The following is a 124,229-nucleotide window of genomic DNA, read 5'->3' on the forward strand; positions in this document are numbered from 1 at the left end:
TGTGGGTCGGAAAGCAAAATGGGTCTTCTTGTCGGCAAAAATTTGTCTGCATCGTCGAAAAAGTGGTTGGCCCCAAAACTATCGGTTTTCTTTTCTTTTCTTCTTTTTTTAGAAATTAATACTCATTACTTTGTCGTCTGAAAGCTGCAATCGATAATAAAGCGATTTCGAATAGGTAAAACACTCAAATCTGTCGTTAAAGTAGTAAATATGGAGGCTAGAAAAAGGTACCGCTTATGGGGAAATGAATGGGTCTCCAAGTGGTCCCTTTTCATTAATGCATTTGGCTGATACGCATCACTTTGAAAACTATCCTGTCCTGAATGCTAGCGGCAACTGAGACAGCTATTATTGCTTTCTATTAACAGAAGAAAGCTTCCTGACAGCAATATGATTTGCAGAATGAGATTTTCACTGTGCAGCGGAGTGTGCGCTGATATGAAACTTCTTGGCAGATTAAAACTGTGTGCCGGATCGAGACTCGGACTCGCGGGCAAGTGCTCTACCAATTGAGCTATCCAAGTTAATATGTGGTTTGCCTCAGCTGTAGGTCCCTTTTCTTTCGTAGGTTTACAGGCTGGTAATATTGCTGATATTCAAACTCTAGCTCTTTGCATTTATTTTCAAGAGTTATTACGAATGATTTTTTATTTTGAACATTTAGTGTACTGTATTTACTTTCGATAAACGAGTGTTGGTAACAATGCAAGTAACTGCAGATTGATTATCGGAGGAACACGCCTGATTGCGTCTGTTACTGACTTGTTTGTTAAGTATGTATTTAAAATTAAAAGTGATGATGAAGTTTTACTCGACAGATATATCTGTGTAATAGAAATTAGTGAAGATAAGGTCTGAGGTATGTTAAGTAAGACAGATTTAGATAATTTACAAAAATAATGTACACTCAGATTATTTTTCTCAAAGATGTTGAAGCAGTTACGAAGTGAAGACGAAGATCTACCTGAAGAAGAATTAGTAAACTTTTCAGAAAATTCCTTTTGATGCAATAACACCAACAACTAATGTTAATTCCGCTATGATGGTTGAGACTGAAAAATGTACAGTTCTTGTATAAATACAGCACTGGTTAAATTTTTTCATAACGATGATGCAAAGAAAATACCCCTTGTAAATCAATACACTCAATGTGAGTAAAATTTAGAGAACTGAGGTAGAGTGAACTGCAAAATCGACATTGCAGGGAACCTGTTCATGCACCAGACTTTCCCATTAGGAGATGGACATCATGCATTTCCCGGTGAAATGTCTCCAAAAGGAATGGCAAGGAAATGTCAAGAACATCGCTTCAGAAACATTAGGCCATACTTCGAGGATGAATTCGACGACGTTTTACGTCTTCAAGTTCACTTGAACATGTTATTGAAACCAGAAGTAATGGAGCTGCCGATCCTGAATCTGATGAGCCATTAGTAGTTCTCAGACCCTCAGAAGTGCGTCGGAAACTCCCGGTTTAAGATATCAAACTGTAGAGTTGATATGCACATTTTTATGCTGTTTAGAAGAGGACATTTAAAGCTGAGTTTTGGCATTAAATTAGTTTCTTAAGGGAGCTTGTACGTGAATAACTGTCAAAAAATAGATTTTTTAAATTTTTGTCTAAAAAATTCTCTATAGTTTTCTGAACGAGAAAAAGTTTACCTCCAGGAAAATGGAACACAGAAAGTACCAAAATTACAGGAACATAAAAGCGGCTGCACGCACCACGACGTCCCCATGTCACACAGTCAGCTTTGTTAAAAACAAAGTTTTTTTTCTCACTTGTTTCGTTTTTATGACCTTTTAGTCCCTTAAGTTGGTTCAAATGGCTCTGAGCACTATGGGACTTAACTGCTGAGGTCATCAGTCCCCTAGAACTTAGAACTACTTAAACCTAACTAACCTAAGGACATCATACACGTCCATTGCCCGAGGCAGGATTCGAACCTGCGACCGTAGCAGGCCCGCGGTTCCTGACTGCAGCGCCTAGAACACGCACGGGCACCGCGGCCGGCAGCCTTAAGTTGGCTCATATTCTCTTCTGTTTATACACAGAGTTTAGTCATTGTTTATTGTTATTTTGGGGAAAATATTTTGTTTACAGCGAAGTAACTGGGTACCTGAGTTTCTTACTGTGTGCATGAGTTTCTAATTCCATTTGAAAGCGATGGGAAGAATTACGAAGTTCACTGTAAAACAACATAAATTTTATGGAAAACACAATAACTCTGCTGATATTGAAATACAACGTGATACAACACTTGAATCAGCTTCAACTACTCCAAGTGCTTCGAAGCTAAAATTGAAATATTTAGACGATGGGCCTGACAATATTAATGTTGATAATATAATAACTATTGATAATACACTCCTGGAAATTGAAATAAGAACACCGTGAATTCATTGTCCCAGGAAGGGGAAACTTTGACACATTCCTGGGGTCAGATACATCACATGATCACACTGACAGAACCACAGGCACATAGACTCAGGCAACAGAGAATGCACAATGTCGGCACTAGTACAGTGTATATCCACCTTTCGCAGCAATGCAGGCTGCTATTCTCCCATGGAGACGATAGTAGAGATGCTGGATGTAGTCCTGTGAAACGGCTTGCCATGCCATTTCCACCTGGCGCCTCATTTGGACCAGCGTTCGTGCTGGACGTGCAGACCGCGTGAGACGACGCTTCATCCAGTCCCAAACATGCTCAATGGGGGCAGATCCGGAGATCTTGCTGGCCAGGGTAGTTGACTTACACCTTCTAGAGCACGTTGGGTGGCACGGGATACATGCGGACGTGCATTGTCCTGTTGGATCAGCAAGTTCCCTTGCCGGTCTAGGAATGGTAGAACGATGGGTTCGATGACGGTTTGGATGTACCGTGCACTATTCAGTGTCCCCTCGACGATCACCAGAGGTGTACGGCCAGTGTAGGAGATCGCTCCCCACACCATGATGCCGGGTGTTGGCCCTGTGTGCCTCGGTCGTCTGCAGTCCTGATTGTGGCGCTCACCTGCACGGCGCCAAACACGCATACGACCATCATTGGCACCAAGGCAGAAGCGACTCTCATCGCTGAAGACGACACGTCTCCATTCGTCCCTCCATTCACGCCTGTCGCGACACCACTGGAGTCGGGCTGCACGATGTTGGGGCGTGAGCGGAAGACGGCCTAACGGTGTGCGGGACCGTAGCCCAGCTTCATGGAGACGGTTGCGAATGGTCCTCGCCGATACCCCAGGAGCAACAGTGTCCCTAATTTGCTGGGAAGTGGCGGTGCGGTCCCCTACGGCACTGCGCAGGATCCTACGGTCTTGGCGTGCATCCGTGCGTCGCTGCGGTCCGGTCCCAGGTCGACGGGCACGTGCACCTTCCGCCGACCACTGGCGATAACATCGATGTACTGTGGAGACCTCACGCCCCACGTGTTGAGCAATTCGGCGGTACGTCCACCCGGCCTCCCGCATGCCCACTATACGCCCTCGCTCAAAGTCCGTCAACTGCACATACGGTTCACGTCCACGCTGTCGGGGCATGCTACCAGTGTTAAAGACTGCGATGGAGCTCCGTATGCCACGGCAAACTGGCTGACACTGACGGCGGCGGTGCACAAATGCTGCGTAGCTAGCGCCATTCGACGGCCAACACCGTGGTTCCTGGTGTGTCCGCTGTGCCGTGCGTGTGATCATTGCTTGTACAGCCCTCTCGCAGTGTCCGGAGCAAGTATGGTGGGTCTGACACACCGGTGTCAATGTGTTCTTTTTTCCATTTCCAGGAGTGTATAATAACTATTGATTCAGGCGGTGTTATTATCGAACTCTCTGCTCTATCTTAACCAATAAATAAAGCTTTGCAGTGTAAGGAATGTGTTAATAGTGGTGTGAAGGTAGTTGAGGAGAAGAGTTTGTGCCTAAAAATTAGGAATTGTTTATAATTTTTGTGATTTAAGTGAATTTGGTTCTGCCTGTGTCGAGCTAAACAGAGAACTTATAACATAAATATTTAACTTGCTTATGTTAGGAGTTTTATGGGTGAAGGGTACACAAGTACACAAATTTTCTGTGATGTTATGGAATTACATCCCCCGACAAGGTTTGGCAGTACAATAAAATTATTCTGCAGACTTTAGAAGAACTAGCAAATGGTAGTATGAAAAAAGTGTAGAAAAGTGTAGACATGAATGACGACAATATATGTATGTTTGTAGCCCTAGATGCATCCTGGCAACGAAGAAGCCATGTTCCCTAAATGGTGTAGTGACAGCTACCTCTTGGACTGTTATAAAGTCACTGATGTGGAATGTATTAACAAGATTTACGATGGCTGTAGTAGTGGAACGAAAACCATATATATCTGATAAGTTTAGTGCTTATAGTAGAGTGATGGAATCTGAAGGTGTTTGAAGATATTTCACACATATGTGGAGAAATATGTTGTGTTGTTTATATCTTACCTAGGAGATGGACTCAAAAGGATACCAAAATGATTGTGAATCCAAACCTAATGCTGACACAAAAATTAAAAAAAGGAAATGTGTTGGACATGTCCAGAAAAAGTTAGGTACAAGATTGAGGAACTTCGGAATTTGAAGGGAATGAAATTAGCTGATGGTAAGTGCGTCAGTAGACGTGGTTGGCTTACAGACCAAGAAATAGATGGGTTGTGGTATTCTTCTGGACACACCATATGATAAAGCAAAATATCTTTGATGGAGTGATGAAAGTCAGTATGGGCTACCTTCTTCCATAAATCCTCCATAGATGATGATCACCTGGCAGTGATGCATGGTGTGGTTATCAGAGGGCTGTTACTCAAAGTGAGATCTACAACCATAAACATTCTTTGCCACTTGCTATAACGAAAGATATAAAACTTATATGTAGGGATCTTAGTGACAAGATTATTAGAGAAATGTTTACATGGTAGCACTCAAAATACAATTGAAACTTTCAGCAATTGTATATGAGAACAGATACCAAACACTGTTCTAGTTGGACTAAATACTTTGAAAGTAGGTGTACCAGATGCTGTTCTATGTTTCAATGGCTGTGCAGTGTGAAGGCTTAATGATATGATGGCAGTGCTTGGTGGACTAAATGTGTATAGAGCTCTAATAGCCATTCGCTAAAGGAGACTCTTCGAATCAGAAAAATCTGTGTTGGAAGCCACCAAAGAAGCAACAATAAGAAGAAGTGTGAAAAAGAGAAGAGAGGAAGAAAAACATAGGAAACAAGATGAATATGGGATCTGGGATGCCTTGCTGCCATGCAGGTTTAATAGAAAAACCAAGTTTTAACTTTAATTTCCCAAAAATTAAATTACTTCATATTCTGGTACACTTTTACTAAAAACCATTGAAGATAGAGAGCTGATATTTTGTATACTGTCTTAAAACATGCTTAACTAAAAAGTGGACTACTCTTGTGACTTAAATTTGAAAATAAAATGCTTTTTCGAAGAAAAATCCTGAATTTAATTCCAATAATTGATAATCATAATTAGTCTTTTTGTGCTACAGTTTATGACAGCATTATCTTTTCAAAAGTCTGCTTTAAAGATAATCATGTGAAGAACTTACAGGGAAAGAATTTTGAGTAATGAGTACCTATGATGTACACAAATAATTAGCACCATCTGTGTAACTTGCAACAATGAATACAATTAAAAAAGGTGTGAGATATAAAGTTGTGGTTCATACATAAATATGTTCCCAAAAGATGCCTTACAAGATGGTAAGCATTATATGGGCTAACAAATATTATTCTTTGAGTTACACGGTTCAGAAAACTGACATTTTTCGAGGTTTCCCCTGGTATTCACGGACAAGTCCCCTTAAAAGTAAAATATAAAGGTTCTGTCTTACTTTGAACTTTTGAATGCTTTCTTCTCAAAATGACCACATTAATTAAGGAAAACTTAAATGCCTGTAACTTAATAATAATAACAAGAATAAAAATGTCATGAATGTCTCGTCAAAAAGATCACAGTGTACTTTAAAACCACTTATTTATAGGGAAAAAACTGATTAATGAAACCAATGACCATCAGCAGTAGACATAAATAGAATTACCGAACGAGGTGTCGCAGTGGTTAGCAACTCACATTCGGGAGGACGACGGTTCAATGCCGTGTCCGGCCATCCTGATTCAGATTTTCCGTGATTTCCCTAAATCACTTGTCAAATGCCGGGATGGTACCTTCGAAAGGACATGGCCGACTTCCTTCCCCATCCTTCCCTTATCTGATCAGACCAATGACATCGCACTTTTTTCTCCTCCCCCAAATAACCCCCTCCCCCATAAATGGAATTAACTGTTTAATGAATTACCCAGCCTCTCAGCTTCTGTTACCTGGCACAACCAAGTTCATTAACGCAGCCACTGTTTCCGACGGAACAGCAGAGGCTTAGTATTTTAAGTATCTCTTTGCAACCCCTGACAAAAAATGGTGTGACACTGTCAAGTCAGATCTTTACAAGATCACATTTCCGTCCTAATTTCGTTGAAGGAACTCTCGACATATCTCGTTGGCCGCGGAATGCGAGCTTGGAATTTCTTGCATGACTGAGCTCCGGGACAACAGTTTTTCACGTCGGAACTAAACAGACGGCTTGTTAGATCGTCTTGTGTTACACCTGATGCTCTTTGTTCAGGAGCCATACGACCCATCTGCCTATGCTCGGAAGGATATTCCTTAGTTATTTTCGCTGCTGCAGCTGACACTACACGGGCAAAATGAAAGTGAATGATCTTTAACTGGGCATCGAAAACTGTAGTATGAAACGTACGGCCCTCCAAAGGACGCAGTCTTGTGGAAGTAGGTTCTGCTACAGGACTTTCTAAGCTTGCAGTCACGCAGTTGGCGCCAACGTTCTTGTGAATATTATTGTTCGTGCCAGATGTTCCTAAGGCGAAATGACTGTCATGACCGAAGTCTTTGGAGATAAACATTTCTGATATGAGCATAAAATATTTTACTTCTCTCAAACATCTCAGGCGACAGAGTCCATATTCCATTAAATACCAGTGCAGTAATGCGTGTGGTTTTTGTACCGAGTTCACGTTATTTTTGCGTTACGACTACCTTTTCTTGATCCAGGCACTCAGGGGTAGGGAGAGTGTACATTCTGCCTCGTAGCTGGAAACAGGGAAATATCTGGAAGTATGCGGACGGAACGCTTTGAAGTGGAATGATAAAAAATTGATTGTTGATAAGGTGGGTGCCAGGTTGAGATTCATTGGGAGAGTCCTTCGAAAATGTAGTCCATCAACAAAGGAGGTGGCTTACAAAACACTCGTTCGACCTATACTTTAGTATTACTCATCAGTGTGGAACCCGAACCAAGTCGGGTTGACAGAGGAGATAGAGAAGATCCAAAGAAGAGCGGAGCGTTTCGTCACAGGGTTATTTGGTAAGCGTGATAGCGTTACGGAAATATTTAGCAAACTCAAGTGGCAGACATTGCAAGAGAGGCGCTCTGCATTGCGGTGTAGCTTGCTGTCCAGGTTTCGAGAGGGGCGTTTCTGGATGAGGTATTATTACTTCACCCTACTTATACCTCCCGAGGAGATCACGAATGTAAAATTAGAGGGATTCGTTCGCGCACGTATGCTTTCCGGCAGTCGTTCTTCCCGCGAACCATACGAGACTGGAACAGGAAAGGGAGGTAATGACAGTGCCCTCCGCCACACACCGTTGGGTGGCTTGCGGAGTATAAATGTAGATCCAGACGTAGATATTATCCATCATTCTCACACAGTGCTGTCACCAAACATATGCGTTTTGCACCCTGTACCTATAATTTGCAATGGCAAAAGTGACACAATGAAGTAACAAGCGTTCATGAACATGCAGTACAGATACAGTAATGTTAAAATCTGCTGCTCATTTGTAGTACTAAGTATGAAATTAAATTAAATCCATTGTATGACATTTATTGTCACATTGCCAAAGTTGATAGTAAGCAGAAAGAGCAATAGTTCTGCAGATCAGAACTGTATTACAAATGAATCAAAAAAAGATAGACAATAAAGAATATCACTATCGATATTCCATATTTAACTTAGATTTTTCGCTATATCGATTATTTAAAGCAAACATTACCCATCGTATAACAAGGAACACGTTTGATATTCGAATTTAACTCGTTTTAAACGATGTATCGATTGCTTACAGATAACTTTACGCACCGTACTACATGGAACAAATATCGATGTTTCAAGATGTCGATATTTTTTGCGCATTCCTGCGCTGTAGAAGCCGGTCAGGGACACCGCAGACCGAGGAGGGCTGGGAGGTTAGTGGGCGACCAGTCTATGAAGGGCTGTGGCCAGCTCACAGTCAACAGTGCATGACTCGGGCCACATCACATAATAAGTTAATTCACAGTGAAACTTTAGGTAATACAGAAAACACGGCTCGATTAAATGAACTGTACATAACAAAATCACGAGAAGGATGCAGTTGCAGCCCAGTTATATCGAAATGCACACCCATCGCTACGTCTGCATTTCAAGACTATTGCTAACCAAGTGCTGTTGATTCACATATCGTGCCTTGCGCATGTCCACTCGACAGTGGTAATATGCAGAACATTCTCAGCAGGCAGAGATTCTTTCTTACTGATGGGTACAGTTTAATCATTTGTTGCTGCATGACTATTGACACTCTTCATGAAGGCAAGTTAAGGAAAAAGACTACTAGAAATAGTAAGTAACCAGACATGTGAGTAAGTAGGATCCACACAAAATGTGTTGTTAAATTCAAAGAAAGACGGCCAAAGATATTTTAACAGATTAAAATATGAAGAAAGTTGAAAACGTAATACTGAGTGATTGGTCATTAAAACTGTGTGAATTATCTGAAGAAGTAGGAGTATAAGAAGGATGCTTGTTGTCTATTTTACACGAAGAATTAACAGTGAGAAAAATCTGAGCAAAATGGATTGAGTACGCACCACAAGCAACTTTCGAAATGAATCTTTAGTAATGTATGTCTACAGTGTTGGGATACTTCTACTGATTTCGTGCGCTGACGTGCTACTACGGATGAGTATTGCGTGCTTCACTTTTGTCCAGAAACTAAATGACACTCAAAGCAGGGGCGGATGTAGGTCGTCCTAACCGTAGCGCACTACGAATTCCTCTGCTGCGCCAACCTCTTCATCTCAGAGTCTGTGGATGCATTCCATTCTCTTTCTTCCTCTACAGCTTTCAGCCTCTACAACTCCCTCTAGCGCCACGGAGGTCATTCCCTCAGGTTCCTTGTTTTTGTCAGTGTTTTCCGCACCGTTTTCCACTAGTGTTCCTCTCTTATCCGATTCTAAGGAGAATCTCGTCATTCCTGACTTTAACTAACAATCTAATTTTCCATATTTTTCTGCAGCACCGACTCTCAAACTCTTTGATTCTCTTCTCTACCAATTTTTTTTACTGTCCTTACACACATCAAAATAAGTTTTGCATCACCCCCGTTCCCAGAACTCCTGAAGATAGACGTTGACTGTGGACACAGTCCTTTTGACTGTTCAGAGATTTCACTGAACCCTCCCAAATATGTAAACAATCATGCATGAGAGGCGCCTATTAGACGGAGGGGATCCGACAGCCGATCAGTTCCAGTCATTCTACCAGGAAGGAGGTACACGGCTCGTAGTATCTGTAGTGCAACCATGCCTAGACTGTCAATATCGCGGTTCGATCGCGTCGGCATTACTTCTTTGTGCCAGGAGGGGCTCTCAACAAGGAAAGTATACAGGCGTCTCGAAGTTAACCAAAGCGATGTTTCCAGAATGAGATAGAGCACTTGCCCGCGAAAGGCAAAGTTCGCGAGTTCGAGTCTCGGTCCGACACACAGTTTTATTCTGCCAGGAAGTTTCATATCAGTGGACACTCCACTGCGGAGTGAAACCTCATTCTGGAAACATCCCCCAGTCTGTGGCTAAGGCATGTCTCAACAATATCCTTTCTTTCAGGAGTGCTAGTTCTGCAAGATTCGCAGGGGATCTTCTGTAAAGTTTGGAAGGTATGAGACGAGGTACTGGCAGAAGTAAAGCTGTGAGGACGGGCCGTGAGTCGTGCTTCGGTAGCTCAGATGGTAGAGCACTTGCCCGCGAAAGGCAAAGGTCCCGAGTTCGAGTCTCGGTCCGGCACACGGTTTTAATCTGCCAGGAAGTTTCAAAGCGATGTTGTTCGGACATGGAGGAGATACAGAGAGACATGCCTCGCTCAGGCCGCCCAAGGGCTTCTACTGCAATGGCTGATCGCTGCCTGCGGATTATGGTTCGGAGGAACCCTGACAGCAACGCCAACTTGTTGAATAATGCTTTTCGTGCAGCTTCAGGACGTCGTGTTACGACTCAAACTGTCCAGCAGTCTGATGGTACGCCCTCAGTGTCACAGAATCTATACTCGAAGAATAATAGTCGTGTGGATGCGGCCAATATTTTCTGGACCGGTAACGCGAGAAACAATGTTGGCGAATACTACATACCTCTTCCATAGAAATATGATTAAACCAAAAGAAAGGCTGTTAGTTAAGTTGGTGAAATTTCTGGAGGAGCAGGGTTAGAAACCATTCCTGAAATGAAATGCAGATACTTCCTGTAAAGAGGTAGTGTCAAAGTTTATTTTCTTCTCTAGCGTATCGTCATTGGTATTATTCGTGTTCGCTATGTGACAGATACGACGATTATCGAAAAATGTGTTTAGAGTTCACTGTGTTCACAGTTATCTGTGAAGTGCATCCACCCTTTGTTCTGTGCCTTTAGGGAAGAGAAGAAGAAAAAACGGCTTCAACTGTGAAATGCGATAGAGATGTGACGTATGTAAGAAAAATGCTTTAATCTGAACTGTGACGTGAACTGCATGGAAATTACCTATTGTATTTATTCAATAATAGAAACTCAAGTGAGAGGTTCTTGAAAAAAGGAATTTTCCCAGGTTATTTAATTTTCTGTGAAGTTATATTTAATTCGCGATTCGGAAGATTTGTTGGTTCATGGTGAGGTAACACAGAACCTGCAGTTCGAAGCCCTGATTGGGGCAAATTTCATTAATCAAAAATACATTACCACCGTTGTTAACCATCACCCATCAAATTTATTGTCCAACGCACTACGTGCGGTATTCTTGCCAGCTGTATCGATGTGAGCTCTGTGCATTCATTTTCTAACATTAACATGAAGACAAGGAAAGAAGTATTTTGGCAAGGATCAATTTATCTCTAAATTAAAACACATCAAGCGCGAAAGGTATTTCACTAAATTTCACGTTCACTCTCAGAGCAATAGGTTTCTGATTATGGACTGGGCTCACACTTTTGTCGATCTACACAGTAAATGTTTTACTTTCTTGTATTGCCTGAGGCACACACTGGCTCTAGTGACCTTCTCGTCGACATACATTAAGCCCTAATCTTTCCTTCTGTTTGCCTGCATGAAAAAATGCGCGATAATAGGCTTGGATTGCAAGTCATCGTCATTCAGCACACTGCACCTCAAAATAAAAGTGCTTTGATGATGAGAAAGCTATGGAATTTCAGTTGCTATTTATTGGAAATTTTCCCTATTCACCATTTAACCACCCTCTGATTCCAGCTAGTGCCCCATCTAAATGCAGCTATCCCTGAAAACGTTTTGTGTCCAGTGAAGAGGAGGTAATAACATTTGTAGATTCTGTCTTTCAAATTTTCCACATCAGAATTCATGGATTAAGGCTACTTACTAGAAAAAGCTTCGTACCAAAGCTTATTAACCTAAAAGTTATTTTTAACCTAAAAGTTATTTTTAGCTTACAGTGATCTTTTGCAGCCCCAAAGCGAGGTGGCGCACTGATTAACAAACTGGACTCTCACTGGCGAGCACAATGATTCAAATCCCAGTCCGACCATCTATATTAAGGTTTTTCCTGGTGTCACCGAATGGCTTCCTTTGAGCCGGCACGTCCGATTTCCTTTCCCATCCCTGAGTCAATCCCAGCTTGTGTACCGTCTCTAATGACCTCAATGCCGACGGAGTGTTATTCCCTAATCTTCCTGCCTCCCTTCTTCCTTTTGCAGTCCTTGATTATTATCTTCGGAATTCCAGCGAATTAGTCTATATTATGAACTAAGAAGTGTAATTAATATTTATAGAAGAAAATGTGGCAAGTGGATTGAAATTAAATGCGCAAAATAATGTAAGGGTAACTGATTGGAATGAGAGAATAAGTAGAGAATTCCGCATATCATGTAATGGCTATAACAAAATTAGTTTGGATGCACTGACAAGTGCACATAACCCATCAGTCACTTATTCAATATATCAAGCAATTTTACATATAATTTATTTGTTTTTTCGTGTAAGTTATGTATAATTATGTGTAAGGATTTCATTTAATGATAACAATACTCATTAGTGTATAGTAAATGCACAGAATCGGGACGTTTACTAGATCCATTATTTTTTGTATCTCCATTTTGAAAGATTTTTTTTTTACTGTCTTGTATAGTTCATTAAAGAAAATTTCATTCTGTTTCTGCACGTAACATAATCATTATAATGTGGGGCCTTTAACATTTCTTTAAAAATAATTGTACCCTGAGTATTTAAAAGAGGCAACGGTCTTGCCGCAGTGGATACAGCGGTTCCCGTGAGATCACCGAAGTTAAGCGCTGTCGAGCGCGGTCTGCACTTGGATGGGTGACCATCCAGGCCGCCATGCGCTGTCGTCATTTTTCGGGGTGCACTCAGCCTCTTGTTGACAGTTGAGGAGCTACTCGACAGAATAGTAGCGGCTTCGGTCAAGAATGCCATCATAACGATCGGGAGAGCGGTGTGCTGACCCCACGCCCCTCCTATCCTCATCCTTCCTGAGGATGATACGGCGGTCGGATGGTCCCGGTAGGCCACTCATGGCCTGAAGACGGTGTGCTTTGGATATTTAAAAGACGGTAAATGAAATGTAAGATGGAACGGTGATAGACTGGTTTTTATTACTTCATTTATTTTATTGTATTCAATTGGACATTTGTGTAACTGTGCCATAGACTAATTGACGGTGTATACAGAGTTTGTTGTAAGAGAAAGCATGGATTATGAAGTAGGAGAATAAAAGCAACAATAATGAGAAAAGGAATAAAATAGTACCGGAAGTTAACATTCACCTGGAATTATTTGGAAAAACAATGGATAACAGAGTAATAGAAATAGTATTAATGTCACTTAAGGAACATGCAGCTTTTATTTAAAGTAATGCCACTACCTTTGCTCACATGTTTTACATCATACCTGTCTTCTATGTTATTGTTACTGCATTTAAAGAACTCTGTAAGATCCCGCTCATATATTTTTGTTTTTCTAAACCGTATATTGGGTTTTGCCACTTGCTAAATGTATGCGAAAATAATCAACTTCTGGGAAAGAAGGGTGTCGTTTTATTCTTTAGGTTTGCATGTTTGATTAATGAAAATCTGGATCCGCCCTCCTACCTCTATTCATAAGCCAGCTAATATGAAAATGCAATCCGACGACTGACGATTGAGTGGTAGATTAATAAAAGAAACATGGGAAGATGGTGCTGTGGGTCTCACTACTTACAATTTGACCGAAGTATCCAGCTGCTGCGATTTAAAGACGGTTAAAGGGATCTGGATATCCTGAGAGTCCAAAAATGAATTTTTTTATTTAATAAAGTTCTGTGGTTCTACCTAATACCAAAAATTCATGTTCTATGTACAGTACCTCACCATTTTTGTGCTTAAATACCTTCCTAAAACAGACACGGCGCTCGAATTTCTAGCTGTCACAATACTGTCAAACACAAAATCTTGCCCATAGTGTCTCGTTCTTTAATTTTGGCTCGCTCTTTCCGTAGCAGCTCATTGGCGTAATATCCTTTAAGAACATATCGACTACACTATGAGCAGGGATTTATTGCAGTCGATCTTTGTATCTCTACAGGTAGTTCACTTAAGTTTACTTGTGCATTTCGTGTTGTGAACTTGTGGTTGTGACTGCGTGTTTACATCTTAAAATGCCAAATACGACGAAGTTTCACCGCAGTCGTAAATTTTACGGTAATCGATGTAAGAGTGTTGTCAGCAATTTCAAAAATGAAGAAACTGTTACGTCGCAGCGAAGTGATATTAGGCATAGCAGTTCGCCAGGCAGTGCTTCAAAACGCAAGTCGAAACATCTTACCGAAAATGGACAAGATTGTGGTGTTGTAAATAGTGAAAATGGCGGTTACATTTTAATTAGTGAGCACAAGATTTCAGAATTGTTTTTGTCGATTGCTAAATCCAAATACTGTAATAGCGAAAATGTGTTACACTTACTGAGGACCGAAGTAAGAGAAGAGGGCTATCCACCACCAGAATTGTAGTGAAACATCAAGTGTGTAAATTAACGAAGTGTACAGTGATATCTCCCGTAACATGCAGAAAATACAGTGAAGTGAATATTCGTTCTGATTATGCCATGAGGTACACTGAGAAGGGAAGAAAAGCAGCCAGATATTCTGTGCTAATGCATCTCTCCCCCAGCACGTGTCAGATGTGAGAGGTTATATAAAAGTTTGCATAATGCCCTAACAAAAGTTATGAAGCATCTATGCTGAGGGCAGCGAAAGATATGGTGAGGCAACCTGTGACTGAAGCCGAAAAAGATGCGAGAGTAACAAAGAAAAGAAAGAAAACTAAAGAAACGAAAAGGTCACTCAGAATAAACAAGATTATGGAGCTGGAATGCTTTGCCAAATTATCATTGATAAGAAAATGGCATACAAATCGCAGCTTCAGTTTCCTGTAAGCATCGTTTTTGTATACTTAGGTGTCATTATCTCATGCAGTATTAAAGTCACAAAGACAAAATCTTACATGGATAATAATATAATGTTTGCCTACACAGTGAACCATATCATTCACTAACGTATTAAATATTTTACATTATAACATGTCATATGTTCTTACATTAGGAGAAAAAAAATACTTCTAATGAACATTAAAAACAAAGCAAAAAAATTGGTAAATATTCCTGGCTAATAATTAAAAGAATAAAATTTGTTTTGACTTTTTACGCTGAATAGTGTCGAAAACTAAATATTACACGTAATTCAGTACGTAAGATGAAAATCAGTATTCGCTCCACTATTTATACCACAGTTATTAATTTTTCTTAAACGTAGAGGTCACAACATACTAGTTATTTGGTTAAGGTTTCATTCAAATATCTATTAAAGATTGAGTTACTAAATATCAAAACACTAAAAAAACTACAGGCCATGACGTTCAGGTCCCCTTAGGATTGGTTTTCACGAGTAATTTCAGTGTGAGCCTTAACGAAGCAGAAACAATACCGTTTTGAAATGACAGTCGTTCGCATCTGAAGTCATGTTTTTGCCCTATCGAGTTCTTACTCCAGTAGTGTTCCTCTTACGACAGGGAGGCTCTCTTTGTTCCCCTCTGACAATGTAGAAGCGTCACGTAACGTATTCAGGGAAATCTCTGGCTTGGGCGGTCGCTTTGGAAACTCCTGAGACATCCGTCACGCTATGTTTCTAACGAAACGTGCTGTGGCGGAGAGACTTTAGCTGTCGAAACATCTCTCTTACACACACGATGGCTTCAGTAGCAAGAAGACAGCTCAGACATTGACGGCCATTTACGCCTCTAAACATTCTGATACCAGCCAGTGTTGATTAAGTAGGAAGTTAAGTTCTCGCCTGACTCAAAGACGCCAAATGTCCTTACATGACCCGAGACAACTTTTGTGGTTTAGTTAACTTGCTTCAGAAAAATAGTCATAATGGTAGGAGAAGACGTGAGCATTTATTCACGTCTGATAGACTAAACGCCGACACAAGGGTTCTCAGTCTCCGCTAATATAGTGCGTGGATCTTCCTGAGGCGCATAAGACGGCAGGAGGGAACTCGTGCGGAAAATGTTCTCTCTTATGAAAAGTCAACAAATAAGCACGTGTCCTGGTTGACCGACACGAGCTTTTGGCAGAATTATTTTTGGTGATTTAGTAACCGGAATCCGACGCGACCAGGAGACGCAGGCCGACCGGCTTAAATAGCGCATTGTGCAGTTTTTGGTGATTTTGGATCTCCATTACGTCATAGTGACTGGCCCGGTATTGCATTGCTCATGTATGTATGTTTGCGATGCTGGTTGCTTAATTAAGTCTCCCGGTGGTGATTTTATTTGTGTTAGCTTAAATTTATGTAATCGTAAGGGAAATAGACACAGGGGTTATCTTCTGCATAGTGTTTTGGTGAATAAATTGTGTGTATGGTGTGTTGAGAGGACTGACAGAGTGAAATAAATTTGTTGATTGGTGCACTTGAGACTTTCTTAGATTTTTTCGCTCTGGGTGAGACTGTTATTCTGCATCTGAATGTGACCCAGAAGGCTCTGGGTTTGTCGCTTGGTTTTGTTAACTCAGACCCAAATATGTTACACTGTTTAATTATTAATTTGCTCAGTGGTGGTACAGTGGATTTTTCAAATATATTGGGAATGAAATCCTCAGGGGGTTATATGTGACTTAAGTCATGCGTATGGCAAAGATAGGGTGCCTAGCTGAAATATTCCGTATGTAATTTTATTTTTCTGTCCTGTTTCATATCTTCATTTTGTCCTAAATCTAGGTGCGTGTTAATCTATTAAAATAAATGAGTAGCAATCGAATTCCCTTCATATCATTTCACTAGTTAGTTAGTCACATGTCACTTGATTATACATCAACCAAGGCCAACAACCATACTTATATGTCTAGGAAATTACTTTTTATGACAATTCCATGGTGCAAATCTTCGTTTAAACAACAGATTGCAACCGATCAGGCTAAAGGCCCTAGAATACATTATTCTGTTTATATCACTGATACTCTGGCATCTAACGGCCCTTGTATTAAATCATTAGAATCAAAAAGCTGCAGCATACATTCTGCCCACATATAAACCGATACGTTTCAGCAGCAGTTCTATGTTTTAATGTTTTGTAAAACGGTTCCTATGAGAGCCTTTAGGTAAGTGCTGTGAACAAGCGCAAGCATTCACTAAATATGTATCCTGCAAAAACTGTTTTCAGACAAGAATTAACACTCATACATTTAAATTAGATTCCTTGAAGTCTTTTTTGATAGCTGATGTGTTACGTAAAAATAATACTGAAACTAGAATGAGATTTTCACTGTGCAGCGGAGTGTGCGCTGATATGAAAGTTCCTGGCCGATTAAAACTGTGTGCCCGACCGAGACTCGAACTCAGGACCTTTGCTTTTCGGAGGCAAGTGCTCTACCATCTGAGCTACCGAAGCACGACGCACGGACGCTCCTCACAGCTTTACGTCTACCAGTGTCTCGTCTCCTACCTTCTAAACTTTACAGAAGTTCTCCTGCGAGCCTTGCAGAGCTAGCACTTCTGAAAGAAAGGATATTGCGGAGACACGGCTTAGCTACAGCCTGGGGGATGTTTCCAGAATGAGATTTTCAGTCTGAAGCGGAGTGTGCGCTGATATGAAACTTCCTGGCAGATTAAAACTGTGTGCCCGACCGAGACTCGGGACCTATGCCATTCGCGGGCAAGTGCTCTACCATCTGAGCTACCGAAGCACGACTCACGCCCGGTCCTCACAGCTTTACTTCTGCCAACATCTCGTCTCCTACCTTCCAAACTTTACAGAAGTTCTCCTGCGAACCTTGCAGAACTAGAGATGGTAGAGCACTTGCCCGCGAAAGGCAAAGGTCCCAGGTAAGTGTCTCGGTCGAGCACACAGTTTTAATCTGCCAGGAAGTTTCATATCAGCGCACACTCCGCTGCAGAGTGAAAATCTCATTCTGGAAACATCCCCCAGGCTGTGGCTAAGCCATGTATCCGCAATATCCTTTCTTTCAGGAGTGCTAGTTCTGCAAGGCTCGCAGGAGAACTTCTGTAAAGTTTGGAAGGTAGGAGACGAGGTACTGGCAGAAGTAAAGCTGTGAGGAGCGGGCGTGAGTTGTGCTTCGGTAGCCCAGATAGTAGAGCATTTGCCCGCGAAAGGCAAAGGTCCCGAGATCGAGTCTCGGTCCGGCACACAGTTTCAATCTGTCAGAAAGTTTAATAATGAAACTCTTTATTGGCCAGTTGATCATGTGATATTAAATGTAGTTTAACTGAAAATTAACTTCGATGGTATCGAGTTGATTAGTTAAAATTATTTAAGAACACATCAGTTGATCTACTCGAATAGAACTGAAAACAATCATCAAGGCATATAAGTTTAGTAATCTTAGAAATTTCCCGTCCATTTTCCTAGTTTAAACGGAAACAACAGGAACTTGTATTCCATGAAGACTGTACAACAGTTACGCTTTTACCATCGGCTCAGTTGTGTAGATGAGATGAAACAAGGGCTGTAACATTGGAAGAGGTTCAAAGGCGAGGGAGTGTGCCGGAGCTTATCCCAGTTCACTACCACCAGCGCTCCGGCATAACGCGCCTGTATTTAACATGCACAATAATCTATGAGTGAAATTAAAAATTAGAATAACTTTTCCAAGCTTTGTCAGTGTATGCTTCAGTGTATTAAAGTTAACATTGTGAAGTCTCAGAATGATCGAATGAATATGTTTAGATAAATATATTGTTTTAAGAAAGAAATAAGTGAAGCTAAATAATGAAGCTTGAAAGCTAAAAACTGTTCAGAATGTTCAAATGTATCTCACAATCAATTTGGTCAGAGGAATATTTTGGTGAAAATCCGTAATTTTACGGATACTTGAAGGCGCAAAATATTAGCCTCAGACATGTAAAATCATATGTAACCTCAGTTTGATCTAAAAACCTTATATGTATGACACAAATACGCTACCTCTATTAGTTTTCAAGTTATTTACTAGAAACCAAATGTGGAACTAAAACGTACTTATTTATAAGAGACTGAGTATCATTTATATATCATTTATATTTGTTATAGAAAGTTCTAATCCCAACACTTCATTACACTGATGACAGCGGTACCAAGTTTCAAGACTTTATAGTAAATAACAATCACTTCAAGGAATCTTAAAGAGGCAGTTCTGAGGTCAATTTCTACTGTCGGTTTTGTACTAAAATCTCTGACCAGCAAAGTTTAAATGCAGTCGAGCTAAATGTTTTTCAGTAACTAAAGCCGACTTGACTCTTTCTACATAAAAATTAAAGCTATTGTGAATTGTTAAACGACAGTGATATTAATTAATGTGTAGAAGAAAGGGGCCATTTAGATGCTGCTGGCTGTGCATGTGACGGTTGACAGCAGATGTTGCGTTTGGTTGTCCGGTGTGCCCATATGCGTATACAGCCAGAGAGGCAGCTGAAGAGACACTTCGCTCCAAGACATCAATCTGTCCGCCTAAGGCTGCATGTGCTCTACCTCGGATGACGTCACAGCCCGCCAACTACCATAATCATTTTTGATAAAAGTAGGAAGTGAAATGGCGAGGACTGTACACCGTCCTGGGTCGCTTAGACTTCAGTGAGGTAACAGTTTGTGTGCCACCTGTAACGTTGACAAATCCGCGTGGCAAGTGGCGAGATTATTTTCCACTTTCAAGACGAGCAATTATCTTTTGGCGATTAGAAGCCAGGACGACAGACCATTTTACCTGGAACTATCGTAGTGGTCGCCTCTGAGCTGTTGATAGTGCTGTTTCCGATAGGTACATTATTTTCTTTATTAGGGATATTTTTATATTTTGTGCTTGTGAACTTTTACTGAATGTATCTCTCAGTTAAAATTCAATACTGTTATTTAAGGTCATTGTTTGTGATCCCGCTGAGTAAATCGCAAGTAAGCACATGTTCTTCCAGTGAGCATAATGAGTAATGTGGGCTGGCATACTAGAAATTATGGTCAGTATGTTCTCCATTGCTTTCTGGCTGATAATAAAAATAGTTTTCAGGCTCTTGTAAACGGCAGAGGTAGGTGTAAGGCTTTCACACACAATTTAAGAGTGTTTCCACATAAACAGACAAAACAAAAAGTGAAGACCAATAAGATTATTTACTTGCCACTCCACATATGGTGCACTGGCCGGGAAACAAGTGTTCGACAAAAAACAGGGAACTCTGTATTCGTTAACAGGATACAAAAGTGAAATATGCCAAAACTAGTGTGAGAACAGTGTTAAAATTTGCTCATGAGTTAGGAAACTGAATTGTGAATGTCAACCTCAGTAACCTTGAACGCTGCGAAAGGAGGTAAGAAGACGACACTACATCATGACTACCACCAGCGCTGAGATTGGATGAAGACGCTGCATCATCACGGAGCCTTGTGGGCCTACTAGTTACCTACGAGGTACTGCGCGCGGTTACCGGTGCCTCCGCCACCCCCACCCCCACCCCCTTTCACCCCACCACACCAAACTGGACATACTGCAGTAGGTGTTATAGGCCGTCATCCTTACTGGCGCCTGCGTTCGCGCCGCATCACGTTTGCGGGTATACCACACCGGCATCGCTCGTCATGGTCAAGCAACTAAGTCAAGTTAAGAATCTTTAAAGTATTTGTTGCCTAATTCTAACAGGCTGTTAAAAATGGACTAATGATAAGGATGATGTGAAAGTTAAGATGGAACCTGTCTCTGACGTCAAAGTAATACTTCCAAAATATGTAGTTGATTTGTCAAAAGTAGAATCGGAGGTAAAATTCAGTGTCACTGCGAAGTTAGAATCAATCTCTGACGACACATGTAATTGAAGCTGACGTCAAGAAAGAGAAAGTGGAATTGATAGAATTATGAGTTATGAACCTGAGTTCAATACTTCTGAAGTTTAGCCAAGTCAGGGAATGCTAGAAGCTGCGGAAATGGCAAGTGGCAAGTTTGAGGCACCAAACTGGATGCAATTGCTGTTTACTAAATTTGAATCGTATCATAAAGAACTGAAGGACATTTGTAAAGAACTAAAGGATAGTAGTCAAGAACTGAAGCATGTAACGCCTTCAGAACTACATAGCTTAAAATATGAAATTGATTCTAACGACCATGATCAGCAAATCAAAGTAGGACAAAAACTGAATAAATTGATAGTGTTTTGAAAACTGAAATTTGTTAAAGTTGACAATGATTTTTAGGTAGAGACTATTTTAACTTATGTGCAGCAAACGAAAGTGGAGGAAGTCGTCAAGTACTTTGATTTAGAATTGGTGGGCAGGTTGGAAAAGGCAGCTGCAGATATTGAGGTTATGGCCTGGTGAATTGAAGTATAAATATACTTGCGATTGAACAAAATTACTTTAGTTCAAGAGAGATTGAAAAAGATTTATGAGAAGGATTACGAGGAACTTTTCAAACAAGAATAACTCACCCAATTATAAAATCTAGCATCTCTGAAATAACAGAGCGTTGTCTTCTTGATAATGGCAGTGAAGCAATTGCTTTGTCACAAGCATTCGTTGATTCTACTCCTGATAAGAATGCGTTAACTGTCATGAAAGTAAGCTGTTTACGAATAATAGTTGCTACTGAAAATTTTTTTAGGCTGGTACTTCTCGAAACTTTAGTATCAGTTTGTGGGTAATATAATAGTAGATCATCACTATGTATTCACAATTACGCCTAGTGAATTTAAAGGGTAAGTGTGCTGCTTGAACGTAAAGCCTAGCCGGGTATCCTTCAAGAAAATTATTAGATACATGTTGTGAGAAAGCGAGGTGTTAAGAAAGAAATACAGTGTATGTTTTCATGGGGTGTCACTGAGCAAGCAATTAATCAATATTCGTTCTCTTCTTGCCCCTAGGCGTGACAGAAGCATTATATTAGTACTGGACGCAAGCTGGCTAAATGAAAATGTAATGAGTGAGACAGACTGTCTACAGAATATGGACGAACTGATGTACCTTACATCAATGGACGTAACTTACGGATAGTGGAATTTGCCCCTGGCAAAAGAATCACGCAAATACCGAGGATTTTTTCTGAAGGAGTCCACTACCGTTATAAAGTAGTCTCATTTGGATTTAATATTTCTGTGTGTGCCTTTGTAAGAGTGATGGCTCATGTATTGGGGCAAGAATTGTTAGATCAGGTGACTATTTTTGTAGACGATATACTGTTTGCAACAAACACTCGGGAAAAACATATCAGTGTACTAGACAGGGTGCTACAAACCATAGAAAAAGGACATATGAAATGAAAGGTAGAGAAGAGTGGGTGTGTTAGAGATAAGATAAATTCTTGGGTTACGAAATTAGCAGGAAGGGCATATTACCCAATCTTCCCAATGAGAAGCAGCTCAGATCAATATTCAGTTTATTCGGATTCTACCGCCCTATTGTTAAAGATAACTTATTTAACTCAGCTTGTCTACTCCACTTATTGAAGAAGAATACCCCATGAGTTTGCACTGGAGAGCGCCAGTCCGCTTTGGAAGAATTAAAAACTCTTTGATGAGTAGTCGGCTGTTACAGCATCCAGATTTTTCAAACCTCTTTCGCATATCAGCTGGCGCAAGTGGTTATGGGATTGCAGTAGAGGTGTTTCAGATGGAAACAGAAGGAAACCAAGAGCTATATAAAACAAACGCGTTTTCGAGTCGTTCACTGCAACCTGCTGAGTGAAATTATGGAATTTCGGGATTGGAGGCACTGTCTATCGTGCTTCGTGCGCTTAAGTCGGAGCAGTATTTGTTAGGTCACAACGGATAACATATAGTGATCACAAGGCACTTACGTTTTCAAAAACTTGCAACTGAGGTATCCAAGACCAGCCAGTTGGGCTACGTACCAATAGCAGTTCGACCTTTAGATTAAATACATACAAGGAAAGAACAATCCGGTAGCAGGTGGGCTATAAAGAAGTGCTATGCAGGAAATAAAATTCGGTTAGCGGATAGAAATGAAGTGTGCATGTTGGCCATACATGAGCTCAAGGAGGAAAGCGCCTTGAAGAAAGTACGTATTAAAAAAAATGATGATGAGCTGAGTTTAGTAAAAAGCCATGTAAAGGTCCATAATTACCCAAAAGTGGCTTAGTACTATTGCCGACATAAAGGAATTTTATTCCGAAGAAAGAAGTTAGATTGAGTAGAACGGAAATATGTTTTCCAACGCAACTGCCGATAGATCACGTGGATCTACGATGTGGCCATTATGAAGTCAAGATATGCATTGTTCATTTACGTGAGAAGGTGATTTTCGACAACATGCATTGTAGAGTAGCAAACAGGCTAGCACCCTGTGTACCCGTGGTATGTTTGAAAATACTATTGTGCAGGGAGACATACACAACGTAGAACCAGGTGAACCCATGGAATTATGCGCAGACGTTTTTTCTTTTTGTCCCCGTACAGCACATTTTTTATTCTTTTTTTATTTTTTTTCTTCGAAGCTTGAGATGATATTAATTCCCTGATACGATCTGGTGGTTGCTGATTTGATGGTTCGAATTTGACATTTTGTGGAAGGAGGGGAAACTGTCCTAATTGCTTCTAGTTTCTCTCGGTCTGGTTCAATGTACCTCCTGACGAAATTATATGGCCAAGAAATTTTACTCTTGTTTTTCTAAATTCTGATTTTTGTTAGTTGACAGTGATTCTTGAATCCTCAAAAATATGCAATAAGCTTCTCAAAACATGGCTATGCTGTGGCCAAGGTTTTTCTGTTGTAAGTATGTCTTTAGCATAGGATGTTGTGTGTTTTTTCAATTAGTGACGTAAAATAGTATTCATACCTCGAATAAAGGCAGCTGACGAGATGTTGAGGACAAAAGGTAATTTACGAAACTGGTAGCACACACCACAACATAAGAAAGCAGTATATTTTCTACATTCTGGATATAACTCTATTTGCCAAAAACTTACGTGGGCATCAACAGAAGATAAAATAGAATGCGAGTTCCCATGGTTGTTCTTTTTTTTTTACGGGCTACAAAAGCGTGTTGTGTGTCATAGTTTCTGTTGTGATTGCTGTTGTGTCTTTTCGGTAATCCGTTGTCGCTGTACAACTCCATTTTCTGAAGTAATGGTTGAAATGTTCTAAATCATCTTCACATCTTCTGGCCAAAGCTACATGTCTCAAATGTGCGGGTATCTTTGTTAAACAAATGCGAATTACCTCTGACAGAATGTGTGGGTTACATTAGTACTGATTTCTTCGTGCCATGTCTTCGAACTATTTTGCTAGGCTAGAGAAATCAGATTGTTCAAAGTTTCATAACATTAAAATCCTACGTTTTATCAGATCCTGTGTGGCCTGCGACCAGTAGTCTGACAAAAATGCGCGATAGAAATCATTTACTCTTTGGCAATCTCTCACTACTGAGCGCAATTCTGCCGCAGGTTCATTTTCCTAATAACTACACAAAAATTTTAATTGGTGTTCTAGTGGCGAATTTGATGGTAAACAATATAGGAAGTGATCAGTCCAAGCTTAGGGGTGAATATCGTTACTATAATTCCCGATAAGTTTGAATTTACGTACTGTCAAAAAGCGTTTGCAATCACAATTACCATTTCTGTGTGAATCAGATTGCTCTCTATTACACAACATCGGTGATTCACTGTCGTATCTGGATGTGTGGCACTGTTCTCGTGGAAAATCGCCTAACCGCCACAGATTTGTATGGTCACCAAAGTTTTCTGAATATGAATATAAACGGTCAAATTTGTCCTTTCCGTCCTCACGGCTAAGCTATCCTTCAATACTCTCGACTTTTTCATTTGTAGTGCCACTATAACGCTTATTTTTCAGATTCGTTTTCTCTTGGTTGACTATCAAGTTTATTAATGACTGATATTGTGCTGCGTCTGAAACCTCTGGTGGCATTGTGTCATTTGTATCTCTATCTTCACTGGTTGACAAATGTGTAATTTTCCTTGTCACATCATCAAAATTTTTCTTTAATTACGCTTAACTGTTCTTTTCGTTCTTCAGAATTTAATGACACAGTTTCTACTTGCTTGCTGTCCATCTCCGGTAGCTGAATCGTGAGCGCGACGGAATTTCGTACCAACTGGCCCGGGTTCGATTTCCGGCTGGGTCGGAGATTTTCTCTGCTCAGGGGCTGGGTGTTGTGTTGTCCTTATCACCATTATTTCATCCCCATCGAAGCGGAAGTCGCCGAAACGGTATCAACTTAGAGGACTTGCATCAGGCGACCGGTCTATCCGACGGGAGGCCCTAGCCACACGGCATTTATTTTACTTACTTGCTTGCTAATTTCTTTTAGCGTTGTGTTCAGATGTTCGTTCTGTTCTTTTGTCTGTGTAACTAACGCACTCTGAACTATGGTGCTGAATTTAGCTAACACTTCCTTCTTGTCATTACGCTGATTTGTTTCAATGTCACTTAATCTACTTGCAAAAATTGCTTATTACTGGTTGAAGGTCATTCTTGATTTCTACCTAATCTCAGGCGATAAATTTTGTATTTTCAGTATAATTTCGTCCAGGGATTTTTTATTTCTTCCCTAACTGATTTACTGCTCTCTACCGGTGATTTCCGACTCTCCTGCTGTGATTTTTTAATTTCTTCCTATGATTTCCTATTCCCCTCTTGTGTTTCTTTAAGCATCTGACGAACTGCTTATAGAAAAAGTGTCGGATTCGCTCAGTGTCGTTCTCTATAATTGTTTACTGAGCGCGTTGTGTGTTGTGCTCGTTCAAAAAATATTGACGCAGAACCTGATTCTAATGTGTCTACTACCAGCTGTAAAATTTCGCAACACTATGGCGACTTTTGTAAGCTTTCGCTAGACTGTGGCGACTTACCAACGACCGACTCATCTGCAGAATTTACGTTTTCATTACCTACCGTTTGTTCTGTTTCATTATTGTTCGCTGAATTGGTTAATACTTGTGGACCCGCGCAATTTTCTGTAATCTCATGTAAACTATTATTCCTTGCTAACAGCCCGAGGTGGCTTATCTCATCCTGTACCGAATAGTTATTTTGTAACACCCTATGTTCTCTTGTGCTACGACGAGCATTCATGTAATTCCGTTGTACCAAACATGGTGAAGTACTGCTCCTTGGAGAAACAAAATTACTTCTATGACCGAACAACCAAAAATAAAAAGCGTACCACCGTGCACGCAAATACTCAACAACGAATGAAATCCACACAGAATCTGTGCTATTGTGACAATGTTTATGTTATAAACTAATCAATAATCGTCACACGACACAAAATTTCACAAATTAAACACAAAATTTCACAAATTAAACACAAAATTTTAAATGAATTGCCTAAAAAATGTACAACATTAGTAAAATTGGGGCAACAGTATTTTTTGCTTTCGAGAAATCCAACACTATCTGACTACATATTACCAAAACATACAATGAAGTATCCTGGTAGAAAGGTCGCCATATGTAACCTTCATACTATATTTGCTCCTGTCTGAAATGTAGCCCAGCTTTACCTCCGCATATTATCAAAACAGTGTACTCACGAATTGTTATCCAGCTTAACGTCGAATACTGACCTTCGGCTAAACAGAACCTAACGTGAACGTAACTTTAACTGGTCTCAACACATTTTGTCTTTGCATTAAATGGACAACGGAAGTACTACTGTTATCTGGCCTAATCAAAATTTTCACTTATCTCTCTTCTTGACAACATTGTTGCACATTTCTCTAAAGCACAACAGCAAGTCGCAAGCAGGGAGTGGCTGAACCAGATTTCTGCTTTTAAATAAATATTCAAACTGTGGCACACCACATGGTGCAATGAGGTAATGCGTAATGAGGGGTGGGGAGAGTAACTTTTCCTATGAAACGACAGTGCAATACAACGATTTTAGAATGAAGTATGTATTCAGAAAGACAAAGTAAAACTTTGTGTGGTTTTCACACATGACATTAGTCTGAACAGTACCATGCTTAAGAACGTGAACAATGGTTTAAAAAATCAGAATTTCTGTAAAAACCAAACAGCTTAATCAGTTACTGTGTTAACGCATGACTCAGAGAAGCGGGCGGTCTTTCTCACAGCTCTGAGCAGGTCAACGAAGTTAACAAAATGACAATATTCATTCAGACAAACAAGGTGCGCAGTGCTGCAGTCTTACCTCAAACATCTTCTCTTTCAAAAAGGTAACATTATTCAGAATTCATATTCTTTTCGCCTTTCACTATATACACTCCTGGAAATTGAAATAAGAACATCGTGAATTCATTGTCCCAGGAAGGGGAAACATTATTGACACATTCCTGGGGTCAGATACATCACATGATCACACTGACAGAACCACAGGCACATAGACACAGGCAACAGAGCATGCACAATGTCGGCACTAGTACAGTGTATATCCACCTTGGCAGCAATGCAGGCTGCTATTCTCCCATGGAGACGATTGTAGAGATGCTGGATGTAGTCCTGTGGAACGGCTTGCCATGCCATTTCCACCTGGCGCCTCAGTTGGACCAGCGTTCTTGCTGGACGTGCAGACCGCGTGAGACGACGCTTCATCCAGTCCCAAACATGCTCAATGGGGGACAGATCCGGAGATCTTGCTGGCCAGGGTAGTTGACTTACACCTTCTAGAGCACGTTGGGTGGCACGGGATACATGCGGACGTGCATTGTCCTGTTGGAACAGCAAGTTCCCTTGCCGGTCTATCAATGGTAGAATGATGGGTTCGATGACGGTTTGGATGTACCGTGCACTATTCAGTGTCCCCTCGACGATCACCAGAGGTGTACGGCCAGTGTAGGAGATCGCTCCCCACACCATGATGCCGGGTGTTGGCCCTGTGTGCCTCGGTCGTATGCAGTCCTGATTGTGGCGCTCACCTGCACGGCGCCAAACACGCATACGACCATCATTGGCACCAAGGCAGAAGCTACTCTCATCGCTGAAGACGACACGTCTCCATTTGTCCCTCCATTCACGCCTGTCGCGACACCACTGGAGGCGGGCTGCACGATGTTGGGGCGTGAGCGGAAGACGGCCTAACGGTCTGCGGGACCGTAGGCCAGCTTCATGGAGACGGTTTCGAATGGTCCTCGCCGATACCCTAGGAGCAACAGTGTCCCTAATTTGCTGGGAAGTGGCGGTGCGGTCCCCTACGGCACTGCGTAGGATCCTACGGTCTTGGCGTGCATCCGTGCGTCGCTGCGGTCCGGTCCCAGGTCGACGGGCACGTGCACCTTCCGCCGACCACTGGCGACAACATCGATGTACTGTGGAGACCTCACGCCCCACGTGTTGAGCAATTCGGCGGTACGTCCACCCGGCCTCCCGCATGCCCACTATACGCCCTCGCTCAAAGTCCGTCAACTGCACATACGGTTCACGTCCACGCTGTCGCGGCATGCTACCAGTGTTAAAGACTGCGATGGAGCTCCGAATGCCACGGCAAACTGGCTGACACTGACGGCGGCGGTGCACAAATGCTGCGCAGCTAGCGCCATTCGACGGCCAACACCGCGGTTCCTGGTGTGTCCGCTGTGCCGTGCGTGTGATCATTGCTTGTACAGCCCTCTCGCAGTGTCCGGAGCAAGTATGGTGGGTCTGACACACTGGTGTCAATGTATTCTTTTTTCCATTTCCAGGAGTGTACATCATATTCATCCTTGCTGACCCTTGCAGTCAGTTTTTCTTCGTCTAACAAATACCATCACAAGTCAACATAGCACTACTAAACACGTCCATCACCTACCACACTTCAATTTAAAATGCATCAAACTACGCAGAGGCACAGATTATGCCACGACAAGACCAAAGATTGTTTAACAGTACAACGTAACTTGCTCTGTCTCTGACGCGCACATCGATAGCTTACAAAAATCAAAATGACATGCTCACTTTACGAAAAAATTTGAGCTAAGAATTCCTAAACTCTGAAAGAATAAACCTGCACAAATTAACACTGCTCTTGTTGGAAGTGAGGTGGTCTGTAGGTAAGCTAGGATAATTATATGATGACAATAGAGGCAAGCCAAAGCGTTATGATATTAGTTAAAGGAGGTGTGTGAAAGTCACGTGAGGTTTACACCAAATATACAGGGTGATACACTGATAGTCAGCGGGCCAAATATCTCACGAAATAAGCATCAAACGTAAAAACTACAAAGAACGAATCTCGTCTAGTTTGAAGGGGGAAAGCAGATGGCGCTGTGGTTGGTCCGCTAGATGGCGCTGCCATAGGTCAAACGAATATCAACTGCACTTTTTAAAATAGGAACCCCAAATTTTTTATTACATATCCGTGTAGTATGTAAAGAAATATGAATGTTTTAGTTGGGCCATATCTTTCGCTTTGTGACAGATGGCGCTGTAATAGTCATAAAGTATAAGGACATGGTATCACGTAACATTCCGCCAGTGCGGACGGTATTTGCTTCGTGATACATTACCTGAGTTAAAATGGACCGTTCACCAATTGCGGAAAAGGTCGATATTGTGTTGATGTATGGCTATTGTGATCAAAATGCACAACGGGCGTGTTCTATGTATGCTGCTCGGTAGCCTGGACGACATCATCCACGTGTCCGGACCGTTCGCCGGATTGTTACGTTATTTAAGGAAACAGGAAGTGTTCAGCCACATGTGAAACGTCAGCCATGACTTGCAACAAATGATGATGTCCAAGTAGGTGTTTTAGCTGCTGTCCCGGCTAATCCTCATATCAGTAGCAGACAAATTGCGCGAGAATCAGGAATCTCAAAAACGTCGATGTTGAGAATGCTTCATCAACATCGATGCACGAGGAATTGCATGGCGGCGACTTTGAACGTCGTATACAGTTCTACCACTGGGCACAAGAGAAATTTCAAGGTGGTGACAGATTTTTTGCACGCGTTCTACTTAGCAACGAAGCGTCATTCACTAACAGCGTTAACGTAAACCGGCATAATATGCATTATTGGGCAATGGAAAATCCGCGATGGCTGCGACAAGTGGAACGTCTGCGACCTTGGCGGGTTAATGTATGGTTCGGCATTATGGGAGGAAGGATAATTGGCCCCCATTTTATCGATGGCAATCTAAATGGTGCAATGTATGCTGATTTCCTACGTAATGTTCTACCGATGTTACTACAAGATGTTTCACTGTATGGCAGAATGGCGATGTACTTTCAGCATGATGGATGTCCGGCACACAGCTCGCGTGCGACTGAAGCAGTATTGGATAGCATGTTTCATGGCAGGTGGATTGGCCGTCGAAGCACCATACCATGGCCCGCATGTTAACCGGATCTGACGTCCCCGGATTTCTTACTGTGGGGAAACTTGAAGGAAATTTGCTATCGTGATCCACCGACAACGCCTGACAACATGCGCCAGCGCATTGTCAATGCATGTGCGAACATTACGGAAGGCGTACTATTCGCTGTTGAGAGGAATGTCGTTACACGTATTGCTGACGGACATTATTTTGAGCATTTATTGCAATAATGTGGTATTTACAGGTAATCACGCTGTAACAACATGCGTTCTCAGAAATGATAAGTCTACAAAGGTACATGTATCACATTGGAACAACCGAAATAAACGTTCTGTATTTTAATTTAAAAAACCTACCTGTTACAAACTGTTCATCTGAAATTGTGAGCCATATGTTTGTGATTATTACAGTGCCACCTATGACAAAGCGAAAACAGTGCTCCAACTAAAACATTCACATTTCTTTAGGTACTACACGAATACGTAATAAAAATGGGGTTCCTATTTTAAGATACGTAGTTGATATTCGTTTGACCTATGGCAGCGCCATCTAGCGGGCCAACCATAGCGCCATCTGGTTTCCCCCTTCAAGCTAGACAAGATTCGTTCTTGGTAGTGTTTTCGTTTGTCGCATATATCGTGAGATATTTGGCCTGGTCACGATCAATGGACCACCCTGTATATGTAAATAATAAGGTCAGTGAGCTGAAGAAGATACAAGGGAGAAAGCATCATCGGAATATGTAGGAAAGTGGATTGTATGGATAAATGAAAATAGGGAGAAACAGGACTAATGAAGTCAGTGGGTTGACATATATGGGAAAATGATAGAAAATTGTGTGTATAATTCCCTCACGTATCGTAAAAAGGGTTGAGATACGTGTAATCTTGCTTAAGGCAATGGTCATTTAAGAGCTGTTAATCGGAATGTCATCTTGCGTGCAGGAAACTGAGTTTGTTGACCTTTTGTATGATTATGTATATCATGAAATAGACAAAAAATCAGTTTGTTGCTTAATTTTTGACACCATTGTATATATACAGTCAGGGAGGCATCTGAGAGAGACTTAACATCCAGGCATCAATCTGTCCGCGTCAGTTAAACGCCTATGCCTGCATGCGCTGTGCCTCGCATGGCGTCACAGCCTGGCAACTACCGAAAGCGTTTTCGCTAAAAGCAGGATCAGAACTAGCGAGGTCTATACACCGTCCTGGATCACTTTGATATCACGCAAGTGACGGTGTGCCGTTCGTAGTGTTAACAAAACCGTGTGGCGACGTTATTTTCCACTTTTAAGGCGAGATATTAAATTTTGGTAATTCGAGGTAAGGGCGATAGATCATTTTACCTGGAATTTTCCATAGAGATCGCCTCCGAAATGATAAGAGAGCTGTTCCCGATAGGGAAATTATTATTATTATTATTATTATTATTATTATTATTATTATTATTATTATTATATTGTGGTTCATGGTGTGGGTTCCTGTAGTCATGTCCTAGTTAATGAACCACGGGCAGCGTATGAGTGGCCAAGTAAGTGGTCCAGACAGTCGGGATACCAGTTACTTTGGAATACGGCTGGGCATCTCGGACATATTCTGAGTCGTGGTCACCTTCATGCTCATACGGCAAACACTACCAAATCCACCGGTTAGTCCCTTAACCGTTAGGGATAAAACTCAATGGGACTCGGGGCAAGTAAGGCTAGCAACCTGCTTCCCTGGTCCTTTAAATATGATGCTAGCAACAACCAGAGCAAAATGCCTCTGACCTTTGGAGGTGACGGAGTCCCAACTCCAACTGACAAACCAGGGACTCTTAAGATACGACTTGGCAAACAAATGGTAATGAGATGGGGAGCTATTAATATCAATGGGGGCTACTCTGGGAAGAAGGTAGAGCTGGCAGAGGCTGCAAGTAAGTTGGGGCTGGATGCTTTAGCTGTTAGTGACATTCGGGTAAGGGGTGAGAAAGAAGAGGAAGTGGGATAATACAAGGCCTACTTGTCAGGAGTCAAAGCAGGAATAGCACAATGGGGTGTAGGGCTTTACATCAGGAAAGAAATGGAACCCAGCGTAGTTGCAATAGGGTATGTAAACGAACGAATGATGTGGATAATTTGATAGTGACTGGCAAGAAAATTAGGGTTGTGTCAGTATATTCGCATTGTGAAGGGACAGATCAAGATAAGATGGATAGTTTTTATGAGGCACTCTGTGATGTAGTTGTTAGAGTAAAGGATAAGGGCAGTGTTCTGCTCATGGGCGATTTTAATGCCAGGATTGGAAATCGAACAGAAGGGAATGAAAGGATTATGGGTAAATTTGGAGAGGATATGGAGGCCAACAGGAACGGGAAACAACTCGCGGGTTTCTGTGCCAGTATGGGCTTAGTAATCACAAACTCCTTTTTTAAACATAAGAACATTCACCGGTATACTTGGGAAGGCAGGGGAACCAGATTTGTCATTGACTATATAATAACAGATCAGGAATTCAGGAAGGCTGTGAGGGACACACGTGTATTCAGGAGATTCTTTGATGACACTGATCATTATTTAATCTGCAGTGAAATTGGGATTGTGAGGCCGCAAGTGCTGGAGGTCAGGTCCATAAGAGGAGGATAAGAGTGGAAAAACTTCAGGATAAGGAAATCAGGCACAAGTACATAACACTGATCTCAGAAAGGTACCAGTTAGTTGAATGTAGTCAATTACAGTCATTGGAAAAGGAATGGACAAGGTACAGGGACACAGTACTAGAAGTGGCTGAAGAATGTCTTGGAACAGTAGTGTGTAAAAGTAGGAAGAAGCAAACAGCTTGGTGGAATGACACAGTCAAGGCAGCCTGTAAAAAGGAAAAAGAAGGCGTATCAAAAATGGCTACCCACTAGAACTCAGGTAGACAGAGAAAATTATGTTGAAGAAAGAAACAAAGCCAAACAGATAATTGCAGCATCCAAGAAGAAATCTTGGGAAGACTTTGGAAACAGGTTGGAGACTATGGGTCAAGCTGCTGGAAAACCATTCTGGAGCGTAATTAGCAGTCTTTGAAAGGGAGGTAAGAAGGAAATGACAAGTATTTTGGACAGGTCAGGGAAACTGCTGGTGAATCCGGTGGAATCACTGGGCAGATGGAGGGAATATTTTGAAGAGTTGCTCAAAGTAGGTGAAAATACGATCAGTAATATTTCAGATTTCGAGGTACAATGGGGTAGGAATGACGACAGAAATAGGGTCACATTTGAGGAAGTGGAGAAAATGGTCAATAGATTGCAGTGCAATAAAGCAGCTGGGGTGGATGAAATTAAGTCGGAACTCATCAAATACAGTGGAACGTCAGGTCTTAAATGGCTACACAGGATAATTGAAATGGCCTGGGAGTCGGGACAGGTTCCATCAGACTGGACAAAAGCAGTAATCACGCCAGTCTCTAAACATGGAAAAAGAAAAGGTTGTAACAACTACAGAGGTATCTCTTTAATCAGCGTTGTGCGTAAAATCTTCTCAGGTATTGTTGAAAGGAAAGTGCGAGTATTAGTTGAAGACCAATTGGATGAAAATAAGTGTGGGTTTAGGCCTCTTAGAGGTTGTCAGGACCAGATCTTTAACTTACGGCAAATAATGGAGAAGTGTTATGAGTGGAACAGGAAATTGTATCTATGCTTTATAGATCTAGAAAAGGCATATGACCGGGTTCTTAGCAGGAAGTTATTGTCTATTCTACGAGATTATGGAATAGGAGGGAAACTTTTGCAAGCAATTAAAGGTTTTTACATGGATAGTCAGGAAGCAGTTAGAGTTGGCGGTAAATTGAGTTCCTGGTTCAGAGTAGTTTCAGGGGTAAGACAAGGCTGCAACCTGTCTCCACTGTTGTTCATTTTATTTATGGATCATATGTTGAAAACAATAGACTGGCTGGGTGAGATTAAGATATGTGAACACAAAATACGCAGTCTTGCATATGCGGATGACTTAGTTGTGATGGAAGATTCGATTGAAAGTTTGCAAAGTAATATTTCAGAGCTAGATCAGAAATGTAAGGACTATGGATTGAAGATTAGCATCTCCAAAACGAAAGTAATGTCAGTGGGAAAGAAATATAAACGGATTGAGTGCCAAATAGGAGGCACAAAGTTAGAACAGGTGGACGGTTTCAAGTACTTAGGATGCATATTCTCACAGGATGGCAACATAGTGAAAGAACTAGAAGAGAGGTGTAGCAAAGCTAATCAGTGAGCGCTCAGCTACGATCTACTCTCTTTTGCAAGAAGGAAGTCAGTACCAAGACCAAGTTATCTGTGCACCGTTCAATCTTTCGACCAACTTTGTTGTATGGGAGCGAAAGCTGGGTGGATTCAGGTTACCTTATCAACAAGGCTGAGGTTACGGATATGAAAGTAGCTAGGATGATTGCAGGTACTAGTAGATGGGAACAATGGCAGGAGGGTGTCCACAATGAGGAAATCAAAGAAAAACTCTATAGATGTAGCTGTCAGGGCGAACAGGCTTAGACGGTGGGGTCATATTACATGCATGGGAGAAGCAAGGTTACCCAAGAGACTCATGGGTTCAGCAGTAGAGGGTAGGAGGTGTCGGGGGAGACCAAGGAGAAGGTACCTGGATTCGGTTAAAAATGATTTTGAAGTAATAGGTTTAACATCAGAAGAGGCACAAATGTTAGCAATGAAAAGGGGATCATGGAATTTTATAAGGGGTCTATGCACCAGATTGAACGCTGAAAGGCGCAATCTAATGATGACGACTATTATTATTATTATTATTATTATTTTCCTTTCTCAGACATTATGTCTGGTTAAAAACGGAAACTGATGTGGACCTTCATCAAGCGTGACTTCCTATTAAATGTTCGGTATATGTTGCATTCCATTTAGAAACTTTCGGATAATTGAACATGTATTAATAATTACAGATTTCTGTAGTTGTGTATATATGTTTGGATATAGCTGTATTCCATTGATGTACTGGTGGATATTGCGTGGTATGACTCCTGTAGTTGATAGTATAATTGGTATGATGTCAACTTTATCCTGATGCCACATGTCTTTGACTTCCTCAGCCAGTTGGATGTATTTTTCAATTTTTTCTCCTGTTTTCTTCTGCATATTTGTTGTATTGGGTATGGATATTTCGATTAGTTATGTTAATTTCTTCTTTTTATTAGTGAGTATGTTGTCAGGTTTCTTATGCGGTTTTGTTTTATCTGTTATAATGGTTCTGTTTCAGTATAATTTGTATTCATCATTCTCCAGTACATTTTGTGGTGCATACTTGTATGTGGGAACGTGTTGTTTTATTAGTTTATGTTGTATGGCAGGTTGTTGATGTATTATTTTTGCTACATTGTCATGTCTTCTGGGGTATTCTGTATTTGATAGTATTGTACATATGCTTTTGATGTGATCTACTGTTTCTAATTGTTGTTTGCAAAGTCTGCATTTATCTGTTGTGGTATTGGGATCTTTCATAATATGCTTGCTGTAATATTTGGTGTTTATTGCTTGATCCTGTATTGCAATCATGAATCCTTTCGTCTCACTGTATATATCGCCTTGTCTTAGCCATGTGTTGGATGCATCTTGATCGATGTGTGGCTGTGTTAGATGATACGGGTGCTTGTCATTTAGTGTTTTCTTTTTCCAATTTACTCTCTTTTTATCTGTTGATGTTATGGTATGTGATGTTATGTGATGTTTCTGGAAGTGGTTATGAAATTGCAATGGTGTAGGCGATGTATTCGTATGAATGATTGCTTTTATTTTGCAAGTTTCTGCTCGTTCTATAAAGAATTTTCTTAAATTGTCTGCCTGTCCACTTTTTATGTCGATAAATCCCCTTCCTCCTTCCTTTCTGCTTAATGTGAATCTTTCTGTTGCTGAATGTATGTGATGTATTCTATATTTGTGGCATTGCGATTGTGTAAGTGTATTGAGTGCTTCTAGGTCTGTGTTACTCCATTTGACTACTCCAAATGAGTAAGTCAATATTGGTATAGCATACATATTTATAGCTTTTGTCTTGTTTCTTGCTGTCAATTCTGTTTCCAGTTTTTTTGTTAGTCTTTGCCTATATTTTTCTTTTTGTTCTTTAATATTTGTATTATCTATTCCTATTTTTGTCTGTATCCTAGATATTTATAGGCACTGTTTTTTCCATCGCTTCTGTGCAGTCGCTGTGGTTATCCAATATGTAATCTTCCTCTATAGTGTGTTTTCCCTTGACTATGGTATTTTTCTTACATTTGTCTGTTGCAAAAGCCATATTTATATCATTTCTGAATACTTCTGTCCTCTTTAGTAATTGGTTGAGTTGTTGATTTGTTGCTGCCAGTAGTTTTAGATCATCCATGTATAACAAATGTGTGATTTTGTGTTGGTATGTTCCAGTAATATTGTATCCATAATTTGTATTATTTAGCATGTTGGATAGTGGGTTCAGAGCAAGGCAGAACCAGAAAGGACTTAATGAGTCTCCCTGGTATACTCCACTCTTAATATGTATTCGGTGTGATGTGATGTTATTTGAATTTGTTTGGATACTAAGTGTGGTTTTCCAGTTTTTTATTAGGAACTGTATCAATTTAGGATCTACTTTGTATATTTCCAATATTTTTAGTAACCATGAGTGGGGTACACTATCAAAAGCTTTTTGGTAATCAATGTATGCACAGTGTAGTGACCTTTGCTTAGTTTTAGCTTGGTATGTCACCTCTGCATCTATTATCAATTACTCTTTACATCCTCGTGCTCCTTTGCAACAGCCTTTTTGTTCTTCATTTATAATTTTGTTCTGTGTTGTATGTGTCATTAATTTCTGTGTAATGACTGAAGTTAATAGTTTCTATATTGTTGGTAGGCATGTTATGGGGAGATATTTTGCTGTGTCTGCTTGATCTTTAGGTTTCAGATAAGTTATTTCATGTGTAGGTGTATCAGGGAATGTGTATGGGTCTGCAATGTAACTGTTAAATAATGTAGTTAGATGTGAATGTGTTGAGGTGAACTTCTTCAGGCAAAAATTTACCATTTTATCTTTTCCAGGGCCTTTCCAATTGTGGGTAGAATTAATTGCTCGGGTGACTTCATATTGCAAAATTATCACTTCGGGCATTTGCGGTATCATCTTGTCTGTGTCTGTTTCTGCTTGTATCCACCGTGCATGCCTGTTATGTTGTACCGGGTTTGACCATATGTTGCTCCAGAAGTGTTCCATGTCTGTTATGTTTGGTGGATTGTCTATTTTAATGTGTGTGTTATCTATTGTCTGATAAAATTTCTTGTGGTTTGTTTTGAATGTTTGGTTTTGTTTCCTTCTATTTTCACTTTTTTTGTATCTTCTCAGTCGTTTGGCCAATGCTTGTAATTTCTGCTTCTTTTCATCTAATTGCTCTGTCGCTTCTTGTTGTGAGATTTTACCCAAACTTTTTCGGTTTTTGTCTGATATTTCATTTCTTATAAATTGTGTTAGCTGTCTGATGTCTTTTCTCAGTTTTTCTATTCTGATCTGTAACCTGTGTTGCCATGCTGGTTTTGTGGGTTTCTTCTATGTGTTGGTTTGTTCTGATCTCTGCCTAGTGTGTATATTTAGTGTAGTGAGTGCTCCTATATAAACCAGTAGTTGTAATTCTTCCATAGATGTATTTTCATTTATTTTGTTGTGTATGATTATGTTGATAGTTATTATTGTTGTTTCGACTTGTGGGTTATTTGGTGGTCTATGCAAGAATGGTCTAATGTCTGTATTTGTGTCTTTGTGTTCTATATATGTTAGCTAAAATTTTTCTTCTATATCCAACATGTGTGTCATTTCATGTTCTATTTGAGCTTGTTCTGGTGGCCATCTTAAGATTTCGTTTTCCTCTGATTGTTTAATTTATGCGTGGTGTTCTTTGTTTGCTCTGGGATGTTGAGTCCATTACTGTATTTTCTTCTTCTTCTGATTGCACATTATTTTGCTCCAGTATTTGTTGTACTTGTTTGATTTTTTCTAATTCTGACTCGGGTTTCCTGTTATTTTTGATTACTACAGGGAACTAATCAGCTAGTCGTTGTTGTGTTAAAAATTTTAATTCTGGGTATCTGGTAACAAATTTTGTGTATACTTGTGATCTGTATCCAGTTGTGTTGGTTCCTATGTTTGTTGCTTGGTAATAACAGAACACGAGGTGTCGGTTAACTTCGTCTGACAATTTCGTCCTCTGTCTTTGTTTTCCTTCTAGAGTGGTTGCAGGAAGCATATCCTGCAAAACATCTCTATTTGGATTTAAATCATTTTCCGCGTGGCTAGCAGTGTCGTTACAATCGTGGACGGGGCATAGGGTTCAAGCGTAGTCCCCGACCATGACAGCGCTTGTCCGAGGCTTGATTAGTTGTGTCCTGAACCAACTAATCACACTAAAAGGGGGGTTAGCCCTATTAGTGGTTTATTCTTTTCGTCGCCTTTTACGACTGGCAGAACATACCGGAGACCTATTCTTTTCCTGGAACTCCACGGCAAGGGAACTTGCTGTTCCAACAGGACAATGCACGTCCGCATGTATCCCGTGCCACCCAACGTGCTCTAGAAGGTGTAAGTCAACTACCCTGGCCAGCAAGATCTCCGGATCTGTCCCCCATTGAGCATGTTTGGGACTGGATGAAGCGTCGTCTCACGCGGTCTGCACGTCCAGCACGAACGCTGGTCCAACTGAGGCGCCAGGTGGAAATGGCATGGCAAGCCGTTCCACAGGACTACATCCAGCATCTCTACAATCGTCTCCATGGGAGAATAGCAGCCTGCATTGCTGCGAAAGGTGGATATACACTGTACTAGTGCCGACATTGTGCATGCTCTGTTGCCTGTGTCTATGTGCCTGTGGTTCTGTCAGTGTGATCATGTGATGTATCTGACCCCAGGAATGTGTCAATAAAGTTTCCCCTTCCTGGGACAATGAATTCACGGTGTTCTTATTTCAATTTCCAGGAGTGTATTTGTAGGTGTAGTTTAGTAAGTGCTTATCCCTGCAGAACACCCGCAGTTCAGATTGCCTATAATGTGATATAATAATTTACTGGAAGTTAGATATATTTGCTTGAATAAAATAGTTGCATACTTGCTACACTCTTTTCTGATACAGTCAGAGTAGCCTCGTTACAATAACTGCAGGATGTTAGATGCTGCAGAGTCAAAGATGGTGTCAGTTTCTTCATCTTCTTTCAGTGGTAGTGTTTCTGTTGGAGAACAAACAAGGCGATTATGTTCCTCTTTAAAAGACTCACAGAAAATTGGTGAACGTTCAGCTTCAATCCTCATTCCACCTTACCCACCAAAAATTTTGCAATGCGAAATTTTCGTGCTGTTTAAACAAAGAACATCCTAAATCTTTTTATCCAGTCTCTCTCTGTAGGCTCTTCGTAGCCAGCCCCTCACTCTCACTGTCTACTGATGTCTCTCTCCCTCTGTCTCCGTTCTCTCCTACTGATTTAAGACATACCCCATTGCCTCTGTCTCTTGTCTCAAAAAAAAAAAAAAAATAAAAAAATAAAAAAAAAAAAAGAACTGAACACCATGAAGGAGATGCGCGAAAGTGTTGGTAGTCGTGTTTCTCCATCTGGAAGATTAAGTCTACTCAAATTTCGCAACATTCACGTAAGAGTGGCGATACCAGCGGCACTACGAGGACGAAAAATCATGTTTGCCGCTCGGTCTAAGGCGCCATGTCACAGAGTATGAGGCCCCTCCCGCCGAAGGTTTGAGTCCTCCCTCGGGCTTGGATGTGTGTGTGTCCTTAGCGTAAGTTAAAGTTAGTTTAAGTAGCCTGTAAATCTAGGGACCGCAGCAGTTTGGTCCATTAGGAATTCACACACATTTGAACATTTTTGAAAATCAAGTTTGCAATAAACACTGTAACTCAATTTTTTTGCGTGTTACCTCCTTTTGCTCGTGGCAGCCTATGAAAGGTTGCTTACTTTCGCTAACAGGAACTTCTTTTTTATTATTTCTTTTTGTTCCAGCCTGCTGTGATAAAATATCTTGTGCATATTCTTATTTTTCTTTGGCGGCGTAACCTTCTGATTATTTTGCCCGTTATTTGATTAAGGTTTAGGCCGATCTAAGTTTTCAGAACAATCCCTTTACTGGTAGAATTTATTAAGGTGGCAACGGATAGCGCAATGTTTTTCTTTGGGGCAGTCAGAGAAAAGTACGTGTTGCGAACTAATCTTGTGCCAAGAACTTTAGATCTGGGGAGCGTATCCATCAAATGCTATTACTATGACACTCTTTCCCGACATGTCGAGAAATAAATTAACGATAACGGAAGTTAGCTTCAAATGACAAAATCTTGATTTTTGACTTATGTTTCGCATGTTAATAGTAATCTTTTTGTATTTAACAGATGGACAAAACATTCATGATACATTTATATAAACGATCCTATGTCTTTCTCACTCGAGAATTACAAGCCACGTTGTCCTTAATCTGCAGAGTCCTGTGGGGTGTAGAGATCCGGGGAGCACGTGGTCACTGCTCAGTTTTGAAACACAAACAGTCACATGCGCTAAATCCACAAAGCAAGCAAAATGTCGACAGCATTTTTAGTCAGGAGAATTGTATGCACCTCGTGTGTGGCATAGAGTAGGATTTGGTGGCTGCATATCCTTAGCGTGAAGCGCTAGCAAACAAATACACTCATCTTGCCAAATGCACGCCGGATATAGTTTTTTTTATAATTTAAAATGTTCACCACAAATAGAAATTTGAAGGCAAGCTGTAACTTTCAAGGTTTGGGTTGAGATTTGAATTTATAGACCGCGTGATCTCGCCTAACGGAAATCACGTTTTCTGCAATCTTTTAACTGAACCGAAAATTATAACCAGTACTTAATGGTCATTGCAAAAATAGCTAAGAGAAGAGAGTGTTGAGTTTAACAAATTAATAACTTTTTTCAGTTATTGGATTTCGATTCCCCCCAAAGAAGGTGGGCTGGCAGCAGCTTAGTACACCGCTCTTAAGCTATAGAATTTTGAAACCGGGAGAAGACAAACAATAAAAGCAGGCGATAAAAACGGTGACTTAAATTGTAAAATGGCGGAAAATTGTGGAAGGTGAAATATAAAACAAAGGGGGCGATGCTAATAAAATGCTCAGGAAGCAGACAGGTAAAATAATAGACAGACAATTAAAAAAACACGGCGACAGTCAGGTTTCTGTTCAGAAGAGATATAAAAATCACACCCAGCGACAGTATGATTTCTGTTTGCAACACTTCGTAAAAGACCCACATCACTGAACACTCACTTAAAACACTGGTCTAAAAGGTTGGCACAAAGATGTAACACAACAGCCAAGGGCAGATGAAGGGAAATAAGAGGGGGAAAGGAGAGGAAAAACGAAGTCGGGGGAGCGGAGGGGCCGATGGAGGGAGTGGACTCATAAAAGGGGGGGGGGGGCAAGGCAGACACGAGAGGGAGTGGGGAAAGGCTGAGGAGGGGAGTGCAAAAGGACTCGAGAGAGAAAGGGAGGCAGACACGGGATGTAACAGTACCACCCCTGTGGTGGCTCTCACTTTCTCCCTGACAGCGCAAGTCCCTATCTTCAACCTTCCTCCCATCCGACTCCTAACACGTAAGCTTAAACTGTAATGCGCTCACCAAAGTTCCCACCTCATTGGTTAATTTTTTGTGATGATTTTCCAAATCTAACGTGCTTAACTCCACTATCTGTTTAGGTAAATGCATTAACTGTGCCCGCACCTTATCCAGCTGACTGTTGGGTTCCCTTCAAAAGACAAATAGTGTCATCAAGGCCTTTAATAGCCTCAAACAAATATTCAGTTGCCGCTCCTGACTTACCGGCTGAAGAACGGCAGCGCGCAAACGGGCTTCCAGTTCCGGGACACTGTCCTCGATCGATTGGCGCCTTATTGCCAACTCGTAAACAAGGTGGTCCTTTGTCAGCAGGCCGATCCCCAGATACTGTCTGACTGCCATGACGATAAGCAACTGAAACAAGTAACAGCCAAAACAACACGGTGCCACAGAACACAAAGGAAACAAGAGAGAAACCGACAGCAACTACTATGGCAAGCACAAGCGTAATCATGCTATGCTACCAATGAGAACCCACAGAACAGGACAGGTAGTTTATGTTGTGGAAGGGGCCAAAATAAGCGACTGTCATTTACACTCGAACATACCTTTCATTTGATCAAACATTACAAGAGCCAAGTTTTTTTTTTTTAACACAGTTTTAGTTTTGGAACTTAATTAGCGGCTGAATGCGCTGTACATTCTCATGCGTTAAGGGCAAGACCATTTTAATTTGGAAACGGCTGAAAGCCAATAACTTAAAACTCAACCAAAATCAGACATTTGAAAGGCAAAGCCTTATATTAAAACAGTTTCTTAATTAGGCTGAAGGCCCAAAGAATCTGAAACTTTAAGAGCAAAATAACTTAAATTCAGAATCGGCTGAAGGCCCAATACTTGAGACTGAATAATATTAATTTTAAAAATGCCAAAGGCTTTACATGAAACAGTTCTTAAATCAGGCTGAAGGCCCAAACCATCTGACGCCGTAAGGGCAAAACAACCTTAATATAAAAATCGGATAGAAGCCATACAAGTACAAACAACAAGAACAATCAAGAAAGGGCAGTACACCCAAGGGCGCTCACGAGTTCCGAGGGTCGGCCTGGAGTTCAAACACCAACGCTCGCTTAGGTGAGACAGCCAGTCGGCCCAACCATTGTTGATCCGACGACAACCCAACAGACAGTCAACGGACCCACCGACAAGCTAACCTCCACTTCACCCGACCAGCACTCAACAGCGAGTTCAATGGAACAACGTAGAAGGTACTGGCGCCCACAACCAATTATACATTGAGCTGTCAAACTGCACACCGTGCTGGACAGCGACAACACGATGAGGAAAATACACTGCCTGAATTTACGTCAACGGCCAGGGCAGGTAACTGGAACGTTAACGGCCACAAGGAAGAAGACTCCGCTGGTGCACTTCAATTCAAATAACCAAGTACAGTTAAACTCAACACGTTGTTGCTCGCAGGAATATCTCAAGAGCCGACAACGAACTAAAACGACAGGATGTGAACAGTCCTGAGTTACTGGTGGATTCAGTCAAAACTGAACTTTCATGTCCAGGAACAGTCAGCTACTAACCTCGTAGTAATGGGAACAGCGCCACACACTCCGACACCACACAGAGACAACCAGCGGGCCCGGCCATACTACGCGCCGCGGAGATTCCCTGTTGCCCCACGCCAACCGACCAACTGCCCACACACAGCCCAGCCGGAAACTACACTCCTGGAAATGGAAAAAAGAACACATTGACACCGGTGTGTCAGACCCACCATACTTGCTCCGGACACTGCGAGAGGGCTGTACAAGCAATGATCACACGCACGGCACAGCGGACACACCAGGAACCGCGTTGTTGGCCGTCGAATGGCGCTAGCTGCGCAGCATTTGTGCACCGCCGCCGTCAGTGTCAGCCAGTTTGCCGTGGCATTCGGAGCTCCATCGCAGTCTTTAACACTGGTAGCATGCCGCGACAGCGTGGACGTGAACCGTATGTGCAGCTGACGGACTTTGAGCGAGGGCGTATAGTGGGCATGCGGGAGGCCGGGTGGACGTACCGCCGAATTGCTCAACACGTGGGGCGTGAGGTCTCCAAAGTATATCGATGTTGTCGCCAGTGGTCGGCGGAAGGTGCACGTGCCCGTCGACCTTGGACCGGACCGCAGCGACGCACGGATGCACGCCAAGACCATAGGATCCTACACAGTGCCGTAGGGGACCGCACCGCCACTTCCCAGCAAATTAGGGACACTGTTGCTCCTGGGGTATCGGCGAGGACCATTCGCAACCGTCTCCATGAAGCTGGGCTACGGTCCCGCAGACCGTTAGGCCGTCTTCCGCTCACGCCCCAACATCGTGCAGCCCGACTCCAGTGGTGTCGCGACAGGCGTGAATGGAGGGACGAATGGAGACGTGTCGTCTTCAGCGATGAGAGTCGCTTCTGCCTTGGTTCCAATGATGGTCGTATGCGTGTTTGGTGCCGTGCAGGTGAGCGCCACAATCAGGACTGCATACGACCGAGGCACACAGGGCCAACACCCGGCATCATGGTGTGGGGAGCGATCTCCTACACTGACCGTACACCCTTGGTGATCGTCGAGTGGACACTGAATAGTGCACGGTACATCCAAACCGTCATCGAACCCATCGTTCTACCATTCCTAGACCGGCAAGGGAACTTGCTGTTCCAACAGGACAATGCACGTCCGCATGTATCCCGTGCCACCCAACGTGCTCTAGAAGGTGTAAGTCAACTACCCTGGCCAGCAAGATCTCCGGATCTGTCCCCCATTGAGCATGTTTGGGACTGGATGAAGCGTCGTCTCACGCGGTCTGCACGTCCAGCACGAACGCTGGTCCAACTGAGGCGCCAGGTGGAAATGGCATGACAAGCCGTTCCACAGGACTACATCCAGCATCTCTACGATCGTCTCCATGGGAGAATAGCAGCCTGCATTGCTGCGAAAGGTGGATATACACTGTACTAGTGCCGACATTGTGCATGTTCTGTTGCCTGTGTCTATGTGCCTGTGGTTCTGTCAGTGTGATCAAGTGATGTATCTGACCCCATGAATGTGTCAATAAAGTTTCCCCTTCCTGGGACAATGAATTCACGGTGTTCTTATTTCAATTTCCAGGAATGTATAAGCGTCAGGCCAAAGGTAGTCCAAGGTGCGGATATCGATACTCACTGATGCTGCCACCGGCGGGAAGAGAGGATAACAGCATAATCGCGATAACTGAGTGAGACTAAACACAGAATACCAACCAAGGTTTAACCAACGCATAGCATGAGCCAACCACGGCTCACTTACCCTTCTTTATAGGATTTTATTTGTCTGCTAATATCCTGTCTGCGATGATCACTAGAACAGCATGCGTAGATCTGTCTAGGTGTGAAGGGACAGACGCATTTGTCCATATAGGAAAACAGGCGTGAGACTACATTCATATGCCTTCTGTTGCATGACGCAAAAACAGCCGGCCAGGTGCCCGAATGGTTCTAGGCGCTACAGTATGGAAACGCGCGACCGCTACGCTCGCAGATTCGAATCCTGCCTCGGGCATGGATGTGTGTGTTGTCCTTAGGTTAGTTACGTTTAAGTAGTTCTAAGTTCTGGGGAACTGATGACCTTAGAAGTTTAGTCCCATAGTGCTCAGAGCCATATGAACCATTTGAACGCAAACACCAGCGCACGGAGACTAGGTGTGAGACGCACAGGTGTAAACATACCTGAGAGGAGGCCTCAAGTGTCTAACATCAATGCAGCACAGCGCTTTCTATCGCCTCAGTGAGTGCGGACCAATATTCGTGTAGGAGAGGCAATGCATGTTGGTTCGCTAACAGCGTGGGGCAAGGAGCTATTAGTTATGAGGCTAGTCTTTCGACCATTAGTCACATACGGGAAATGAATTAGCAACTGTGAATAATGACAACCATCAGCTGTAGAATAGAATGACGACAAGAAAATTTATGCCGGACTGATACTCGAACCCGGATTACCCTCTTAAAGCGAGCGGTCGCCTTAAAATTTTGCTATGTGTGCACGACTCACGGCGAAACCAAAACTTCCAAATCTAGTCAGCCATGCGTCTACGGCCTCTACTCGTATATCTGTAATTTATATTCTCGTACAGGTCAGACGTTGTAGTTGAAAGTCGCTTCCCAGTATCGGCAGCTAAATACGATGTTGCAGTGCCTATGTTATTCTGATTAGGATGGAAAGTTCCTTTTGATATGCACACACCCACCATAGCGAAGAACTACAACTTTTTTTACGTGACACCTTAGGAAACACCGTGACATACTTTCGCTTGCAGCGTTATGCGATTTTGTTATCGTCTAGGTGGCGACTTTAACTGCCACTGGAAACCACTTTTCTATTACTGCAGCTAAGTTGTGCCGTCTCCCATTCAGCTAATCTACGATAACGCGCTCGTTAGCTCTGAAGTTATCGTTTACTTCTGACGTCCGGGGAGACTACGGAATCTATAAAAAAGGAAAACTTCGTGTGGCCGTCGATCAACTTGCACCTAAGCTGGTATCCTGCACTCAGTCGAAGAAGCGAGCTTGTGAGGTAAGGATACGTTTCATTACTCAATGTGCTACTGCATCTATGACCACCGCAGTCCTAGCAATAGGACGCAGTGCAATTCTCAGCCGTTTTCTCCTGTATCTCCTGAATGCACATGTCTCACAAGGGCAGGTCACGACGTTTGGAATGCGAATTTACTGTGAACGTCGTACACTCGTACTACTCCATGAGAACAACAAAATGTGTAAGCAGTAGAGCGTACTGCTCAAGCGTTACAGCGAAAATCGCAAAATAATTTCGGTCATCGACTATACACTACTGGAAATTGAAATAAGAACACCGTGAATTCATTGTACCAGGAAGGGGAAACTTTATTGACACATTCCTGGCGTCAGATACATCACATGATCACACTGACAGAACCACATGCACATAGACACAGGCAACAGAGCATGCACAATGTCGGCACTAGTACAGTGTATATCCACCTTTCGCAGCAATGCAGGCTGCTATTCTCCCATGGAGACGATCGTAGAGATGCTGGATGTAGTCCTATGGAACGGCTTGCCATGCCATTTCCACCTGGCGCCTCAGTTGGACCAGCGTTCGTGCTGGACGTGCAGACCGCGTGAGACGACGCTTCATCCAGTCCCAAACATGCTCAATGGGGGACAGATCCGGAGATCTTGCTGGCAAGGGTAGTTGACTTACACCTTCTAGAGCACGTTGGGTGGCACAGGATACATGCGGACATGCATTGTCCTGTTGGAACAGCAAGTTCCCTTGCCGGTCTAGGAATGGCAGAACGATGCGTTCGATGACGGTTTGGATGTACCGTGCACTATTCAGTGTCCCCTCGACGATCACCAGAGGTGTACGGCCAGTGTAGGAGATCACTCCCCACACTATGATGCCGGGTGTTGGCTCTGTGTGCCTCGGTCGTATGCAGTCCTGATTGTGGCGCTAACCTGCACGGCGCCAAACACGTATACGACCATCATTGGCACCAAGGCAGAAGCTACTCTCATCGCTGAAGACGACACGTCTCCATTCGTCCCTCCATTCACGCCTGTCGCGACACCACTGGAGGCAGGCTGCACGATGTTGGGGCGTGAGCGGAAGACGGCCTAACGGTCTGCGGGACCGTAGCCCAGCTTCATGGAGACGGTTGCGAATGGTCCTCGCCGATACCCCTGGAGCAACAGTGTCTCTAATTTGCTGGGAAGTGGCGGTGCGGACCCCTACGGCACTGCGTAGGATCCTACGGTCTTGGCGTGCATCCGTGCGTCGCTGCGGTCCGGTCCCAGGTCGACGGGCACGTGCGCTTTCCGCCGACCACTTGCGACAACATCGATGTACTGTGGAGACCTCACGCCCCACGTGTTGAGCAATTCGGCGGTATGTCCACCCGGCCTCCCGCATGCCCACTATACGCCCTCGCTCAATGTCCGTCAACTGCACATACGGTTCACGTCCACGCTGTCGCGGCATGCTACCAGTGTTAAAGACTGCGATGGAGCTCCGTATGCCACGGCAAACTGGCTGACACTGACGGCGGCGGTGCACAAATGCTGCGCAGCTAGCGCCATTCTACGGCCAACACCGCGGTTCCTGGTGTGTCCGCTGTGCCGTGCGTGTGATCATTGCTTGTACAGCCCTCTCGCAGTGTCCGGAGCAAGTATGGTGGGTCTGACACACCGGTGTCAATGTGTTCTTTTTTCCATTTCCAGGAGTGTATACCTGTGCGTTGCCATTTTAACTATGTAGCGACTGCAGCGGAGTGGTGATGACATGTTAACTCAGTGTTTTCGGTCAGAGCGTTAGCTTCCCTTTTTAATAATAGAACTGAGTGAACGGAAGAACGAACAATACGAACGGGTGTCATCGTACGTCCGCCCTGAACAAATTCAGCGAACAATATAGGACAATTTTTTTTTTTTAAAGTGGTTGGCGTTCAAGCCAGTTCCGTTTCAGCCGCGCTCGCGAGTGGCCGCTGTTAACTGCTGCGCTGCACTTCAGTGTTTACATCGCTGTACTTGTGCTTCGCCGAGTGCCGTCCGTCCGTTAACCTCCGCGTTGGTTGCTGTTCCTTGTGATCTGATCGCTCCTTCTGGTCTTGCTGCTGCTACTTGGAATTTCGGTTGTTTAACCGAAATTGCTTCGCCGGATTAACCATGGCTACAAACCTCAGGAAGAATACTCTGCCATTTGCTTTTGACAAGGAATCCCGTCCTGTTCAGTCGACATCCCTGGCAATAGATGACTGGATTATACAGGTAATTGCTCTCAATTCTGATAACGTCCATACCTGACAACTGGATCAGGAAAAATACTGTGTTTTTGTCAAGTTAATCAGTGCTTCGACTGTTGATAAAGTGTTACGAAAGTGGGGCTATGAAGTAGATTTTGAGCATAGAAATGGTTATAAAAGTAAGGTTTCCATCTATAGAGCGGACATTCATTATAAAACCGTTCGTGTCTTGAATCTTCTCATTGAAATTGAAAATGATAAGATTAAGGAAGTTTTCAAACTACGGAGACGTTAAATCAATTGCAGTTGAAAGATGGCCGCCTCGCTTTAAACTGCAGTGTTTTAACGGGGTCCGCTGTGTAGAGATGGACGTTAAGACGAATATTCCATCTCACATAACTGTTTGTGGGTATAAGGCACAAATTGTTTACACAGGTCAGGAAGCTACTTGTCATATATGTAACGAAACCGGCCACTTCAGACAGTAATATCCGCGGCGAACTGTTGTTCATAAAAGTAATTTGATACAGCGTCAGAAGCTTACCTTAAATGATCTGTTACCAAAGAATAGCCCGGAACAACTGGTTGAGTACGTTAACGCAGCGGGCCAAGCTGATGTTTCCCTTCACGATAACAGTCAATTTCTCCCTTTAACAAGAAAAGGAAACCCTATTGCCACTACTCGTGAAACTGAAACTCAACCGAAAAAACGACCTCTGGAGATAGCTGATAGTTGTTCAGAGGACGAGCTGTCTTCGCAAGCAAAAACAGTGCGATGAGGAGGCAGATGAACCTGAAGGCAAAATGCGATTGGAAACTAATGAACAGAAAGATAATACACATACGGTACCAGAAAATGAAGGGGGTGTAAGCAGCATCAATTTGCAAGAAACAAAAGGTGCAGTAGCCGAATGCAAAGATCAGAATCTATCTGTTAATAAACAAAATTCAGGGAGAGGTTGCAAAACTGCAATCTCCATTTGTTTCCTGCGATCAGGAAATGAGTGAAATTAATAAAGAACGAGTAAGTGGTGGCCAAACTGAAATCGCGGTCAACACCTCAGGGCAGCGCCGGCAACCGAAATTGCGAAAACGTCTGCTGCTGCTCCAGATAAGCCGCGAAGGAATACCGATGCAATCAAATGAGAATGTAGCTCGTAACCAAGGGAAGGGAAAATCCGGTAGGTGTGACCCAAGCCCAAAGAATGTTCAGTCCGAAACGGTAGTACACGAATCACTGGAGGAAAAATCAGAAAGTTTACCAGGAAATCAGTCTGCTTGCGGTACAAGAGAAAACATCAGAAGTAGAAAAAAACGGGACAGTAACTAGAAAACTGATTGAAGTGTTATTCCATGTTCAGCCTCCCGAGAAAACTGTTACAGCTTAACTGAACCCTGAACCACGGGAAACTAAATTAGTTCATCAAAACAACTACATAGTGACAGCACAATGGCGCAATCTTATTCTGTCACCACTATAAACATAAATAAAATCACGACCGGTTTGAAATTATCTGCTCTTAAGGAATTTTTGTACGAATCTGAGACTGATACTGCCCTGTTACAAGAAGTTCTAATTTCGGATTTGGTAGTTCCCGGTTTTGTCAGTTACATAAATGTGTCTCCCGAAACAAGTGTTGGAACAGCTATTTTGGTGAGGGAAGGGATTACAGTAAGCGAGGTGGAACGACTGGAATCCAGAAGGGGAATGGGACTAAATACCTATAATGTGACTATCATCAACTTGTACGCCCCGTCAGGAAGTTCTCATCGAGCTGACAGGGCACGTTTCTTCAAAGATGACCTGATATTCATGTTAAGGAAATCACCAAGACAGTTATTACTTGGAGGTGATTTTAATCGTGTTTTAAATCGAAAAGATCAATTACCTAATTATAATTTCTCAAGTGAACTAAAACAACTAGTTACTGGTTTAGAATTAAAGGATATATGGGAAATTAAATACCCCTCCACTGTTGAGTTCACTCATGTCACGGCAACATCACGTAGCAGGATTGATAGACTATATATTTCTAAAAATCTTGAAACTTCCGTGACAAAAGTAGAAACCATTCCTACGTACTTTTCCGACCATTCAAGTATCTTAGCTTGCATAAATCTAACAAGACAGCCGGTTCGCCGATTTAAGAATCAGTGGAATTTGAACACTTCCTTGTTAGTAAATCATGATTTAGAATATCTGATTAAAGAAACATGGGCAATATGCCTGCGAGACCGTAGTAGATATGCCACTGCTATTGACTGGGGGGGGGGGGGGGGGATGGCGAAGCCAAAGTTGAGGAAAGTTCTTATTCAATACAGTGCCTAGAGCGCAAGGGAAATGAAATGCACTATAGAGTATTACTATTCTGCTCTGAGAGATCTATATGATAAAGTCTCAGCAGCTTCCTCACTTCGGATAGAAGACATCAAAAAAGTCAAGAGAAGTCAAATGGGACTGCTAACTGCTAAACCACGTACTGCACTCCCCTGACTTAAGCCCTCGTAAGTTCATCTCGATTTCCAAACCGAAGGAAACACTTCACTGCATTCGTTTCAGAACTGCTACAAATTCGTCGGGCAATACAGAGCGCCGCTCGAACTTTTAACCTTGCTGGCGCTGCTAAGAGTATCCCACGACTTCCACATTGCTGGCTACGGGTTATACACAATGCTGGTGACTGCTTTGGAGTTCAGTAAAACTTTGAAACGCGTATCTATTTTGTAGGAGCTGTAAATTAATAGTGAGTTCCAACCCTCGTATATATATATGTGTACAACTTTTTTGATGGATGCTGTAAATTTATTTTTATATGTATAATCTATTCCGAGAACGTCTAACTATTAATATGACACGTTACACACTTTTGGGGCATTGCGGAGTCTGTAATGGCAGTACCAGAAAAGAAGACATTAGAATGAAATGCAGTCTATAATTATTGATTAATTAGTAAAATAAATTTAAACAATTTTTGAATCAGTTACAGAAGTGAATGATAAGCTACAAAACTAGCTGTCAGCCCATAAATGGAAGTTGGCATGTTGAAAAGAATACACAAGAAGCGCGCTTTTTGTTCGCGGGAATATAATAGTGGTGTTATTCTGTGCTCATTTTCGTCCGAAGCAGCACGTGTTTTCTCATGGTGGAGATGAAGTAAAATGGAATACTACTATTTTTCTTGCAATAAATGGTTGCAGCTTTGTCATAAACTGCATTGAGAAGTATCTATTTTATTTATTAAAGGTGACTAGCTTCGGACACCTGTGACCATTTTCAAACCATCCCTGCAGTAAGTGTGGCAAATACAGGCGTTAGCCCATGGGCTCAAACTGTCCCTGCAGTGATCAAAGCAATATACATACGATTTAACAACGACTGTTGTTAAGTTTGGTAGTTTAACGTTAAAATGTTCATGGTGTAGCACTTTTCGTGTTCGTTAGTGTATGCGGTTCTCTGACTTACAATGATGAATGATACACGAAATAAAAAGTAGCGTATTTGTGCTACAAGCGTCCAATTTGAGCATTATTTCGCGTGTGGCACACGTTCTGTTGACGAGGGAGTCCTACCCAAATCATCATGACAGTATCTCGAGTTAGTACCGTCACACATTCTGCAATTATGTCGGTCAGCTGTTAGGGAAGGCTTGTACAGACAATCTTTCACTGGCCCCAAAAAGAAGAAACTGCATGGTGTTACATTGAGTTAACGTGGAGGATATGTTAGACAAATTTCGTCGTCTCATCGCCTGCGAACTAGTCGGCACTGGTAATAACCCTATGTTACCAGTATAAAAAACTTTTGCCACTGAGAACAATTTCACTGGCAAATGAAGTTGTCTGATTCATTTCGTAGTTGCGTGCGAGTTACTTTTGCTAATTGTAGGACAACACGCAGGCTATTCGTGGTGTGGCCAGCCAAGTACAGAATAGCATTTGAACTAAGAATGGCAACCATACATAGTACGGTAATTATAGAAAAGAGAACACGAAATTAATAATCCTAATACTGATGAACTTACTTTTCCATTTATGTAAGGCTTTGTAATTATTGGCTGGTTCTTTTCCTTTCACGATAGTGACCTGGTTTATATTTTAAGTACTTTTGTTAATGTCCCCAGACCAGACGCTGATGTTTTAAATTCTTGCTTCTGCTTCCAACCAGAGCATCTTATAAATCATAGTGGAGCACTGTAACATACATCTTTTTTACATCTTCGTTCTTATTGTATCTCGTGTGGGGCTTCGGCCACCTATACAAAAAAGAAAGGGCTTATTTATTTCTTCTTTATCAGTAAAACAATTTACAGCTTTTAAGCCAATCCTTTACCATTAATGTGCAATGTGAAAATATGATTAATTAATTTTTCTGCTACTTAGTTGCTGGTAAAGTTGAAAATGTCACCTCCAAACAAAAGAAAATTGTGTATCTAGGCCGGGCACTGTCATGACGATAATATTTTCTTCATCTAACTATATTGTCCTGTCGGGTAACTAAAGGATGTTTTATGAAATCTGGAAACGATACCTCCGAGGGAATAATAAAGAAACCGTGGTAGCATTTACTACAGAGCTTCCTTCTCTGTAAACTCCAATACTAAAAAACTGTATAAAAATGGTTTTTATGACTTCAAGACCGTAGTTGTGTGCAGTAATACTCAGCTGTGTTTGTGACACACGAATGTAATATTTATGCCGCACATATAGTTTTATGTAGCGGTCATACATAACATCTAGGGGCCTAATTCACCCTCCCTAAGACAAAGAATAATGTTATACACATACCTTCTCGGTGACACAAGAGCGTGGAAGTTTTACTTCAATAAAATATATTTTTCCAATGAAAAAGGATAGCTTCTTTCAATTATTCACATCTATGACAATCGCTCAGTATTCTGAGGACATTTAACTTGTTTTGTTGTTGTCGTCTTCAGTCCTAGCACTTGTTTCATACAGCTCTCCACATTAGTCTGTCCTGCGAAAACCTCTCTACTGTACCGTACAACCATTTGAGTCTGCTTACGGTATTCCTTTCTCCCCCTTCACAATTTTTATCGGCTACATTTCCCTCATAAAGCAAATAGACAATACTTTGATGTCTGAGAATGTCAGATCATCGGAATCCTTCTTTTAGTCGAATTGTGCCATAAATGCCTTTCCACCCTACTTCGATTCACTACCTCCTCGGTAGACATGAGATCTACCCGTACAATCTTCAGCATTCTTCTACGGCACCACATTGCTAAAACTTCCGTTCTTGTCTGAACTGTTTATCGTCAACGTTTCACTTCCGTACGAGGCTATGCTCCGGACCAACACTTCCCTAACAATAAAATTTATATTCGATATTAAGAAATTGTTCTTTTTCAGGAAACCTTCTCTTGCTATTGCCAGTCTGCATTTTATATCCTCTGTGCTTCGACTAAAAGCATTTAATTTGTTTTCCAACTAACAAAATTAATCTACTTCTTTTGATTCCTCATTTCCTAATCTGATACCCTCAGCAACTCGACTCCATTTTGATATCCTTGTTCTACTTTCATTGATATTCTTATCTTGTAATCTCTTCAAGAAACTATCCATCCGTTCAACAGTTCTTCTAAGTCCTTTGCCGTTTCTGACAGAATTACAACGTAATCGGCAAACCCAAAAGTTTATCTTCTCCCTCAACTTTAATTCCCTTTCCAAATTTCAGCTTGGTTTCCTTAACTGCATGCTAAATATACAGCTTGAATATCATCGGGGAGGGGCTACAATAATAACTCCATTCTCAACCACTGCTTCCCTTTCACGACATCGACCCATGAACTGCAGTCTCGTTTCTGTACATGTTGTAGATGACCGTTCTCTCCCTGCTACCTTCAGAATTTCACAGAGTGTGGTCCAGTCAACATTGTCAAAAGTTTTTTCTTAATATACATCTGCTATAAACGTAGGTTTCCATTTCTTGTCTGTCTCATTGAATACGTTGTTGAATCAGTACGACTTCACGTGTTTCTACATTTCTCCGGAAATTTACTATCAGGAGGATATTTTACAAAGGTAAGTCTTTAAATCTGTGGCAACATTTTGATGGTGTGTTCGTTAATTTTCGAAGTTATGGCCGAAGATTACGCTTGTGTTGAAGAGGGAAAAATGACACAGAGACTGCAGAGACAATCCTCCAGGAGATTTCTCCAACTCCTTCCAGTTTGGGTATGCGTAAGAAACGCAGAACTGGTGAAGGCTGCCAGGAGCTCACTGCAACACCAAATCTGCAAGTTCTGAAAGAAAAGGAGCTCCACAAAAGGGAAAAGGATCTGAGAAAATCAAGCTAGGCTCCTGTGAAGAGACGTTTGACCATGGTTCCCCCCCCCCCCCCCCCCCCCACCAGATGAAGAAGTAGCAGATATAAACGTCAGTACTGCTGAAGAAAAGGACGCACCTTGTATTTACTGTTGTGATTCACGCAGCCGGTCAAAAGAAAGGGAAGAGTGGCTGAAGTGTGTGAGCTGCTCAAAATGGAGCAATGCTGATTGTGCTGGACTTTCCAAGGGTACAAAAAAGTTTGTGTGTGAGTTGTACCAATAACATACTTTTTTTCTAACTAATTAACTGAAAGTATTATTCAGAAATGAATACTGTTCAAATTTTAAATGTGATTTGTAAGATACTAAGTTCCTGGAAATAATTTGCTATACATTTTGGTATATTTTACTAATGCTCATCCTTAAACTGGTAGGATTACGACTTAATTGAACTATAATGTATGTTTATGCTATAATTTATGCTTATGTTAGCAATTTATTAGTAAAAATAAAGGAATTATCCTGCTAAGAGAAAAGGTGTGTCATTTTGCCCCACCGGGTGGCCCAAAATGACACGTTGACAACTTTTCTGAGATTGTGAGTTCATAGCAAAACCAATTATTTTGTACTGAATTCTTTATGCGTATGCTACTGTATAAATCCATTGAAATTTAAAATTACATTTATATAATTGTAATGTGCAGATATGCGCCGTGAAAGACAGTTAATGTTTTTGTATGTCGTTTTGGGCCACTTTCCCCTATATTTTGAATAGAAGCTGGAATAAATTTGTCATTGTTAGCTCTCCCAAGGATTCAATAATTCTCTGGCAATATCGTCCCTTCCAGGTGACTCGTATCGGTTTGAGACTTTCAGACCTCTGTCAAATTCTTCAAGCCGTCAGAACTCTTAATATTAATAGAATGCTTCAGTTAATAGAATGTTTCTTTCATTTTCCTACAAGTTGCATTTATTTTTGCCACATTCATGCATCCGTACTAGTATTATGAATGAGAAAGTATCTCCGCTTGTTACGCTTTCACGACTAACACGCTTCACCGATTTTGATGAAATTTGGGGTGGAAATAGTTTGCATGCTGAGAAACAGTATAGGCTACTTTAAAAACGTGCGTAGTAGAATATATATATTGATTTGAACAGTATAAATCGAACTATGGAGCAATCATTACCTTTCAAAAAGCTGCTTAATCTTTGACTTCTGAAACTTTATCATGATTGTGAATATGCTTTTATTGTTTGATGTGTTCTACATAATACGTTTCAACATAATGAATAGAAAACTTATAGAAACCTAAACAAGTTTAATCCACTGTTCTGTACTACTACCTGTCAACAGCCAGACGCATTTTAGGCGCCGAGCATCAAGCGTCTTTTACATCTGCCGACACCCTTAAATACTCACAACGATTAGGGACATTAAATACCTGGTGACAAACAGAGAGATGTCGCACCTTTACGTGAAGAACGTGGGAGACTTAAGCGAGGGTGCATTTGATTATGACATGTGAGCGCAGCTGTGAGTAGCAGCTGGTGGTTCTAATTTTCTTGTCTAGCCATTCCTGTTTTGCCAGTTAAGGCTTGGTATCAGTTTCATTTTTTAGACGTCTGCATTCCTATTTGACTACTTCGTTTTCTAAATTTTTATATTTTTTACTTTGCCGTCAGTTACATTCAAGAAACGAGGGAAGATTAGGATTCAACGTCCCGCCGAAAGCTAAGTCATAAGAGGTACAACACACGCTCGGAATATTTCAGTAACACAGTCCGACAATGGAATGTACCCCAGAAGAAAAAATATTTGTTTGTGACGTATTTCAGTACTCTGACGCCAGTGGTAAAAGCTGTTGTTCACTATCACCAAAACTGTCTTCTGGAAACACAGTTTTATCTGCGCTTGGCCGCGTTATTATGCTGTCGCGGCGCTTATCACATTCTGTTGTTTTAGGGATATTACATCCTAGTGGTGGGCGTAGAGACATGGGGGAGCGGAGGGGGGTGGGGGGTGGGAGATAGCCACTTGGAGGAGCTAAAGGAAAGTTGTATTTATACACATGGGTTATTGACGTATGTTTAACTACGTGTGCGTGTTCGAGTGTCTCTTACGTTCAGTGATGTCTAGGAAGTGTTGTTAATTCACCATATCTTTTCTATTATGTGTGTGGCAAGTTTATGACTAAGTCTCAAAGACATCCCATTTCACCGATCGTCAAAAATCATACGAGTTGTATTCTGAATCCAAGGTATATGAGGGTAAGTGTTGGGCACCGCTGAACTGATGCTCGCGTCACTCCTGCTATTTACGAGGCTCTTTGCATGGAACCCACCCCTCTATGCCATTTGCCGTACCACAGTTGTGGAAGGAACCTAGAGACCACGCTACAGATTATTACTTTTCTTTAACGAAAATAAAAAGGGTAGCTAGTACATTAAAACAGACAGTTTCTTATCCATCTCCTGCAGTTTTTTTTTCATTCTGTTTCTCCCCCTGTTCCAAAACCACCAATGGAATAGATCCTGGAAAATGAAACAGACGATGGTAGTGACAGAACAATAGATCAAGAAGATATTGAGTGCACGCCATCTCTCATTCAAAGTGGAAAGCAGTATTACTTCGTTCTCGTCTTCAAGAAAAGAACCTGTTACAACCAAACACTTCAATGGCACTCCGTAGACGACAGCTTTTTCTTTCCACTTTTTCCGCAATAACAGAGAGTTGGTATATTGTGATGATATAAATGTGCTGCTTACAAAATTTGCGATGATTCAAAATCTGGGAGAATGGAGCCTTTATAGATTCCTCAAAGAGTAACATCAGACTTTTTTAGTTACAGAACGCAAACGCGAAACCTTACATACCAGTGGCTCCATTTAATTAAAGGAAATCTACGAGAAAATGAGGTTACTCCTTGCTACTTGCTATGCAAAACTCAAATAGAAAATCTGTGGTGATCTCAAAGTTCTGGGATTTCTTCTAGGTACGCGGACTGGTTCCATAAAATATTGCTGCTCCTTGTGTCACTGGAATATTAGGGCAAGAAAAGACCATTAAGCAGTGAAAGAGTAGCCTTTGAGAGAAATTTGCAATGTTGGTGAAAAAAATAGTTTTGCATGAACCCCTTGTTGACAAAGACAGTAGGATGTTACCACCCCTCGATCTAAAATTGGGATTTATGAAGAATTTTACGGAAAGCAATGGACAAAGTTGATCAGGGTTTTCAATTTATACTATCTAAATTTTCGGCGATTACCACTGCAAAAATTAAAGAAGGCATTTTTATTCGGTCTCAGATCCGTGACTTAATGAAAGACACTATCTTTGAACAGTTGCTGACAGCTACTGAGAAATCAGCTTGGCTTTCTTCGAAAGATGTGTGCAACAATTTCTTGGGAAACGTAATGTCTAAGAGTTACAGAGACCTGACGGAACACATGCTGGGCCATTACAATGCTCTGGAGTGCAACATTTCTCTGGAATTACGGTAACTTCATTCCCATTTGGATTTATTATCACCTTATCTTGAAGATGTAAGTGACCAACATGGGAGTGATTTCACTACGATATCGCTGCCACGGAAAACGAAATAAAGGAGCTTGGTCGCCAAAGTTTTGGCGAATTACTGCTGACACTCTTACAATAAGTTTACCGTCCACTCACAGATGCTAAGTTTCCAGGAAAAGTTTGTGACATGTAAGTACATTTCAAGCTTTATTTAGCTTTCTCATGCTATTTTCATTTTATTTTAAATTTTGTAATACAAACTAACTTTTGTTACATGATCTGTAAGTTAAATAACTACAGATTTCTCCAGTATTGCTACTGAGTTGTTTCCAAGTTTCTCGAAAATGGTATATGTGGCGTGTGTTTTCCTGAAAAACTGGTTCTTGATGGAACATTTCTGATTTAGTTTTCAGTCAGCGTATGTGATCTAGTAAAGAAGACATACTTTCATCTCGGTGCAAGACACAAATTTGCAGAGTGTAACGGGGACGGAAATCGGTCGTGCCCTTGCAAAGGAATGTTCCCATCATTTTCTTGCAACGATTGAATGAAATTTTGGAAAACCTAAATCTGGATGGGCGTACGAGGATTTCAACCGTCATACTGCCGAACGTGGATTCAGTGTGCTAACCACTGCGCCATCTCGCTCGGCCATTTAAATTCAACATATCGTGTGTTATCCAAGGATTCTGCTGGGCCTTGTCTTTTGCCTATTTGATCCTCTGCTGCCTACACTACTGCATCTCTAAAAGTTGCCGATTCGTCTCTATTATGTCTCTTATCACTGACTCAGTCAACTGCTGCCTAACGGTTCCTTTGAGACTTCCAGGAATTTCTGGTTCTTCCAGATTATGCAGGTTACGTATCCTTAACTTTCTACCTTTTCGCAATTTCTTCTGTTTTAAAGTACAATTCATAATAATTAAATTGTGGTCAGCGTGCCCATCTCCCCCTAGAAATGTTCTGAAGTTTCAAATTCCGAAATTTGTGTCTTCTCTTTACGTAATCTGTATGAAACCTCCCTGCCGCCCAAACCATCTTCCACGTATTCAACCCTGTTAATTTTTGAAATAAGTTTTAGAAATGATTAAATTGTGCTCTGTCCAAATTCCTACTAGGTGGCTTCCCTTTCATTTCTCTCCCCCTGTCCTCGTTCTAATATTTTTGTTTCTAGTACCTACAGTCCATATTATCGAGGTCCAGTCCGCCATCACAATTAAATTAAAGTTTCCGTCATGTATCTGTATAATTTCCGTCATCGCATCATGCATTGTTTCAATCTCATCATCATCTTTGGACCGAGTAGGCTTATAAACTTATACTACTACGGTGAATGTTGGCTTCGTGTCAGCCTCTGCTACTATAATTCGTTCACTATGCTGTTCACAATAGTTCACATTTATTTGCTCTTGCCGATAATCCTGTGTTGACGTAATCAGAAGTGCTGCTCTTCCTGCCACCAGCCTAAACTAATTCCCACTATATAATTTTTAAGTTATCTTTTTTCCTTTTAAACTCATACCTACACGTTTAATGGGTCTAACCTTCCTCTCTTCGACCAGCAGAGCGGCAATTTCGTTTTCTTGATGGAACGTTTCAGCCTCGAGGATACAATTATACTCCCGAGAACTGTCACGGCTGCGGTTTCTCGCTGCTTTCAGTCGTTCGCAGTGCCATGTGCCAATGCCATGTTGGCCAATGTTACAGGGCCACATCAATCAATAATCCCCAAGGAAAACGCTTCAGCCCCTCTTGAGGACCCTTACGTTAGTCTGGCCTTACCACAGTTACCTCTGCGATGTGGCTGTGCCCTCAGTACGGTTATCTGTATCGTACAGGCACACATACCGACCCACCACGGCAAAGTATATGTTTCGTGGGGGTATACGAGTGTCATACATTTACACATATTTTTTTCCCAAGTAGCTGTACAACATGTTTGGCCGTAACTGGTCCACTGCGTCTTTCTGCAGTACGACGTGGAATTGAGCACTATGGGACTTAACACCTGAGGTCATCTCTCTCCTAGAACTTAGAACTACTTAAACCTAGCTAACCTAAAGACATCTCACACACCAACGCCCGAGGCAGGATTCGAACCTGCGACCGTAGCAGTCGCGTGGTTCTGAACTAAAGCGCCTAGAACCGCTCGGCCACCAGGGTCGGCTCTGCAGTACGACTTAGATGTAAATCTCCGCACCAGAATTTTTTTTTTGTCGAGAGCTTTTAATCCGATAGAAGCATCAGATTGCAACCAATGCTACTTGCTAAGTTACTAATTATACTGACTACAGTAGAACATCAGCGCTAACGATACATGCTGCATCCTCGTGAATTGGCTTCGAATAAATTTCTGCAAACTCACGTGTCGTTTTGTCAAATAATCTACTCTTTATACCAGTAGTTGACGCTGGAAAAGTATCGTCAATGAAAGGAGTATTTAACACTTTAACAGCAGAGGTCCGTTCCGAAACGTGATGACATTAAATTACTCTATATTGCTACTAAAGTATCCTCGAAGTGTGCAACCTTTCCCCACTATAACTTGCTGCTTCTTTCTTGAAACAGTTTTGTTTGCTGTGGTCGGACCTGGATAAGACATGATTAAGAGAGAGAACACGCTCCTTACGAAACCTGATTCTGTTTCCCGGAACGAAGACGTGCCTCTTTCCTTTACCAATATAGAAGTTCTTCAATTTTAAGAGAAAAACGTTGCCTTAGAAAAAATAACAGCTCATACCATTTACTTAGTTTATTGCGTTTGTTAGCAACACACTTTCTAACAACGGTTAGACCAAACCACACTCATGTTACCAAACTGAATTTAATTCCACGTTGGCCATTGCTATATTGCTTTTCCAAGTTAAGCTGTATCGTGCTATAACTGTTCGCGGCACCCTCAATAATCGTTCGAATAGAAATGTCCATTCCTCTTCAACTGTACTGCCCACTGATCTATTTCTTATTGCTGTATCAATGCCCTTACAGAACTTCAAGCGTTTCTCATTTTCCTTAGTACTTTCTTTGCGTACTGATTCTTCATGACTAATATCTCAATCTTCAGCCACCTCTTCATCACTACTACATTGTGATTTGAGTCTATATCTGCTCCTGGATACGCCTTACAAGCCAGTACCTGATTTCGGAATCTCTGTTCGACCATGATGTCATAACTGAAATCTTCCCGTATCACCCGGCCTTTTCCAAGTATACCCCCTCCTCTACTGTCATAGAAAGGTTACTTTTGCGATAATCAAGGTCCGCAAACCGTTACTCTTCAACTTGCATTTACAGTTGCCGGTAACTGCTAGACTGCACTACCGGTTTTGTCACATGGCAGTAGAAACACGCAATAATAGCCATACATAAACAGGATAGACTGGAGTTTGGTGAAGACAAAGAGTAATGAGAAGAAAATTAATTTTCATGACCAGGATAAATTTCAGTGCTATCGGTATGATCTGAGAACACGTCAGGCCGTGAGAATGAAGAGAAATTTTAGTGGTAGAACTGCTATGATTTGGGCAACTTTCTGCGCTAAAGATAAATCACAACAATGCTTAACTGAACACTAGAGTGTGTGCACACTGAGATGCTAGAAACAGAAGTGATTATAGTGTATGAGGACCTAGAGGTCGTAAGTGTAACATTTCAACAAGAAATGAATCTGTGTTTGGTTCTTATAGAACCAGAAAGTGGTTTGAAGATAAAATATAAATGTCTTGCCCTGGCCTGCAAATAGCCAGGATTTGAACCACGCGGAAAATCTTTGTGGAAAACTGGCAGTGCTTGTTTCTCGCAGTTGAAGGCCATTTGATAACATACGTGAACTGAAAAGAGCTTTATGAGAAGAGAGGGTGACAATTTCATTCAAAGAACTACAAACCCTGACAAAATCAGTACCGAAGATAATTTTTGAGGAAATTAGGAAAGTAGTAACAATCCAATGAAACAATGGGATAGTGAGTGTTTTTATACTAATATTCTCCAAGAAATACAAACGCCTTATTTTGTTACTTGTGTAATAAAAGAAACCTTGTAATTCCGTTACTATTGTTTATGTCATATATGTACCTACTACTCTAATAGAAAATCGATAAATACGTTTCAGACATTGTACTATTACTGTCATGCAATCATGCTTTTATTCTGATTTCCTCTACAGTATGTTTTCTAATGGTGGAAATAGAATGAACAAGACTACAACAATTTCGTTTGCATCGGACGAAAATTAGTACTTTTTCAGTCTGAACTTAGATATCACTCCTCCTCTAATGGAACACATTTGCATTTGTGTGCTTGCCATAATTAATTTTCGTCTTGCAGCCTTCACAGCATCACAAAACATAGCTTCGTTAAAGGTCATCTGATCCCAACAATCGACCATTTCGCCTTGTCAGTGCTACCTCACAGCTGCAAGGTTATGCACTCATCTTCAGCACTGACAATAAATCTCGACTAGCCGCCGGCCGCGGTGGTCTAGCGGTTCTAGGCGCTCAGTCAGGAACCGCACGACTGCTTCGATCGCAGGTTCGAATCCTGCCTCGGTCATGGATGTGTGTGATGTCCTTAGGTTTAAGTAGTTCTAAGTTCTAGGGGACTTATAACCACAGATGCTGAGTCCCATAGTGCTCAGAGCCATTTCAACCACGCCTAGCCTCACGCGGCTGCATGTTTCAGTAAGAGAGAACGAGTCTACAACTATGAAGAGACAGCAGCGCCACAGTTCTGACTCGCCGTACTCTCGGAACTGTGGTCGGAACAATGGAAGCCCAGTACGAGTGGTAACAGTGGCGTCTAGATATATGAAAATGCAGCCTCAGCGTTAGACTCGTACTCTCTGCGTTTCTGATCTCTACTTCAGTGTTTTACTGCGTGTGCATGTAGATGTAGACCTGAAGCCCATGAAAAAATATTTAACATTAATTATTGCAAACTGGGCTTTCCCTCCTGGATAGTAAGGCCTCAGTATACGTGTACATTTATATCTATGCTCTGTGACACTATGACGTACGAGGTGCGGCAATAGAGTAATGCGACTGATTTTCTTTGCAAGATGTGGCAACCCTGCAGGCTTGTGTAGGCACAATATCTTTGACCTTGGTCTATAAGCTGCTTCTAGTCCAAGCGGCACATCGATGCAACTGCTCAGTAGTCAGTTGTGCTGTAATAAGTTAACACGTGTTTGTGTCTCTCGTCACGGAAATGGAACCGCATTATATTGCGCAGCGGTATGCCATTTCTTTTTGCGTTAAATTGGGTGAAAACGCGACGACAACTTACAGTAAGCTTCAGAAGGCTTTTGGAGAGGAGGTTATGTCAAGAGATCAAGTTTTTCGTTGGCATAAAGTGTTTAGTGAAGGCGGAACGAATGTTGAAGATGAAAACCGCAGCGGACGACCATCAACCTCACGGACAACTTGGTCAGGGTGCGTGAACTCGTACGATCTGATCGAAGAATATCCGTGAAAATGATTGCAGAAGAACTGAACGTCAATCGAGAAATGGTTCGTCTAATAATAACTGAAGATCTTTGTACGAGAAAGATTTGTACAAAAATGGTCCCCAAAAAGCTCACACCGCAACAGCGAGAAACACTGAAAAATGTGGCAGCCGATGTGTAAGAGCAAACGGAAATCAATCCAGAATTGTTGAGCCGTGTTATCACTGGTGATGAAAGTTGGTTTTTGCTGTACGATCCAGAGACAAAACGCCAAAGTTTGCAATGCTGCTCGAAGGGATCACCCAGACCAAGAAAAATTCGCATGTCAAAACCAAAAGTGAAATGCATGCTTGTGTGCTTCTGTGATTCCAAGCGAATTGTTCATAAAGAGTGGGTGCCTCCTGGACAAACAGTTAACCAAATTACTACAAAGAAATTTTAGAAAGTCTTCGTAAAAGAGTTCTTCGTGTCCGTGCCAGCATTACTGATAACTGGATTCTAAATCATTATAATGCACTATCCCATACTGCTCTGTCAGTACAGCAATTTTTAACCCCGAGAGAAATTTCAGTACTACCACAGCCACCCTATTCACCAGGTATCGCTCCATGCGACTTTTTTTTATATTTCCAAGAGTCAAAAGGGCGGTCAAGGGACACCATTTTCAAACAAAACAAGATGTCCAAAAAGCTGTGACAAGGCTCTTGGAGGATATTACAGAAGATATCTTCCAGAAATGTTACAATCAATGGCAGAAGCGCTGGAAAAAGTGTGTGCAATCAGAAGGGAACTACTTTGAAGGAGACGACACTAAACTTCACTGAAGCGGTAAGCAACTTTTTTTTCACATGTCTCATCACTGTACTGTCGCACCTCGTATGTCGTAGGCAGTACTTATCGTACCAAGCAGTTTGATAGCTCTCCGTTCCATTCACAGATGGAGCGTAGGTAAAGTGTTTAAAAGACCATATGTCACCTGTTGTTAGCCTATTTTTTTCTTTGAACCCATCTTGTCAGTAAGGTTGTGTTTGTTCAGATTCAGAAGGTCCTCGCTTTTGCCTGTTCTTTGAAATGAATTGCAACACCTAGCGTGCTCCAAGCACGCTGCTCACGTTGAAATGGGTAATTCACTTGCTGCTACCAGACGATCGTGTTCATTACAGGAGGAACCATGCTGCAAGTGGTTGCGTTTTCGCTGCTGGCGTTGGTGAGCACGTCATCAGCAGCTAAGATCTTGGTGATCGCACCGTCACCGGCCTACAGCCACCAGCAGCCATTCCACATCCTGACAAAGGCTCTGCTGCAGAGGGGCCACCGAGTCACCCTCATGACGACTGATTCCATGAAGGTCAGCCAAACGCATATTATAAACAACTAACTATACACTATAAGAAGAAAAAGACGCACCACGGAAGAATAATCCAAACCGGACAGAAATAATTAGATGTAACGTACAAACAAACAAATGATTTTAGTTTCAGAGAAGTGGATGATTTGTTCAATAGAAAAAGTTTCATATACTGAACAAGTCAATAACTCGCTGGTCCACTTCTGACCCTTATCCAAGCAGTGATTCGGCTTAGCGCTGACGGATAAAATTGTTGTATGTCCTGCTGAGGGGTACCAAGCCAAATTCTGTCCAGCTGGTGGTTTGTATCGTCAAAATCCACAAACTGTTTAAGGGCCGTATCCATAATGCTCCAAACGTTAACAATTGGGGAGAGATCCGGCGACCTTTCTGGCCAAGCCAGGGTTTGGCAGGCAGGAAGGCAAGCAGCAGAAGCCCTCGCCGAGTTTGGCCAGGCATTATCTTGCTGAAATGTAGGGCCAGCACGGGTTGCTATGAAGGGCAACAGACTGAGGCAGAGAATATCGTCGAAATACCGCTGTGTTGTAAGGGCGCTGCAGGTGACAACCAAAGGGGCCTGTTTGGTGAAACCGCGTGCGCAGCACTCGGTACCCTCGCTCGCTAAGCACGCGCATTCGGAAGCACGTGGGGCTCACTCACCCGTGGCCCTGCCACGTGGCCAACACACGTGGCGTGATAAACGACTGATGAGGCACATGGTGAGTCAGATACATGGGACTGGCACGTCACGCGTGTGACTCAACGCAAAATGAAGGGAGAATACCTGTAACGTGGCACCACATCTTCTTTGGGCGATGAAGCTTTCGTGGCCTTAGTCATATTCATTAACATTAATCAACAGATGTCTAAAATACGTTGTTAGGTACATAATTTTATTGATGGGGAGCATGGTTGTAACAGTGAAGGTACAGTATAAAAAGAAATCTGTTGTGAAGCCATAGTAGATGTGTATTATGATATCGGTTCGGAAAATATGACGCACTAGTTCTCCAGATGTGTCCTTTATTTTATTTAAAACCTCAACTTGTTTTGTAAAGACATTACCCCATTATCAAGTCCTCAAAACTAATATGCCATGCTTTAATCATAATGGAATCATGTCTTTCGAAAAAAAATTTTTCCTTTTCAAATTAAATACAGCACACGTCTGGACAACAGTGCGTCATATTCTCCATATTGATAAAGTTCTTTTGGTAAAGTATTTTTTAGAGGCGAGAAGCCGCTTCAGGATCCTAAGCCTTTGTCGAAAGGAGACTGCAAATTTCATTGTCATTTTGCTACTTTAAATTTTTTCTCTCACAGAACAAACAATGAGGTCAGAGCCTCATAGACAATTAACTGTTGTATATTATATATGTTTAATTGTAGATAGCTATGAGAAGGAAGTTCGTAGAATGTTCTTTCGGCACGTTAATGCCGATGTTCTGCGTTTTGGTTAATAGGATTCCATGTTCTGTATTTCTGTTAAGGTCTATATCCTCTTTCTATTTCACTAATTCCTTAAATTAATTTCGATCACTCCAACTTGTCTTTGACATTTCAGTTGCAATCATTTCTCACGCTTTATGTTCTCCATTACTGTATCTCTGTTGAGCACTGTTGTCATAAGAAGGCCTCTTGCTGTGTGTTTTCCAGATTTTCAGCCCTAGGCGATAACTGAAAAATGATGTCACTTTTTTTTTATTACCATCGGTTTCGCCAATTTCGGTCGTATCACCAGCACCAACATCCAGTGGCACAACAATGCAAATCTCCTATTGCACTTTTAATCACTAAATTAAAGTGACCAGAAATGATGTTTGCCGGCTGGAGTGGCCGAGCGGATCTGGCCGCTACAGTCTGGAACCGCGCGACCGCTACTGTCGCAGGTTTGAATCCTGCCTCGGGCATGGATTTGTGTGATATCCTTAGGTTAATTAGGTTTAAGTAGTTCTAAGTTCTAGGGGACTGATGACCTCAGGACTTAAGTCCCATAATGCTCAGAGCCATTTGAACAATTTTTTGAAATGATGTTTATGTTGATTTCTATTCCAATTTTCTGTTCAGGTTTCAGAAATCTCGAAACCGAGGTGATGCAAGACTTTTTTTTGATGTGTGTATTTGCTCAGTCAAGCCCTTCAGAAATAAATCAGGGAACTCCTCAGACAATTGAATAACACTGTCTTTAAGACTGAAAGTGGTAGTGGTAGTGATGTTCAGTCCCAATGATGCACTGTTAAATGGGGCGTTCCCAAAGGGTCGGTGCTGGGGTCACTGCTGTTTCTTATTTATATAAATGATATGCCTTCTAGTATTACAGGTGATTCAAAAATATTTCTGTTTGCTGATGACACCAGCTTGGTAGTGAAGGATCTTGTGTGTAATATTGAAACATTATCAAATAATGTAATTCATGAAATAAGTTCGTGGCTTGTGGAAAATAATTTGATGCTAAATCACAGTAAGACTCAGTTTTTACAGTTTCTAACTCACAATTAAACAAGAACTGATATTTTAATCAGACAGAATGGGCATATCATAAGGGAGACGGAACAGTTCAAGTTCCTAGACGTTCGGATAGGTAGTAAGCTGTTGTGGAAAGCCCATGTTCAGGATCTTGTTCAGAAACTAAATGCCGCTTTATTTACCATTAGAACAGTATCTGAAATAAGTGACATTTCAACACGAAAAGTAGTCTACTTCGCATATTTTCATACGCATATGTCATCTGGTATTATTTTTTGGGGTAATTCTTCTGAATCAAAAAGGGTATTTTTGGCTCAAAAACGGGCTGTTCCAGCTATGTGTGGTGTAAGTTCGAAAACCTCTTGTCGACCCCTATTAAATAGTCTGGGAATTTTGACATTGCCCTCGCAGTATATATTTTCTTTAATGTCGTTCGTTGTTAGCAATATTAGCTTATTCCCAAGAGTTAGCAGCTTTCACTCAGTTAATACTAGGCAGAAATCAAATCTGCATGTGGAATCCACTTCCTTGACTCTTGTGCAGAAAGGAGTGCAGTATTCTGCTGCATCTATTTTCAATACACTACCACAAGAACTCAAAAATCTTAGCAGTGGCCCAAACACTTTTAAGTCTAAACTGAAGAGTTTCCTCATGGCTCACTCCTTCTATTCTGTCGAGGATCAGCTGGAGGAGCTAAAAAATTATGCAAATTCCAGTGTTACATTCTTGATTTTCTTTATTTAAACTGACGACTTGTCGCCTGGTTCAGATGGTTCAAATGGCTCTGAGCACTATGGGACTTAACTCCTGAGGTCATCAGTCCCCTAGAACTTAGAACTACTTAAACCTAATTAACCTAAAGATATCACACACATCCATGCCAGAGGCAGGATTCGAACCTGCGACCGTAGCAGTCGCGCGGTTCCTGACTGAGCGCCTAGAACCGCTAGACCACCGCGGCCGGCTTGTCGCCTGAATATGTTTCTTATATTTCATTTTATCTGTTTCTACAATCGTGTTATAATTTAATGTATTGACTCGTTCCATGACCATGGAGACTTCTCCTTAATGTGGTTCCACGGATAAATAATAAATAAATAAATAAAAAAGAGCAGAAACAGAAAGTACAGTGCCATGAATAAGAAGACCAAACAAATCAAAACACTTTAACCGATAGGTGTTTTCACAGTCTCGCAAACGCAAAATGGTAACTGCCAGTGTTGTGGCGTGAGTCTGGAATATGGCAGGCAAACTACGTACACCAAACACTGGAATGTTCTGACCAGTATACGCAGTAAATTACAAGCAAGATTTTGTCAACTGTGCCGAGCCCACCTGTTCATAAGTGGCACGATCAAGCAATGTAGCGGAAGTGCCACTGTCTATGCGATCTGAAGTTTTCCCGGCGTATTTCCAATTTGAACAGTTATCGGGTATCCGACCGGGTAGCGTCTTAATTTCTCCACAATATTTCGGCAGACGTACACGCTGCCATCTTCAGGTGGTTCCTGACGAATGCTGTGCTGTTCCTCTCGGCGCCCTATATATACTAGTCGTTACCCTCCTCGCCGTTCCTCTCCTGGTGTCTTTGGTGAGACCGGCGCGGCGGCTATTGGAGGTGGTGAGGGAAGCGGCGCCTGAGTCTGAACTGGGGTCTGTAGTCTTACTGCTGCCGCCGTCGTTGGCGGTCCTTGATCTCTGGGACCACATCTTTCTCTCCAGGTTGAGTGCAGGGTCCCAAGCCTGACTAATTAGAAGGCCGCTATTAATTAGATCGCCTTGTAGTCGGATTTGGATGGCCTCTTTAGTGACGCAGTCCCAGAAGTAGGAGGATTGACAGAGTATTTTTGGTTTTTCATAATCCATAGTATGGTCAGTCTTTACACAATGGTCAGCTACGGCTGATTTAGTGGCCTGGCGTAATTCGGTACGGCGCTTGTGTTCGTGGCACCTCTTTCCTACAGTGCAGACTGTCTCCCCGATGTATGAATTACAGCACAGACAGGGAATTTGATAAACGCCTGGTTTTCTAAGGCCTAGGTCATCTTCATCTGGAGCAAAAGATGCGGTCCAAGAGATCATGGACCGCCCCCGACGGTGGCAGCAGAAAGACTGCAGACTCCAGACCTAGGCGTCGCTCCCCCCACCACCCGCAGCAACCGCCGCGCCGGCCGTACCCAAGACACCAGCAGAGGAGCGGTGGAGAGGGTAACGGCCAGCATATATAGGGCGTCGAGAGGAACAGCATAGCATTCGCCAGGAACCACCTGAAGATGGCAGCGTGTACGTCTGCCGAAATATTGTGGAGAAATTACGACGCTACCCGGTCGGATACCCAAGAACTGCTCAAACTCCTCCTCTAATTGAACACATTTGCATTTGTGTGCTGTCAATCAATTAATTTTCGTCTTGCACCCTCCGCAGTCTCACAAAAAGGAGCTTCATGAAAGGTCACTTGATTCCGACAGTAGGTCATTTCCCCTTGTTAGTGCTATTTTTACAGCGGCACGATTGTGCACTCATGTTCGGTACTAACAATAAGTCATGACTATTCTCATATTCCTGCATGTTTCACTAAGAGAGTCTACGACTATGAAGCGACAGCGGCGCCACAGTTCTGACACGCCGTACTCGCAGTATTCGGAACTTTGGAGGCCCAGTACCACTTACGTAAGAGTGGCGGCTTGATTTGTGAAGAGTGCGGCCCCAGTGTTAGACTCGTGCTCGCTACGTTCCTGATCTCTGCTTCACGGCCGGCCATGTGGCCGAGCGGTTCTAGGCGCTTCAGTCTGGAACCGCGCGACCGCTTTTGTCGCAGGTTCGAATCCTGCCTCGGGCATGGATGTGTGTGATGTCCTTAGGTTAGTTAGGTTTAAGTAGTTCTAAGTTCTAGGGGACAGATGACCTCAGAAGTTAAGTCCCATAGTGCTCAGAGCCATTTGAACCAATTTCCGTCCAAGAAATGCAAACGCCTTATTTTGTTACTCATATCATGAAAGAAACTTTGTAATTCCGTCACGATTGTTTATGTCTTATACGTATCTACTACTTTCATAGGAAATTCGATAAATATATGCTACAGATATTTGTACTATTACTTTCATGGAACCATGCCTTTATACTGATTTCTACGACTGTAATTTTTTCTCACGGTGGGGGTTGAATAAACAAAACTGCAACCATTTCGTTTGTATCGGACCAAATTTGGTATGTTTTTCGTCTGAAGTGTGGACAGTAGTATGAAACTTAGGTATCACTCCTCCTCTACGCGATCTGAAGTTTTCCCGGCGTATTTACAATTTGAACAGTTCTCGGGTATCGAACCGGATAGCGTCGTAAAATCGGTAGAATCCTGGGGAAACACGATGTGAAATGCATATTCCGGTCCCCTGCGAAAACCTTCACTTTATAGGGTTCAGTGAAAGATGACCTAGAGCTTCGAAGACCAGGCGTTTATCAAATTCCCTGTCAGTGCGGAAAATCATACATTGGGGAGACAGTCCGCACTGTAGAAGAGTGGTGCCGCGAACACAAGCGTCGTACCGAATTATGCCAGGCCACTAAATCAGCCGTGGCTGACCATTGTGTAAAGACTGGCCATACTATGGGCTATGAAAAAACAAAAATACTCTGTCAGTCCTCCTACTTCTGGGACTGCGACACTAAGGAGGCCATCGAAATCCGACTACAGGACGATCTAATTAATAAAGACAGAGGCCTTCAACTTTGTCAGGTTTGGGACCCTGCACTCAGCCTGGAAATATGCGGTCCCAGAGACCGAGGACCGCCAACGACGGCGGCAGCAGGGAGACTGCACACCCCAGTTCAGACTCAGGCGCCGTTCCCCCACCACCTCCAGTAGCTGCCGCGCCGGCCGCACCGAAGACACCAGGAGGGGAGCGGTGGAGGTCGTAACGGCTAGTATATATAGGGCGCCGAGAGGAACAGCACAGCATTCGTCAGGAACCACCTGAAGGTGGCAGCGTGTACGTCTGCCGAAATATTGTGGAGAAATTACGACGCTACCCGGTCGGATACCCGAGAACTGTTCAAATCAAACTCTCGTTTGTGCTTCGGAAGCTCATGGTGAGGATATGTGTGGAGGCAGTGCTGTGGATGTGGCTGTCTGTTGTGCGGAGGTGATGCAGCAGGGGCTTCTGCATTAATGAGCGCTTCACTGCCGTCATCAACTGCGACATTTATTGGTTCTGAAAATGAATAACCATCCTTAGATAAAAAAAAACAGCAGCAGCCAGAGGCGTAGCGCAAGCGGTGGAGGAGGAGGGTTAGGCGCCACTTTAATGTGAGCGCCGCAACAAATTATGAGTAGAAGCAAGGCGAAAGAAAGAACACAATCAATAGCAATGCATCTCTGAAGGAAAAGAGAGAAATCTTAGTGACGCGCTATGACGGAGCGGCGTAGAGCGAAGGCAGCGTTGGTTCTCGAATCTTCATTGCCGTATGTTGTGTCGGCTGATGTGGAAATCAGCACTGACACAAACAAGGATGGAGAGAAGTTGCGATGGCCAGCGGCAGGATCCAAAATCATCTGTACAAAACACTTTAAGATTATTTGATCACTTTGTTTCTAAAAAGGAAAGAAACTTAACTGCTTCCTGTGCGTCTAGTATACAAGTACGAGGGTCACTCCAAAAGAAATGCAACCTATTTTTGTAAAAATACAGTTTTTAGTCTGCATGTGTGAAAGTTTTACAGTGTGTAGATACATTATTCCCGCTTGTTTTCAAACTTAGGTCAACCTGTTCCCCTGAGTGAGGCCGCCACAGCATGTCTTCAAGGTGGCTGCTACACTTGACATTCGTCAGAAGCAACGTGCTGTCATAGAATTCCTGTGTTGTGAAAACGAGATAGTGGGAACTATCCACAAGAGGTTGAAAAAGGTGTATGGAGATGCTGCTGTCGATCGCAGTACAGTTAGTCGGTGGCCTAGCAGGTTACGTGATGTAAGAGGGCACGGAAATATTGAGGATTGTCCTCGCAGTGGCAGGAATCGTACTGCACACACTCCAGACAATGCGCACAGAGTTAACGAATTGGTGACTGCTGACAGACGCATCACAATGAACGAATTGTCACGCTACGTTGGCGTAGGGGAAGGAAGTGTTTGCATAATACTGAAAGTGTTGGCGTTAAAAAAGGTTTGTGCCAGGTGGGTTCCCAGGATGTTGACAGTGGCTCACAAAGAAAAAGAAAAACAGTATGCAGCGAACTTTTGGAACAGTACGAGAATGGTGGAGATGAATTTCTTGGGAGAATTGTAACACGTGATGAATCAAAGCTCCATCATTTTTCACCGGAGACGTAGACGCAATCAATGGAGTGGCATCATTCAAATGCACCCAAGAAAAAAAAAATCAAAACCACACATTATGCTTGAAAAGTTATGGCTTCGGTGTTTTTCGATTCCGAAGAGCTCTTGCTTGTGGAGATCGTGCCAAGTGGAACCACCATAAATTCTGATGCATATGTGACGACACTAAAAAAACCTTCAAGCTCGACTGAGTCGTGTTCGACTACATCGGCGAAAGCAGGATGTTTTGCTGTTGCACGACAATGCACGGCCACATGTTAGTCAAAAAACCATGGAAACGATCACAAAACTCGGATGGACAACACTGAAACACCCGCCTTACAGTCCTGACCTTGCTCCATGTGACTATCATCTCTTTGGGAAACTGAAAAACTCTCTTCGTGGAACAAGGTTTGAAGATGATGACTCTCTTGTGCACGCTGCCAAACCGTGGCTCCAACAGATTGGTCCAGAATTTTACCGTGCCGGTGCACAGGCGCTGGTTCCAACATGGCGTAAGGCAGTTGAGAGGGATGGAAATTATGTTCCTAAACGATATGTCTACACACTGTAAAACTTTCAAACATGTAGAATAAAAGATGGATTTAAACAAATAGTGTGCATTTCTTTTGGACTGACCCTCGTTCTTTAGTCTCCATTACTACTCTTAGAACACAGGCTAAGTATCGTCTTCCTATTACCCTGTACTGTGCTCTCGAAGTCTGCGACCGAACTGGGATCCGCCCAGCGATGGGCAACTGGTTAAATCAGAATCTACAGGGGGCGCTGAAATCTGTCTTGCAGGAGGTGTGACGCAGCCTGCTCTTTCCATTTGTGCTCGGGTCAGCGCCTTCTTGATGTCGTTCGCGGCGCTGTGTTGCTCGGTGTGCAGTCAGTGCTTTAGGACTGCACAATAGGAACACTCCCATTGCGGTTCACAAACGTAATTTTGTTGATTCCATCCCTCCATCAAACCCAAGATTCACAGAAATAACAAAAGACTGTGTGCCACAAGGTACTACTAAATTTTTTCACCCTTAAATTCTATATAACCGGCATGTTCAGATATTAACCAAATCACTAGGCTTAATCGAGTTCGCAGTTCCAAGGAATTACTACAAACTCGGGCAGCTCTGACACTGCTTCCTATGGTGCATTGTCGGCGGTCGGGAGTACTCTTTTCATATTCTTTGAGCACCTCTTTATTACTTGCACATGCTGTCACGTACGTATCATGGACAGACAGCCACACTCAGTATGAAAGAATGGACAAGAACGAAAACAGGGAAGATATCACATAGGAATGTTACGTGTTAGGATATGTAAACTTTACAGTACGTTTTTCTATATTTCAAAAATTGTAAACAATTGCATTGTACACAGGTAGCCATCTTGATTGATAGGGAGCCGGTAGCTGTGGCCGAGCGGTTCTAGGCGCTTCAGTCCGGAACCGCGCTGCTGCTACGGTCGCAGGTTTGAATCTGCCTCGGGTATGGATATGTGTGATGTCATTAGGTTAGTTAGGTTTAAGTATTTCTAAGTCTAGGGGACTGATAACATCAGATGTTAAGTTCCATAGTGCTTCGAGCCATTTGAACAATTTTGATTGATTGGGGGGGGGGGGGGGGAGGTCGGAAGAGGAATCACATAATTAATTTTTGATTAACATTGAGTGGCACTAAAATACAAAAAGTTACCAATTATTCGCTGGAAGGCTTCGCCAATATCCACAATCCAGTCCATTGAACTATACATACACGAAACTAGAATCTCCCATACGTTATGGATTGGTAAAAAATTTAATCATTATACAGTATAAATACACCTATGTCGATCACTGAACTTTTAATCGGAAATTGAGCATCTTATCTCACAGGTTTTCTTCGTGTATCTGATTATTTTATGCTTTCTAGAGTACAACAACACATGTACAATATAGTACTATCTACTTATATATAAGTAAGTACCTGTGAAATGTTGAGCTATTGCCTAAAATCATCGTGACATGTGATAAACTCCACAGAAATTCTGTGGGAGTCGTAGCTATCAAGATCTCTATCAATTCACTCGGTTTGTCAGAAAGCTGGTCACACGATAACTGTTTTGTGTACTTACTAACATCTAGAGCCTAGTCGTCAGAGATATTAGTCCACCAAAACCATTCATTGTATCTTGGAATCAATTACACCAAGTGCCAGAAGAAATGCTTGTCTAGATCATCTTTTTGGAGAACATAATTTTTATTATTAAGACACCGACTTTTATTTATCCTTAGAAACTAATGTCATAGAGATACATTTGAGTATCATTTAGGTGAAAGAAACTGAGATTGTTTCATTTGCGTTTCAGATATCTCATGAGAACTATACCGAGATTGACTTGTCAATAGCTTACAGATACGTAAGAGGCCACTATGATTTTGTGAAGGTATACGAAGAAACACCGACCCGGTCGATGGCAATGAGGCTGCACATTTCCGCTAACTCGGCTGCGATGCAGTTAAATGAGACTTCGGTACAGAGGTTCATCAGGTAGACGAATTATTTTATCTTTAACTATTGCTTTGTTTAATTTTCTATATTTCCGTTTTACGCTGAAAGCTTTGTTTGCAATCCACTGTCAGATAAATGGTGACGTATGGATCTTGAACAGAAACTAATATAATAGCACTGACTTGCTTTGATAACTGTTCTTTAAGTTAAGTACTGGTAGACATTTAGGTAGCTCTGTTATCATGTCCATTATAATTATCCGGGTTGTTATGCTGCGGTCGATTAATGAATTCTGTGTCAATTCCCAACGTTTCGTCCCCGTCTGCGGAGGACATCTTCAAGGGGACCTGTAGTTCGATGGAAGGTCCAACACACCCACAGGCTCGCTACTGACTACAGGTCCCCTTGAAGATGTCCTCCGCAGACGGGGACGAAACGTTGGGAATTAACACAGAATTCATCAACTGACCACGGCATGACAGCCCCGAAAATTATAATCGACAGCTCTGTTATCTTCATGTAATCATGATCATAATTATAATTATTTGAACCTACTTTGAATTTAACGTTTTCGTATTATTGTCTTTTCCAGATTAGTTATTTATTTTGTAGGAAATAATTACGAAACCTAGTCTCTCGCAACTGATTTTTATTCAGTGTTTACCTTATAGATAAGAGCAATACTGACAAGTGAGTGTTTATTTTCTTTTTAACCAAATATGTTTCACCTATTAACAGAAAGTTCTTCTGTAGGCACTAGATGCACCCAGTATGAACGACTGTATGTCACATTTATACATTACAGTATGAATAACCTTCAGGTACTTGATGGTCTGAAGATATCAATAAATTTTTCCAGAACTTGGTTACAGAACCGGTTAACTGTGTTGTCTGCGTCATATCCAAGATAACTAGTGGTCGGCGTTCGTGTTGTCTCCCTTCAGAGCTATTAAAAACTCTCTGTTATCTTCCTGCAGTTTCTGTAATTTCCTCTGTCCGGGAAAGATGCAAAATCTATTTGAGCGGCAGTTTGTGTAGGCTTTGCAACCACCTGGTGTGTGTAATAGAGACATTGGACCTACAACTGAAGTTATGGCCTAGACTGCCATTTCGTATAATAGCAGGAGCACTCTAGTGTTTATCTCACATCCTGACTGAAAAATTGTACGTCAGTCTTACGATCTATTGTACTGCCATTAATGAACGACATTCCAGGGCTCGCCCACATACAGTTCTTGTAACCCAGCATGCACTACAAAATTTCGATGCCTTCGCCTGCTCAGTCACAAGACCAGTCTCCAATAGAACATCTATGGAACATCATCGGTCGACAACCCCAGCGTCGTCCACAAAGAACATTTACCATCCGTGTATTGACCGTCCAAGGGCAACAAGCGACCAACTCCATCTCACAAACTGACGTCAGTCACCTATACAACGCAATGAATGGACGACTGTATGTTCGTATTTGACATTCTGGCGGTTACACCGGTTATTAATGTACCAGCTTTTCACTTCTGAAACGGCTACCTCGCGCTTACATTAACCCGTGCACTTGCAGTGTTGATCACTTAACTGTGTTACCTAGACAAATGTATTTTCTCTACATTAGTTATTTTTTGTCGTTGCTAAATTCCCACCAGTCGAAACAAGGCCCCGGGAGTAGACAATATTCAATTAGACCTACTCACAGCCTTCGGAGAGCCAGCCCTGACAAAACTCTACCATCTGGTGAGCAAGATGTATGAGACAGGCGAAATACCCTCAGACTTCAAGAGGAATATAATAATTCCAATCCCAAAGAAAGCAGGTGTTGACAGATGTGAAAATTACCGAACTATCAGTTTAATAAGCCATGGTTGCAAAACAATAACATGAGTTCTTTACAGTCGAATGGAAAAAACTGGTAGAAGCCGACCTCGGAGAAGACCAGTTTGGATTCCGTAGAAATGTTGGAACACGTGAGGCAATACTATCCCTACGACTTAATCTTCGAAAGTAGATTAAGGAAAGGCAAACCTACGTTTCTAGCATTTGTAGACTTAGAGAAAGCTTTTGACAATGTTGACTGGAATACTCTCTTTCAAATTCTGAAGGTGGCAGGAGTAAAATACAGGGAGCGAAAGGCTATTTACAATTTCTACAGAAACCAAATGGCAGTTATAAGAGTCGAGGGGCATGAAAGGGAAGCAGGGGTTGGGAAGGGAGTGAGACAGGGTTGTAGCCTATCGCCGTTGTTATTCAGTTTGTACACTGAGCAAGCAGTAAAAAGAACAAACGAAAAATTCGCAGTAGGTATTAAAATCTATGGAGAAGAAATAAAAACCTTGAGGTTGGCCGATGACACTGTAGTTCTGTCAGAGACAGCAAAGGACCTGGAAGAGCAGCTGAACAAAATGGACAGTGTCTTGAAAGGAGGATACGACATGAACATCAACAAAAGCAAAACAAGGATAATGGAATGTTGTCGAAGTAAGTCTCGTGATGCTGTGGGAATTAGATTAGGAAATGAGACGCTTAAAGTAGTAAATTAGCTTTGCTCTTTGCGGAGCAAAGTAACTGATGATGGTCGAAGTAGAGAGGACATAAAATGTAGACTGCCAATGGCAAGGAAAGCGTTTCTGAAGAAGAGAAATTTGTTAACATCGAGTATAGATTTAAGTGTCAGGAAGTCGTTTCTGAAAGTATTTGTATGGAGTGTAGCCATGTATGGAAGTGAAACGTGGACAATAAATAGTCTGGACAAGAACAGAATAGGAGCTTCCGAAATGTGGTGCTACAGAAAAATGCTGAAGATTAAATGGGTAGAACACACAGTTAATGAGGAGGTATTGAACAGAATTGGAGAGAAGAGAAATTTGTGGCACACCTTGACTAGAAGAAGGGATCAGTTGTTAGGGCATATTCTGAGGCATGAAGGGATCACCATTTTAGTATTGGAGGGCAGCGTGGAGGGTAAAAATCGTAGAGGGAGACCAAGTGATGAATACACTAAGGAGATTCAGAACGATATAGGCTGAAGTGGGTACTGGGAGATGAAGAAGCTTGCACACGATAGAGTAGCATGGAGAGCTGCATCATACCAGTCTCTGGACTGAAGACCACAACAACAAATTCCCACCTTCCTCACAGCAGGTACAAATGTAGAAAACCTGTGCTGGAACTCAGCCTTCTCCAAGAGTCTGTTTCTTGGCATAAAGAAGAGTGCTGGAGACCTTAGTGATACCGATTGCTGGCCAAGGCCTGTGGATTCACATGGATGGAACCTTACCACATATAGGTACGCAGCTACCGAGGAAAACATGGAGCCGCATTAACCACGTCAAAAGCGTGCATTAAGGATGAAGAGCATCCCTTTACGCAGTCCTGAATGTGACTGTGCTACAATGAAGGGAACAGTAAACCACATTATCGGAGAGCGCCGAATAAGACGTGAAGGATACTGGAATATGAAGGTCTTTCCTACAACTCTTGTACAGTCGAACTCCTTGGTTATAGATCTACGATGAAACTTTGAAATTCACTTGCTATAATTTTATACTCATTCGTTAATATTTTCCTGTTTTTGCTCGGTTTTATTTTTTTGTCTTTCGTCTGTCATCTTTTCCTGTAGTTCCACCATACACTTTTAAATGAATAAAATAACCTTCCTGCTTACAGATCTGGCGAAACGTACGACCTTGCGATTCTGGAGGACTTTATATACATGTGTTATTATGGACTCATACACAAAATGGGCTCGCCTCCTGTCGTGAAGGTTCTGACGATGACGGCTCCCTCGTCCGTCTACTACAATTTCGGAAGCCCCATGAACCCCGCCTACATGCCTGATATGTGGCTCGGCTACTCAGACCATATGAATTTCTGGCAGCGGCTGTACAACACGTACTTCTATTTAAGGCTGATGCACATGTGGTTCTGTCAGGCGATGCCAGTTCATGAAGCACTTATGAGGAAACACTTTGGTCCAGATCCTCCGTCTGTGTACGAAGCGGACAGGAACGTCAGTCTCCTCATAACCACCAACCACTTCGTCATGGAATATCCTCGCCCGCACTTGCCCAACATCATCGAGATCACCGGAATCCACGTTGCCACAGAACAGAAGCCTCTGCCCAAGGTACTACTATTCGTTTTCTTTCTCTACAGTTTGGTCCACTTATGCAAACATCGCTAAGAATTATTTGAAAGGTAGATATTAGAATCATTAATAAAACTAAAGCGAGTAGATAGTCTCTGCAGTAAGTTATTAGTTATTTTGTACTTGCTTATACTTTCTATCAGTTTCTTCATGTAACATCCTCTTACACCTATTGCGGCTCAAATAACTTGCCATTAACAGCTTTTACTGTTCTGTTTCATTTTTCATTGCACGATAATTTCAGAAACAGTTTTGACTGTATTTAGCACATTAACAAAAATCTTGAAACAAAAGAAAGTGAAACTTCCTGGCAGATTAAAACTGTGTGCCGGACCGAGACTCGACCGCGGTGAGCTACCCAAGTAGCTCAGTTGGTGGAGCACTTGCCCGCGAAAGGCAAAGGTCCCGAGTTCGAGTCTTGGTCCGGCACACAGTTTTAATCTGCCAGGAAGTTTCATATCAGTGCACACTCCGCTGCAGAGTGAAAATCTCATTTTAAAAGAAAGTGAGTTCGAAACTGATACAAATTTCAAAACTGCGTACACAGGATGAATTCGGGCGGCCATGACGAGATTTCGGAGGTTGTTCAGGGTTTCTGTCCGAGTATTTTAGTAGTATACAACTTCTTGCTCACTGTAGAGTAGTTACATTTCATTTACTTTCTTACCATTATTTATCACTGTAACTGTATTAAATTGAAAATATCTGTACAACAGTGCTCACTTCGACGGTATACACTACACGTTATGAGCCGAATGGGTGTGGTGGCCGTGGTCCACTGTTCAAGTTATTTCCACTTGTCAGCACAACAGCCAAAGAAAAGTCCAAGATAACATTGCCAGTGGTAGGAAACTAAAAAATCTAAGACGGCACTGGTGGGAAATTCAAAAACCGGGATGGCGGTGGCGAGAAATTACAAAAATGCAAGGTAGTGGGCAGCGCGGGATTAGTCGAGCGGTCTAGGCGTTGCAGTCATGCAGTCATGGACTGTGTGGCTGGTCCCGGCGGAGGTTCGAGTCCTCCCTCGGGCATGGGTGTGTGTGTGTTTATCTTTAGGATAATTTAGGTTAAGCAGTGTGTAAGCTTAGGAAGTGATGACCTTAGCAGTTAAGTCCCATAAGATTTCACACACATTTTTTTGCAAGGTAGCGGAACTAGCCACCTTGTGTTAGAAATATTAAAATGCAAGGTCGCAGGAATAACTCATTAACTCTAATAACCATTATTGTACCATATTAAAAAGTATTTGAAAGGCCTGAATGTTATACCATGTTGAACAGTATCGGAACAGTCTGAATTATTTACCAAAAAACATATAAAGGGTGCAGCGTTCAGTATTACCACATCTGTATTATTTGTGCCAAATATATAAGATTCACCTGAGTTAGTAGAATAGTGTCAAGCTCAAAACTATCTGAATGAACAGGATTTTGCGCCATGTTCAAAAGTAATTTTAACTATCTGTGTTATTTATCGAAAATAAGTAAGCACACATACGTGCATACACACACAGACACACTCACACACACTCGCGTTACACAGACAACGAAGTTAAATGAAAGGAAATATAATAAAATATTTCTTTTTATTTAGCTGTCGCAATGTGGCGGGCTTTTCTCAAAAAAATGATAATTTGGTTTTGGTTTTGAATTTTTGAATTTAAATCAAACTGCATTTTGGAAAATTGGTTAATGAGAGTTAATCCTGAGCAAAGTTATCAGTCACATTAATAACTTTAAGACACATTGATATTGAAACACGTTACATTTAAGTTGAAAAGTGAAATAAACTTCTTTTTATATTTTTGCCTCTGCTAAACTTTTCTGCTCAAGCATGAGATCTTTGATTATTATTTGCATTTGCCCAGACACTCGCTTGAGAATTATTTCTTACCACCTTCTTATCTACATCTACATCCATACTCCGCAAGCCACCTGACGGTGTGTGGCGGAGGGTACCCTGAGTACCTCTATCAGTTCTCCCTTCTATTCCAGTCTCGTATTGTTCGTGGAAAGAAGGATTGTCGGTATGATTCTGTGTGGGCACTAATCTCTCTGATTTTATCCTCATGGTCTCTTCGCGAGGTATACGTAGGAGGGAGCAATATACTGCTTGACTCTTCGGTGAAGGTATGTTCTCGAAACTTTAACAAAAGCCCGTACCGAGCTACTGAGCGTCTCTCCTGCAGAGTCTTCCACTGGAATTTATCTATCATCTCCGTAACGATTTCGCGATTACTAAATGATCCTGCAACGAAGCGCGCAGCTCTCCGTTGGATCTTCTCTATCTCTTCTTTCAACCCTATCAGGTACGGATCCCACACTGCTGAGCAGTATTCAAGCAGTGGGCGAACAAGCGTACTGTAACCTACTTCCTTTGTTTTCGGATTGCATTTCCTTAGGATTCTTCCAATGAATCTCAGTCTGGCATCTGCTTTACCGACGATCAACTTTATATGATCATTCCATTTTAAATCACTCCTAATGCCTACTCCCAGATAATTTATGGAATTAACCCTATCAGGTACGGATCCCACACTGCTGAGCAGTATTCAAGCAGTGGGCGAACAAGCGTACTGTAACCTACTTCCTTTGTTTTCGGATTGCATTTCCTTAGGATTCTTCCAATGAATCTCAGTCTGGCATCTGCTTTACCGACGATCAACTTTATATGATCATTCCATTTTAAATCACTCCTAATGCCTACTCCCAGATAATTTATGGAATTAACTGCTTCCAGTTGCTGACCAGTTATTTTGTAGCTAAATGATAAGGGATCTATCTTTCTATGTATTCGCAGCACATTACACTTGTCTACATTGAGATTCAATTGCCATTCCCTGCACCATGCGTCAATTCTCTGCAGAACCTCATGCGTTTCAGTACAATTTTCTATTGTTACAACCTCTCGATACACCACAGCATCATCCGCAAAAAGCCTCAGTGAACTTCCGATGTCATCCACCAGGTCATTTATGTATATTGTGAATAGCAACGGTCCTATGTCACTCCCCTGCGTCACACCTGAAATCACTCTTACTTCGGAAGACTTCTCTCCATTGAGAATCACATGCTGTGTTCTGTTATCTAGGAACTCCTCAATCCAATCACACAATTGGTCCGATAGTTCATATGCTCTTACTTTGTTCATTAAACGACTGTGGGGAACTGTATCGAAAGCCTTGCGGAAGTCGAGAAACACGGCATCTACCTGTGAACCCGTGTCTATGGCCCTCTGAGTCTCGTGGACGAATAGCGCGAGCTGTGTTTCACACGACCGTCTTTTTCGAAACCCATGCTGATTCCTACAGACTAGATTTCTAGTCTCCAGAAGAGTCATTATACTCGAACATAATACGTGTTTCAAAATTCTACAACTGATCGACGTTAGATATAGGTCTATAGTTCTGCACATCTGTTCGACATCCCTTCTTGAAAACGGGGATGACCTGTTCTTTTTTCCAATACTTTGGAACGCTACGCTCTTCTAGAGAACTACGGTACACCGCTGCAAGAAGGGGGGCAAGATCCTTCGCGTACTCTGTGTAAAATCGAACTGGTATCCCATCAGGTCCAGCGGCCTTTCCTCTTTTGAGCGATTTTAATTGTTTCTCTATCCCTCTGTCGTCTATTTCGATATCTACCATTTTGGCATCTGTGCGACAATCTAGAGAAGGAACTACAGTGCAGTCTTCCTCTATGAGACAGCTTTGGAAGAAGACATTAAGTATTTCGGCCTTTAGTCTGTCATCCTCTGTTTCAGTACCATTTTGGTCACAGAGTGTCTGGACGTTTTGTTTTGATCCACCTACCGCTTTGACATAAGACCAAAGTTTCTTAGGATTTTCAGTCAAGTCAGTACATAGAACTTTACTTTGGAATTCATTGAACGCCTCTCGCATAGCCCTCCTCACACTACATTTCGCTTCGCGTAATTTTTGTTTGTCTACAGGGCTTTGGCTATGTTTATTTTTGCTGTGAAGTTCCCTTTGCTTCCGCAGCAGTTTTCTAACTCGGTTGTTGTACCACGGTGGCTCTTTTCCATCTCTTACGATCTTGCTTGGCACATACTCATCTAACGCATATTGTACGATGGTTTTGAACTTTGTCCACTGATCCTCAACACTATCTGTCCTTGAGACATAACTTTTGTGTTGAGCCGTCTGGTGCTCTGTAATCCGCTTATTGTCACATTTGCTAAACGGAAAAATCTTTCTACCTTTTTTAATATTTCTATTTACGGCTGAAATCATCGATGCAGTAACCGCTTTATGATCGCTGATTCCCTGTTCTGCTTTAACTGTTTCAAATAGTTCGGGTCTGTTTGTCACCAGAAGGTCTAATATATTATCACCACGAGTCGGTTCTCACTGCTCAAGGTAGTTTTCAGATAACGCACTTAAAAAAATTTCACTGGATTCTTTGTCCCTGCCACGCGTTATGAACGTTTGAGTCTCCCAGTCTATATCCGGCAAATTAAAATCTCCACCCAGAATATTAACATGGTGGGGAAATCTACTCGAAATATTTTCCAAATTATTCTTCAGGTGCTCAGCCACAACAGCTGCTGAGCCCGGGGGCCTATAGAGACATCCAATTACCATGTTTGAGCCAGCTTTAACCGTGACCATCACCCAAATCATTTCACATTTCGCATCTCCGTCAATTTCCTTCGATGCTATTGCACTTCTTATGGCTATAAACACGCCTCCCCTTTCACTGTCCAGCCTGTCTCTGCGGTATACATTCCAATCTGAGTTTAGGATTTCAATACTGTTTACGTCTGGTTTCAGCCAACTTTCTGTCCCTAGTACTATATGGGCGTTGTGACCGTTTATTGATGAGAGCAGTTCTGGGACCTTTCTATAGACGCTCCTGCAGTTTACTAATAGCACATTAATATTGTTATTCTCTGTTGCATTTTGCCTACTCCTACCTTGCCGCGTCTCAGGTGGCGGCATGTCGGGCCTAGGGAGGGAATTCTCTAACCTAAAAAATGCACTGTAGTCCGAGTCGTGGCTCTGGATCTAGGCCGTTGAACTGAAAATGAAAATCTTAAAACTATGCCTTCTGCTACCGCGTTTGTCGGCTGTAGAAAAAATGCTTATTATAATTTACTCGGGCGAATTCTTCACTTCCGCGTATTTTATAAATTAAGATTGCCACGTAATGACATCTATGGCTGCAGCGGCAGCAGAAATTGTTTCGCTAAAAACTACTTGAAATACAGGGCTCGCCTCTTACAAATAAAAATGAATATTAACATGAAAATAATATATTATCAAATCAAGATTACAATTTATCTTATATTCAACAGCACTCGCCAATATGTCCGACTTCTTGCACCGAAGACAAGAGAGAGAGTGAATAGATAAGTCATTTTTCACTTACGTAGTCCATTATTGTCAGAGTGCATTCATTTTATTCTTTGCACTCGAAAACCTCTAACAGAATTTTATATAATAATAATAATAATAATAATAATAATAATAATAATAATAATACATGAGAAAAATTACCTACAGCCTGAGCGGTCAGTATTCATATTTGATATCGAGATAAAATCTCTCATCCATTTTTTTTTAAATGTCACGTTCGAGATTTTTTTTTTAATATCACGTTCGAGATTTTTGCAATATTTCCACTGTGGACGGCACACACACACACACACACACACATACACACACACACACACACACCGCGCACACACACACTCGTATACGCACATTGTGCAATGTTTCACTTCTGTATTAGTTATTAAATATGTTCATATCAAATAGTGCACAGTCTTTCAGTAAATATTATCTCACATACAGTGTACGCACACACCATAAAAATTATGTAACAAGTGTAAGAAATTTACACTGAGTGAAATTCATTTCTCTGTTTTATATTTTACTAAAAACATTGTTTACGTCCAGTATTATACTTTAAAAAATTCTGCGTCGTTAGTAAATTTCATCTGTCTTTGTTTTATACTTCATTAAAATAGATTGAAATACCTTACTGGCTCATCAGTGAATTTCAATCCTTTCTGTAATGCTTACTTTCTACAACAAAAAAAACATACATTCCGCTAACAGTAAGATACCAAGCAGGTGGGTGGCAATTCATTTTAGCTTTGAATAAGGCTATGTACCTGATCAAGCCCATAACGGTAGAAAACGCAACAAAACGCTAAAATATTATGCTAAGAAGGGAAGAAGAGATAGATGAAGTAAACAAATAGGCATAAAAATATGTCATTTCAGTCTTTGATCGCTATTTTTTATTTTCGGTGATCGGTTTCAGGCTAGTTGCCCATCTTCAGATCTGTTAGATAAAGTTAAAAATGTAATTAATAAAAGAGATACAGTTACTGATAGAACTATCGTAGTTTCCAAAAAGAAATTTTGGAACATATTAAATGCCAACACACCATACATTGCAGTTACAGAGTAACCTGTCAGTACAGTACCATTGGTTCGCTGTCATAACTAAAGTAATTTTTAATCTGTTAAAACTTTAAACCACAGTTTGGAGGAACCTGATCGGTAAAAGTAAAAACTGCCCTCTATCTGAAAAAAACTGTGCATATGTACTCAGATCTTACTTTTTACCTACTGTCGCCACTGCAGTTTACACAAGTTGAAAATGAGATTCAAGCAAGGACTCAGGTACACAGGGACGAAATCATAAAGAGACATAATAAGAAACATACTAATCTGTGTAGAGCAATAGCAAATGCAGGGAGGGAAACAGATGAAGTACAGTATGTACATAAATTTTATGACAAAACCATTAACCTAACAGATATTGTGTTTTATAATGAAGATAAGGGGCTTAAGCATAATCCGCGAACGAACTTGCAAGATAGAGACATCAAGAAAATGATCGCAGAAGTGAAGGTAGCATGTAGGGACGCTAAGTTAACTAAATTCCAGGAGACATGTATCGTCATCGAAGCCAAAGAGAGAAATTGAATGCCAGAAAACATTACGTAACGGTAATTATAGTGAGCTGAGGTTACTGAAAGAAATTAACTTAAAACTGGAGTCTAACAACGCAATCGCGATTAAGCCAGATTAGGGCAGTACCTCAGTTGTGATTTACGAAAAAGGTTATGTAGATAAGACAACAAAGTTTTTTCAAGAAAATGGAATTAAAGAAATCAAAAAAGATCTAACAAAGAAGTTTCAGATAGTTTTAAAGGCTAGGGTATAACCAATACAATTTTTATTGGCTCCAAGTGAAAAAGCTAGTGTTTCGCGAAAGGAGTAAAGGACATTGCAGTTCCAGAGGACGCTGGCCTATCCTCGTTAGACGTAGTGAACCTCAACACTATTACACCAATTGCAGAAACTTTGCAAATTATAAGAAAAAACCTGTAAAAAGTAGGTCAATGAGCATCGGTGAAATCGTCGAACTTGTGGACATGCTAGAGTTCACATTGAGTTTTAATAGTTCCGTCTGTAACGACAAGGTTTTATTCAAGATGAAGGTTTAGCTATGGGAAACATTTTAGCTGAAATTTTTATGAATGAATTTGAGAGCAAAGTTTTCAGCTCTTTTTCAGAAATTAAGGAGAAGTTAATTTATTGCAGACGGTATGTTGACTATACTACTTTATTATTCAAAGTGAAAAGAGAAGAAGCAGAGGAAATGGCTAAAGTTTTAAATGAGCAGCACCCAAAAATTCAGTTCGCGCTAGAACTGGAGAACAATGGAGCGATTAACTATATAGATTTGACCGTCATAAAGGAGGAAGCTGGGCAGGAGACGCACCAAAAAAGGTGGACTGTGAGACAGAAGGAAAGATGGCTCCTTTTAGCCCTTTGAAATTCTTCAATAATTCACAGCCAAACTTCAAAACAAATCTGAATACACGTGCAGTCTCAGAAAAATGAGGGGCATCGAATGACACAACAATATTTTCAACATTTTTAAGACTACAGAAGTTTACATTTCACAGTGACTGAACATTGTCACAATCAACCTCTCAATTAAGAATTTTTAAAGGCTTCAGGCCGTTTCAACAAACGATATCTCAGACGTTAAGCAGATCCACTTAATGTGACACATTAGCTCACAGGCTTGGCACATGAAATCGCATTACTTAACACAATAAATAAATATGTCTCATAATAAATAGGCTAACCTGCTTGCGTGTCACAAGAATAGTATAAGTATTTTTGTGGGCACGTGTGAAATAGTATGAACATCGTAGGATACGTCAAAACATATTATCAGCTCGAATTTTCCACTTGTAACACATTTTTTTAAATGGCTTGTTAATTAAATGCCAAAATAAACAGAAAACATTAATTTAAGCGAAGTTCCAAGTCAGCTCGAACTTTTCAAAAGGTTTAAGTTCTGCTGCGCTTATTTTGTGGCACTTTTTGCTTTGAGCACATCACAGCCCTTCACCACCACACACACAGCACGCTATAGGTGTTCTGGTGTCGAAGTTTAGATCTTTCACAGTCCCGCCGCCATTGCAGAAATTCGTGACCTTCTTGGCCACTTGCTGCAAAGAAACATGTAACAATGCGTTGCCACCGCCAGTACTGAAGGACAATAGCGATCGAAATTCGACTGTTGTGTAGTTGCCAATAACTATACGACTTTCCAAAGACTCATAGATCAGGCACTGAACGCCCTACCTCAGTGGAATCGATATAGCCACAAACAGGACAGAAAGTCAAAATTGTTTTCACAAAACACAATCGATTCAGTTCGACATTTGAATCACTCTATCCATATCCCCACTAGAAAACATGTCTTTTGTGCCACGAAATTTGTTTGGTGCCATAAATAAACTGATATTTTATCATTTCTCTATAGTGTTACCACGTATAATTAGAGACTTAAAAGAACGTATACCATCCTGTGCAAAAATCACCCATTTAACTCCCCTTTTCTCAGAAGCTAAACTGCACTATAAATTCATCAGTATCCTATTTGTATCATAAAATGCTTATCATTAGAATTATTCTCTTAAACGTTATACTAGTTTATCCAGAATTTACATACATAAACTTTATTTAAGAGGCTCCCAAAATAACATACATTTTAGGATTAGACCACTTAATATACCCCCAAAAATTAGCTTGTACTTTACATATAGCTACATGTTCTACTTCCACAAGCAAAATTTTAATGAGGTCTAATGACCTCCAAGCACCTAAATTTCTGCCAAAATAATTGAAAATATACTAAACACAGCACAAAAAACCCATCCAAGATACTACAAATAGTACGTTTGTAGTCCCCCTTGACATTTACCTCAAATTTTGTGTGTAATACAATTCATATTCCTCTCTTAGGTAAATAACGAGGTTAACTACATACTGCCGATCTTCTCGCACCAAGATTTGTGTGGCCAATATGGAGACTCTCCACGCACTAAGTTGTGCCTCAGTATATTTCACAACATCTTACATTCACCAAATTTACCCTATACACAAAACAAAGGTAGACACCGAAATTCTTAACAACCACAGATGAAAATTCTTATTTCTATACACTTTTTTTTCATGCCACATTCTTCATACACAAGATGCAAGTCTGCCACTGTTCCCTCTTATCACATTTACGTCACCAGTGTATCTTTTGAATCTCACGTTTTTCCACTTCTTCACCTACTCAAATTCGTGCACTCTTTCCTCTTTCACCAACGGAATTGACATCGACAGTTTTACTTAAAGGGTGCGCGTTTTTAATTTCAACCCTCTAAACATTGCTCTCATCATTTTTCCTCCATAATTATTCCATACATTACAACATCAAACTCTTAACTTCATTATCACCATAAAATAATTCATTGATTCCATTTTTTACCTCTTCAAGACCTCTACTTTATACTTCTCCCATGCCCAGAAATGAGGCATTAATAACTTCAGTAATTCTCCATACCATCTCCAAACATTAAATGAGTAGGCACTTTCTTTATTGCTGTAACTTTCAGTACTAACATCGCCTCCTAAAATAAAAGTTTTCTTTAGTATTCACTTCTATATTCTCCCAACCTACTTCTAAATCATCTGTAGGATTTAAATCATCCTGAGAACAAGTCGTTTCATCAAATATAGTGTCCCCTTCCAGTGAAGTAACGATATCAGTAGCTGCAACCTCCTCACAATTAATCACACTAAATACTTCATCTTCTTTATGCAAAACATCACTTATATCTGCCGAATCCCTACAGCCTTTATTAAAATTAGCTTTATTAACGTCCGCCGTTAACTCATATGATTCATTCCTTAAAACGTCCAGTATATTCGTCGATAAATTATGAAAATCATCACGGATAACTCCGTTAACCTCCGCCGATGCACAATATAAACTACTACTACTGTATCGCTCCACATTAGAATTTACTGTACACACGAATTCCGCCAAATTCGGATCTACCTCTGTCTCCGTAACATTTTCTCTCCTCTTAGACGCATACGCCACTTTATGCTTTAACATACAGTCTAAAACATTTCCACGTTCATCCTTCCACACCTAATCATAATTCATGCATTCATCAAAAGCCATCGGTTCTCTTCCGTCAATGGAATTACATGCACAAACTTCTTCTTCCAGATATCTAAATTACTAATATCAACCTTCGCGACATCACCATCTAAATCAGAATCTTTACCTCCCTATAACAATAAATCACCCACTTCCGTTGATACATGATGATTCTTTATCACCAGCTGATGTGACTATAGCTACGCGACCAATACCTTCGCATACTTTCGTCCATACACCGCTAAACTCACCTCTGACTGACGAAAATACAGCTTCGCCGCCTTTACAGAGAGTTTCACCTACTTCCTCCGATACAGAATCATCTACAGTACTTTCGCGTCCATGTCTACAACTGTTGCTTTTGACTTGTGCCTCATCAGAATTCGTCCGTCTCTGGGTAAGATCCCATAATAAAAATTCCGGTTAGCATCTTTGAGCGTCGTGATCTTGGTAAGAACGATTTAAGTGGTCAACTTTAGCCAGTTCATTCACACAAAAATCGCGCATCGGCGCACTTCCGGGTTTGAAACTTGGTCCCATTTAGGACCTACGTGTTGCCTGGGCGGTTGACTGCACGAAGGTATCATGCATTCCTCTCAAACTGTTTGCCTGATGCCCGGGAAGATGTTCCATTTCATTTTCGGCAGAGGTTATGCTTCCAACATGATGATGCACCTCAACATTCTGGAATGAATTTCGACGGTATTTAGACAGAATATTTAAAGGGAAACATCCCGGATAGAGATGTCCAGTTGTATGGCCTCCTCGTTCTCCTGACTTAAATCCGCTAGATTTTTTCCTTTGAGGACACTTGAAGGCGCACGTGTATTCTGCTCCGTCGACACATGTGGAAGAACTGGTAGCGCGTGTCCATGCTGCTCTTGTGTCTGTGGAGGCAACCATGTTGCGAAGAGTCCAGAGCTGTATGGTGTATTGTTTGGACGTTAAGTTGGAATCTCTGTTCTTTTCTAAAAGTCATACGATCATTCATACGGAAATTATTATTGTCACTGGTCTCTAATGTGTTAATCTGAGCAGACGTACTGCATGTAGTACTAATGACTAGTAGATCTGAGTTATTTAACTGTGCAATCATCTTTAGCATCTAGATATTGATATTGCTTTTTTTTCTGTTACTCTGTCATATGACAGGTCATTTGTCTCAGTTCTCTATTTCTGATCTGTCTGACCATGTTTATGTTAAGTTCCCCGCTACAATAGACTGCACTACGTAAATGTCGGATACGTATGGCTAAAAAAACAGTGTATGTAACGGTGTTATATGGTAGAATGAAACTGGCAAATAAAAACAAATACGCCTCGACCTAGAAGCGAAAACTCGACCTCCTGCATGCTAACCCAAAAGCAGTACCCACTGCACCAACTGCACAGCAATACGCCTGTATTCTGAGAGAGGTAGTTACAATACCTGTTATTACAGGGTTCCCAGATTGCCAATCTTTAACGTCCATTTACTGCCGGAATTACGGGCAGGACGAAATTTTGTGACAGACGTTTTTGTATTGCTAGTATGTGAGGAATAACGCTGCGAAGTCCGAGTGGGCGAACGTTTCTTCATCCTGTATATTGATGTGTAATGTTATGGCAATTGTTGCGTATGTGGTGGCAATACCATGAATCCTTGGTTATACTTCTGAACTCCTGGACTCGTCCTTCTTTCTACGCTGGTGTAGTTTGCTAGCACCGGACAACACACTCAAGTTTATTCAGCGGCAGACAATGGCGAATCGAGGCTGGAAGCATAAAGAGACGGTAAGTACGGGCATGATGTCATAGGACCCGCTGGCGAGCTTAAAGCGAGTATACAGAGATCACTACAGAGATAAACATTTCAAGTATATAACAACATTAATGCAGTTTACCTCAGGCGATTGCTGTGGACAAGTTTGACTGTGAAAACAAATAATTATTTCAATACAGTCTTTCAATCACAAAATGTATCACAAACATGACTGATACAGGGTGTTTCAAAAATGACCGGTATATTTGAAACGGCAATACAAACTAAACGAGCAGCGATGGAAATACACCGTTTGTTGCAATATGCTTGGGACAAGAGTACATTTTCAGGCAGACAAACTTTCGAAATTACAGTAGTTACAATTGTCAACAACAGATGGCACTGCGGTCTGGGAAACTCTATAGTACGATATTTTCCACATATCCACCATGCGTAGCAATAATATGGCTTAGTCTCTGAATGAAATTACCCGAAATCTTTGACAACGTGTCTGGCGGAATGCCTTCACATGCAGATGAGATGTACTGCTTCAGCTGTTCAATTGTTTCTGGATTCTGGCGGTGCACCTGGTCTTTCAAGTGTCCCCACAGAAAGAAGTCACAGGGGTTCATGTCTGGCGAATAGGGAGGCCAATCCACGCCGCCTCCTGTATGTTTCGGATAGCCTAAAGCAATCACACGATCATCGAAATATTCATTCAGGAAATTAAAGACGTCGGCTGTGCGATGTGGCCGGGCACCATCTTGCATAAACAACGAGGTGTTCGCAGTGTCGTCTAAGGCATTTTGTACCGCCACAAATTCACGAAGAATGTCCAGATAGCGTGATGCAGTAATCGTTTCGGATCTGAAAAATGGGCTAATGATTCCTTTGGAAGAAATAGCGGCCCAGACCAGTACTTTTTGAGGATGCAGGGACCATGGGACTGCAACATGGGGTTTTTCGGTTCCCCATATGCGCCATTTCTGTTTATTGACGAAGCCGTCCAGGTAAAAATAAGCTTCGTCAGTAAACAAAATGCTGCCCACATGCATATCGCCGTCATCAATCCTGTGCACTATATCGTTAGCGAATGTCTCTCGTGCAGCAATGGTAGCGGCGCTGAGGGGTTGCTGCGTTTGAATTTTGTATGGATAGAGGTGTAAACTCTGGCGCATGAGACGATACGTGGACGTTGGCGTCATTTGGACCGCAGCTGCAACACGGCGAACGGAAACCCGAGGCCGCTGTTGGATCACCTGCTGCACTAGCTGCGCGATGCCCTCTGTGGTTGCCGTACGCGGTCGCTCTACCTTTCCAGCACATTCATCCGTCACGTTCCCAGTCCGTTGAAATTTTTCAAACAGATCCTTTATTGTATCGCTTTTCGGTCCTTTGGTTACATTAAACCTCCGTTGAAAACTTCGTCTTGTTGCAACAACACTGTGTTCTAGGCGGTGGAATTCCAACACCAGAAAAATCCTCTGTTCTAAGGAATAAACCATGTTGTCCACAGCACACTTGCACGTTGTGAACAGCACACGCTTACAGCAGAAAGACGACGTACAGAATGGCGCACCCACAGACTGCGTTGTCTTCTATATCTTTCACATCACTTGCAGCGCCATCTGTTGTAGAAAATTGTAACTACTGTAATTTCGAAAGTTTGTCCGCCTGAAAATGTACTGTTGTCCCAAGCATATTGCAACAAACGGTGTATTTCTATCGCTGCTCGTTTAGTTTTTATTGCCATTTCAAATATACCGGTCATTTTTGAAACACCGTGTATAATGTGGCTGATAACTGTACTTTACTAAATTCCATTTCCTTGGGTGAGTCATTCATGTAACAGAGTAGAAACTATGGTCCACTGGTATTGACTCAGGCCGTTTTCAAACTGGCTTTCTATCTTTACCAACTTGATGTCAGGAATATGAATATAATTGTGTTCCACTGTGAAGGACACTATTCTGATTAAGACAGATGTTCTGGCATGGGAGACAAAAATATTCTTACAATTTCTTGTTTACGAGTGTGCACAGAACTGTTTTGCTGATATGCGTAAGAGGCTTTTAAGAATTCTGTTAGAATGACTGTTGTTTATTTGGAAAGTTTAATATCTTTAATGAATGGAAGAAAGGATGAATGTTGTACCTTTACGTTGCTTGTGATTCTGATAGCTCCATTTTAACCTTTGGTGGTTACACAACAGGTTGTATTCTCCCAGTCTACAAGGAATGAATGTATGTAAATTAAATGACTACTCTTGTCTTCAAGAGGTTCTTGATTGATATGACTCCATCTTGGTGTTAACCAAACAATTTTACAGAAAGATTTTCATGTCATGATTTATCTTTAATATTTATTTTTGTCAACTTTTATTGTCTCAGAATTGCATAATATTTGTGTTTGTAAGATTAAGGCTTAAACTGTTTTCTGTGAATCATATGTAGGCCTGTTCAATAGTTGCCTAATCTGTGTTTGTTATTATTGAGTTGTCCCCCCTGGTAGCTGAGAGGTCAGCGCGACGGAATGTCATGCCTAACAGCCCTGGTTCGATTACCGGCTGGCTCGGACATTTTCTCCGCTCAGGGACTGGGTGTTGTGTTGTCCTTAGCATCATCATTTCATCCCCATCGACACGCAAGTGGCCGAAGTGGCGTCAACTCGAAAGACTTGAAACAGGCGAATGGCCTACCTGACCGGAGGCCATAGCCACACGGGATTTTACTTCTGATCTCCAGTGTGTTTCCGTCAGGACATCAAGCAGTTCCTGGATGGGGCAGAACACGGCGTCATCTACTTCAGCCTAGGAACCAATGTCCGCAGCAATGCGATGTCAGACTCGAAGCGACAGGCGTTCATCGAAGCATTCCGAGAGCTGCCCCAGAGGGTCCTCTGGAAGTGGGAGAACGACTCCCTGCCTGGTCAACCAGACAACCTCATGGTCAGCAAGTGGCTACCACAGCAGGACGTACTAGGCACGTAACTATATATGCATATTGTATCTATCTTAGACTAGTGGTAATCAGTGACACTCTAAATAATAATCTCACGGATGCAAGAGTCTTTTCTGCACAGATGACAAAGTTTCTTCATTTACCGGGTGATAAAAAAGTCAGTATAAATTTGAAAACTAAATTAACCACGGAATAATGTAGATAGAGAGGTAAAAATTGACACACATGCTTGGAATGAATGGGGTTTTATTAGAACAAAAAAAAGTATTGCTAGATGCGTGAAAGATGTCTTGCGCGCGTCGTTTGGTGATGATCGTGTACTCAGCCGCCACTTTCGTCATGCTTGCCTCCCAGGTCCCCAGACCTCAGTCCATGCGATTATTGGCTTTGAGGTTACCTGCAGTCGCAAGTGTATCGTGATCGATCGACATTTCTAGGGTTGTATAAAGATAACATCCGACGCCAATGCCTCACCGTAACTCCGAACATGCTTTACAGTGTTGTTCTTAACATTATTCCTCGACTACAGCTATTGTTGAGGAATGATGGTGGGCATATTGAGCATTTCCTGTAAAGAATATCATCTTTGCTTTGCCTTACTTTGTTATGCTAATTATTGCTATTCTGATCGGATGAAGCGCCATCTGTCGGACATTTTTTGAACTTTTGTATTTTTTTTGGTTCTAATAAAACCCCACGTCTTTCCAAGCATGTGTGTCAATTTTTACCTCTCTATCTGCATTATTTATTAATTTATTCAGTTTTCAAATTTATACTGACATTCTGATCACCCGTTATAATGTAGCCTCTTTCCAACAGCTCCACTCTTCGTTACTACTGAATGTTGAACACACCAAGTTTTATTGCCAAACGTTTGCTGTTGTGTATCACTTCTCAGCAGTATATTTATCAATACTGTCATGATAAATTACAACTGTCACATTACCTTTATGGACTTATGTACCAGCAGATTCGCAGTTCTATCTTACAGTCTTTTCTTAACGATAATAGCAGTGTTGACTTCTGCTACTCTTCAAAGTCATTGGTCGCTTAAACAGTTTGGCACACCGAACTGTAGATCCATACATTCTCACACTACGTTGTTAGTCACTGGCTGTATTGCTCATTTGACCATTATTGCTGGCTATACACATCACAGTCACAAATACTCTACATTATTCGCACAGTGACGTCATGATACTTTACAATCATCACAGGAACTATTATCGCGTCGTGGTGAACCAGTTGCAATTACAATCACTTGAAAAATAATTCCAGATAACTAAATTAGAATAAAACACACTCTTGATCTACGCAAATCTTTTCCCATTCACATGTTTCCTCAGACTGACGTCAACCCTCTGCGTCAGGCCTTTCTCGAGATTCACCTCTCAAAAACTAGCCAATGAGAGGTCAGAAAAGGACTTGCCAATTGGAGGAAAGAAAACGTATTTGTCACTCGTTTCACATGATCAACCGTGCACCCGAAGCGGGATAACTAGAGTTCGTATTATCTGCGTCATAAAAACCTAATAATATGCATGAAAATATGCATGAAAAATGCTTAAAAATGCATAAAAAGTGTCTAAATATATTACATCAAATAATAAAAAAACACGATAGTTACTGTGTGCATTATACCTCAAAGTCGAACCTGTGAATATCACTTACGACGAAGGGCTCTGGCCACCAGAAAAATCGATACATTTAGAACGCTGATATCATTTTCTGAATTCTTTCTGGTAGAGATTAGGAAGGGGCATTTCTGAGATTATTTTCTAAAAATGTGCAAAATTGGGACGCATACCGTGTTTCAAGAATTGTTCATTCTTTGCTGTTGTTGTCGGTAACAAGCGGATGCGATGCGAGTGAGTCACACCGAAACAATCGATATGTACAGGCCCAACTTCGAGATGTATCGCACACAAAGCGGCACGCTCAAAACTCTACTTTAGTTAAAAAACGACATATAATCATCAATTTTTTGAACAGCATTAACTTTTAATTAATACTATTGCACCAAAGCACCATTTACAATTTATTTTACATTTTTCTACTATTGTAAACTTAAACGTCCCAGTACAGTTGCAAATGTTTGGTAGTAAGATTATGTCTTCGATCACTCAAAACATTTTTGTGAGAAGGAAAGACCATTTTACATCAACCGAGGTAACTGGACAGTATTTGAATCTGGGTGCTATATTGGCACTTATTGTTTCTGGTAAAAGTTAATCCGTCCCATTAATAAAACTATAAATTTGGTACGAGGGTTGAAAGCCTGGATTATCGCTTAAAATATTTTCAAACTTTTCTTTAAGTTTTCTGGGGAATAACTCCGGCAATGAGTAGTTCACTAGAATAATTTTATTCATTAACTGAATAGATTCGTTCAAGGCCAAACCTTGAGTTTCAAGCTTTTTAATACTTGCAAGTGTTTGGGAAGAATGAGTGCTAATCACAGCAATGTCTTTTTTAATGCCGAAATCATTAAAATCTTCTATGCACAGGCAAACTGCCAAAGCCTCTGCACTATCTAACTCGGTTACTATCTCTCTAATGGCCTCGAAATGTTCATTGTAAAACAACACAGTTTCGACCCACGTACCCAAACGAGTTACCACTGATACGGAAGGTAAAGACACATTTGGCAGTTTTTCTTTGTGGGTCTTGATGCGAGCAGGAGCCTTTCTAAACACTTTCTTTGAGGATGAAATCAGTTTACTGACATTCAAAAACGTGGAACGTACTTCTTCAGCAAGGTGATACACTCCATGAGGAAAGCACGTTACATGAATCAAATTGGGATAAAATACTCGGAGGGCTTTTCCTGCTTTGATCGTATAGAGAGCAGTATCTGAAATAAACACCAATACCCTTTCAACTGCAGAAGATTCTAGAAATATTTTTCTAATACCCTCATTAACAAATCTGCGATCGTAAGATGATTTACTTTTTCTATTTCCTTGCCGGTAGTAAAATGGGAAGAAGAAGGCTCTTCTTTTACAGCATCAACAATTACATTTGCAATGTAACGGCCAGAAGTGTCTGTAGTTTCGTTGACTGAAATCCTGATAATTCTGTCTTTGAGTTCATTGCGTATTTCTTCCACAGTATTTATGTGAATTGGCGGTACGTAATTTTTACGAAATGTTGATTCATCTGGTATATTTTGATTTTTGCGCAAAAAGCCTCTGAGGACAGGATTTATAAGTTTCTGAGGAGGAATGCTGCTTGCAATGAATGCTTCTCGTAGATCCATGTTAAACAGACTTTTTTGGTGACCTTTGGAAAAATCCCTGCTATTTGAAGTTGCTGTTGTGAAGATGTTTTCGTGGTCCTTTCTTCTGCGTTCCTGCGATATGAAGACTTATCTTGACAAGCTGGACTGTTTGAAACTTTTTTTTTTTTTTTTTTTTTTTTGCACGAAACGTTTTCCACTCAAACTCTACAATATAAAACACTTCAGTCATATGTAAATGTTCCAGGATGGTCAGCTATCTTCGAAATGACATTTCTTTTTCGGGCGGCATGGCGCACAACAATTTACACACTACACTTCGTAAACACTTTCAGCTGTATACAAGTAAATGCAAAGCTAAACTAAAACAATGGACGTGCTACTAAAAGCTTGCGTAGTTTAATTTAGTTGATACCGACGCGTATGGTATGACTGCGGAGGGGATTAACTGGTGGCGCGGGTGCAGAAACATTGACTCTGTCTGCCTGTTCCTGTTCCCCTTCCGTAATGATTTCGATAGACAGTGGTCTCTCGGCTAGCGTTTACACGCATTCTAGGTAGTGGTTAATCTGTGAGATATCAAAACTAGATTGATCTGGAGACCGTCCGTCTAAATTTTTAGAACATTGTAAACTTAGAGCGAAAATATGCATCGTCACTAGTTTTAAGTTAAAATATGCAATAATCGCTAAAAAGGAGCTAAATATGCAAATGCATAAGCAAAATACAAATGCATATAATCCGGTATCTAGCGATAACTATGAAACTTGTATTGCTTAGTTCAGTTCATCCCACATTACACAGCATTTTTGTTTTCATACACTGCATTATACGTCACAAATAAAAATTTCCCAATATATCAACATCGCGTTTGAAATTTGGCAACGTGTGGCCGATTCCCCCAAAAGACATTACATGTTGTCAGTAATTCCACATGTTTTTGTATTGACTGACCTTGAGAACATTTCGAACCTGCGTAACATTAGAGGCATTGACCAATGGTGCTCTTGTCGATGTTTCGAGATTAGGCCGCAAAAGAGTAAAATCTGAGCTCAGTTAGATGTGGTATTAACCGATAAGTGCATTTGCATTAACTAAGACAAAACTTCATACTCAAGTCAGAGGCAGATAATTAGCACACATTCTCAGTAATCTCGTCAATGTCTCGGTTTTGGACTGACGCGTTGTTGGCTGAGGTGTTTGAATAAAATGACAGAATTTGTGAAAATCAAATTAGCGTAAGAGTATAGTTTATTTCTCATAGAGCAATGGAACAGCGGTCTTTGTTAATGGTGGTGCATATTGCATCTGATACGCATATACACTCCTGGAAATTGAAATAAGAACACCGTGAATTCATTGTCCCAGGAAGGGGAAACTTTATTGACACATTCCTGGGGTCAGATACATCACATGATCACACTGACAGAACCACAGGCACATAGACACAGGCAACAGAGCATGCACAATGTCGGCACTAGTACAGTGTATATCCACCTTTCGCAGCAATGCAGGCTGCTATTCTCCCATGGAGACGATCGTAGAGATGCTGGATGTAGTCCTGTGGAACGGCTTGCCATGCCATTTCCACCTGGCGCCTCATTTGGACCAGCGTTCGTGATGGACGTGCAGACCGCGTGAGACGACGCTTCATCCAGTCCCAAACATGCTCAATGGGGGACAGATCCGGAGATCTTGCTGGCCAGGTTAGTTGACTTACACCTTCTAGAGCACGTTGGATGGCACGGGATACATGCGGACGTGCATTGTCCTGTTGGAACAGCAAGTTCCCTTGCCGGTCTAGGAATGCTAGAACGATGGGTTCGATGACGGTTTGGATGTACCGTGCACTATTCAGTGTCCCCTCGACGATCACCAGAGGTGTACGGCCAGTGTAGGAGATCGCTCCCCACACCATGATGCCGGGTGTTGGCCCTGTGTGCCTCGGTCGTATGCAGTCCTGATTGTGGCGCTCATCTGCACGGCGCCAAACACGCATACGACCATCATTAGCACCAAGGCAGAAGCGACTCTCATCGCTGAAGACGACACGTCTCCATTCGTCCCTCCATTCACGCCTGTCGCGACACCACTGGAGGCGGGCTGCACGATGTTGGGGCGTGAGCGGAAGACGGCCTAACGGTGTGCGGGACCGTAGCCCAGCTTCATGGAGACGGTTGCGACTGGTCCTCGCCGATACCCCAGGAGCAACAGTGTCCCTAATTTGCTGGGAAGTGGCGGTGCGGTCCCCTACGGCACTGCGTAGGATTCTACGGTGTTGGCGTGCATCCGTGCGTCGCTGCGGTCCGGTCCCATGTCGACGGGCACGTGCACCTTCCGCCGACCACTGGCGACAACATCGATGTACTGTGGAGACCTCACGCCCCACGTGTTGAGCAATTCGGCGGTACGTCCACCCGGCCTCCCGCATGCCCACTATACGCCCTCGCTCCAAGTCCGTCAACTGCACATACGGTTCACGTCCACGCTGTCGCGGCATGCTACCAGTGTTAAAGACTGCGATGGAGCTCCGTATGCCACGGCAAGCTGGCTGACACTGACGGCGGCGGTGCACAAATGCTGCGCAGCTAGCGCCATTCGACGGCCGATACCGCGGTTCCTGGTGTGTCCGCTGTGCCGTGCGTGTGATCATTGCTTGTACAGCCCTCTCGCAGTGTCCGGAGCAAGTATGGTGGGTCTGACACACCGGTGTCAATGTGTTCTTTTTTCCATTTCCAGGAGTGTAAAAAAGAATGCAATGAGTTCAAAACGAAATTGGCTCCTGAAGTTTTTACCAATCACGAGCCGCACTAATTTAACACCACTATCAGTTCTGTGGATCCTGTATCTTACAGAAGCGAGAACAGCAGATTCAGAGTTCTGAGATGATGGCCAGGTCATATGTACGAGGGAGTATCGGAAAGTATGGCACAATAATTTTACTATCAAAAAGTTTAATAGGTAACATAAAAATCACAAATGAACTTACTTCTCTTACCTACTTTCCTACGTGGTTACCAACTTTGTCAACACACTGGTCCCATCGTGGTACGAGTTTCAGAATGTCTGTTCGTGGAAATCCGTTCGTTTGGAATATAGCCTTCTGCGGACTGTTGATTTCACTTCCGCACTCGTCGCAAAGCGTTGGTCGGTCTGGAATTTCTTCATGGGACCAAACAGATGAAAATCCAACGGTCCAAGGTCCGTGTAATATGGTAGTATGGTGGATGCTGGAGCACCTCGAACCCAAATTGGGCAAATTTTCTTACGAGCAGGAGCAGCAACATGGGAGCGAGCGCTAACTTTACGTGCCGTGAACAATAGTGTACACTGCACCACAGAAAATGATGAACTGCTGAGATAGGGTCGCAGCCGTACACGCCGGTAGTTCAAATTTGCTGCGCGGCTGCAGCTGTTACTGCCTTACCCCACCCCCCGTAGCGTGGCAAATCACTAATGTTCACAGGCTCTCTTGGAAGAACGCACACCACCCAAAGACATTGCTACGATCCATACAGCGGTTCCCATAAACGACATGCTTCTGCCTGCGAATTTCACTCGGTTTATTTCCTTTGGAACACAAAAAATGGCTCTGAGCACTATGGGACTTAACTTCTGAGGTCATCAGTCCCCTAGAACGCATGCCCGAGGCAGAATTCGAACCCGCGACCGTAGCGGTCGCGCAGTTCCAGACTGTAACGCCTAGACCCGCTCGGCCAAACCGGCCGGCAGCACACAAGTATCGAGGTACACTTCGCTGCTCTTCACAAGTTGACGGCAATGTCAGGCGTGCCATTTGTGTTTCGTTGCTCAGGCTTGTGACACTAGAGCTAAATAAACAAATAAATAAATAAAGCACCTCTGTAGCGTAAATTTCACACTACATCGTCTTGAAATTTCAGTCACTGAAGATGCTTCAAAAATAAAAGAAGCGAAACGCGTATGGCAATAAACAAATGGCCTTCAGCTAGTTGCACAGAGGGAATAATTCTGCATGAATTTGGAAGCAACTAAGGAACGACGGAAAAAAGAAAAAACGACGTTTCAGCATTTCAACTGCAATAGCAGGGGAGAAAAAATTATTATGCGTGGCTTCCCGATCCTCCCCCGTAATTTGAGCTTGTGTAAAGTGATCGAAAGTCACTGTTAAATGATCTGCAGATAATCTCATGGAAGCGTTTTGCATATAACGGAATGAAATCAATGGCCTATTGTCAATTGCATTTGACTCATTGCGTTACTTTACCATCATCTGCTGAGCTCACGGATCCAGCTGGTTTTTAGGTGAAACTATTACAAAAATCATAAATCATGTACCGCTTAATAATTGCGGGGAACACATTGTCTTTTAAATGAAACTTAAATATACTTCCATTTTAATATATTTAATTATAAGTCAAAACAAATTCTACCACAGAGAGACTTACATAAAATACGCCGGCTTACTTCGATGGAGACGAGAGGAAAGAATACAATTTGTCTAGAAGTGCTTCGCTCCTCCATTACCTTTTGTTACGAAAAATTTGAAATTATTCCTTAAATTTGTTTCAACCATAGGCTGATTTCTCTGATACCGTTGATCTGAATTCGTAGTTCATTCGCGTTTTATCAAATTTTTCAAAGATGACATGAAACATTTCCTTAATAAAAGAGCGTACATTCGTGCAAGAAAATCACTTCGGAATATTTTTTTTATTTCAAAAAGATGACTTTCTTCAAGTTGTGCATCCGGACGAAATTTGCTGGACTTTTCTTGCTTCTGTTGTTGTATGCTTGCAACAGCGTCAGTTTCCACTTTTAGTTTTGATACACACATTACCTATCAGTTGTTTGCTGAAATTGAACTGTGTGTATTACTTATCCACATCTGGAAACGTAAGCACCCACTATCGCCGTCATCCAAACATGCTTTATACTACAGCTTCACTTTTCCCTGTCTGCTTGAGAGTTTCAGTTGTCGCTAACAGGACTCTGCCATACGAACGCTTCCTTCATTAAATTTGCCAACGTTTTCCAGTCATTACATACCCAGCCATCGGAGACTGCTATAAATGAAATAAAGTCACAGCTGAAAACTGATGGTTTCTACCACTGTTCAGTGATTTTATTGCTGAACCGCAGAGCGTTGGACGAAGCTGCCATCGACGTCTTGTACTGAATATTGGGAAGTTGTTGTTGTTAAAACTAACTAGCGCCAGACACTGAAAGAACTTTGTCGGATATTACCGAAATATAACATCACATGTAAAACGGAAGAACTTGATTGTGAGCGTTACGAAATTCGGCAGCTGCGAGAAAGTGAGTACTGCTGAATGTCTCTAGTATTGGGCTGATGCGTAGGTTCATATTCTTTTTGTTTGCCATCCTAGGACAGTACTTACAATATGTCCTATGCAATTTGTTAGTGCGAAGCCCGGAGAGGTGGACCACAGTTCTGCTTCAGCATAATATTTGTATGTTATTCAACTTTTTTGACAACTCAGGAGGGGAGTTCGTGTAGAGTGCAATACAAACTTAAGTATAATATATCACTGAGGCACTGCGCCTTAGAAAGAGAGATATGATAAAATGAAAATATAGATGCATGGTCCATCTTACCCATAAGAGTATGGGTAAGATCGATCAGTGGTCTTGGAGAGAAGAACACGTAAAAAAAGCTTTACATGAAGAAGGGAATCAATAAAAATTTCAAATTCTTGTTTTGAATATGTTTTATTAACATTGGCTCTACTAATGAGGTGTTGGCTCTGTTCAAGCAATAGCCTGTCTTTCTCTCCCCACAGCAGCTACACTTGCCAAATATTGACCTGAACAGGGAACACACTGAATCCAACAGCAATTTTTATCATTTTATTAGTAGAGTTCACCACATCCAACACATTCATCCTCATCTGATTTATCAAAGCTATTTTCATGATCTTCTACAATGTTTGCACAGGTGAGCTACTTGCAGTATCTTATCGAGCATCTTCAGTCTGTTCTTCTCTTCACTGCTATCTCCATTTGGTAATCATTTCTTGCCCTTTTTCTGTGTGCTTTCTTTTATTATCCCTCTTTATCTTTACAATTTCAATATTTTCATCAGAATCTAGCCCACTGGATACAGCTGCTGCCTTCCTCATAAAATTAATGGTTTTACCAATGGAAGGAACAGGTGATATTTCTTCCAAACTTTTTGTCTGTGCTGGTTTAGGAGAAGTCAGTTTGTATGTGGTAATCTTTGAAGCTTTAGGTTTAGTAGAAGTGGAACCCGAAGCTGTGTCAGTGAAGGAACTTGACTTTTGTAGATAACTCCGCTCTTTTAATGTGCTTTGAAGTAGTTGGCTGACCTGTGTACAACATTCTGTCTTGCATTTGTTACCACAGACGTATCTTCCGACAAATCAGCATAGTCTTGGACTGCGGCAATCTTCAGTGGAATTACTGTGCATGCCTTGAGCTAAATTTAATTGTGCACAACTTCTCTCACATGAAAACAAGTGGTCCATATCTGAAAATAACATTGGTCCATCGCTCCCAACCACCCCGACGTTTGTCTGTAAGCAGCCAACTCTGTGGCCATCTTTGGTTAGTTTCATAACTACACATTTATCAGCCTCACAGTAAAAAAACTGCATCAATATTATTCAAACTAAGCCTAATATTACACTTATGTAACTACTCGATAAAACTTTTTGGTTCACTAGAACAGAGAATCTGCTTTTTCTGCATAACTAACACGAAAATGACAGCAACACTTCTACACTACGTTTCTTGACGAAAGAGCTTCCTCACAAGTAGCGGCAGCTGCTCTTCAGCGGCGCATTTGTGAAACACACCACTGGTCCGTCTCATCCAGGGGACTTATCTTTTTTATTATTGTTGCACTTATAGACACACCCTCAGTTTTACATTCTTCTCTTATCTTTGATCTGATGAAGATGGGAGTACTGGGCAACTTCAGTCATGGTGTGATCATGGACACGTCAAAACACGACAGCTTTCTTCTGCCATCGTCTCAAGTTTCCACGCCGATCCATCTTATTATATACAACCAGCTGAAGCATGCATGTACATATCGCTTCACTGCCACGACTTACCTATTTAGTGGTGGGTCGTATCGATCAATGTGCTCTCTTAAGAAGGGGACTAATATTTTTACAGCGAGCTTACGTAGAGTTAACAACCCATCCTATGAGGGTGGGTATCGCGTTATCCGACAAGGAAACGTCAATAGAACTATTTTGAAGACTTCGGCAACATTTTAGTTGTATGTGTGTGTTACAGCTCATCCAAACGTGCGACTCTTCATCACGCAAGGTGGCCTGCAGAGTCTGAATGAAGCCACTTACCACGCCGTGCCGCTGCTGGTCATCCCGTTCTTCTGCGACCAGGGGCACAACGCCGCCAAGATACAACAGAGTGGGGCCGGCGTCCGGATAGAGTATAGAGACATCACCAAGGACGCCTTGCTGAGTAACATACGGACCGTCCTTCACGACTCCAAGTAAGCTAAGTTATGCGTTTTTACGTAAGTTACGACCATATCATTTTAACCGACAATCTTGGCTGAGAAAGGTGTCATCAAGACTCAAATTTGCTCAATACCTCCGACGACTACGTACACCAGTTTAGTTGTTTGACCCTTGATGGGTACCATGATGACTTGCTTATGCGGAATACAAGCAGAAATACATTGAGATGCAATTTTAAACTCGTCAAGTTGAACTGTGTGTGGGCGGGGATAGATAAATTTTCATTGCTGGAGCAGTCGATACGAATGTTTATAAAACCTCTCGATACTAGTTCAGATTAGATTAGATTAGATTAATACTTGTTCCATAGGTCATGAATACGACACTATTGCATGTTTAAGTTGTTTTTTTCCCTTAATTTATATCTAAAAATTCAGCCAAGGAGTAGAAGGAGTTGTCATCTAGAAATTCTTCTAATTTATTTTTAAATGTTGGTTGGCTATCTGTCAGGCTTTTGATGCTGTTTGGTAGGTGACCAAAGACTTTTGTGGCAGCATAATTTACCCCTTTCTGTGCCAAAGACAGATTTAACCCTGCATAGTGATGATCATCCTTCCTCCTGGCGTTACAGCCATGCACACTGCTATTACTTTTGAACTGGGTTGGATTATTAACAACAAATTTCATAAGTGAGTATATATACAGTGAGATTACTGTGAGGATCCCTAGATCCTTAAACAGATGTCTGCAGGATGACCGTGGGTAGCTCCAGCAATTATTCTGATTAGACGTTTTTGAGCAATGAATACTTTTCTACTCAACGTTGAATTACCCCAGAATATGATGCCATACGAAAGCAGTGAATGAAAGTAAGCATAGTAAGCTAACTTACTGAGATTCTTATCACCAAAATTTGCAATAACCCTAATAGGATACGTAGCTGAACTGATTCAGCAGACCATCAATGTGTTGCTTCATTCAAATTGATATTTGAATTAGGCAATGCATGAGATCGCATATAAGTAATTGTTCCACTCAGCATGTGTTGTATCTAATAAAAGAACAGGCAACCTAGGGCGAAATGGCTACATAAGAAATGAGAAGTTGTCGAAAAAGATATGATTGTCGGAAGAAATGAGTCAGCATACAGAAAGGTCAAAACAGTCTTCGCTGAAATCAGAAGCAAGAGTAGAAACATTAAGAGTGGAATGGAAATTCCATTATTAAATGCAAAGGGGAGACCAGATAGGAGGAAAGAGTATATTGCAGACCTCCACGACGGGATTACATGTCTCAAAATGTGATAGAAGAAGAAACAGGAGCAGACAAATAAGAAATAGTATTAGAGTCAGACTTTAAAAGAACTTTGAACGTCTGAAGGTCAGATTAGGCGGGAAAGATAACATCGCATCAAAATTTCTAAAACTACTAGGAGGATCGGCGACAAAACGCTTTTACACGGTGGTGTGTACAACGTAAGACACTAGCGATATTTCATCAGACTTTCGGAAACACATCGTCCACACAATTTCGAAGACAGCAGTAGCCGACAAGTGTGAGAATTAAAGCATAATTAGCTTAACAGCTAAAGAATTCAAATTGCTGACACAAATAACATATGCAAGAAGGGAAAAGAAAACTGAGTATCTGATAGATGGCGATCAATATGGCTTGAGGAAAGATAAATGCACCAGAGGCAATTTTTAAGTTGCGGTTGATAACTGAAGCAAGACTGAAGAAAAATCGAAATACGCTCACAGGATTGTCGATCTATACAGTGCGTTCGACAATATAAAATGGTGTAAGATGTTCGAAAGTCTGACTAAAATAAGTGTAAACTGCTGCGAAAGACGGGTGGTATACAACATATTTGAGAACGAAGAAGGAAGACTGGAATACGACTAACGAAGTACCCGAATTAAAAAGGGTATAAGACGGGGATGTATCCTTCGCACCTACTCTTCAGTCTAGACAAGAAAGAAGCAACGATGGAAATAAAAAATGATTAAGAGAATGAGATTAAAATACAAGGTGAATGTCTTTCAATGACAAGATTCCTTGAAGACAGTGATATCCTCAGTGAAAGCGAAGAAAAATTACAGAATGTTTTGAACGGAATTAACGGCCTAATGAGTACAGAATATTGATTGAAAGTAAATCGAAGAAAGACGAAAGTAATGAGAAGTATCAGAGGTGAGACTAACGAAAAACTTAACATCAGAGTTGGGGATCGAGGAGTAGACGAAGTTAGGGAGTTATGCTCCCTAGGCATCAAAATAACCGATGCAGACGGAGTAAGGACATCAAAGGCAGTCGCACTGGCAATAAGGGCGTTCCTGGCCAAGAGAAGTCTACTGATAAGAAACATAGCTCCTAACCCGAGGAAGAACTTTTGAGAATGTACGTTTGGAGCACACAGACTCTGGAGAAACCGGGACAGGAGAGAATGGAAGAATTTGCCATGTCATGCCAAAGAAGAATGTTCAGAATTTATTGACTGATAAGGTGGGAAATGAGGAGCCCTCTCCTCAGAATCAGCGAGGAAAGGAACATATTGAAAACACTGAAAAGAAGAAAGGGCAGTGTGATACGATGTCTTTAAGACATCTGGGAGTAACTTCCACTGTACTAGAGAAAGCAGTAGAGGAAGACAAAGAATACATCCAGCAAATAACTGAGGACGTAGGTTACAAGAGCTACTCTGAGAGACTGGCACGATGGAGGAATAGTGGCGGAATTTATCAAAGACTGATGGGAAAAAAAGGTCAGTAGGAAGTTGGACAGTACTCGCAGAGCCCTGTTCTGAATTCTTCCGACGGGATTTTCCTAGGCAATTACAGCGTGCTTAGTCTCATTCCAAATGTGTTCGATCGGGTTCAGCGCTGCCGATTTGGAGGGCCAGCATATCGATTGGAACTCGTCACTTCGTTCCTCAAACCAATCCATCAGTCCTGTCCTTGTGACATGGCCAATTACCTTTCTGAAAAATTCTACTGCCGTAGGAAAATTGATCGTCACGAAGAAGTGTATGTGATTTGCAACTAGTGTACGATACACCTTAGCCGACATGGTGCTTTGCACGAGTTCGGCTGGACCCATGTATGCCCACGTAAATGTTCGCCAGAACATAATGGAGTCCCACGAACTTGTCTCCGTCCCGCAGTACACGTATCAAGGAGATGTTACACTGGAAGACGATGGAATCCCGTCCAGATGATGAAGAAGGTATCCGGATTCATCAGAACATGCAACGCTCTGTCACTACGCCAACGTCCTGCGCCTATGGCCACTTGCTCATTTCAGTTATAATTATGCCGGCCGCTGCGGCTGAGCGGTTCTAGGCGCTTCAGCCTGGAATCACCAGGCTGCTACGGTCGTAGGTTCGAATCCTGCCACGGGCATGGATGTGTGTGATGTCCTTAAGTTAGTTAGGTTGAAGTAGTTCTAAGTCTAGGAGACTGATGACCTCACATGTTAAGTCCAATAGCGCTTAGAACCATTTGAAGAGTAATATTTGTCGATGTCGTGGTATTACAGTCCCACATGTATGGGCCGTCAGATAAGGAGGCCCGTCGTTAGGAGTGTGAGTGCACTGTGTATTCAGACACACTTGTGGTGTGCCAAGCATTAAAGTGAGATGTTAGTTTCGCCACAGTTCGCCGCCTGTCCTGTTTTACCAGTCTACCCACCCTACGACATCTGAAATCTTTAATTAGGGGTGGCCACCCGACCCCACGACATCTGAAAGTGATTTTACCTTGGTTTCGCCACGTGTTGAAGACACTCACCACAGTCCTCGTAAAAACAAGTTGTTAAGTTTCCGAAGCCTCCTGGCCTCCACAATCTATCCCCTGTCAAACTTAGACTGTGCACCTTCCTCATCCTAGACACATCAAAAAAAAGTTTTGCATCACCTTCGTTACCAGAACTCCCGAAGATAGACGTTAACTGTGGGTGTCGTATCACAGACACAGTCCCTTTGACTGTTCAGAGGTGTCACTAAATCCAGCCAAAAATGTAAACAACCGTGCATTAGCAGCGCCTACTACACGGAGGAGGTCCGACAGCCGATCAGTTCCAGCCATTCTACCAGGAAGGAGGTACACGGCTCTTGTTGTCTTTAGTTCAACGATACCTAGACGGTCAACACCGCGGTTCGATCGCGTCCGCATTGTTTCTTTGTGTCAGGAAGGACTCTCAACAAGGGAAGTCTCCAGGCGTCTCGGAGTGAACCAAAGCGATGCTGTTCGGCCATGGAGGAGATACAGAAAGACAGAATCTGTCAATGACATGCCTCGCTCAGGCCGCCCAAGGGCTACTACTGCAGTGGATGGCCGATGGCTCGGAGGAACCCTGACAGCAACGCCACGATGTTGAATAATGATTTTCGTGCAGCCACAAGACGTCGTGTTACTACTCAAACTGTGAGCAACAGGTTGCATGATGCGCAGCATCACTTCCGACTCCATGGCGAGGTACATTTTCGCAACCACGACACCATGGGCTCAACAACATGCCGACTGGACCACTCAGGATTGGCATCACGTTCTCTTACCGATTAGCGTCGCATATGCCTTCAACAAGACAATCGTCGTAACGGTGTTTGGAGGCAACCCGTCAGGCTGAACACCTTAGACACACTGTCCAGCGAGTGCAGGAAGCTGAAGGTTGCCTACTGTTTTGGGGTGGCATTATGAGGGGCCGACGTACGCCGCTGGTGGTCATGGAAGGCGCCGTAACGGCTGTACAATACGTGAATGCCATCCTCCGACCGATAGTGCAACCATATCGGCAGCATATTGGCAAGGCATCCGTCTTCATAGACTACAATTCGCTACCCCCATCGTGCATATCTTGTGAATGACCTCCTTCAGGATACCGGCTTCGTTCGACTAGAGTGCCCAGTATGTTCTCCACACATGATCCCTATCGAACATGCCTCAAATAGACTGAAAAAAGGTTTTTTACGGACAACGTTACCCACCAACCACTCCGAGGGATCTACGCCGCATCGCCGTTGAGGAGTGGGACAATCTGGACCAACAGTGCTTTGATGAACTAGTGGATAGTATGCCACGACGAATACAGGTATACAATGCAAGACGACGTGCTACTAGGTATTAGACATACGGTACAGATTCCGGAACTCTCGGATCCGAGGTGATGCAAAACTTTTTTGATGTGTGTACACAAGGACAGCAGTCAATCCTCGGCTCTTGACGCTACTGCCGCTTTGATGGCTTTATAGCAGGTCGGTGGTCATGATTTTCTGCCTGATCAGCGTAAATTTCTTTTAAATGGACACCCCGTGTTATTTCTTAAGCAGTCAGTAACATGAAAAATCACAAAATAAATCGCATTGGCTGCATGTCAATAAGTCAATTATATCCCGAAAATTACAAAATAAACGGGCCGCTATTGCACATCCAGAGATGCAAGGGCGAAGCCTCGTTGCTGTTAATCGCTATGTGACTGACGAACGTAATCTTACTTTCACTATTATCACGAAGACTGAACGTAATAATAGGGTTTCCACCCACAAACATTGATATGTGTATAATGGTTTACCTCTTTCACGTTTTATTTATCTATGTACACACTACAGAACACAATGGGTTAGTGTACATCGACCTATTACGCAACCCAGTGAAACCATTCGCCTCTGCGCTTGTGTATTGGAACGGCTCGCCGGCCGCGGTGGTCTCGCGGTTCTAGGCGCTTCAGACTGGAACCACGCAGCTGCTACAGTCGCAGGTTCGAATCCTGCCTCGGGCATGGATGTGTGTGATGTCCTTAGGTTAGTTAGGTTTAAGTAGTTCTAAGTTCTAGGGGACTGATGACCACAGTAGTTGAGTCCCATAGTGCTCAGAGCCATTTGAACCATTTTTTGGAACGGATCGTAGTTGAGGCTGTGTGGGGGAACTGCTTACTACGAAGCAGGCTGATTTGTGTGCAGGTACGTACAGGTAAATTGCGCTAGTGTACTGTACACTGTAATTGGTATCAATGATGTGAACATGGAATTAATTTATTTGTTCATCCGCTCAAGGCATTCGACATGTAAATAGCTGACATATTACTGCTTTATGGATCAAGCGGCACAACTGTATGCCCAGCGTTACGCACTAGAGAATATCCGACCCTCCCTTCCTTCACGGATGGTGTTAAATGCTTCACCCGACAGGACGCTCGTCTTCACCAACGCGGATCCGGGGCAAAGGAGTAACACACGAAGCAGCGGAAGCAGCTGTTCTGGCAGCCGCTTCAATTAACCCTCATGAAAATTCTCTGTAAATCGATAGGCTTGTGGGAATCTCTCGAACAAGCATAAACACCGCCCGTCCGCATTTGTGCCTATATCAAGGGCTTCATAGCAAAGACGTTCAAATTCGCTTGCAGTACTGTCAGTGAGGTGAGGTCTGCTACGAAGCTGGGACTTCATGCATAGGGCGATTTTTTTAACCTATGACGCCATAATTACAAACCATGGGAACATCAACTTACACAATGTGGACAACTAGTCACCAGAAAACCCACGCCCGCAGCTCGTGGTCGTGCGGTAGCGTTCACGCTTCCCACGCCAAGTTCCCGGGTTCGGTTCCCGGCGGGGTCAGGGATTTTCTCTGTCTCGTGATGGCTGGGTGTTGTGTGATGTCCTTATGTTAGTTAGGTTTAAGTAGTTCTAAGTTCTAGGCGACTGATGACCATCGCTGTTAAGTCCCATAGTGCTCAGAGCCATTTGAACCACTTCTTTTGAAATCCCACACTGACTTCCTCAGGCCGAACATCAACATCACTGCACAGTGTGGTATTGGAGGACAACACATCGTTGTCCCATATTTCATTGATGGCATTCTTAACGGTTGACTGTGCGGGTGTTTCTCGAGATGCAGCTTACCTGGACTGATGGAAGATCTACTTTTTCATTTGCGTCAAAAATATGGTGTCAGCATGATGGATGCCTTACGCATGATGCCATTGTGGAAAGAAATGCACTCAACCAACAGTTCCCGAACCGATGGATAGGATGGGACAGTCCTGTTCAGAAATTTCCAGCGCGTTCACCGACCTCACCAAATGGAATTTTTTTGTTTGGGGACATGTGAAAAAATGTGGTCTACCAGCAGGTTTCGAGAACAGTGGACAAAATGAAAGTCCGTATTTCCGCTGCACGTGCTGCAATAACACCAGAAACACTGACAGCAGTGAGTCAATCAGTGTTGGAGCGTGCACAGCGGTGTAGTCATGTAAATGGTGATCTCTTCGAAGATACGCTGTATCGTTCCTCCTGTGAGGAACATGATTGCAAATCGTCTTACGTTTTGTGTGTTTCTGAGAAGAAACTGAAAGTTTATGTAACCTTTTCAGTATGTATAAAAGTTCAGTTTTAATGTGGATTAGCCGCGACAACAGCTAAAACACCTACTTGGGCATCATCATTCGTTACAGGTCGTGACTGACGTTTCACATGTGGTCGAACACTTCCTGTATCCTTAAATAACGTAATTATCCGGCGAACGGTCCGGACACTTGGATGATGTCGTCCAGGATACCGAGCAGCATACATAGCACACGCCCGTTGGGCATTTTGATCACTATAGCCGTACATCTACACGATATCGACCTTTTCCGCAGTTGGTAAACGGTCCATTTTAACACGGGTAATGTATCACGAAGCAAATACCGTTCGCACTGGCGGAATGTTACGTGATACCACGTACTTATACGTTTGTGATTATTACAGCGCCATCTATCACAAAGCAAAAAATGTGGTCCAACTAAAACATTCATGTTTCCTTACGTACTACGCGAATATGTAAAGGAAAATGGGGGTTCCTATTTTTAAAAAAACGCTGTTGATGTCCGTTAGACCTATGGCAGCGCCATCTAGCGGGCCAACCATAGCTCCATCTGCTTTCCCCCTTCATGCTAGACGAGTTTCGTTCTTTGTAGTTTTTTTGTTTGATGCTTATTTCGTGAGTTATTTGGCCCGGTGACTATCAATGGCCCACCCTGTATAAAATGCTGTGAAAAACTTAATGACATGATAGACAAAGTAACATAACTTACTAATACCTACTAACAGCTCGGCGGGGGTGAATGAACGTTTAGCAGCATGTTTGCAGTGGTCTCCTAGTCGTGCACGGGAAGTTCAACGCCACATGGTGTGAAGTCGGCCTGACTATGACGCGAGGTAGGGCTAGCCATCCAACATGCAACTGAGGGAACTGGGAAAGACAGTATGTGTCTATCAGCTAGCAATTTGGGTGCTCTGTCGACATGAGTGGGTAACAAAATAATGGTGATTACACTAGATGAACAATCATCGTGAATCTGGAAGTATGATGTGTAGGGAGTTCAGCCCACGAATTTGATACTGCTCATAGCATTTTTTCACGTTCATGGGGAGAATTCCAAACCATGGTACTGCTGGGCGAGGAGAGAGAGGTGACTGACCACGGTGAGGTGCAGCAGCAGTTGACGGCTAAATTGTCCTGCAGGCAAGAAGGGACCCACGTCAAATAGTGGCTATGGCAAGCTAGAGCAGTTAATAAGGCTGCAAGGCACGTAATATCTTTCTCCACAGTGGCACGGCTACTGAATAGGGGTCATCTCTTTGCTCGCCGATCAGCACTTGGCATTCCGTTAACACCCGCATATTAACGGCACCGTCTGCGATAGTGCCAACAGCATAGGGACTGGACCATCGAAGAGTGGGCTCACGTTACCTCTTCAGACAAGAACAGATTCAGTCTGATTTGTGATTATGGTTGTTTCCCCTTATGGTGAGACATAATGGACACAGAATCATTGTCTAACATGATAGATTTGTTAGTCCAGGTGCTATGGCGGTGGAAGGCAAAATCTTGCATGGTCGTACCGATCTCCAAATCTCTGAACATGGTACACACACTGGTCAAGAACTGTACCAACGAAGAGTGGGGTCATTTTATCTCCTCAGACAAGAGCACACTCAGTCTGACATGTGATTGCGTTTATATTCACTTATGGTGAGAGGTAATGCACACAGGAACATTGTCTAACTTGACATATTTGGTAGTCGAGGTGTAATGGCAATGGGAGGAAAAATCTTACATGGGCGTACCGATCTCCAAGTATTTGAACATACCTGGCTTGGCTTTGGGATACTCGTTTTACTAAAGTTTGAAGCGCCTCTTTTCGTTCTTCCGTGTTTGCGATTTAAAAACTGGGTTGTTTTGGAAATCAGCCTTACGCAAACACAAATCGTCTGATTGGGACACCAACCAGGGCCACAAAACAGGAAGGAAAATGTAAGTACAGGAACGTACATAACCTCTAACCTCGAAACAGCTCTCCACAAATACGCAATAATTTTCTTTATGGCTACTCTGCAGTAACCCACAGAAGATGACACACTGGTGTCGAAACATGCCTGGGGAAATATAAAAATACACTAATTGTGTTTGCATAAGGCTGATTTGCAAAACATCTCAGTTTCTTTGAACACGAGAACACGATACACTCACTGGTCAAGGACTGGGTCACTTTATCTCCTCAGACAAGAACACATTCAGTCTGACTTGTGATTGTGGTTGTGTCCTCCTATGGTGAGAGGTGATTCACACAGGAACATTGTCTAATATGATAGATTTGGTAGTCTAGGTGTTATGACGGTGGCAGGCAAAATCTTGCACGGTCGTATCGATATTCAAATCTTTGAACACAATACACTAACTGATCAACGTTATCGTGACACTGTGATCTTTCCACATGTGCTTCTTTTCTGGGGAGCATTCGACCCTGACGTCATTTTTATGGATGACAAGGCGCGATAACTTCGAAGAGCACAAGTGGTGTTCTTGGAGTGAGAGGATACTCGGTGCATGGGTTGACCTGGACATTCCCCTGACTTAAGTCACATCACGCATATGTGGTACACGGTAGGGAGACATATATCAGCAGGTCTACATGCACCAACTACCATCAAGCAATTGTCAAACCTTGCTGGTAGAGGAATGGATCGCCCCACCTCAAGAATTGCTTTCCAACCTTGTGACAAGTATGAGTGTACGTTGCAGAGCATCCATTGCTGCCCATAATGATTACACGCCCTGTTAAGAACAATGTTCTGTATTTGGTAAAGTTACGTTCTAAGCAAAGAAGGGAAAGCAGATAGGTTGAAGGAGTATATAGAGGGTCTATACAAGGGCGATGTACTTGAGGACAATATTATAGAAATGGAAGAGATGTAGATGAAGATGAAATAGGAGATATGATACTGCGCGAAGAGTTTCACAGAGCAATGAAAGACTTAAGTCGAACCAAGGCCCCGGAAATAGACATTCCACTAGAACTACTGGCAGTCTTGGGAGAGCCAGGCCTAACAAAACTCTGCCATCTAGGAGGCAAGAGGTATGAGGCAGGCGAAATACCCTCAGACTTCAAGAAGAATATAATAATTCCAATTCCAAAGAAAGCAGGTGTTGACAGGTCTGAAAATTACCCAACTATCAGTTTAATAAGCCACGGCTGCAAAATACTAAGACGAATTCTTTACAAACGAATGGAAAAAATGCTAGAAGCCGACCTCGTGGAAGATCAGTTTGGATTCCGTAGAAATGTTGGAACACGTGAGGCAATACTGACCCTACTACTTATCTTAGAAAGGAGATTGAGGAAGGGCAAAACCTACGTTTCTAGCATTTGTAGATTTAGAGAGAGCTTTTGACAATGTTGACTGGAATAATCTCTTTCAAATTCTGAAGTTGGCAGGGGTAAACTACAGGGAGCGAAAGCCTATGTACAATTTGAATAGAAACCAGATGGCAGTTATAAGAGTCGAGGAACACGAAAGGGAAGCAGTGGTCGGGAAGGGAGTGAGACAGGGTTGTAGCCGATCACCGGTGTTATTCAATCCGTATATTGAGCAAGAAGTAAAGGAAACAAAAGAAAAATTCGGAGTAGGAATTAAAATCCATGGAGAAGAAATTAAAACTTTGAGGTTCGCCGATGACATTGTAATTCTGTCAGAGACAGCAAAGGACCTGGAAGAGCAGCTGAATGGAATGGATAGTGTCTTGAAAGGAGGATATAAGATGAACATCAACAAAAGCAAAACGAGGATAATGGGATGTAGTCGAATTAAATCGGGTGTTGCTGCGGGAATTAGATAGTAGTAAATGAGTTTTGCTTTTTGGCGAGCAAAATAACTGAAGATGGTCGAAGTAAAGTGGATATAAAATGTAGACTGGCAATGGCAAGGAAAGCGTTTCTGAAGAAGAGAAATTTCTTAACATCGAGTACAGGTTTAAGTGTCAGGAAGTATTTGTATGGCGTGTAGCCATGTATGGAAGTGAAAGGTGGACGACAAATATTTTGGACAAGATGAGAATAGCAGCTTCCGAAATGTAGTGCTACAGAAGAATGCTGAATATTGGATGGGTAAATTATATAACTAATGAGGAGGTATTGAATAAAACTGGAGAGAAGAGAAATGTATGGCACAACTTGACTGGAAGAAGGGATCGCTTCGTAGGGCGTATTCTGAGGCATCAAGGGGTCACCAATTTAGCATTGGAGGGCAGCGTGGAGGGTAAGAATCGTAGAGGGAGGCCAGGAATTGAATACACTAACCAGATTCAGAAGGATGTAGGTTGCAGTAGGTACTGGAAGATGAAGTACCTTGCGCAGAATGGATTAGCATGGAGAGCTGCATCAAACCAGCCTCTGGACTGAGGACAACAACAACAACAACAACAACAACAAGGGGATCATGGTGCAAATGGTTCAAATGGCTCTGAGCACTATGGGGCTTAACGTCTGAGTTCATCAGTCCCCTAGAACTTAGAACTACTTAAACCTAATTACCTAAGGACATCACACACATCCATGACCAAGGCAGGATTCGAACCTGCAACCGTGGCGGCCTCGCGGCTCCAGACTGTAGCGCCTAAAACCGCTCTGTGATCTCTGTGCGTTGCCGGAGATCTCTGTGCAGCATTTTATCTCCGTGTCTGATCTCTAGTCTTCACGTAGCACCAAGGTGCTTAAACTTGTGTGCTCTCTGTATTAAGGAGCTACTAAACTGTATATCTGTATTTATAAAATATGTGGGCTGTCATGTGATAATAATAAACTGCGTCTTATTTATCTTAATATTCAGACCCAGATCACAGTTGTAATCTTCTACCACGCTGACGAACTGTCGGAGATCATCTACGTTATCAACAACCAATATCGGGTCATGAAGACAGCGAATTCAGTTGACATGGCAGTAGACAGAGTAGGCAGCAGCGTCACCTTAAGCCTTTTAGACTTGTATTTTTTCTGGAGGAAGAAAAATTTTTCTTTCTTACTGCTAGGAATTTTTTAATGATTTTAGATGCAAAATTTATATAAAAAAGTGGATCCATTTTCAAAACATACCTCGTTCGCTTATGGACTAAAATAATTTATTACGAAATATTCTCTGCTTAGCAAGTAATAAAATTATCTCTCAATACTTAACATTCAAAATAACAATATTCAGTTATACAGCGTAATATTGCGAACCAACTACATTCGTGTAGCCTGGTGCACACGGACTGCTTCGCACTGCGTCATTGACTTGGTGATTTTTCGTAGTGATACCCAGCAGTTGTCAGCAACTGCGCATGACGAAAAGGCCGAACACTCACAAATATGTACCTCAGGTTTCGATTGGGAAAAAATACTTCTTTTGCAGCTGAGAATGGTTCAAATGGCTCTGAGCACTATGGGACTTAACTGCTGTCGTCATCAGTCCCCTCGAACTTAGAACTACTGAAACCTAACTAACCTAAGGACATCATGCACATCCATGCCTGAGGCAAGATTCGAACCTGCGATCGTAGCGGTAGCGCGGTTCCAGACTGTAGTGCCTAGAACCGCTCGGCCAACCCGTCCGGCTGCAGCTGCGACACAGTAAAAGTTAATGAATTACAGTTGTAACCAGAGGACCATAAAGTGAAATGAGACGAAAGTGCAGATTCGTTTGCCAAACATGGACAGTTAATTTAGCTACATACATGAACTAGAGGTTGTTTTGGGTTACAGGAAGCAACAGTAACTGCCATTGCCAGTTCTTGAGTGCCCATGTAGTTGGAAGAATCATTCTATGTTATTCTGTATTACTATATGTTCCAAAGAGCATAATTATGATGAATGGATTCATAGACACATAGTACACTGCGTTTTACACAAATGTGCTCTTTTATTCTCTCTGTCACAAAGTTACTACGAAACTCCTCTCGCTGCTCCAAAAGCCGGTGTTTCAGCCTTAGTTTATTATAGTCTCGACCAATACTCTGTGGTTGATATAACTATTCCACTGAATGGAACACAATTTCGAGCCTTAATATGAGGTTCTTGGTAGATACAGGCATAATTGTTGACAATTTCGTGTGAATCACATGCATTCAGTACAGCAGTAAATTCCACACTGTCCTTGGCCCATAGACTCTAGAAATAAGGAGAAATTTGCATTGTTTCGGTACATACATAGCCTTTTAGCTATGACGTCTTAACACTATAACAACACGTGCAGACAGGGAACCTACTGAACCCCATTGTTACTGTCGAAGTTGAGTTGTCTATGTCAATGCGCTCTCCTGTGAAACCTGATTAAGTTTCTGGACAATAACTAACAATAATTTTAACGGAGACACTATAGAAAAGTTGGCGCAATGCTTCCATCAGTCTCTACTTCTGTGAAGTGATGAAACAGACCAGACGTAGCTCACAATCAACGTGAGTTGCAGCCTTATACATTTGGGAAAAAGATAGATGTGACAAGAAGTTATGGTCAGTTATACTTGATAACAATGTCACCACTTACAACTATCCTTCTGTACTAAGTCAGTATATCCTGCGTAGCTTGAAATTTTTCTCGTAAGGAGAGCATGGCCAGAAATGAAGTCATACTAAGGTCTGTAAAAAAAATACACTACTGGGCATTAAAATTGCTACACCAAGAAGAAATGCAGATGATAAATGGGTATCCATTGGACAAATATATTATACTAGAACTGTCATGTGGTTACATTTTCACGCAATTTGGGTGCATAGATCCTGAGAAATCAGTACGCACAACAACAACCTCTGACAGTAATAACGGCCTTGATACGCCTGGGCATTGAGTCAAACAAAGCTTGGATGGCGTGGAACGGTACAGCTGCCCATGCAGCTTCAACACGATACCACAGTTCATCAAGAGTTGTGACTGGCGTATTGTGACGAGCCAGTTGCTCGGTCTCCATTGACCAGACGTTTTCAATTGGTGAGAGATCTGGAGAATGTGCTGGCCAGGGCAGAAGTCGCACATTTTCTGTATCCAGAAAGACTCGTACAAGACCTGCAATATGCGGTCGTGCATTATCCTGCTGAAATATAGGTTTTCGCAGAAATCGAATGAAGGGTAGTAACACATCTTAAATGTAACGTCCACTGTTCACAGTGCCGTCAGTGCGAACAAGAGGTGACCGAGGTGTGTAACCAATGGCACCCCACACCCCACACCGTACGCCCACACCATAAGCCAGTATTGCGATGACGAATGCACGCTTCCAAATATCGTTCGCCGCGTTGTCGCCAAACCGTGATGCGACCATCATGATGTTGAAACAGAACCTGGATTCATCCGAAAAAATAACGTTTTGCCATTCGTTCACCCAGGTTCGTCGTTGAGTACAGCATCGCAGGCGCTCCTGTCTGTGATGCAGCGTCAAGGGTAACCGCAGCCGTGATCTCCGAGCTAATAGTCCATGCTGCTGCAAACGTCGCCGAACTGTTTGCGCAGATGGTTTTTGTCTTGCAAACGTCCGCATGTGTTGACTCAGGGATCGAGACGTGGCTGCACGATCCGTTACAGCCATGCGGATAAGATCTCGAGCGCTAGTGATACGAGGCAGTTGGGATCCAGCACGGCGTTCCGTATTACCCTCCTGAACCTAGCGATTCCATATTCTGCTAACAGTCATTGGTTCTCCACCAACACGAGCAGCAATGTCGTGATACGATAAATCGCAATCACGATAGGCTACAATCCGACCTTTATCAAAGTCGGAAACGTGATGGTACGCATTTCTCCTCCTTACACGAGGCATCACAACAACGTGTCAACTGGCAACGACGGTCAACTGCTGCTTGTGTATGAGAAATCGGTTGGAAACTTTCCTCATGTCTGCACGTTGTAGGTGTCGCCACCGTCGCCAACCTTGTGTGAATGCTCTGAAAAGCTAATGATTTGCATATCACAGCATCTTCTTCCTGTCGGTTAAATTTCGCGTATGTAGCGCGTTATCTTCGTGCTGTAGCAATTTTAATGGCCAGTAGTGTACAATCGTAAAAGGGGAAAAAACGAAATGATTGGTATTCAATATGTCACTGCAACTATGCCAATGACAACGCCATTTATTTCTGTATCGTGGAACATTCTGTTAATTATTCTGATGCTTAATATAATTTCTAAATCGATGTAGAATTTGAACAACATGAAAGATTGACAGAAGGCGACGATTATACTCATACAATTTATACTGAAATGTCATTTTCTTGTCTTTCCAATTTTTTTCAGGTACAAGGAAAACATGAGGACTTTGTCGTCGGTATTCCGCGAGCACAAGGCGGACTCTGTGGAGCGCGCCGTGTGGTGGATCGAGTACGTGATACGTCACAAGGGGGCCCCGCACTTACGCAGTGCAGCCCTCGACCTGCACTGGTGGCAGCGGCTTCTGCTCGACGTCATCGCTTTCGTCCTTGTGGTGGCCGCCATTGCAGTCTATCTTATGTGCATATCTATTCGCAGACTTGTCCAGTTTCTCTCAGGATTTAAAGTGAGGGTAAAAACTGAGTAATTATTCAGCTGTAGAGTCACTGAAAACTATAACTGTGGCATTGCATCAGAATTTGTATCTGAAATCTCTTTGACGTAAAAATATGACAATACATTCCTGCAACCTGGTACGGAAGATTAATTTCAAGATCTGTTTTATTACGTCAGAGTTGACGCAAAGCATATCTGTGAGACAGTCGCAGATAACACAAATGCTATGGGAAATTTCCTGCAACTAATACTGAGGAATAGTATACTGACGGAGAAAATCGGAACACAAAATAATAAATAATATCAAGTAATGAAATTTCAGGCTCTCTCAAAGATAACTAATTCTCACGACCATTACAGAGTGTATTTAAAGCAAATCTGATTTGCATCCTCATAGGGGGCGACTAGCATGAAATCTGAGTAGACATCATCTTTCAGTTGTAGAAACACCCCTATTAACTTTTGTTTCCGTCACACAACTCCTTGGTGCTGCGATTTTTTCCCGTTAGTATATTAATAACGCTGTTACTGTTTGAAACCCATTTACGGTACTGAAAATAGCAGTGAAAACATTGTAAGAGTTGTGCTATGATGGCATATTAATTTTTTCATCACTTTTTATAACTAAACAGACAGAAAGAGTGATGTACTCGAAGCCCTTAGGAGGCAGAGTTAATATTACATACTTTAGTATTGATATTAAACATTTAAACTATTGTTGAACATCGACAGTTAAGACTATCATGAAATTAGATAAAGAAATAAAAATACTAATTTTTTCTAAGAACATGACTCACGATTAATTTGTGTTAGGAAAAGCAACCTGTCTGGATGCTTCCCAGTGGGGCAAATTGGTGGAACTAGTGATGAAGAAGCCGTCTGTGTCAAAAGGCAAAAAGTGCCTGTGAGAGTGGAACAAGCACGAGGCAGCAGGACAAAATGCGATAAAAAAAAAATGGTTCAAATGGCTCTGAGCACTATGGGACTTGACATCTGTAGTCATCAGTCCCCTAGAACTCAGAATTACTTAAACCTAACTAACCTAAGCACATCATACACATCCATGCCCGAGGCAGAATTCGAACCTGTGACCGTAGCAGTCGCGCGGTTCCGGACTGAGCGCCTAGAACCGCTAGACCACCGTGGCCGGCAAAATGCTATCATTTAAGACATGTGACATCTAGGTTAACGATGATCAGACATATGTTATTGTCATGGATAGTGATGGATGCCGTTTCCACACCAGCATAGAGAAAGGACGCTACCCCCTGTCTTTAAAATCGTCGTAAATACCAAAGACACTAAGGATAGGAGGGTCCTTTTAACTATTCCCATCTGAGTAGTCATGGTTCATAGTTCCACTGTATTATGCGAAAATCAGGTTGATTAATACTGTCTTCCTACCATGTAAGTAAGAATCCAACTAATTTTTTGTCTTTTTGTAACGCAATTGAGATGTTGAATGAAATGGTTCCACTTATTTCCGAACTAGCTGACGGCAAACAATGAGCAGGTAGGTTATCTGCAGAAGTCGACTCGCCGGACACAAAACTGAGTAGACACTGCAAAGTAAGCGATATTTCACACAATCACAAAACTGTGACGAGCGAAGTGTGTGAGTACTGAACTCTCCCCCTTTTTAACTACATTTTCTGACTAAATGACTCTTGTAATTTAACTTTCAGTCTCGATAATAGGAAACATTCAATCTTTTTACTGAATATATAATGCCTCTTGTTCTGAAATTAATTGGGATTAACTTATTCTGAGAAGCACAGTGTTATCTTTGAGAGATGTTGTCTAGTGGGCTGTACTTAGTACTAAAGTTGATCTGCAGCGGTTGAGTAAGTATTAAAAATATTACACTTAACTGTGGGAGGCATTAACTTTGAGTGGCTATCCTTGTAGACCCTCCCCATTCCGCTGAAAACATAGAAACAGCGCTGAACAACGTATGCTGCCACCACCTCGCCGTTAGCAGCCAGGTCTTATGTGAGACGGTTTCTCACTTAGCGACAGAAGGCTGTAGAAATTTAACTGCATGTGGACGTTATGTGAGACTACATACGACCACTTATGATAACGTTTTATGTACAAGATTGAGCTTGCTACATAATTGCACTTGGCGCCATATCATAACAAAATCCGACTGCCAAATTATTGTTGAGATACTAAAAACAATTTAGTAACATTTTATCACTTACTAATGTCAGAAAAGTTCTACTAGACGTAACCACGGCAGCACATGTTATTTCAATAAAATCACAACAGTGACAGAATGCAGCTCTAGAGTTATTATATACCCCGATTTTTATTGGAACTTCAAAAAAGAAACGATATTTGTATCAAATTTGTACGTAGTTTCAAAATATTATGTTCATAAATTTCTTATAAACTGGATTGAATTAATTAAGATGAAATAAAATCTGATAACATGTAATTATTCGGTGAGGATAAAATTTAGATGTATGTATTTCCATGAGATAAACACTGTCGATGACCAAACTAGATTGTCATTTAATCCTTGACCTGTATACATCCCTAGTTTCTTAGCACTACCAGTTACGTCATTTTTAATATGAGGCGTTTTTTAAGTAAATACCGTTTTGAAATTAAAAAAAGACGTGGTAAGATATCTCAATAATTCTATTGTACATGAAAGCCTGTACCTTAATCTACCCACTGACGCCATGACAGTCTGATTCTTCCTTGTTTACGTTATGTACTGAGTGTTAAAGATGCCTCCTATAACCGTGAGTCCCGCCGATTGTGAAGTACGAGCTGTTATAAGATTTCTTAGTGATAAAGGCCTAAAAGCGATCGATATCCTTCGTGAGATCTGTGCAGTGTACGGAGAAAACATTATGAGTGATGGAACGGTAAAAAAGTGGGTGAGAGCATTTAAAGATGGCCGCACAAATGTGCATGACGAACAATGGAGTGGGCGTCCTTCGGTCGTTAATGAAAGTTTGCTGCAGGAAATGGACAATAA

General features: G+C 42.0%; 1 protein-coding gene across 2 annotated transcripts; it reads left to right on the forward strand.

Moving 5' to 3' along the window:
• The first annotated feature begins 46,238 nt into the window (after window positions 1-46,238).
• Window positions 46,239-121,394, forward strand: LOC126336626 (UDP-glucosyltransferase 2-like). Of its 2 annotated transcripts, none has more exons than XM_050000515.1 (7): window positions 46,239-46,305; window positions 64,928-65,112; window positions 75,239-75,420; window positions 79,042-79,501; window positions 94,521-94,743; window positions 105,227-105,446; window positions 120,989-121,394. In XM_050000515.1, exons 2-7 carry the CDS (start codon window positions 64,936-64,938, stop codon window positions 121,266-121,268), a joined length of 1,542 nt encoding a protein of 513 aa, XP_049856472.1. In that variant the 5' UTR covers window positions 46,239-46,305; window positions 64,928-64,935; the 3' UTR covers window positions 121,269-121,394. The 2 variants fall into 2 exon arrangements, with proteins under 2 accessions (XP_049856472.1, XP_049856473.1); XM_050000516.1 differs by lacking the exon at window positions 46,239-46,305 and adding an exon at window positions 56,838-57,072.
• The last annotated feature ends 2,835 nt before the right edge of the window (window positions 121,395-124,229 follow it).

Source organism: Schistocerca gregaria, chromosome 2, assembly GCF_023897955.1.
Source record: "Schistocerca gregaria isolate iqSchGreg1 chromosome 2, iqSchGreg1.2, whole genome shotgun sequence".
NCBI classification, from domain to species: domain Eukaryota; kingdom Metazoa; phylum Arthropoda; class Insecta; order Orthoptera; family Acrididae; genus Schistocerca; species Schistocerca gregaria.

Bases quoted from the DNA above. Each gene is read 5' to 3' on its own strand.
- LOC126336626 (XM_050000515.1), top strand. From the start codon at position 64,936: ATGCTGCAAGTGGTTGCGTTTTCGCTGCTGGCGTTGGTGAGCACGTCA. The intron at 75,421-79,041 runs GTAGACGAATTA...TCCTGCTTACAG, and splicing joins TCGGTACAGAGGTTCATCAG to ATCTGGCGAAACGTACGACC. The intron at 79,502-94,520 runs GTACTACTATTC...TGTTTCCGTCAG, and splicing joins AACAGAAGCCTCTGCCCAAG to GACATCAAGCAGTTCCTGGA.